Source organism: Panthera uncia, chromosome C2 (assembly GCF_023721935.1).
Source record: "Panthera uncia isolate 11264 chromosome C2, Puncia_PCG_1.0, whole genome shotgun sequence".
Lineage (NCBI taxonomy): Eukaryota > Metazoa > Chordata > Mammalia > Carnivora > Felidae > Panthera > Panthera uncia.
The window spans coordinates 126,222,505-126,363,259 of NC_064810.1; the positions used below are offsets into that span (position 1 = coordinate 126,222,505).

Sequence of the window (140,755 nt, forward strand, 5' to 3'; positions counted from 1 at the left end):
CATAACATAACATAACATAACATAACATAACATAACATAACATAACATATTGGACAATGGGAAGTGCAGGACTGTGATCTCTGAGAGAAGGAAAACAAATAAAGTGAGTCCTATAATCATCCTTTCTTTCTGGACCAGATTTCCAGATGGCAGAGCAGAGAGAAGAAAACCAAGTAGCCTGAGTGTCTTACCAAGTTGAGGAGACAGAGATCATATTTAGGTAAGGCTAAGGCAATTAGAATTTGTAGCACAGATTACCAAACAGTAGTGAATGCCAAAAAGGAGAGAAGAGAGAGAGAGGAGATTGAAATCTAGAGTCTACATACATTTGAGATTCTGGCTAAATTCCAACTTGAGCATTGTAGAAACCAGGCAATAACAACTGCTAGAGAAAGAAAATTCAATGGGGAGATTAAGCCAAACATTTTCCAGAACTTCAATGAGGTCAGGAATCATTTCAAGTTCCCATGATTCAGAGTGGATAAAAATCTCATTGAATAAATAGTACAGTTATTAAAGTTCCAGAAGTAGGTTAAACTACCCTAGAATAAAGAATATTCTAGACACAGACTAAAAATCTTAGAAACTAGTTTTGAAAGAATTAAGCTGATCTGCAGATAATATGACTGCCTGCCAGAACAAAGTTTAACACTCTTTAAATAAAAACAACAAAATTCATTACACACACACACACACACACACACACACACACACACACTGTCCACACCAAATTTCAATACTCAGCAAGGTAAAATTCACAATGCCTGGCAACCCACAAAATTACTATGCAGGTGAAGAAGCAGGAAAATGTAACCCATAATCAAGAGGAAAACAGTCAACAGAATCAGAACTAGAAGTAAAAGGGATGATGAAAATAACAGAAAATAACTTTAAAACAGCTATTTTAAGTATTATAAGTATGCTCAGGGATTCAAAGGAAAGCATGAACATAATGAGGAAACCAATGTAAGCTATAAAAAGAGCTAAAAGGAATTGCTAGAGACAAAAAAAAAAAAAAACAGAACGTCCGAGGGGCACCTGGGTGGCTCAGTCAGTTGAGCATCTGACTCTTGATTTCAGCTCATGTCATGATCTCAAGGTTTGTGGGATGGAGCCCCATGACAGGGGGCTCTCCACACAGTGCAGAGACTGCTTGGGATTCTCTCTCCTCTCTCTCTCTCTGCCCCACCCACTGCTCACACTTGCTTGCTCTCTCTCAAAATAAACAAACTTAAAAAAAAAAAAAGAACATCTGAAATGAACATTTAACTGAATGAGAATAACAGCAGATTACATACTGCAATAGAAAAAAGATAGTCTGGAAGACATTACTTGAAACTCTCTGAAATGAAGCTCAGGGAGGGGGAAAAAAGGATGAAAAACCAATAAACAGAGCCTCAGTGACTTGTCACCCAATGTCAAGTGATCTAATATATATGTAACTGCAGTCAGTCCTATGGGAAAACGTGGGGAGGGGGGCTGAAAAAATATATGTAGAAATATTTGGCCAGAATTTTCCCAAATGTTATGAAAACTATAAACTTAGTTCTAGAGCAACCAGAGAAAAGAGACAAATTTAGAGGAACAAAGATAATGAATACCATGGACTTTTTTGTCAGAATCAAGATTAAGTCATAGACAAATTGCTAAAATAAAAATAACCTGCTAACCTAGAAATCTATATCCAATGAAATTAACTTTCAGAACTGGAGGCAAAAATGAACTTTTTCAGGCAAAAATGTTGAGGGAATTTGGTAACAGCAAATTTGCACTACAAATACATGTTAAAGAAAGTGCCAGCTGTTGGTGGGAATGCAAATTGGTGCGGCCGCTCTGGAAAGCAGTGTGGAGGTTCCTCAGAAAATTAAAAATAGACCTACCCTATGACCCAGCAATAGCACTGCTAGGAATTTACCCAAGGGATACAGGAGTACTGATGCATAAGGGCACTTGTACCCCAATGTTTATAGCAGCACTCTCAATAATAGCCAAATTATGGAAAGAGCCTAAATGTCCATCAACTGATGAATGGATAAAGAAATTGTGGTTTATATACACAATGGAATACTACATGGCAATGAGAAAGAATGAAATATGGCCCTTTGTAGCAACGTGGATGGAACTGGAGAGTGTGATGCTAAGTGAAATAAGCCATACAGAGAAAGACAGATACCATATGTTTTCACTCTTATGTGGATCCTGAGAAACTTAACAGAAACCCATGGGGGAGGGGAAGGAAAAAAAAAAAAGAGGTTAGAGTGGGAGAGAGCCAAAGCATAAGAGACTGTTAAAAAATGAGAACAAACTGAGGGTTGATGGGGGGTGGGAGGGAGGGGAGGGTGGGTGATGGGTATTGAGGAGGGCACCTGTTGGGATGAGCACTGGATGTTGTATGGAAACCAATTTGACAATAAATTTCATATATTGGAAAAAAAAAAGAAAGTGCCAGACCCAAGTGACATACTGGTGAATTCTATCAAACACTTAAAAAAGAAAGATACGAATGCTGCACAAACTATTATATAAAATAAAGAAGGGAGGAAAACTTTTTTTTAACATAATTTATTGTCAAATTGGCTTACATACAGTGTGTAAAGTGTGCTCTTGGTTTTGGGGGAAGGTTCCCGTGGTTCATTGCTTACATAAAACACCCAGTGCTCATCCCAACATGTGCCCTCCTCAATGCCCATCACCCATTTTCTCCTCTCCCCTTAACCCCTCATCAACCCTCAGTTTGTTCTCTATATTTAAGAGTCTCTTATGGTTTGCCTCCCACCCTCTCTGTTTTTAACTATTTTTTCCCCCTTCCATTCCCCCATGGTCTTCTGTTAAGTTTCTCAAGATCCACATCTGAGTGTAAACATATGATATCTGTCTTTCTCTGACTGACTTATTTCACTTAGCATAATACCTTCCAGTTCCATCCACATTGCTGCAAATGGCATGATTTCCTTACTAATTTTCTAAGGCCGTATTAACTTGATATCAAATCCAAACAAAGATGTTACAAGAAAAGAAAACTATAGGCAAATATCGTAGACACAAAAATTCTTTACTATGCAAAACCAATCAGTCAAATTCACCATACTGCAAAATTTAAAAATCCATGATTATCTTGATAAGATACAGAAGACGTAGTTGTCAATTCAACACTCCAAGCAAACTAGGTATAGAAGGGGAGTGTCCTCAACCTGATAAAAGCATCTTCAAAAACATACAACTAACATCATGCCTAATGGGGAAAGATTTAATGCTTCTCCAGTTGAGAAACAAGGCAAAGACATATACTTTCATCATTTCTATTTAACATTGTATAAGAGGTCTTAGCCATTTTAATAAGGTATAAAATGGGAAAAAAGGGATACCAATTGGAAAAGAAGGTATAAAATTGTCTTTATCCACAGATAATGTTTGTCTATACAGAAAAATTTAAAGACCCTGCAAAAAAGCTACTGGAACTAATAAATGATTTTAGAGAGGTCACAGGATTTGATTTGATATACTAGAATCAATAAAATTTTGATGATAGTAAAAAGAAAAAAAAACTGTAAAATGAAAAAATTTTATATACCACTTACAATGGCATCCAAAAATATGAAACATCTAGGGATAAATTTAACAAATTATCAATAACACTTATTCAATAAAAACTACAAAATATTCCTAAGATAAATGAAAGAAGACTAAACAGATACAGAATGCTCATGAACTATAAAACTCAATATTATTAAGATGAAATTCTTCAGTGAAACCAAGTAAAGAAAACTTCATTTTTAAAATAAAGCCAGGGGGTGCCTGGTGGCTCAGTCACTTGAGTGTCTGACTCGTACTTTCTGGCTCAGGTCATATTCTCACGGTTGGTAAAATCAAGCCCCCAGTTGGGCTTTGCACTAACAGTGTGTAGCCTGCTTGGGATTCTCTCTCTCTCCCTCTCTCTCTGCCCCTTCCCCATTCATGCTGTCTCTACCTCAAAATAAATAAATAAAGTTTTAAAAAAGCATACATATAAAATAAATAAATAAAAATAAAATAAAGCCAGAAGGCCAGAAGTGGGAGCTCTCACACCTTACCACTCCTTGTGGATTGCAGACTCAAAAAGGAAGAGAGGTACCCTGCATTCCTAACAGGAAGAAGCCTATACTTTACTGCCTAGCAGGAGGAAGACATATTTTCTCCTTGCCAGGAAACAGGCTAGCTAATGAGAGACTATCACAACTTAGCCAATGAAAAGCCACTACACTTAGCTCCTCCCAACTTCCCCTTTTCTCTATGGGGAAAAACAAAAACAAAAACAAAAACTCCTGTCTTTTGTCTTCTAGTCTTGCCTATGGTTTTGCCATAGCTTGCATGTCCTGAAATGAGATTTTCTGCTATTCCCAAAGAAACCCATTTTTGCTGGTAAAATAACTGACAATTTTTTTCAAATTTTTATTTAAATTCTACTTAGTTAATATACAGTGCAATATTGGTTTCAGGAGTAGACTTCAGTCATTCATCACTTGCACACAACACCCAGTGTTTATCACAAGTGCCCTCCTAATACCCATCACACATCTAGCCCATCCCCCCCCACCTCCCTCCATCAACCCTCAGTTTGTTCTCTATTTTTAAGAGTCTCTTATGGTTAGTTACCCTCTCTTTTTTTTTTTCTTTTCCCCCCTCCCATATGTTCATCTGTTTTGTTTCTTAAATTCCACATATGAGTGAAATCATATGGTATTTGTCTTTCTCTGATTTTGCTCAGCATAATACACTCTAGCTCCATCCACATCATTGCAAATGGCAAGATTTCATCCTTCTTGATGGCTGAGTAATGTTCCATTGTGTGTATATACACCACATCTTCTTTATCCATTCATCAGTCGATGGACACTTGGGCCCTTTCCATATTTTGGCTATTATTAATAATGCTGCTATAAACATAGGGGTTCATGTACCCTTTTGAATCTGTGTTTTGTATCTGTTGGGTAAATACCTAGTAGTGTAATTGCTGGGTCGTAGGGTTATTCTATTTTTCACTTTTTGAAGACACTCGATACTGTTTTCCAGAGTGGCTATGCCAGTTTGGATTCCCACCAACAGTGTAAGAGGATACTCCTTTCTCCACATCCTCACCAACACCTGTTGTTTCTTGTGTTAATTTTAGCCATTCTGACAGGTGTGAGGTGGTATCTCATCATGGTTTCAATTTGTATTTCCCTGGTGATGAGTGATATTAAGCATCTTTTCATGTGCCTGTTAGCCATCTGGATGTCTTCTTTGGAAAAGTGTCTATTCATGTCTTCTGCCCATTTCTTCACTGGATTATTTGTTTTTTGGGTGTTGAGTTTGGTAAATTCTTTCAAGATTTTGGATACTAACCCTTCATCAGATATGTAGCTTGCAAATATCTTCTCCCATTACGTAGGCTGCCTTTTAGTTTTGTTGATTATTTCCCTTGCTGTGCAGACACTTTTTATCTTGATGAGGTCCCGACAGTTTCTGTTTGCTTTTGTTTCCCTTGCCTTTGGCAAGATGTCTAGTAAGAAGTTGCTGCAGCTGAAGTCAAAGAGATTCCTGCCTGTTTTCTCCTTTAGCATTATGATAGTTTCCTGTCTCATATTTAGGTTTTTCATTCATTTTGAATTTATTTTTGTGTATGGTGTAAGAAAGTAGTCGAGTTTCATTCTTCTACATGTTTCTGTCCAGTTTTCCCAACACAATTTGTTAAAGAGAGTGTCTTTTGGATATTCTTTCCAGCTCTGTCGAAGATTAGTTGACCATATAGTTGTGTGTCCATTTCTGGGTTTTCTATTCTGTTCCATTGATCTATGTGTCTGGGTTTTGTTTTTTGGTTTTTTTGCTAATACCATACTGTCTTGATGACTGCAGCTTTGTAATATAGCTTGAAGTCCTGAATCGTGATGCCTCCAGCTTTGCTTTTCTTTCTCAGAATTGCTTTGGCTATTCAGGGTCTTTTGTGGTTCCATACAAATGTTAGCGTTGTTTGTTCTAGCTCTGTGGAAAATGCTGTTTGGTATTTTGCTATTTGGCATTGCATTAAATGTGTAGATTGCTTTGGGTAGTACAGATATTTTAACAATGTTTGTTCTTCCTATCCATGAGCATGGAATTCATTTCCATTTCTTTGTGTCTTCTTCAATTTCCTTCATAAGTGTTCTACAGTTTTCAGAGTACAGACCATCTACCTCTTTGGTTAGGTTTATTTCTAGATATCTTATGGGTTTTGGTGCAATTGTAAATGGGATCGATTCCTTGATTTCTTTTTCTGCTGCTTCATTATTGGTGTATAGAAATGCAACCAATTTCTGTACATTGATTTTATATCCTGTGACTTTGCTGGATTCATGTGTTAGTTCTAGCAATTTCTTGGTGGATTCTTTGGGTTTTTCGACATAGAGGATCATGTCATCCACAAATAGTGAAAGTTTGACTTCTTCCTTGCCAATTTGGATGCCTTTTATTTCTTTGTGTCATCTGATTGCTGAGGCTAAAACTTCCAGTACTATGTTAAATAGTAGTGGTGAGAGTAGACACCCCTGTCTTGTTCCTTACAGTGAAGGAAAGCTCTGTTTTTCCCCATTGAAGATGATATTAGCTGTGTATATGGCCTTTATGATGTTGAGGAATATTCTATCTATCCCTACTTTGTTGAGAGTTTTTATCAAGAATGGATGCTGTATTTTGTCAAATGATTTTTCTGCATCTATTGACAGGATCATATGGTTCTTATCCTTTCTTTTATTACTGTGTTGTGTCACGTTGATTGATCTGCAAATATTGAACCACCCCCGCAACCCAGAAATAAGTCCCACTTGATCATGGTGAATAATTCTTTTAATGTACTGTTAGATTCAATTTGTTAATATCTTGTTGATAATTTTTGCATGCATGTTCATCGAGGATATTGGCCTGTAATTCTCCTTTGAGTGGGGTCTTTGTCTGGTTTTGGAATCAAGGTAATGCTAGCCTCATAGAAGGAAATGGAAGTTTTTCTTCCATTTCTATTTTTCGAAACAATTTGGGAAGAACAGGCATTAACTCTTCATTAAATGTTTGGTAGAATTCCTCTGGGAAGCCATCTAGCCCTGGACTTTTGTTTGTTGGAATATTTTTTATTATTGATTCAATTTCTTTGCTGGCTATGGGTCTGTTCAAATTTCTATTTCTGTTTCAGTTTTGGTAGTTTTTATGTTTCTAAGAATTTGTCCATTTCTTCCAGATTATCAAGTTTTTTGCACATAATTTTTCATAATATTCTCTTATTATTATTTGTATTTCTGTGGTGTTGATCATGATCTCTCCTTTTTTATTTGTGACTTTATTTTGGGGGGTCCTTTCTCTTTTCTTTTTGATAAGTCTGGCTAGGGGCTGTCAATTTTATTAATTCTTTCAAAGAACCAGCTCTTAGTTTTGTTGATCTGTTCTGGGGGTTTTTGTTGTTGTTGTTTCTATATCATTTATTTCTGCTTTAATCTTTATAATTTCCCTTCTTCTTCTGGCTTTAGGCTTTATTTGCTATTCCTTTTCTAGCTCCGTTAGGTGTAAGATGAGGTTGTGTATTTGAGACTTTTCTTGTTCCTTGAGGTAGACCTGTATTGCAATATACCTCCCTCTTATGGCTGCCTTTGCTGCATCCCAAAGGTTTTGGACTTGACAGTTTAAAAAAATTTTTTAATGTTTATTCATTTTTTGAGGGGGGTGTGAGGGACATAGAGAGGGGGAGACACAGAATCCAAAACAGGCTCCAGGCTCTAAGCTGTCAGCACAGAGCCCAATGCAGGGCCCAAACCTATGAACCAAGCTGAAGTCGGACGCTTAACCGACTGAGCCACCCAGGCACCCCCAGACTTGACAGTTTTATTTTATTATTTGGTGTGTGTGTGTGTGTGTGTGTGTGTGTGTGTGTTCAGGTATAGAATTTAGTGATTCATCAGTTACATACAACACACAGTGCTCATCCCAACAAGTGCCCTCCTTAATGCCCACTGCCCATTTAGCCCATCCCCCCACACAACACCCCACCAGCAACCTTCAGTTTGTTCTCTTGACAGTTTTATTTTTAAGGCTAATGCTTCTCAAAATGATCCATAAATTAAATGCAATCTCAACAATATTTCAATACTAAACTTGATTTTTATAGTAGTTGATAAGCCAATTAAAAATGTATACACATATGTAAAGGATCTAAATGGCAAACCAATACTGATGTAATACCATAGAGTTGGAGGGCTTATTCTACCTGATTTCTAGACTTTCTGTAAAGCTACTGTAATCAAGACAGTGTGATATTGGCACAAGAAGAGACATATAGCTTAACAGAACAGAATAGAGAGACTAGAAATTGACCCACATTTATAGGGTCAGTGGATTTTCAACAAAGCTGCTAAGGTAATTCAGTGGAGAAAGAATATCCTTTTCAAAAACAAGTCCTGGAATAACTGGATATTCATGTGAGAAAAATGAATCTCAGCTTTTACTTTAACCATACACAAAAACTAAAAGTGTATCATAAACCAAAACACAAAAGCTGAAGCTATAAAACTTCTAAAATAGGGTTCCTGGGTGGCTCAGTTAAGCATCCAACTTTGGCTCAGGTCATGATCTCACAGTTCGTGAGTTTGAGCCCCACGTTGGGCTCTCGACTGTCAGCATAGAGCCTGCTTCAGATCCTCTGTCCTCCCCTCTCTCTGCCTCTCCCATACTGGTTCTTTCTCTACCTCTCCCAAAATAATAAATAAGCTTTAAAAAAAACCCTCTAAAATAAACCAAAAGAAATTATTGCAGCTTTAGGGGTAGCCAATTATATTTTTAGAGAGGACATAGAGCATAAAATCCAAAAATTAAAGTTTGGTAGGTGAACTTGATCAAAATGGAGAACATCTGCTCTTCAGAAGATAGCATTCAGAAAATGACAAGCTAAGCCACAAACTTGGAAAAAATAATCGCAATACATCAGTCTGACCAAGGACTTGTATCCAGCATACATAAAGGGCTTTTTAACTCAATAGTAAGTTAAATAACCCAATTTAAAAAAATGGGAAAAGATTTTAACATATACTTCATAAAAGAAGATATACGAGTGGCCAATAAGAATATAGAGAGATGCTCAACATCATTGCTCATCAAAGAAACACAAAATAAAACTCTAGTGATATACCACAGCACACCTATTAAAATCACTAAACGGGAAAAGACTGATAACACCGAGTGCTGATGGGACGTGGAGCAACTGAAATTCTCCTACATTGCTGGCAGCAATGTAAATGGTACAACTACTCAAAAAGCGTGGCATTTTCTTAACTAATTAAATATATATTTACATTATGACCCAGCAATTTTACTCCTAGAAATTTGCCTAAAAGGAATGAAAACATAAGTCCACTCAAAGACTTGTACACTAATGTTCATAGCAGCTTTATTCATAATATCCCCAAAGTGGGGAAGCTAAATGTCCACCAATGAATGAATAGGTAAACAAACTGTGGTAAAGCCATACAATGGAATACGACTAATCAATAAAAAGGAATGAACTTTAATACATGCAAAAATGTGGAGGAATCTCTAAACAATTATACTGAGTGAAGCCAGACTCAAAAGACTACGTCTATGTACTGTACAACTGCATTTATGTGAAATGGCAAAACTTACATAGAGTGACAGAGAGTGGGAATGACTAGGAAAAGGATAGTTTGAGAGTGATGGAAATGTTCTATATCTTGATCATGATGGTAGTTACATGGGTACGTGTAGTTGTCAAAATTCATTGAACTACATGTATACTTAAAATGAGTGCTGGGGTGCCTGGGTGGCTCAGTCAGTTAAGCATCACACTGTGGCTCAGGTCATGATCTCACGGTTCATGAATTCGAGCCCTGTATCGGGCTCTGTGATGACAGCTCAGAGTCTGGAGCCTGCTTCAGATTCTGTGTCTCCCTGTTTCTCTGCCCCTTCCCTGCTCATGCTCCATCTCTCTGTCTCTCTCAAAAATAAATAGTGAACATTTAAAACAAATTTTTTAATGAGTGCATTTTATTATATATAGATTATACTTCAGTAAAAATTATTTTATGTTTTTAAATGTTTATTCATTTTTGAGAGAAAGACAGAGACAGAGTGTGAGCGGAGGAGGGGCAGAGACAGAGGGAGACACAATCTGAAGCAAGCAAGCTCCAGGCTCTGAGCTCTCAGCACAGAGCCTGATGCAGGGCTTAAACTCACAAACCACAAGATCATGACCTGAGCCAAAGTTGGATGCTTAAACAACTGAGCCACCCAGGTGCCCCAGTAAAAATTATTCTAAGAAAGAAAGAGAGAGGGGTTCCTGGGTGGCTCAGTGGATTAAGCTTCCCACTCCTGGTTTCAGCTCAGGTCATGATCTTGTGGTTCATGAGTTTGAGCCCTGCATCAGGCTGTGTGCTGGTGGCACGGAGCCTGCTTGGGGATTCTCTCTCTCTCTCTCTCTCTCTCTCTCTCTCTCAAAATAAATAAACAAAAAAGGAAAGAAGGAAGGAAGGAAGGAAGGAAGGAAAGAAAGAAAGAAAAAGAAAGAAAGAAAGAAAGAAAGAAAAAGAAAGGAAAGAAAGACAGTGCAAGCAAGCTAGACTATACCAATTCAGTAACACTCTGTGACAGCCATGTGACAATTTCAAGAAAGGACAATCTGAGCCCACTGTGGATATTTGAGACTGCTCCTGGGAGGGAAAAGCTTCTGGTGGCCACATGCTCGTTGTGTGGAGAAATCTCTTAAGCCCCAGACAGGCTGAAGTAGAAGGTAGAGGCCAAAGCGGAGGTGCAGGCTGTTCTGACCCTCTGGTTCTTGGCTCTTGCAAGGTCTACTAATAACAAACCCCTTTCCTTTGATCTGTTAAATTTTAAACTATTTTGGTTGCATTTCTGTCATTGCCCATCAGTTTTTTGTCGGAAAAGAACACTGAGCTTTGAAGAGAGCACATCCTAGACTCCAGGCTGGTTCATATCTAGTGGCCCACTGGGAAGGACTATGGGGGTGGGCATGGGGGAGGTAGGCAGCTCTTGCCTCTGGTTTGTAAATACAGACCTGATTGGGAAAATGACCTTTTGGTCAGTGCCTGGCATTTCTAGGAAAGGAGATAAAGGAAGAAAAAACAACACAAGCCCTGATCAGGAGCAATTAAGGAGCAACCAGGGAGCTTCACTCTGGATTCCCTGCTGGCTGTAGTTGGAACACAGCTGTACACTCCCTTTCCAGCCTTTCCCAGCCCCTGCAGAGCTCCCTGTGTGGCCCTATGTGGCACTCCTTGACCTACCTGCCTTTTCCTCCTGCTGTCCCCAAGTTACCCCTCTCCTCAGGTAAGCTACCTTACCACTCCAGAAGTTATTTAAGATAGCCTGAGAACAGACAGAACCAGGGCTAGAAAGAACCAACAGTTGTTGAGCCATGCAACTGTTTTTCACATGCACGAGCTCATTGACTTTGTACCATCGCCTACCTTCCTACAGTTACCCAGCCAAGAGCCCTGGGCTCCCCCTGCCCAACACAGGAAGGGGCCTGCTACATTGATGTTCAGGATTTTTACCAGTGGTAACTCACCTGTGTCTAGAGTTCTGTCATTAGGTACTTTATCTCATTCTAATTTCGCAGTGTTGGTTGTGAAAAGCAATGCCTACTGAACTAATGAGGAAACCAGTTCAGAGAGGTCAAGGGATGGCCCGGAACTGAGCCACACAGAACTGAGTGGCAGTGGATCCTACTCTAGGGTGACCGCCTTTCTCGTACATTCCTCTACCCCCTCTGTTGTGTGATAGAGATGGGAGATGTACAGTTCAAAGCAGGAAAATCCCTTCTGGTTGGATACCTGATAGGTCAAGCATACCTGACATTAAGCCCCTCCCCCGCTTAGGAGCCAGGAGCCCTGGGGAAAATCCCTTCTCTCCTTTGATCATATTTCCTTCACTGTGAACAAGATCAACAGCTTCCAGGCTAAGTGTCATAAGTCCTTTCCGCGATGGACTAATGAGTAAATAGTTTAGGCTTTGTGGGCTATAAGGTCTCTGTAGCAACTACTCAATTCTGTCCTTGAAGCCTGAGTGCAGCCACAGACAATTCTTACCTGAATGAACATGATTGTGTTCCAATAAAATTTTATTTATGGACACTGAAATTTAAATTTCATATAATTTTCATGTATCAAAACTACTGTTCTTTTCACTTTCTTTCAATCATTTAAAGATGTTAAAGCCATCATTAGCTCATCCAGCTGTACAACATCAGGCGGCAAGCGGGATTTGGCCCCCTGCCCTAGGCTACAAAAGTTTGTCAGGTGCCTGGGTTCACTCCCACCCCCAGCCCCCCGGACCCTCCTTCCGCCCCCACCCCCACCCCCGGCAGAGGCACTTTGGAACCAGCCAGGCGCTGGGCTGCTTCCGGGCCCCTAACACCCAGGCTGTGCAGTCCCACTATGGCTGACCCTCGGCTGGCACCCAGTCCGCGCCCTGGAGGGCCAGCCCCCACTCAGCTCGCAGTGCGCACTCACCCAGGGTCCCTGCGCACAGCAGGGAGCAGATGGCGAACTTCATCGTCCGCTGCAGGAATACGACACTGACGCGGGCTCCGGGAGCCGAGGCAGGCTTTACCTGACCCTCCCCAGGGGGAGCGGATCCGCCTCCCCCGAAGGGTTCACCTTTTGGGCAGATCGTCCTCGCCACACCCCCGACCAGCCCCAGCCCTCCGCAGGGCTAGAGGGCGGCAAACTCGAGCCACGCTCCTGCCGACCCGCGGCCACTCCTTCCGCCCACCTCCCGGAGCTGCTAGACCGCACCTCTCTCGCGGGATAGGGGTCCGCATGCTGGAGGTGCAAGCGGAAGCAACCTCGGAGCCCGCTGGACTGGCCGCCTTCACAGAGGGAGAAGGCAGGTGATCGGCTGGGTCCCAGGTGAGTTACTAGGACCTAAGTTCCCTGACTCTCGGCCTTCGTCTAGCCATGCAGCTCTTAAATGTTTGGAAAACACAGACCCCAGAGGAATTGGGGGCAGTGCACAGGATACACAGGCTCCAGAGGAATGGGGGGCAGTCCACGGAATGAAACCTGGAGACTCTTCCCCCAGGAAAGCATGCGCACACAGACACACAATGTTCTGAACATCATTTTCAGGCATCTTCAGGCTCTTCCTCTTCAGTCGCTCACTCCGGACGCCTCCCGGAACCCCTCCCCCCCAAAAAAGACACGGTTCCCTGCAACCCTCTGCTGACGGCTGAGGTCAGGCAAAGCGCTGAACCTTTGGGCTGCTTCTAGTTGGTTCTGCAGCCTGCCTCCCAGTCCTGAAGTCGGTGAGCTTCACTTAGGGAAAGTTTAGATGCAGTTTTAACAACTTTTGCTGAAGTACAATAAATATACGTAAAACTTCACACATCCTAAATGTACAACTTGATGAAATATGACCAGGTGAACACATCCGTATAACCAGCACCCACATCAGGAAACAGAACGTTCACAGAGCAGAGATGGCCCCCGGTGCTTCTTCCAGTTGCTTTCCGTGTCCCCCACAAAGATACACATTTTCTTGGCTTCTAACAGCATGGACGAATTTTGCTGGTAGAGGTGGAATCATACGATATGTACAATGCTGTGTCTGGCTTCTTTCGCTTGTTATATTTGTAAGAATCATCTATGGTGTTGTGTATAGCTGTCTTTCACATGTTCTCAGTGCTGCATATTATCCTCTATTTCACTTATCTTTCCTGTTGATGATAGTAGTTTCTAGTCTGGGCTCTTACAAAGAGCCAGTGAGCCCTGCTATGAACATTCTAGCACATCTTCTAGTACATGTAGGTATACATTTCTGCAGGATATTTCCCAGGAAGTGTAATTTCTTGGTCTTAAAGTAGAAGGTATGTCTAACTTTAATACATACTGCCGAACAGTTTTCCAAAGTGGCTGAACCAATTTATACTCCCAACTTAAGGGTATGAGAGTTTGGTTGCTCCACATCTTTTACTATTTTGATGGGAGTATAACTAGTTTTGCACTGTAATTTTGAGTTTCTCTGATGACTAATGAAGTTGAGCATCATTTTATGTGCATATTGGCTATTTGGGTGCCATCTCATATAAAGCATTGTTTCAAGTCTTTTGCACTGAATACATTTATTTTTTTTAATGAAATTTATTGTCAAATTGGTTTCCATACAACATCCAGTGCTCATCCCAAAAACTGCCCTCTTCAATACCCATCACCCACCCTCCCCTCCCTCCCACCTTCCATCAACCCTCAGTTTGTTCTCAGTTTTTAAGAGTCTCTTATGCTTTGGCTCTCTCCCACTCTAACCTCTTTTTTTTTTTTCCTTCCCCTCCCCCATGGGTTTCTGTTAAGTTTCTCAGGATCCACGTAAGAGTGAAACCATATGGTATCTGTCTTTCTCTGTATGACTTATTTCACTTAGCATCACACTCTCCAGTTCCACCACGTTGCTACAAAGGGCCATATTTCATTCTTATTGCCACGTAGTACTCCAACATTGAATACATTTTAAATAGACTTTCTGCTGAATTAAGTTTTGGGACTGGCAATACAATTATTCAAACTACAAAACCGAGGCTTGTCTAGTAAAGTATCCTCAGATTTGGGCCTTAAGAATGTAAGACTGTGTTATATTATTTTAGCCCATCATAACTCTTTATTCTGCATCCTCTTCTCATGTGCAAAGGATGAATCTTTGCTAAGTAACTTTTTTTTTTTTTTCGGCCCCAGTTAAGATTGTGAAAAATTCTTCTCTCTGGCAGAGATTAACCCTGCCATCCACTGAGCCAGAGACAGTGCTGAAGTAGTTATAAGAGATTGTAAATCACAGAATTCACCAAGTCAAGGGCAAGACACCTTGATATACAAACCTGGGCTCTCCTCTCTTTCTCTGTAATATACACACATGCACACACACACCTCAAAGTAAACAGCTTGTCCTCTTCCTTCTGCACCTTACAGACATCAGCATCCTTAGACAACCCAATGGGATATTGTCCCAATTCATCTCCCCTTTCACACCACCTCTGGCCAACTAAGCTTTCAATTTAAGAAATGTAGGGGCACCTGGGTGCTCGGTTGGTTAAGTGTCCGACTTTGGTTCAGGTCATGATCTCACAGTTTGGGGGTTCAAGCTTTGCATCCATTTCTGCGCTGACAGCTCGGAGTCTGGAGCCTGCTTCAGATTCTGTGTCCCCCTCTTTCTCAGCCCTCCCTTGCTTGTGCGCGCTCTCTCTCTCTGTCTCTCTTTCTCTCTCAAAAATAAATAAACTTAAATAAATGTACACTGTCTCTCTCTATGTGCCACATGACTAGGGACAGGGCGGAGTGAGGGGAGGACCTCTCACATCTGGTGACTCTTTGGGCTTTGGAGCAAAGACCAGCTAGAGTCCACTGAGAAAAGCATACAAGCCTCTGTACAAAGCACACACAGGGTCTGTGCTTTGCAAAGAGGCTGTCAGGCTGACCACAGCCCATCTGCGCTTAAGCTGGAAATAGTTACATCTTTCTCATCAGAGATTAAAGAGTGATCCCTGCTAAAGAGCATCCCAGAGAAAACAATGAACAAGTCCTCTCTTTGTTGAGACACTTATCAGGATGTCCCTAGCCTGGGATTTGCCCCAAGGATTGCTAAGAGGTAAACCCTTATTCTAAACCTGCTATGACGAGAACACACAGTCCTGAAAGCCACCTGCTACATCCACCCCATGCCAAAGACACTCAAGGGCAGAGTTTCCAAGAAGGGGATCATCTACTTCTGCGGCTGCTTGGAGTCAAGGAATCCTTTGACCATAGAATTTCTGAAAGTGAGAATAGGAGTGCCTTCCTTTGTCTAATCTAGAGGAAAGGGAATGTATATAGTTTTAATGCAAACCTTTCGTTGAATTTAAACATACACATAGAAAATGTACACATTGTAAGTGTGCAGCCCAGATTGGCGCAACATGAGCACACCCCGAGTAGCCAGTATTCAGAAGATAGAGAAAGAGTATGTTACCAGCACCCTGGAAGCCCCTCATCTGCCTTATAGTCACCAATGATCAAAGGTAATCATTATTCTGATTTTGAACACCATAGTTGAGTTTCACCTGCTTTTTATTTCATATAAATGAAATCAGAAAGTAAGCACTGTTCTCTGTCTAGCTTCTTTGTCTAAACCTGATATTTGAGAGAGTCAACTCTGCTGTTTCATATGTATTCTGAGGCATACCTCAGAGATAGTGCAGGTTTGGTTCCATATCCCCAAAACAAAGCAAATATCCCAGTGAAGGGATTCAAATGAATTTTTGGTTTCCCAGAGCATATAAAACTTATGCTTACATCATTCTGCAGTCTATTAAGTGTGCAATGGCATTATGTCTATAAACATGTACATACCTTAATTAAAAATATTGCTAAAAAATGCTAACCAGTCTGAGCTTTCAGGAAGTCATAATCACTGATCCCAGATGACCATAACAAATATGATAATAATGAAAAAGTTTGAAATATTGTCGGAATTACCAAAATGAGACACAGAGACACCCTGCAAGCAAATGCTGTTGGAAAAAAATGGCACCCCTAGACTTACTCGACACAGGGTTGCCACATACCTTCAATCTGTGAAATATAATACACAGTATCTGCGAAACACAGTAAAGCAAAGTGCAATCAAATGAGGTGTGTCTTTATTGTAATTTGTTCATTCTTATTGCTCTGTGGTATTCCAATGGTGAATATATCAATGAGTATTAATGGAAATTTGGTTGTCTTTTTTTTTTTTTTAATTTAAGGCCATCACGAAGCAATAGTGCTGTGAAAGTTCTCATACATGTCTGCTGGTAAACATGTGTATGCATTTCTGTAAACAGGGTGCAATTGCTGGATCACAGGGTGCACCTATATTCTGCTTTAATAACTGCCAAACAATTTTTTAACATGGTTGTACAGTTTCCAATCTCATTTCACTTCCAACAGTATGTGGGTTGCCCCGTACCAAGTATTAATACTTGGTTTGGGTGGGTGCGTGGGTGGCTCTGTTGGTTGAGTGTCCGACTTCAGCTCAGGTCATGATCTGGTGGTTGGTGAATTCAAGCCCCACATGGGCTCACTGCTGTCAGTGCAGAGCCTGCTTCGGATTTTCTGTCCCCCTCTCTCTCTGCCCCTCCCCTATTTGCACTCTCTCTCTCAAATAAATTTTTAAAAATACTTGGTTTGGGATGAAATATAAATTTAAGTTTTCTTTTAATTTTAGTTATTCTGGAGCACTTGATGCAGTTCATTATAGTTTTAATATTAATTTCCCTGATAAGTAATAAAGTTGAATACTTTCTCATGTTTATTGGAAAATTACGTATCTTCTTTTGTGATGTGCCCAATTTTCTATTGGATTATTTGCTTATTTTCTTATTGAGTTGTAGGAGTTCTTTATATATTGTAGCTATGAGAACTTTGTTGGATGTATGTATTTCAAATATTTTCTTACATTTTGTGGTTTGCATTTCTGTCTCAATGGTGTCTTTTCATATACAGAAATTTAAAATATTTCTGAGTCAATTTCAACAGATTTATTTATGGGTAGCACCTTTTGTATGCTTAAAAAATCTTTGCCTGTACCAAGTTCGTGAAAATATTGTTTCCTTCTGAAAGCTTCATAGTTTTTCCTCTTACATTTAGATCTAGAATCCATCTGGAACTGATTTAAAAAAAATTTTTTTTATGTTTATTTATTTTTGAGAGCATGAGCAGGGGAGGGGCAGAGAGAGAGGGAGACACAGAATTCAAAGCAGGCTCTAGTCTCTGAGCTGTCAGCACAAAGCTGACACGGGGCTTGAACTCACAAGCTGTGAGATCATGACCTGAGCCAAAATCAGACGCTTAACAGACTGAGCCACTCAGATACCCCTGGAACTGATTTTTTTTAATACATAGATTTATTTTCCATTCATTTTGAAGTGAAATTAAGTTAAAAGAAGCAGATGACTTCTCTTATTGTGACATTTTTTTTTTGTCCCAAATATTCACTCATTAGGTCTTCTCAAACTTAACAAAGGATTTATAAGTCCTTTAATTCATGCTATATAACTATAATTATAAACTGAATAACTTGGTGAGCTAGTATAATGTCATGGAAGACAAAGCTAAACCATGTGGCCTAGATTTTTGGAATTGATGTTTGTGAATGGTGAGACAGGAGCCTGTGTTCATGTTTTCTCCTATGTATATGTCCAATGGACCCAGCACCATTCCTGGAAAGATTTTTCTTTCCTCACTGCACTTTAGTACAACCTTTGTTAAAAATCAGGCAATCAAATATGTGCTACAGGGCTCTCCATTCTGTTCTACTGATCTGTATATCTCACTGTCTCAATTCCTACAGCTTTATTGTAACTCTTGATATCTCATAATGTGAGTTCTTGGTTTGTTCTTCTTCAAGATGGACTTGTGAGTTCTTGGTTTGTTCTTCTTCAAGATGGACTTGGGTATGTTTGTTGTTATTGTTTTGGTTTTTGCAGTTCCACGTACATTCTGTAATTGACATGTCGATTTCCAGAAAAAATACCTGCAGAGATTTGATTGGAACTATACAGAAATATAGATCAATTTGGAGGGATTTGACATCTCCACAATATTAACCCTTGCAATTCATAAATATGGTATATCCCTGCACTCATGAAGGCCTTCCTTACTGGCTCTTCTCTTGATAATATTTTGTAGTGTTCACTTTATAGGTCTCGAACATCCTTCCTAGATTTGTTCCTAGATATCAACTGGTTTTTGGTGCTATTATAAATGGGATCATGATTTTAATTCATTTCCCGTTTCTTTGTTGCTGCTATTTGAAAAAAAACAGTTGGTTTTTGTATATTGACCTTGAATTCAATGACCTTACTAAGTTATTTTATTAATTATAATAGTTTCTTTTGGATTTTCTGTGCATGTCTTTGTGTCTTTGTAAACAGTGTTTGTTTTGTTTCTTCTTTTTCAATTCTTGTAATTTTATTTCTTTTTCTTGATCTATTGCACTGAGTAGAACTTCCAGCACATCACTACATAGAAGTACTGATAGAGGAGGAACGTTTTCAATAATTCACCATTGGGTAAAATGTTTGCTGGTGCTTTGTTTTGTCTTAGATATTATTTACTAGATTAAAGAAGCTCCCTTCCTTCCTGGCTTGACTAATTTTTTCTTTAAATAATGAATGAATGCTGAATTTTTATCAGGTGTTTTTCTGTACCTATTGAGATAATCATATGATTTCTTCTGCTTTTTCTGTTGATGTGGTGAACTCTTCTAATTGACTTTTAAATGTTAAGCCACTATTATATTCCTGGAATAAACCCACTTGGTTGTTAGGTATAATGATTTTAATATACAGTGGAACTTGAATTTCCAACATTTTGTTTAGGATATTTTGCATCTATCTCATCTTTTTTCAGGAGAGAAATTATTCTTCAGTTTTTCCTTTATTTTAACATCCCCATAAGTTTGGTTTTAAAGTTAATGTTAGCTCATAAAATAAATTCAGAAATGTCTCTTTTCTTATTCTTTGGTGTATGTTGTATAAAAGTAGTGTTATTTTTTTTCTTAGCTCTGGAACATTTCACCAGTGAAAGCCACTCATATCTAGAGTTTTATTAGTGGAAATTTTTCAATTTCAGATAAAATTTCTTTTTTTTAATGTTTATTTATTTTTGAGAGAGAGAGAGAGAGAGAGACCAGGGGAGGGGCAGAGAGAGAGGGAGACACAGAATTCGAAGCAGGCTCCAGACTCTGAACTGTCAGCACGGAGCCTGACATGGGCTTGAACTCAAAAACGGTGAGATCATGACCTGAGCCGAGGTTGGATGCCTAGCCAACTGAGCCACCCAGGTGCCCCAGAGAAAATTTCTTTAATGCCTAGAAAAATGTTCAGATTTTCTGATTCTTCAAGTTTCTTCACGTATTGGTAAGTTTTGTTTTTCAATAAATTTGTCCATTTCATCTAAATTTCAAACTTAACTGATGTAAAGTTTTTGTCAATGTTATCTTTATGTGTTTTTTTATGTTTAACAGTTTATTACAAAGGATACTATATTTTGTAAAACTTTTTTTATGTTTATTTATTTTTGAGAGAGAGAGAAAGACAGAGTGTGAGTGGGGAAGGGGCAGACAGAGAGGGAGATACAGAATCTGAAGCAGACTCCAGGCCCTGAGCTGTCAGCACAGAGCCCTACATGGGGCTCAAACTCATAAACCATGAGATTATGACCTGAGCCCAAGTCAGACACTTAATTTACTGAGCCACCCAGGCGCCCCTACAAAGGATATTATAAAGTGTATGGATAAACAGCCAGATGAAGAGGCTCATAGGTGAGGTCTGGAAGGGTCTCAAGCACAGAAACTTCTGTCCTTGAAAAACTGGAATGCACCACCTTCCCAGCATGTGGATGCATTCACCAATCTGAAGGCTTTTAAACATTTTTTTTTTTCTTTCAACATTTTTTATTTATTTTTGGGACAGAGAGAGACAGAGCATGAACGGGGGAGGGGCAGAGAGAGAGGGAGACACAGAATCGGAAACAGGCTCCAGGCTCCGAGCCATCAGCCCAGAGCCTGACGCGGGGCTCGAACTCACGGACCGCGAGATCGTGACCTGGCTGAAGTCGGACGCTTAACCGACTGCGCCACCCAGGCGCCCCTAAACATTTTTAATATGTGGGAATTTTTGCCATGATCCTCTTTTTCATTGACGATATTGGTAATTCATGTTTTCTCCTTTTTGTTGATTAGAAGTGACAGGGTTCTATCTATTTTGTTAATCACAAACAGAAAACTTTTGCTTTTGTTGATTTTCTCCACTGAAAATTCATTTATTATTGTGTTGATTTCTGTTCTCTTGACTTTTTTTCAGTTTTGTTCTTTTTCTAGTCTTTGTAAAAGGAAGTTGAAGTCATTGATTTTCAGGCTCTCTTCCACTCTAATGTATGTATTGAAGGCTATAAATTTCCCTATAAGCACTCTTTCTCTTGATATATCTGTATGAATATCCTAAATATTTTAATATATATTCTAATTCAAAATATATTCTAATTTTCATTATGTCTCTTATGGACTCATAGTTTATTGAGAAGGGTATTGGTTGATTTATAGTGTTTGTAATTTCCAAGCTGTCTCGTGCTGTTTACGTCTAGTGTAATTCCATTATGGGAGAATAAGATGCTCTGAATGAGTTGAAATGTGTTGAAGATTGTTTGGTGGCCCAGCATAAGATCACTTTTTGTTGTTTAGTGTGCATTTTAAAATAATGAGCATTCTATAGTTGTTGGACAAAGCGTTTTATTTGTATATATATTATATACACAAACATTTATTTATATATAATATGTATTACCTGTAAATAAAATATATAAATATATATCTATGTGTGTATATATGTATATACATGAAAATTGTGTTGTTTTATCTTTGATTTTTTTAATCTGATTTTTCTATTAGTACTCGAGAAAGGTGTGTCAAAGTTTCCTACTATGATTGTGGATTTGTCTATTTAATTTTTTATTTCTGTCAACTTTTGCTTTATATATTTTAAACTATATTTTTGAGTGCGTACCTATTTGGGACTGTGATATCTTACTGGTGGGTTAGTCCCTTTGTAATTATGATCATTATGAAAAGCCTTTTTATCTCCAGTAATGTTTCTTGCTTTAAAGTCTTGTCTAATATTGGTATAGTTATACTAGCTTTCTTTTGGTTACTGTATACATGATATATGTTTTAATCCTTTTGTGTTCAGTGTGTGTGTCCTTATATTTAAAGTGTGTCTTTATGAAACAATCTCAACATCACTCATCACCAGGGAAATACAAATCAAAACCATGATAAAATACCACCTCACACTTGTCAGAATGGCTAAAATTAACAACACAACAAACAAGAGGTGTTGGCAAGGATGTGGAGAAAGAGGAACTCTCTTGCACTGTTGGGAATGCAGACTAGTGCAGCCACTCTGGAAAACAGTATAGAGCATCCTCAAAAAGTTGAAAATAGAACTACCCTAAAACCCAGCAATCACACTGCTATGTATTTACTCAAAGAACCAAAAATACAGATTCAAAGGGGTACATGCATCCTGATGTTCATAGCAGCACAATCAACAATAGCCAAAGTATCAAAAGAGTTCAAATGTCCAATGACTGATCAATGGATAAAGAAGATGTGTGTGTGTGTGTGCGTGCGCATGTGCGCATGTTCACACACACACACACACACACACACACACAGTGAAATATTACTCAGCCATCAGAAAAAATGCAATCTTGCCATTTGCAATGATGTGAATGAGGCTAGAGTGTATTACACTAAGCAAAAGAAGTCAGTCAGAGAAAGACAAATACCATATGATTTCACTCAAATGTATAATTTAAGAAACAAAACAGATGAACATAATGGCGGGGTGGAAGGAGAGAGGGAAACTAACCATAAGAGACTCTTAAAGACAGAGAACAAACTGAGGGTTGATGGAGGGAGGTGGGTGGGGGATGGGCTAGATGGGTGATGGGTATTAGGACGGTACTTGTTATGAGCACTGGGTGTTGTATGTAACTGATAAATCACTAAATTCTACTCCTGAAATCAATATTATGCTATATGTTAACTAATTCAAATTTAAATAAAAATTTGAAACAAAAAAGTGTGTCTTTCATAAGCAGCATATATTTTGAAAATTCTGTCTGACAATCTTAGACTCTAATTGGCATATATAATTTGTTGATATTTAATGTAATTACTAATATATTTGGGTGTTATCTACCACCTTACTATTTGTTTTCTATTTGGCTAACCTGTTTTATGTTCCCTTTTCTCTTTTTTCTTGCCTTATTTTAGAGAAATCGATCTTTTAATTACTCCATCCTTTCCTTTCTATTCACTTATTAGTTACGTACTCTTTTCCTATTCTTTTTTGGTTCCCCAATAGATTATAACACACACCCTTAATTTACTATACTGAAAGGAACTAATGCTCCTTCTACAACTTCCTTGCTAATGCTAGGGGGTTTATAACATTTTAAGTTCATTTAGTCCCTTTTGTCTGTTATGCTATTGTTGTGTACTTTTAATTACATTTATAGTTTAGAATGTCATAAAATCATTAAGTCAATATTTATAAATATTAAGCCAGTACTTACTTATATTTAACTGCGTATTTCCTCTCTTCATTGCTCTTCACTACAGCCTCAATTTTTGTGTTTCCATCTGAGATCATTTTTATTCTGTCTAAAGAATTTCTTTCCCTTAGTACAAATCTGGCAAAGAATTTTCTCAGGGTTGTAAGTGTTGGTAACTAACAGCTTTGTAGGATTTTTCCCCACTGAGTATATTTCACTGTTAGCCATGTCTTCCACAAATTTAATAATGTCATTCTACTGTTTTCTTTTACCCATAATTTCTGTTGAGAAGTCAACTGAAGTCAACTGTTGTTCCTCTGAAGGTTATGTGTCTTTTTCTCTGGCTGCTTTTAAAAATAGTCTATCTTCTTTATGTTCTTTGACTTAACCATGGTGTGCTTAATTGTGATTTTACCTTATCTGTGGGCTGTTTTTCATCATTTTTGGAAATTCTCATTATTTGTTTAAATATTCCTCCTGCCTATTCTGTTGACTCTACTTTTATACTTACATAATTGTACATGTAGTAATGTTTTAAAACTGCACACTTGTATCATGCTTTTTTTTCTGAATCTACATTCTTTTTTTTTCTCACTGTGCTTCAGCTGGATATTTTCTATTGACCTGCCTTCCAGTTTACTGATCCTCTCTTCTGTGTATCTATTGTACTGTTAAATCCATATAGTGAGAAATTACCATCAATTATTACCTTTTCATATAACCTCACGTGTAAAATCACATAGATTGCTTTTTGGAGTAAAAGAGTATTTTTGCCATTCACAAGATTATTTCTGAATTGCAAAATTTTTCTTTCCTTATTTTTGTGATTCTTGTGTTCTGCCATGCAATCTTGGCTGCTGCCACGATCACAAACCAAAAGTACAAGGACACTTTTTATTGCAATCATAGTGGAATTACTACTGCCTGTCTTGCTTCTAGAATTTTCACTTGATTTTTTTCTTCCTAGATTTCAGTTCTCCAATGAAATTCCCCATCTTTTCCGCTATTTTCACCATCTTTTCCTCTGCTGTCATCACATATTTCTCTATTTTCTTGGCCCTATTGAACATAGTTTTTAAAGGTCTGGGTCTGTCTGCTAACTATAATATCTGGGCTATTTGTAGATGTATTTATTTTGTATGTTTTTCTGTTAGTTTCTGGACATCTAGTTCTCTTGGCATGCCTTTAATTTTTTTTTTTTTTAATTTTTAACCTTTATTCATTTGTTGAGACACAGAGCATGAATGGGGGAGGGACACAGAGAGAGGGAGACACAGAATCTGAAACAGGCTCCAGGCTCTGAGCTGTCAGCACAGAGCCCGAGGCAGGGCTTGAATCCATGAGCTGGGAGTTCATGACCTGAGCTGAAGTCGGACACTTAACCAACTGAGCCACCCAGGCACCCCTAATTTTCGCTTGAACAAATGGACATGCTTACAAATTTTTTTGGAGGCTCCAGATGATACACCATCATTTCCAAAGTGGGTTTGTTGCTTTATTCTGCTAAGAAGATGGAGTGGGAACTGATCTCTTTCAATCAGTCAAGGTTGGGCTGAATCAAGACTGGATTGTAGTTTTGGTAGGCTCCCATAGCTTCCAATTGAAAGCCTGGTGTGGTAAGGAGAAAAATGGCCCCCCAAATATATCCATGTCCTAACCCCATAAATGGTGACTATGTTACACAGCAAGGGAAGATTAAAGTTGCAGATAGAATTAGAATTGCTAATCAGACAACCTCAGGATAAAGTAATTATCCTGGATTATCTACCTGGGTGGGCCAATTGTATTCACAATGTCCTTTAAATGTGGAAGAGGGAAGGAGAAGAGTTAGTATCTGAGTGATGTGATGTAAGAAAGACTGCCATTGTGCTGGCTTTGAAAATGGAAGGGCATTGGGTCATGAGCCAAGGCATGTAAGCAGTTCTACAGCTGGAAAAGGCAAGAAAATGGATTCTCCTGTCAAGCCTTCAGAAAGGAGCCTAGCCCTGCTGACACCTTGGGTTTAGCCCAGTGAGACCCACTTCAAACTTCTGACTACAGAACAATGAGATAATAAATGTGTGTTGTTTTAAGCCACTAAATTTGTAGGAATGGTTACAGCAGCAATAGGAAATTTAACACACCTACTCTAAGGCGTGGGACTATCTTCTTTACCTCCTGTTCCATGGAGCTTCAAAATATGCCAAACATCTTAAGGGGGAAACTGGTGACTTGTCAGACCTAGCCTCTGTACCTCCCTTCTCATTGAGATGTTGCCTCTATTTCTGTTTCTCCAGCCCTGAGACTGCTGTAAGTTCTGCTGGCAGTGGCCCTTTGCTCAGGCAAACCCAGATACCTCTTGTCTTGTGCCGAGAAGTGGCAAATTCCCCCAAGGAAATGTGGTTGTAGAATGTCATCTCACCTCTTTGTTATCCCCTCCCTTTTCTGGAAATTTTTTACCTCTAAGTCTCTAATGCTCTTAAATAGATGTTTTATGGTGCTTTATCCACATCTTTTAGATGTATTCAACAAGAGCACAATTCCTACATAAGCTACTTCATCATGAAAGAGGCAAAAGTGAGGACTACGTTAGCTACTAATTTTTAATCTTTATTTTTTAAGACTCTAGTATATTACTACTGGATTAATGAGTTTTATGGGTTATTGTACTCATTTATAAATGTTCTAGCTCTTCCTTCATTTATTCATACCTTTGAAAGGAAATAGGACCTATAAGGATAGACATCACATTTTTCTTGTTCAACATACAAATCCTAAGGTTGGAAAATAATGCCTGGTATTATATAGGGCTCAAAAAATTACCAAATAGATGAATAAATGCACATAAATGTTTGTCTCAAAAGCGGGTTGAGCAATCTCTGCAGACCTGTGGACAAAAACCAAATAGGGTCAAGGCATGAATATTTCTCTTAAGGTTAATGATCTACCCAAAGCTAACACAGCCCAGATCCAATAGGGCCAAGGTACCCTCTGACCTCTGAGTGGAGCAAACTCTGAAAAGTTCCTATGTACAGGGGCAAAGTCATACTGCCAAGGAAGAACATCCAGAGTGCTAAAAGTTGTCTCCCTTGCTTTGGCACAACCTGTCACAGCAGCAGAGCAGAAGGTTAGAAAATTATATTGTGGGAAACAATTTAAAGACTTCATGACAGTCTTTGGAAAACTAGGAATTTGTAAATTTATCATTAACTGTATACCAGGCACTGAGATAAGTGCTTTTCATATATTAATTTATAGTAACCCTATGAGGCAGATGCTATTACTGTCCCTATTTCATACAGGAAGAAAGTGAAAGCACAGAGAGGTTAAGTAACTTGCCCAAGGTCAGACAAGAGTACATGTCAGAGCCAGCATTCCACAGCCCGCTTCCATAGTCCATGCTCTTCCCCACGTGGCCTCTGGCATTTGTCTTTGGACTGATTTTCCTCTTCCCTCTTCCCAAGGACCTTTGTGGTAATAAAGACAATTTAAACTTTGCCAAGTTTAGAATTGATTAGGTCGGGTTGGTGCTAGTTGCCATAAAAGATGAAGTTCCAAATCTCAATGGTTTACCCTAACAGAATAAAGCCCAATTGGCAGCCGTGGTGGTGATTTGTCAGAGAGGTAGGGGTAGGGAGTTTACCTGCACAGCTCTAGTGAGTCATTCAGAGGTGGAGGCTGAGACAGGCTCTGCCATTTTCAACATGTAGCTCCCAAGACTGCCCTGTGTATTGACTTGCAGAGTTAGGAGTGTGGAAGACAGTACGAGAGGTTTTCGTGGACTTCTACCGATATTCTGTTGGCCATAACTCAGTCACATGCCCTCCCCCACCCCCCCAGATGCAAAGAGGATGGGAACTGCAATCCCTGGCTGGGCAACTTCTTCCCCGCAACTACACATACTTTGAAAGGGAAACTGGAGTCTTGGGTCTTTTGTCTTAGTTTGACTTCCTCCAGAAAACAGACTCTTAAATAAGACTTTTCAAAAGTTATATTTGGTAAGTAAAGAAACACAGGTGAGAGGATGAGAAAGTGGGACAGGGAAAAGTTTGAGTCATTGTTTGAGATTCTTTCCATGGGTCATAATCTTGTCCTGTGGCCTGTGTAGGTGGCATAGCAGACTCCTGGCATCAGGAGAATGCCTTCATGCAAAGAAACACAGAGGCCGGCAGCTGGAAGTTTGCCAGTGTGCTTAGGCATTGAAGGGATGTGTCTGGAACACTAAAGGTCTGCTACAGTCTCTGCAAGAATCTACCTTATGGTCCAATGACATATGGACTGAAAAGACAGATTGTTTCCCCTCTGCACCCCTGCCCAATCACATACCTGATATACGATGGTGGAGCAGGACCAGAGTAACTACAATAAAACTCCCTTTCAGAAAGTAGAGGAGTAGAGCTCCATAGCTGTTGCTGGTCAGTGTCAACTTTGAAGTCTTACTGGGCAGGTATTGGGTGGTTCCTCTGACTGATTAGATTCAGATTTTGCTCCTTGAAAGTATTTTTTTTTTTTTTTGTTCATTGCCTTCCATGGATGCCTCCATGGCATCTCCCTCTGAGAGGGTCTTCCTTCTCCATTATCCTCTCTAGCCACATCTGGATGGGGTATTAGGGAGTTTGTGCTCCTCAGGGGCTATATGATTTTCCGTCCATTTCCTATTGTGCAAGCTTGAAGATTGTGTCAAAGTTTGAGTCCTCCAGATTTCTGGCTGCCTTCACAGAGCAATTATCTCAAAACCTTAGTATCCTTCATATTTGCTTCCAATCAGTTTCATGTGTTAGTCATCAACCTCACGCATACAGGGCAAGGGGAAGGTCTGACTGATTAGCCTGGTAAAGATCCATGAGACACTTTTAGCTCATTGATTACTTCCACAGATAGTAAAAGAGGAGAAGAAGGCAAGGTGCCAGCTCTCCGGGTCCTTGTCCTATACACCAAAAGGGATGACTCTGAAACAAAAGGGCTGAGGACTGCAACCTGCATTGTGGGAACCCCACCACCGAGGAGCCAAATCTAGACAGCAGCCAAGTGGTTCTGTTCTTGGGGGGTGGGGTGCCCAGAAAGCCCCATACATCATCAGAAATCTGGGAGGCCGTGAGAAACTACCTGATTACAGCCTGCTAGGAGAGGCAGGAAGACAGGTGGAAGGTGGCCTCTGAGCTAGCAGCTCCTTAGCTGTCTTCTCATGTTCCAGCAGGATCATGAGGTGTTTGGATGAGCCTCAGATATGCTGCAATTCCAACCTCTTCCCTATATGGGTACATGCAAGGTTTCCAGGAAGTCATGGCAGAGCTGTCAGCCTACAGTAGCAGCCACACACACAGTTCTGTCCTAGACTAATTTTCCAGCCTGATACCTATCTTGGCCCACACCTCTTTCTCTCTCAGCTGACGGTACCTACCCAGGTTCAGTGGGATGACCATCCTCTCAACTAGATCTTTCCCATATGGACAAGCTGAAAGGGACATTTGTTGTGCAAAACCTCTCAAGTTCATCTCTTGTTTTTAGGGCCTGGATGTTGTCAGCTTTTCCAACCTTGCACAACCCCACATTTGGGGATTTTTAAATTCCCTTTTATGTTTTGCATGCAAACAAGCCAATTCTCTGAGTTTGTCTCTTTCTTATAGTACCTAATTAAATGCAGCCAGTAGCAACATATGCTACTAACATTCTATTTTACCTTTTCGTCCCTGCACCTCAGCAGACTCAGTATGCTTATGCTCTACTTTCTAGGTTATTGAATACAACAGTATAAACAAATGTTCTGCCACTGCAAAGGTGATTTCTGCAGCAATAAAAATCATTTATTAATCTCATTTTTAAGTTATACCTAAATTTATCCGTTTACAGCATTAGAAACTTAAATATGAAACCCTATCACTCAAAAAATACGTATTTTTAGTTTTTAATCTTCAGAAGTCTTATAAATGTAGCAAAATGTAACAAGAAATACTCATATTACCTCCATCCATATTTTCAAAGTCACTATTTTGTCATATTTGTTTCTTGTAGTTTTTTTTCATTCTACAAACAGTTAAATATCAAGTTCCCTTTAATCTTTTTCCAAGCAGGGCTTAGAGTGTCTGACTCTAGGTGACAGAAGTGCCAAAGAAACAGGAAGGTGACGCTGAATGCCAGAGAAGTGAGGGGAAAGGTAATTCTGAGCCCCATCTTCTGAGGCAGCTGCCTGCGGGCACATCTCTTCTGTTCCCCGTTTTCACCAAAACCTTCATGAACCACAATCCATATCACCACTTTCATCCTTGCCTCAGAGATGCTGTTCAGGCCGACTTTAGGATGCATCAGAATCAGCAGGAGGACTTGTTAAAATGGAATGCTAGAACCCACAGGCAGAGTTCCTGACTCAGCGGGTCTGAGGTCAGGCCTAAGAATTTTCATTTCCAACAAATTCCTGGTTGATGCTGATACAGCTGGTCCAGGTGCTATACTAGATTAAGAAACACTGCTCCATTTTCTGAGAGTAAGTACTTCAGGGACAGATACAGACCCTCTCCGCCCATGTGGAGGCAGATGGGAGAACTTGTCACCTGGTCTACTCTAAAGATGAGATCAGCTCCTCTGCTATTAAAATCAGCTGGCCAAAAGCTCAAGGGTTGAGCTCATCTTCCTCCTCCTCTTCATTAGAGCAGGTATGACTCTCCTCCTCTCGTGAGGCCTCCACTCGGCCCGGAAGTGCCTGGAACAGGCTCCCGCCTCCTGGCGCAGAGATGGGCAGGCAGCATGTGACAAGGAGCGGGGTGGTGTGTCGGGAAGGGCAAGGGGATTCCAGTCACACTACCTCTTCTCGAGCCCAGGTGCAGGCACTCCCTGGCTGTGCAGCCCTGAGCCTCACTTTCCCCATCTACAAAACACGGGATAATGATGCCCACATCCTAGAGGACCGCTGAGAAGGCTAAAGGAGAATAGTGCAGGCAGAAGTCCTTTGTTGACTGTAACATACCCTACAAACGGTAATTATTGCTACAGCTTCGTGACGGATTTGCTCCTTAACAATAAGCTGTGGTACTGGCGGCTTCTCCTCCTCATCATCCTTATTTTCTTACAACTCTAATAACTTTGGTTTATTTTTAAGACTTTCCCCACCCTCTCCCCCAACAATGGCCTTTATCTTTGAGCCCCAGTGTTACTGATTCTGACTCACCTTCCACAGGTTTATTCACACAACTAGACCCAAGATGCTTATTGCCAACATTAGGCACTAAAAAGAAAAAGAAAGGGGCGACTGGGTGGCTCAGTCCGTTAGGTGCTGGCTCTTGTATTCCACTCAGGTCATAATCTCATTGTTGGTGAGATTTAGACTCACATCAGATTCTGTGCTGGGCTTGGCACATGCTTAAGATTCTCTCTCTCTCTCTCTCTCTCTCTCCCCCCCCCCCCCGAGTCTGCTCACTCTTTTTTTCAAATAAAAAAAAAGAAAGAAAATCAGATACATGGTGTTAAACTCTCATATTACTCAATTCAAAGTTATAAGCTTCTCAATCTCAAAAGTGAAGAATAAAATTTAGCAGTTTTTGTTTGTTTGTTTGTTGTTATCAACAAGCCAAGATTCTGCAGTCCCATTTTACTACTCTCCCCCTGACCTTTGCCATTTGAACATTAGGGCCCACCCCAGAGTACCCCCAACACTCAAGGAGTTACAGAAAAAGTGAGACATTAATTGAAGGGGGGCAGAGGGGAGGGGTGCATATCCCTTCGCACTAGGTGTGTAGTTTAAGTCATCCTGACATCTTTCTTCCCTTCAGGTCATTTGGCTGTGGTAGGTGGTGCTTATATTCCACCAATATTGGAGAGAAAAGGACCCTATCTGTGGGATCAAAAAGACTTGGCTGCAGTTTTAATTCTACCACTTACTGTGTGACCTTACATCATTTAACTTAGCTAAGCTTCAGTTTTCACATCTGTAAAACGGAGATACCACTATTTGCCTCATAGAGTTGTTTTGAACCATACTATATGGTTTTACGCGCACTGCCTGGCATACTGCAGGTGTAAAATACTGATTAAGGAAACTCTTTTTTCCCCAGGGCTTTATTTTTCGATGTGCCAGGTCTTCCCGTGAGCAGCTTGCCAACTCCCAGGGGGAGCTTAGCGCCCCTTCCCCCTGCCCACGCACCCACCCCACCCAAAGCCCTCGTAACCCCTAAGCCAGCTTGCAATAGCACTAAACCCGCCGCCACAGCGACTTTTGACATCTCCGCCCTCCTCCCGCAACTGCGGATGGGCTCACTTCCGCCGGAAGAGGCGGGCGCCTCCGCGCAGTTGGCGCGAAAGTCGGTTCGCGGCCTCAGCAATTTCCGGGTTTTACGTTTGCTTCGGGTCGGGGGCGCCGCCGGCTGCGGCGGGTGTGCGCCGGGGTGGCGCCCGACCCCAGCCACCGTCTTGCGGGCCACGCTCACCCTAACTCGCCGCCCGAAGACCCCCAGGCTTCACAGAGGTGAGGGAGGCACGGAGAGAGGACCCAGCTCCTTCCTCACCCTAATTGGGGGGTCGCTACACTTCCCCTGGCCTTAGGGCCCTCGTTTCCCCTGTCCGTGTAAATGGCCCATGGACCGGCGGGTGAGGCTTTGACGCCGGAGAGGACGTGACTGCGGTTGAACCTAGAGTCGGGCCTTTCTCTGGGAGCTGGCGAGCAAGAGCATTCGGCCCTCTAGGGGCATGACCTTGCTAACCGGTTTTCCGTTTATATATTGAAGTCCGTTTACTGAGGAGTGAACAAACCTCGAGGGTCGTGGACAGTTTCGTTCTGTGTATCTTTAAGCTAAGCGCAACTGAATGCCCCATGGGCTTAGGGGTCTTAGAGCCCCATAACAAAAGCCCTCAGTGTAGTCAATTTAGGGACATTAATGTCGTCTTCTGATTTGCATGGATTGTTGTCACTTTTTTTTCTCGACTTTACCCACATTCTAGCGTTTCCTAGAAACTAATAAACGAATTCCTGGGCAAAGCCAGCATCTCTATCCTTGGGAGTTGTCGGCACAGAAAAATAGCTGCTCTTAACGTTTAACTTCATACGGGATGTGTTTTTGTCCTTGTTAATGGCTCCCTTATTTTGACAGTTCAAAAATGTCCAGAAATGACAAAGAACCGTTTCTTGTGAAGTTTTTAAAGTCTTCAGACAATACCGAATGTTTTTTTAAAGCTCTTGAGGTAAGGGTGCTTGAAAACGCCTTGTTTGATGCTATGAATTCATTTCCTCCTTTTTAGTGTTTTTGATTTATTGGGCTTCTTATGTCTTAGTTATTTTTGAAGTTTTACTGTAGTCTATATTAATATAGATGTGATACATATTTTGGGGTTGATGTAAACATTGTGTATTTTGGAGAGCATAAGTCTATTATGACATTTTTATTGAAAGTAACACACCTGCTATTCTTGGAAATTACATTTCTTTCTATGTGTACTAATCAGAGTAGACCTTTGTGTGTTGAAGAAATATGAATCTGTTGTGTACTGGTTACACTTAATTTTTTGGCGTTAAAAGTATGTTTCATTGTGTACAGTGTAATATGGGAAGATGTAGGGGGTTTTGTAGAGCCTTGATACTCACAGACCCCAGTAGCATTAGTAGAGTTGGAAATGCAGAACATTGGGCCCAACTGAGACTTCCCAGTTAGCACCTGCATTTTAACAAGATCTTCAGTGTGATTACTGTGTATATTAAAGTTTAAGAAGCATTATTGTAGCAGGTTTTTCTCTCAAGTTCATTCAGCAAATAATTACTGAGTGTCATGACCTGTTAAGGACTGTTCTAGTACTTGGGATACATCAGTGATCACAACAGGCAAAGGTCCATGCTCTCTCAGAGCTTACATTCTATTTTAGCAGGAGGAACTAGACATAAATCAGTTAGGATAAATGAGTAAACTCTATATGTTACAAGGTGCTAAGTGCTATGGGAAGAGAAAAGAGTAAAACAGGTTAAGGGGTTCTAGAGGATGTTTGCTGGGGGAGGAGGGAAGTTACAATTTTAAGTAGAGTATGATCAGTGAAGGCTTTATGGAGAAGATGATAATTGAGTGCAGTTGAAGGAGTTGAGATAGTTAACCATATGTATGTCTGGGGTGAAGCTTTCAGGCAGGGAGAACAACTATACACAGGCCCCTGAGAAAGTACTTGGGAGTGTCTGTCCAACATTAATGTGGCTAAAGTGTAGTGAACAAGGGATGGGGGAAGAATATTAAGGGGTGCTTTAGAGAGTAAGAGTAAAGAGGTCATGTAAAAGGCCTTGAGGGCCATTGTAAAGACTTTTACTTTTTCATTTGAGCATATCTGATTGAAGTGATGGGTCAAGTCAGGTAAAGACCTGGAAGAAGAATATTCCAGGTAGTGGGAACAAGAGCAAGACCTCTAATGAGGTCATGCTTAGCTTGTTCCAGGCTCAGCAAGAAAGCAGGAGGCTAGAGAAGAGTAAGCAAGAGAGATGAGAGGTAGAAGGTAATAATGGGGAGATAGGCAGGGGCCCAGACTCATCACCTGATTTGTATTGTGAAAGAGATTACTAGCTGCTATCTGGTGAATAGATTTAGGGCAAGGAAGAGAGAAGGAACCACTTTGGAAACTTCTGCAGAGGTCGAGGGGAGAGATGATGGTAGCTTTCAAAGGGAAAAAGATTGGATTGGAGATGGATTTTGAAGGTAAAATTTATAGGACTTAAATACAGGAGAAAAATTTCAGGTGCATTCTTTCATTTTTTCTTTCAGTCAATAAAAGAGTTCCAATCAGAAGAATATCTTCAGATTATTACAGAAGAAGAGGCATTAAACATGAAGGAGAATGATAGGTCACTTTATATCTGTGACCCATTTAGTGGCAATGTCTTTGATCACCTCAAAAAGGTTTGCCAACTTTTAGTGTGTTCCTTCCGTAGTCTGATTTTCGTTTTGTTTTTGCTTCAGTGGATATAAATTCTTTATCGACCATGAAATATTATGCAGATTATGAATATAGAGGAATCCTTTGGTTTTAGGAGACCAGAATAATACTTTTAAAGGCTAATAATGTTACAATAGGCTTTTGTATTTTAGAAGATTTAACTTCATTTAGTTTAAGTGAACTCTATAGTAATGAAACATTTTAGTGATGGAGTTCTGTACTTAAACTCAGTTTGATTGCAAAATTTTCAGTAAAGATAGGAAGAGATCTCAACGTAACTCTTGGTTACTTACTGTCTTTCCTTTGTGCTCTTACACACAGAATTTTAGTATCTGTACCTTGTGCAGGGTCTGAAACATTATATGCTAAGAAAGAAGCATTTTGGAGATGAGTATTGCAATATACCAATGAGCCATCTTATTTCTTTTTGTTGATTTCCAGAGTCTACTGACTCATTACTTTTTTGGTGTCTGGACAAGAGAGAAGCATTGAAATAAAAGTAAACTGGCTGTAATTCCATGCAGATAACAAAGAAGTGATTCTTGTTTGAAGGAGAAGAAAACATAGAAGAGTAGGTAGATGCAGTATCTGCACAATTTATGGAAGGTCTGTGCCCACCTTTGCCAAAAGCATTGTTGGTCTTACCCTCCTTTTGGAAATAACATTCCTTGTCAGATAGAATCAATAGCATTAAAAATTCACTTTTCCTATGGCTGAACAAAAAGATAGCAGTAATCATTTGCCTTTTAGATCTTTAAATCAGTCATGATTTAAATCACCCACAGACTTTTTAGTTCTGGCTTGAATGTGCTGATGTTGAGCAAGACTGTCACTTTTGTTAACTTAGTTATCAATGAAAATGAAAGGTCACTTTTTTAGCAATCTGTAATACCATAGAGAAGTCTTTGTGCATCTTGGAAAGACATTGAGTTGAAGACAAAGTGTTTAAACGCAGATGTAGAAACTGCCTAGGATTATTTTTTGTGTGTGTGACAGTGTAGGTATTTTAGAAGGGGATCAGTGAGGCTCTTATTATTTTAAACTGCTTGGTTGGCTGGGTACTTCATTTAAAAAGTATATAATGGATATTTCCTAATTATTATAGCATAAGACTGTTACTCATACACCCTATCATTAAGGCTGTGTTTGTTTTAGAGATTAAAATTTGGTGACAACTTTGACTGATGTGGCTCTTGAAGCTTATTTCTTTTGATAGACTGCATTGTTTGATTTGCATGTGTGTTTATTTAGTGTGTTGTGTCCCTAAGAAATTAAATAATTTTTCTTATAACAATTTGGGGATTTTTCTGCAGTGGTCATCACCTTCTGTAAATAATTGGTAAATATTACAAAATGTAATTTCATAATACAGGACGTCTTTTCCTACATACTAAACTTTCTCCCTCTTTTTATAGCTTGGCTGCAGAATTGTTGGCCCTCAAGTAGTCATATTTTGTGTGCACCACCAGCGATGTGTCCCAAGAGCCGAACATCCAGTTTTTAATATGGTTATGTCTGATGTAACTGTATCTTGTACAAGCCTGGAAAAAGACAAAAGGGTAAGTGTTGAGGAAAATCATGACCAGTATATATATATATATCCACACTTAATCTTCCACTGTGTAGGAGACACTTTGAAAGACTTTGTAGTTGGTGTTCATGGCTTACACAAAGTCAGTATACAACAGTGTACAGTCTTTTCTATTTTAACGAATACAGTAGCATCTGTTTAATTGAAAACTGACTACTTGAAAGAAAACTCCCTTTTTCCTTTCTGCAGTTGATGAGTTAGAGTTTCAGTCATATTTTTTCCACTGTAGATGGTCGATCTTCTAAAAAAATGTTGACAGGTAGAACGGGCTATGGGTTTAGCATTAGCTCCAAGGTAAGAAATGCTTTGATAATGCTTTCTAAGAGATAAAAATATGTATTTTTATATGTAATGTATAAAATTTATATTTAAAAGAAATAAACTCATGGAGTTGAAAGAAACAAATATAGGAAAATAATGTGTGAAGGTAATTATTTTTGAATTTATATTTCATATTTATCTTTATACAAAAAGTAATTTGATTATTTAACTTTATAGTGGTGAGAAACATTTGTGCCTTAAAGCTAACAACAACAAAAGATATTTATGAGTCTTTGTATTAAAAATGGCAGAGATACTGTTTGCTTTAATATTAACATATTTTCTTTTGGGTTTACAGGAAGAAGTTCATAAATATGTACAAATGATGGGTGGACGCGTATACAGAGATCTTAATATATCAGTAACTCACCTTATTGCAGGAGAAGTTGGCAGCAAAAAATATTTAGTTGCTGCAAACCTAAAGAAACCTATTTTGCTTCCTTCTTGGATTGAAACACTTTGGGAGAAGTCACAAGAGAAGTAAGAAAGACATTTAGATGTGTTCTAGATTTAAAAAAATGATACATGCGATCATTTTGGCCTATTGTGGGTTTTTATAGGGGAGGTTTTATGTTGTTCTTTCGGGATTTGTTATTCAGGGACAAAAAATGGGGTTCTTACCCTTCAGTGAAAACAAGAGAGCAGAATCTGCAGGCTCTTATTGTCAAGGTATTAGTTAATAGGTAGAATAGGCTATTGATTTAATACTAGCTTCAAGGTAAGAAATGCTTTGATGATAAAGTTGTTAGCAGCAGTAAATGCTTGTAAAATAGTTGAGATGATCACTGTAGCAATTGTCACTCTTAAGTTGCATTACCCTTCCACTACTCTGCCCGTATATTAAGATGGAGAGTGAATTACCATTTTGGCAATTGTATTCCCTCCCAAAGATGTCGGTCTGTGTAAAGTTGAATGTAAACATATGTAAGCCATTGACTAAGTTGTGGTCCTTCAGCAAATGTTAATCAAGCTCACTTTACGTACGTGGCCTGAGCTAGGCGTTAGATATACATAGTGAGCAAAGCAGGATACATGCTTGCCTTCATAGACCTTAGGAATAGGCATTTTTCCAGTCTTCCTCTCAGCACTGTCCAACACATCCTAAACATGTCTCCGCATCGGAACCTGCATTCCCAGCATGTCTGTCTTGCATGGAAACAAAATGGTAATGATATTTTTGTTGGTATTCAACTAAAAATCCTTGCATATTATCCATATGGTATAAGGGAAGGAAAAAAAGTCTCCTTTTCTGGTAGGCAACCAAGATCGTTTTGAGTTTGTAGGTATTTCAGACCTAAAATTTTGGAAAACACACCACTTTGGCATGGATTTAAAGAGTTAATGAAATATATTTTCCCTCAGAACAGTTTTATTTGAGAAACTCTATCTGAAGTATTACTTTTCGTTAGTGACATAGTGTTGAGCTAGATGAGCAATTAGTGTAATTTTGCGTGTTTGTCAGTTTCCCTTAAAAATGATTAAAATCCTAAAAAAATGAGGAAAGCCTTAATGATTTCTGTTGTCATTATTATTCTGGTAAATTTTAAACTAGTATATTAAAATGTTTATTTTTTCCTTGTTACTTACTTTCCCCAGAAAAATAGCCAGATATACTGATATAAACATGGAAGACTTCAAGTGTCCTATTTTTCTTGGTTGCACAATCTGTGTGACTGGCTTGTGTGGCTCAGAAAGAAAGGCAATTCAGCAACTCACAGTTAAGCATGGAGGTCAATACATGGGACAACTGAAAATGAATGAATGTACACACCTCATTGTGCAAGAACCGAAAGGTAAAACTATATGCAAAAAAGTACAGAATTTTCCCTAGTATTTAACATTTGAAGATGTTTACAGAATAGCTTTTCCTTCTGATATGTTACAAATCTGGTATATTTTTTTCCCCTGAAATCTTACAAAGAGAGTTTGGTTCACAATCTGTAGAAAAATTACATGACTATCCAGGTTTATTCAGATCATTAAAAAAACTTACAGGACAAGAAATTTGGATGAATAAAAAAAGGCTAATGTAGCTAAATTACATTTCTTTCTAATGACAAAAGGCTTGGCTTAGTTTTTAATTGAACAAATCAGCTTTATTAGATGAACTACAAGTTGTAACCTGCAGATATACCTTGCAGCACATGAGGCAGTTAAAAGAAGAAAATGCATTACCATTTCAGTTACCCCACATTTATTCCTCAGTTTTATTTTATTTTTTTTTAAATGTTATTTTGAGAGAGAGAGCAAGAGAGAGCATGAGCAGTGGAGTGGGAGAGGGAGAGAATCCCAAGCAGGCTCTGTGCTGTTAGCACAGAACCCAGCATGGGGCTCAAACCCACAAACTGAGATTATGACCTGAGCCTAAATCTGGAGTCAGACTCTCAACTGACTGAGCCACCCAGGCACCCCATAAATTACTCAATTTTAAGAGATTAAACCCCCTTATATGGCATGTGTATTTACACAACACATGGAAAATATAGTTGAGTAATAACTTAAAATATTATTTTTTAATATACTGTATAGCATACTGTTTGAAAGTAAGAAGTGGTAACTTTAATTTTGTTTCAGGTGAGTTTTTCCTCATAACCTGTAATACTATGAATATTTCTACAGAGATAGATTTTAATGGTTACATTTCTCTTTCTGTTTCTTAATAAACATAATAGGTCAAAAATATGAATGTGCCAAGAAATGGAATGTACACTGTGTGACCACACAGTGGTTTTTTGACAGTGTTGACAAAGGTTTTTGTCAGGATGAATCCATATACAAGACAGAGCCTCGACCGGAAACAAAGACTGTACCTGATACTTCAACTCCTACTGGCCAGATCAACACAGTTGATAGTAAGTCTCAGTGGGATTAAAGTAAACAGTCATTTTTAACAGTTTTCTATGTAAGAATTGATTTGTAAATAGAATCAGTTAGATATAGTAAGGAATGTCATTCTTTCTTGGTATGCTCCCAGGCATAGTTGTATAATAACTAAATTGTATGAAAATTAGTCCAGAACTCCTGGTATTTCTTTTTATAATGAATGTATTTTCTTTATTTTTCTGATTGAATGCAAAAGATGATTAAAGAAATCAAGAATACTAATAAAGACTTAAAAGATTTTTCAGAACTTGACTGATGTTCAAATAGTAATACATTTTTATTAGTTTACTGCAGTTGTTATAGACCATCTGTATTCATGTAAAATTTAAAATCATTTCTATCTTATAGGTGCCATGTTGGCAATTTATCAGATGTTATGCTTTCTTCTTTCCTGGACCCTACAGCCAGCAACTTCAGATTTTTAATGGAAGCAAGCCACTATTAAAATATATTAAATTTATTTTTATTTGAAAAAGATGTGAAAGTTAGTTTCATTTTCCCTTCTCACTTGGCCACCAAGACTTCAGTAAAAACATTTGATTCTTACTTTGAAAATTGTTCACAGCCCTTTGTGTATAAGAAAAGTTAATCTATAGGGAAGTAGGTAATCACATTTTTATCTCCATAAATTTCTTTGTTTGATATGTAGGTCGTACTCTTTCGGATGTCAGCCATATTTCCAACATCAATGCAAGTTGCATAAATGAATCGATATATAATTCAGTTCTTAATAGCAAAGTGGAGCCTACACTTGAAAATCTAGAAAATCTGGATGTCAGTGCATTTCAAGCACCTGAAGATTTACTAGATGGTTGTCGGGTATGTCTTTATCATGTAATACATGCAGTGATAATATACATCAGTGCTACCTAGCCTAACTTTGAAGACACCTCAGAGTTGGGCTTGCTCTTTGTCTACGTAAACCTTCACCCTAGCTAAGCAGAGGCAAACATTAGGCCATACCTGTCCTTTAGCTGTCAGGGTCCCTCTGCCTGGGATGTGCCTTCATTTGTAGCTTTCAAAGTTATTATTATTTTCAATTCTGAACCATCCTTACCAGTAATCTTTCTACTCTGTTTTGAGACCAGTTTTTGAACCACTTAATGGATTTTTATTTATAACTGTCACTTAATAAGTGTTTCTAACATGTTAGACTGTGCATGTTGTTAATATGTTATATATAATCTCATTTAATTCCCACAAATCTAAAATGAGTATTACCCTGAGACTGAGGCTTAGCAGATTAAAATTCTTGTTCAGAATCACACAGACATTAAGTAGACAGACATCTACTCCAAAGCCTATATTCCTAGGCTTTATTCCAGGGTCCTATATTCCATTAGACCCACTGCTTTGTTTAGTGTCCCTTGGGCTACTTAATTTTTTAATGTATGAATAATTGTTTTATAAGTGCCTTGATGAAAACATCCTATGCTATTTATCTCCTAGAGCTGAATACTTATTTAATATATTTCTATGTAGGGGTGCTTGGGTGGCTCAGTCGGTTAAGTGTCAACCTCTTTATTTGGGCTCAGGTTATGATCTCACAGTTCATGGGATCCAGCCCTGCCTCAGGCTCCATGCTGTCAGCATGGTTTTGTCTTTCTCCTTCTCTCTTTCTGCCCCTTCCCCACTCACATGTGCACTCTAAAAATAAATAAACTTTAGAAAATGCATATATATAATTTTTCTACTTGTAGAATGAATAGGCTATACATTAATTCTCAATAGCAAAGATGTAACCCTGTTTTATTGTTAAGAGAGGAAATTGGGCAGATTACCTTATCCTTCTAAACTTATAAAACTTACCAATTTATGGGGCTCCTGGGTGGCTCAGTTGGTTAAGCGTCCAACTTCAGCTCAGGTCATGATCGCACAGCTTGTGAGTTCGAGCCCCATGTCGGGCTCTGTGCTGACAGCTCAGAGCCTAGAGTCTGCTTTGGATTCTCTGTCTCCCTCTCTCCTTCTGCCCTCCCCCTCTCATGGTCTGTCTCTGTCTCTCAAAAATGAATAAACATTAAAAAACTAGGGGCGCCTGGGTGGCTCAGTCAGTTAAGCGTCCGACTTCAGCTCAGGTCACGATCTCGCGGTCCGCGAGTTCGAGCCCCGCGTCGGGCTCTGGGCTGATGGCTCAGAGCCTGGAGCTTGCTTCCGATTCTGTGTCTCCCTCTCTCTCTGCCCCTCCCCCGTTCATGCTGTGTCTCTCTCTGTCTCAAAAATAAGTAAACGTTAAAAAAAAAAAAATTAAAAAAAAAAAACTAATAAAAACTTACCAACGTATTAGCAGAACAGAGAGTATCTTGTATACTCTTTTTTATCCTAGACCCTGCCAATTCTGGATATGACTTTTAATTATTCTTATAGGAAACTTATGTGACAGAAATCATGATTCCTCATTTTTGTTCAAATATATTCTAATGGAGGTTATTTAATTTGGGATATAAATGCAGTTAGGAATAGATTTGTCATTTAAGAAATTTTTTTTAAAGACACATGTAAAATAGAGATGAAAACGATTTTTATATTTATTAAATTGGTTTCAATACATACATACTGATAGTTAAAAATAAATTTTTGCATATGTATTATTGTCAAAGCACGATCCTCAGCTTGACTTAAATTATCTTGTGTAATCAACTCTGTGTAAAAGGTATCTTAATTTACGGGTAAGAAAATTGATTTAAAGAGCCTGAGTAACTTACCGTGGTCATGTAATTAATTATTGACAGCTGAGCCAAAATTTAAACCCAGGTTTCCTGAACTCAGACATATAAACTCCAGTTTATTTCTATAATCTAAAATTTACAAATAGTAAGATATTCAATATTTAAGAAGCTACCGGCATTTTAGACATTGCTGTGCACTAATATTCAGAAGATAATTGAATTCTAGCTTCTATTTTATTAAAGCCTTAAAATACATATCAGGTGTCTACTGTGAAGGATGATGATGCTATAGAACTGTGAAGAATAGTAAAAATTTCAGAATTGTTAAAAAAAAATCCAAGTTTCAGAATACATTCCATTCTTAATGTATTTTAAATGTACACGAGTTGTCTTATTTATACACAATGGATTTAGATATATATTTTTTTAATAATTCTTTTTCTGTTGAGAGAAATAAGCCATCTTCAATGCATTAATCTAAAGTAGATATTTTCTTTCTTTGCAGATATATCTTTGCGGTTTTAGTGGCAGAAAGCTAGATAAACTGAGAAGACTTATTAACAGTGGAGGTGGAGTTCGTTTTAATCAGCTCAATGAAGATGTAACTCATGTTATTGTGGGAGATTATGATGATGAATTGAAGCAGTTTTGGGATAAATCGGCTCACAGGTTTTGTCAGTTTTTATATCAAAGAATTTTCTACTCTGTAATGATTTTTCTTAAAATTGCATATCCATGTGGTTTTGGAAACAGCATGGCAAGTGGGATGATGGTCTTTATAGTTTGAACTAATATATAATTATGTACTATTTTTGTAGGCCTCATGTAGTGGGAGCAAAATGGTTGCTAGAGTGTTTTAGTAAAGGTTATATACTTCCTGAAGAGCCATATATCCATGCTAACTACCAACCAGTGGAAATTCCAGTTTCGGATAAACCTGAAAGTCAAACAGCCCCTTTAAAAAAGAACAACAGCTCCTCCAAGAAGGACTCTACTCCTGATGGAAAACATGAGCAAGCTGATGAAGATCTCCTCTCTCAGTATGTAAATAATAACACAACAGCGGGTAAGAAATAGTTGATTAGTATTTACAGTCATAAATTTAGAAGAGGAATGCATACATATGTGATTTCTACCAGGTTTTCTAGATTTTAAGTTAAACCTTTTTCTTAATGTTTTATGTTTGTTACTTTTTGTAAGCAGGCAAGGCCAAGGGGTGCTGAACCCTCTGACCTCCTCCTCTCTTCAACTATCTCCACTTTGATCTGTTTTATATACCAGCATCACTTTGTGTGAGTTTGTAACAGCATGAATTTTTATTTTAACCTTGTAATTAATTACCTCTTACTTGGTTATTGTGATCTTTAATGCATACAGTGCTGCACTGTGAACTGTGACCTCTGTATGTAATCTTCTCAGAATGGGAAGGAAAACTGCCAGTGAAGAGTTGTGAGCAGCATTTCTTCTTTTTTAAGAAAAAGTTACTGTGAGGGGCGCCTGGGTGGCTCAGTCGGTTGAGTGTCCGACTTCAGCTCAGGTCATGATCTCACAGTTTGTGAGTTTGAGCCCCATGCCGGGCTCTGTGCTGACAGCTCAGAGCCTGGAGCCTGCTTCGGATTCTGTGTCTCCCTCTCTCTCTGCCCCTCCCCCACTGTACTCTTTGTCTCTCAAAAATAAATAAATGCAAAAAAAAAAAAATGTAAAAAGTTACTGTGAAATATTTAGTACATTGAGAAAGATATGAAGAATAATGTGATGCGTAACCATATGCTACTTCCTAGGTATAAAAAAAAATAGAATATTCCACTATACCAAAAGCCTCCTGTAAGTCTCCCCATTTTCCTTATAGTTTACATGTGTATATATCTGTTTGCAATGTATATACTCTTTAATTTGTGTGTATTTTAACTTATATAAATGACATATGGTAAGTACTTTTTTGCTATTCTCCTCCAACCATGAGAGAGATTTATCTAATCCAAGTAACTGGTTGTGAATACACCACATTGTATCCATTTTCCCACCTATAGACATTTATATTGTGTCTTTTTTTTGCCAGTACAAACAGTACGGCTGAGATTGTTCTTAACCATGCCTCTGTGATTGCGTGGAGGTTTCTATACATGCATATGATACCATGTTTTGTCTGCTCTATCTGAATTAATGAAATAGAGATGTTAAACTCCACCACCATAATGGTGGCTTTGACAGTTTCTCCATGTAGTTCTGTCAGATTTAATTTTTTAATATATCTTGATGTTTTATTACATGATGATTCTCATTTTCCTAATTTTTTTCCTTAAAATCTGTTTTATCTGATATTAATACAACTATCTGTGCCTCGTGTGAGTATTCATTTAGTGTGACTGACTTGTTTTCTTAACTGCAAATTTGGTCAGTTTTCTTTTATTGTTACTTGTGATCTATTTTTATTATTTTATGCCATCTTATTTTGTGCTTTTTGTTTGTCTCATTTTTCTATGCTTCTTTGTTTAAAATTTTTGCCTTTTGGGTAGCTTGAGCTTGCCCCCTCTTACCTCAGTCTCCCAACTCTCTGTCTTCCTTCTTCTAATGTAGAAGTTAGATCTGTTTTTATTTTCAGTGATTACCCTTGGAACTTAAAGGTGCATCATAACTTGAAATCTAAAGTTAATCAGAATTTTGATCTTCATCTTTTTTTTTTTTAATGTTTTTATTTATTTTTGGGAGAGAGAGAGAGAGACAGAGCAGGAGCAGGGGAGGGGCGGAGAGAGGGAGACACAGAGTCAGAAGCAGGCTCCAGGCTCCAGGCTCCAGGCTCCAGGCTCCAGGCTCCAGGCTCCAGGCTCCAAGCTGTCAGCACACAGCCCAACGCGGGGCTCCAACTCACGAACCGTGAGATCATGACCTGAGCTGAAGTTGGACGCTTAACTGACTGAGCCACCCAGGCGCCCCTGATCTTCATCTTAAGTACAAAACTTTATAACACTATCTTCAACATCTTGCTAATCACACCCCTCTACACACACTCACTAGTACACTCAATTTATGTGATTTGGGCTAGTATTTTCATTGTCTTTTTTAATCTCACAATTAGATACTTATTGTTTCATGTGGCCCATATTTGTTTTGATTTATCAACATATTTAGCGATTTCTTTGCTTCCCATTCCTTGTTGGCATCTGAGACCTCTCCTCTGGAATCATTTTCTTTCCTCCTATAAAATATATCCTTTAGAAATTCCTTCAGTTTCTGTTAATGTCTTTATTTTGCCTTTGCCTTAAAAAATAGTTCTTCTCTGAATACAGTCCTAGACAGTTACTTTGAGCTCTTGGGAGATGTTATTTCATTGTCCTCTTTCTGTGGCTGGTGGATAAGAAGTCATTCAGTCTAATTGTTATTCTTTTGTAGGAAGTCTTTTTCTTTTTTTCTGGCCTTTTTTAATATCTCCTTTTATTTCTTGTATCCTAGAGTTTTACCATGTACTTGTCCTACTTGCAATTCATTGTGCTTTCTAAATTAAGGATTAGTGGGGGGGTTTTGTCTTTTTACTTCATTGTAAAACATTTTTCATCTATTATCACTTTGAATATTGCTTCTTCACCACTCTATATTTTCTAACTGCCATTACTCTGTGTATGGATCACTTAACCTGCCCTTCTGATTTCATCTTTTTGTCTTTCTGTGATTTATTATGTGTAATTTATTCAGGATTTCCTTTCACATCACTGTTTCTGTTTAGCTATTGCCTAATGTGTTTAACCCATCCATTAAATTTTTTATTTCAATAATTATTTTTTTCAGTTCCTAGAAGTTCTGTTAATAATCTTATTCTGTATTCATGTCTTATTAATTATTTCTTGAAACACATTAAACATACTGCAGTATTATGAATGGAGGGGAGAAGTAGTTCTCTGTATTGTTCATGCTGCCTAGTTTCTTCATGTCTTTGTGATATTATAAACTCATTAGGCCTCTGGAAATTCTAAGAAGCTTGAAGGTGAGGGTTTGTTCCTCTAGAAAGGGTTCATATTTAAATCTGCCAGAAGTCTAAGGGTTTTCCAACTCAGGACACATCTCAGTTTACTGGCTGGATGTTTTTTGGACCACCAGGCTAGTGTGAATTTGTACTCTTCACCTACTTTGAGGACCCAGCCTATGATAACAAATTCTCAGGAGAGATCTTTTTCCCCCTTGACCCAAAGCCAAAATCAAGTGTATTTGTCATCTCCTTTGCAGGGTAGATTTTTTGTTGTTGTTTGATTGATTTTGGTCTGCATTGTAACTAGACATTTCCCTTTAGGGTTTCTGGGTTTGTTTACTCATTGTGTACTCCACCCCACCTCTAATTTGTGTGAGACCAAAGGCTTAAGTTGTTTCCCTCCACGTGATGTTCCTGAATTCTGAGAATCTAAGTTTCTGGAAAAATAGATTCAGGGTAACCATTAGTTTTAGTAACCACTCAGTGCTCTGGATTCATGATACTACTTCATTTTCAGTCCTTGATTTCTTGCTTTCTTGCAAATTCAGCTCTGCATTTGTACGGATGCCTTTAATATTTTATTCTATATTTTCAAGTGCTTTTAATGAGAGGGTTTTGCATGTCTAGCCTATCATATTTCTAGAAGGGAATTTGCAGCATTTTATCTTTTTCTTTTTTAGCTTTAATTCCAGTGAGTTAACATACAGTGTTATACTAGTTTCACGTATGCAGTATAGTGATTGGACAAGTCCGTATATCACCTGGTGCACTCCTTAATCCCAGTCACCTGTTTAACCCATCCTGCTGATTCACCACCCCTCTCGTAAACACCAGTTCTCTATAATTAAGAATCTGTTTCTTGATTTGTCTTATTTTTTTTTAAGTTTATTTATTTTGAGAGAGAGAGCACGAACAGGGAGGGGAGGGGCAGAGAGAGGAAGAGGGAGAGAATCCCAAGCAGGCTCTGCACCACTAGCGCAGAGCCTGACCCAGGGCTCAAACTCACAGATCATGACCTGAACCAAATCAAGAGTTGGAGCCTTAACCGACTGAGCCACCCAGGCGCCCCTGTCTCTTATTTTTTTTCTTTTTGTCTGTTTGTTTTCTTTCTTAAATTCCACATATGAGTGAAATTATATGGTATTTGCCAGTGACTTATTTTGCTTAGCATTATATTCTGTAGCTTCATCCATGTCATTGCAAGTGGCAAGATTTCCTTCTTTTTGATAGCTGGATAATACTCCATTGTGTGCGTGTGTGTGTGTGTGTGCGCGTGCATGTGCATGTGCACGCACATGCACACACATGAACACGCTACATCTTCTTTATCCATTCATCATTCACTGGACACTTGGGCTGCTTCCATATCTTGTCTGTGGTAAATAATGCTGCTATCAACATAGGGGCTCTGGTATCCCTTTGAATTAGTGCTCTTATATCCTTTGGGTAAATACCTAGTGCGATTGCTGGTCATAGGGTAGTTCTATTTTTAACTTTTTGAGGAAACTCCCTACTGTTTTCTACAATGGCTCCACCAGTTTGCATTCCCACCAACAGTGCATGAGGGTTCCCTTTTCTCCACATCCTCACTGACATTTGTTTCTAGTGTTTTTGATTTTAGCCTTTCTGACATGTGAGGTGATAGCACATTGCAGTTTTGATTTGCATTTCCCTGATGATGAGTGATAGTGAGCATCTCTTCATGTGTCTTTTGGCCATCTGGATGCTTTCTTTAAAGAAATGACTGTTCATATCGTCTGCCCATTTTTTAATTGGATTTCTTGCTTTTTGGGTGTTGAGTTGTAGAAGTTCTTTATATATTTTGGATACTAACTCTTTACTGGAAAGGTATTTGCAAATATCCTCCCATTTTGTAGGCTGCCTTTTAGTTTTGTTGATTGTTTTCTTCTCTGCAGAAGCTTTTTATTTTGATGTAATATTCCAATAGTTTATTTTTGCTTTTGTTTCTCTTGCCTCAGGAGACCTATCTAGAAAGAAGTTGCTATGGCCAGTGTCAAAGAGGTTACCGTCTGTGTTCTTTTCTAGGAATTTTATCGTTTCAGGTCTCACATTTAGGTCTTTAATCCATTTTTGTGTATGATGTAAGAAAGTGGTCCAATTTCATTCTCTTGCACATTGCCGTCAAGTTTTCCCACACCATTTGTTGAAGAGACTGTCTTTTTCCCATTGGATATTACTTCCTGCTTTGTCAAAGATTAATTAACCACGTAATCATGGGTTTATTTCTGGATTTTCTATTCTGTTCCACTGACCTGTGTGTCTGTTTTTATGCCAGTGCCATACTGTCTTGATGACTATAGCTTTGTAATATAACTTGAAGACTAGAATTGTGATACCTCCAGCTTTTGCTTTTCTTTTTCAGGATTGTGTTGGCTTTTTGGGGTCTTTTGTGGTTTAGAGTTGTTTGTTCTAGTTGTGTGAAAAATGCTGTTGGTATTTTGATGGGAATTGCATTAAATGTGTAGATTGCTTTGGGTAGTATAGACATTTTAACAATGTTCTTTTAGTCCATCAGGGTGGAATGTCTTTCCATTTCTTTGTGTTGTCTTCAGTTTCTTTAATGAGTGTTTTATAGTTTTTGGAGTACAGGTCTTGCACCTTTTTGGTTAGATTTATTCCTCTATTATTATTACTTCTTCCTAGATATCTTATTAAATAGTACTGTTTTCTTAATTTCTCTTTGTGCTGCTTTGTTACTGGTGTATAGAAATGCAACAGATTTCTGTATGCTGATTTTGTGTCCTGCAACTTTACTGAATCTGTTTCTCGGTTCTAGTATTTTTTGGTGGATTCTTTCAGGTTTTCTATATATAGTATCGTGTCATTGGCAGACAGTAAAAGTTTTACTACTTCTTTACTGATTTGGATGCCTTTTATTCCTTTTTATCATCTGATTGCTGTGACTAGGACTTCCAGTACTGTGTTGAATGAAAGTGATGAGAGTTGACACCCTTGTCTTGTTCCTGACCTTTGGGGGAAAGTTCTTAGTTTTTCCCCACTAAGGATGACGTTAGCTGAGTGTTGTTCATATATGGCCTTTATTATGTTGAGGTATGTTCCCTCTAGACGTACTTTGTTGAGAGTTTTTTCCATCATTGGTGGTTGTACTTTGTCGAATTTTTCTGTGTCTATTGAAATGATCATATGGTTTTCATCCTTTCTCTTGTTGATGTGATATGTTGGTTGATTTGCAAATATTGAACCATCCTTGCATGCCAGGAATAAATCCCACTTGATTATGGTGAAAGATTTTTTGAATGTATTGTTGAATTTGGTTTGCTGATATTTTATTGAAGATTTTGCATCAATACTTATCAGGGTTATTTGGCTTATGGTTTTTTTTTTTTTTGTTTTTTTTTTTAAGTGGTGTCTTTAGGTGGTTTTGGTATCAGGATAATGCTGGCTCATAGAATGAATTCCGAAGTTGTCCTTCCTTTTCTATTTTTTGGCGTAGTTTAAGAAGAATAGGTATTCTCTCTTCTTTAAATATTTAGTAGAACTCACCTGTGAAGCTATCTCATCTTGGGCTTTTGTTTGTTGGGAGTTTTTTAATTACTCATTTAATTTCTTTCCTCGTTACCAGTCCAGTTTTTTTTTCCCCCACACTATTTCTGTTAATGGTATATTGAAAAATTGGTTTTTGTCAGACTATTTGCTTATGCTTTAGTAGTACGTTATGTCAGGAGATCCTCAATTTTCTGGGATGTTTTGGCATAAAAAAGCCACAAACTGACTCAGCAGTTTTATGCATTATCCTTCAGCCAAGGGTACGTGGTGGAATCAAGTGATTAGTTTCTCAAATCTTCCTTTCTCTGGCAGTTAGTGGTCTACCTACTTTGGAAGGGTTTAATTATAGTGAACCTGACAGAATCCCCAAGCTCCTTAGAATGTAATCAAGTTCTTTATAGTTCTTAAAGCAAAATTATTTTTGAGAGTGCTTACTCAGTATTAGGTTTATCAAGATGTGTTTATTGGGCTCCTAAACAAGATCTGATGGAAAGAAGGATTCTGTTCCAATAAATGGAAAGGACCGCTGTAGAACATGCTAATTTATTCTGAGTCTCTTCAAAACTTGAGGGTTTTACTTGCAGCTTATAAGAACTTAGTATTGCCAGTTTGTTTTTATGTATTAGTTTAAAATTCCACATGGTGCAACTACGTGGATGGAACTAGAGGGTATTATGCTAAGCGAAATTAGTCAGAGAAAGACAAATACCATATGACTTCACTCCTGTGAGGACTTTAAGACACAGAACAGATGAACACAAGGGAAGGAAAGCAAAATAACATAAACACAGGGAGGGGGACAAAACATAAGAAACTCTTAAATATGGAGAACAAACAGAGGGTTACTGGAGGGGTTGTGGGAGGGGGGATGGGCTAAATGGCTGAGGGGCTTTAAGGAATGTACTCCTGAAATCATTGTTGCTCTATATGCTAACTAACTTGGATGTAAATTAAAAATAATAAAATAAAATTCCACATGGTTTCCATCTTCCATTTCACCAGCAGGATATAGATATCAAACAACGTTGTTTCTTTTCCCTTCTAGATGTGATTATAAAATAATTATAAATGCAAAAAAAAAGTCTTTTTATATTAAGAATAGCTATTTTAAAACAGGGAGGCAAACTGTAAGAGACTCTAAATAGAACAAACTGAGAGTTGATGGAGGGAGGTGTGTGGAGGGATGGGCTAAATGGTTGACAGGCATTAAGGAGGGCACTTGTTCAGATGAGCACTAGGTGTTATATGTAAGTGATGAAGCACTAAATTCTATTCCTGAAATGAATACTATGCTATATATTAACTAACTAGAATTTAAATTAAAAAAGTAAAAAGAATAGCTATTTTAAACATTACTTTCCAGGATATTTTCTATTTTCATATTGCCTTTGTGTATCATATCACCTTTGTTTCCTTCTAAGCTTATTCATCCTCATCTATCTCTAAAATTATAAATACACTATTAACCCTTTTTCTTTATATAATGAATCTGAAGTTCAAAGAGTCTCCTGATGTATTGATCAGTAAATGTTCTAGATAAAACTGTGCTTCTTCAGAGTATGAATAAGAGTAATTAAATACTTGTATGAAGTAGGAAAATTTTATTAAGTTTTATTTTATATGGCAATAGTTTAAAAATTACAGTGTTAATGTTGGAGATGAGGATAGAAATGAGAAGGTGGCACTGTAACAGTGTTATGGGTTCTGAAGTCAGACAGCCTTTGATTTATATATCATTTCTGCAATTAACTGTATGACTTTAGGCAAATTACTTAACTTCTTTAATCCTGAGATTCCTCTTGAAGAAAGGCTATAGATATACTAGTATTATCAACCTCATAGTGTCACGAGCACTAATAACATGTATGTGCTTTACATGTACATGAATAAATGAAGAATCCGTGAATAGCTTCCAGGCTTGTTGAGATCCCATAAAGCAGTGGCAAGCTTGTCTTGTAAAGGACAGGATGGTAAATACTATAGGCTTTGTCAGTCACATTCTGTCTCTGTATGTATTTTATTTTGTTTTGATTATGTTTTTACAACCATTTAAAAATGCAAAAACCATTCTTTTTTTTTTTTTTAATGTTTATTTTTGAGAGAGAGAGAGAGAGCATGAGCAGGGAAAGGGCAGAGAGAGAGGGAGACACAGAATTTGAAGCAGTTTCCAGGCTCTGAGCTGTCGGCACAGAGCCTGACACGGGGCTTGAACCTGCGAACCGTGAGATCATTACCTGAGCCGAAGTCAGATGCTTAACCGCCTGAGCCACCCAGGTGCCCCTAAAAACCATTTTTAACTCACAGGCTGTGAGCCCAGTTTGACCCCTAACCTGTAGTTTGCCAATCCCTGTACATAGCACCACTAGGGTTTCTAAAAACCTTACCGAGTTTTGCCCTTTTAAACTTTTCGCCTTGATTTGACAATGTTTATTGTGTATTAGGTATTACATATTTTAGTTTCTGACATTTATGTTTTTATACACCTGTTGTTTTTTTTCCTACCCATCTATAAGCAAACTTGACTCTAAAATGAAATAGTTGAGACCATTTGCTTGGGTTCTTAATCAGTTCTCTTAAATCCATATAGTAGCTAAGTAGCTGCAATTTTAATATGGAAATTTTAGGAGTTTACTTCTGTTTTTTCCTTAATGATATTTTCTCAATTCTGTTGTGAATTATTAAAACAAGTTTTGGAACTGAGATAGGCCCAGTTACTGGAGCTTCAAAATTTTCAACTAATTGGGAGTTTCTAGTATAGTAGGAACATTTAGAACAGTAACATGATTGCTGTTATCATTCCGAAGGTGGAAATAGTGACAATACTCTTGGTAACCAAGAGGATGGGTTCATATCTTTTCTTCATTGTGTACTTACCGAGCCTTAATTTTTGAAGTGTGGTCACAATTCTCAGGCTCCCTGTTACCTTTATATCTGGTAGAATACATTTCTTTGTCTCTTTCAGTTGAAGCTGCCAAGTCTGAAGTTGAGCCCTTTAATGACTCTACTCATATTTCCCTGCAAGAAGAAAACCAGTCTTCTGTCACTCATTGCCATCCTGACACTTCTACAATTACTGAGGAAGGTTTATTTAGCCAAAAGAGTTTCCTTGTTGTGGGTTTTAGTAGTGAAAATGAATCTAATATTGCAAACGTCATAAGAGAAAATGCTGGAAAAATTGTCTCCCTTCAGAGCAGAATTGTTGCTGATTATGCTGTGGTTCCTCTGCTGGGGTGTGAAGTAGAAGCAACTGTAGGAGAAGTCGTTACAAATACGTGGCTGGTAAGAAAACCCTGGAGTAGTTGAAATGTAGTGTGGAAGGATGTCAGATGCGAAGGATGTCAGATGCCGGAAGTGTTCATGTGTATTTCCTAGGCAGTGCAGTGCAGTTTAGGTATATTGGTATTTATGTTTGAACAGTTTAGATTTTGCTTTTAGCAAAAGAAATTCTAAGATCTGAAAATGTGCAAGCTTCTTGGTCCTGGTCCTGGTACAGTAGAGCTTATTGTTTCCTTGGGGCCACAAGAGCAGCTTTCCTTCTAAGAAAGTTATTCCAGGTCATCTTGTACTGGTTCAGTCTTCCCTGTTTTCTCACAACCAAAGCATGACAGGCACTTTTGTATTGTTGCTTGTTACTGGCTGAACACTGGTAACTTCACCAATTTTTTTTAAGTTTACAAGAATTTAAAAAATTTATAAACTAATACTTCGGAAGACATTAAATTTAAAGCAATATTTCCTAATTTTGATGATAAACCTGAATGATCTTAATATCCTATATAATTTGATTTTTTTAAATTATAATTTGGAATATATTGAGAATGAGCATACACAAGGTTATATTAAAGTAAAAGTGCTTTTCATCTAAACTAAAATTACTGCTGTAACTAACCCAGTATTAACCACTGGTTGCTCATTTCAGGTTGCTGTTATTGTTTCTCTTGTTTTTAAAAGGTAACTTGCATAGACTATCAGACTTTAATTGATCCGAAGTCAAATCCTCTCTTTGTGCCAGTCTCAGTAATGGCAGGAATGACTCCTTTAGAGGATTGTGTTATTTCATTCAGCCAGTGTGCAGGAGCAGAAAAAGATTCGTTGATATTCTTAGCAAAACGCCTTGGAGCAAGGTATGAGGTATTTTTCACGCACCTACTATCATGGTGTACCTTTTATGCTTTTGACTTAATTGGTGAATATTCAAATTGGAATTAGGCTGAGTGTCTTTATAATATTTATGGGAATTATGTAGTGTACCTGCGTGATGGTTCAGGGTTACTAGATGGATTCCTGGCAGATGTTAAGATCACGGGCATTAATGCTTACCTACCAGGAAAGGGAAAATCTAAAGCTGATACAAGGGCCATTATTGAATATTACACATCTAAGCATTATTCCCTTCCATGTACCATATGGGTGATTGATTCTTTTTCAGTAATTCTTAGGAAGGGAAAAAAAAAAAACTTAAAAGTTACTTCCAAAATCCATATGAGCCCAACCCCTAAGTGAACTTTAAGTGGTGGCTGTTTTAAAAGGAAGTACCAAACTGTTATATATATGGTAAATGTAAATGGACTAAACTTTTATATTAAAAGTTCTTTTGTCTCTCAAAAACAAAAAGAAATTTTTTAAAAAAAGTTCTTTTAGGTTAGATCTTGAAGCAACACTTAAAATGATTTTAAACAGGAGACATACCTAAAACAAATTGATTTGAAAACATCTCAGAAAAAAAAAAAAAAGATGGGCAAAGGTATGTCAAAGAAATGCAAACAGAAAGAAGGGGTTGCAGTTCTAATGTCAGACAAGTTTGGGTTCAATTAAAAAGGTGTTAAATAAGAAAAAGAATAGCACCATAAGTAAAGAGCTGTTTACACTGAAGCTTTTATTTACACACACACACACACACACACACACACACACACACACACCACAAAGAACATGACTGTCATGCATAAGACAAAACTTAGGAGATAGGAGGTGGAATCAACAGGAATACATGACTTGTAGGAGACTTTAACTCTCATCTTTTACTTCATGACAGGTCAAATAGAAAACAGGGAAAGATCTAGATTTCAGTAGCATAGTCCCCTATCCTGAAAAAGTGAATATACCTTTTCCAGTGCCTGTGAACACTTATAAACATTGTCTGTGAAATTGGCCACAAAGAAAACCTCAGTAAATTTCCTAAACTAAAAAGAGCACAGACCATATTCTCTAATCACAGTGCAAAAAGATTAGAAATGAGTAGTAGAAATAGAAAATGAAAAGATCTTATTAACTGGACATTTTAGAACTGTTTTTCATAACTCTTGGTTCCAAGAGGAATTCAAAACCATTTATATACCTAGAAATCATTATCAATCGAATGGTAATAAGTAATTCCAGTGCCTAGATTGTGATGTTAAAAATACCATTTCCCACTAAAAGAAATTAAAATGTAAAGAAATGATTAAGTTCACAAAAGGTGCCAGTAAGTCTGGAATATGGTCAGACCAGATAGCAAGGACTACTAAGGAAGTTGTGTGCAAAGGACCTCCACTAGCCAAAGACAGGAAAATTTATGTGTCACCAGAGATCATAATGGCAGTGAATGCAAACACTTCAAATAATATTAAATGAAGACTTTATAATGACACCAAAGAAAGCTAATTGGTCATGTTGAAAGATGCTAGGAAACCAGCTCTTTTTTCTTTCTTTCTTTCTTTCTTTCTTTCTTTCTTTCTTTCTTTTTTTTGTGAGAGAGAGAGAAATGAGGGTTACTCGATGTGGGGCTTGGGCTCACCTGAAGCAGGACCAGCTCATTATTTTGAAAGTGTTAGATAAAGAGAAAGGATCAAGTATTTATCCAGTCTTTCCTAAGTAATCGGTATCTAGAGTACCATAATAACGGATAAGAGAATTTCCCTTTCAGAGGTATTCCAACAAATAAATGAAGGATAGGGTTATAACTCATAATATCATATATGATATATATGATAGCATCGAGCCTTGAAAATCAGTAATCACATAATAAAGAGGAAAACAGACATTATATGTCTCTTAATGTAGAGCATAGTGCCACCTTGAAGTGGCCTTACCACAGTGATGTGACGTCAGTCTGATGAAGCCTCTAGATTCAACTACTGATTCATAGGAAGTAGGAGAGTAGTATGTTAAACTAGAGCATAGAATGCAGTCAGCAAAATCAGACTTGGAGATAACCTTATGTTATAAATAATACAGTGTCTTCACAAATACACATTAAGAGGATAGGGAAAAGGACGAATCCTATAAGCTAAAAGACCAAAACAAGCAAACAAACATGTAGGGTGCCTGCGTGGCTCAGTCAATTTAGCATTAAGACTCTTTGATTTCAGCTCAGGTCATGATCTCACAGTTCATGAGGTCAAGCCCCATGTTGGGCTCTGTGCTGACAGTGTGGAGCCTGCTTGGGATTCTCATTCTCTCTCTCTCTCTGCCCCTCCTCTGCTTGCGCACTCGCTCGCTCTCTCTCCCTCTCTCTCTCAAAAATAAACTTTACTTATATAGATGTAGTGTTTAAGGATGCACTCTGTGATAAAACCTAGAAGGTAAAGAGTGATTACCATAAATATCCAAATAGTGGCTACTGTTATTAAGAAGGGAGGGATGGTGGGGTTGTAATTGAGTAAGGGACATGTTGGAAAGGTTCTGGAGTGGCTGGTAAGATTCTGTCATCTGATGTAGGTGGTAGATACAAGGGTTTTCACCTTATAATAATGCTCTAAATTATATATTTCCTTTTTTGTTGTGTCCTGCATTTGAATTATACTAAACAATAAAAAACGTTAAAAAAAACCCTGAAGTTGCATGGGGTGCGTAGGAGGCTCAGTCAGTTAAGCATCCAACTTCGGCTCAGGTCATGATCTCACGGTGCCTGGGTTCGAGCCCCACGTCGGGCTCTGTGCTGAGAGCCATGAACCTGGAGCCTGCTTTGGATTCTTTGTCTTCCTTTCTCTGCCACTCCTCCACTTGTGCGCGTGCGCGCTCTCTCTCTCTCTCTCTCTCTCTCTCTCTCTCTCTCTCAAAAATGCATAAATACTAAAAACAAAACCCTGAAGTTGTAGAAAATCTAGAAAGTAACAATAGCAAAAGAATGAGATCAGACTCCATGAGGTAGACCAAAGCAATACTCAGAGAAAAATGCAGTAAAATGGCTATGTAGGAAACTAATACACAGAAACCATTGACATTCATACAACCAGTTAGAAAAGCTAATGAAAGCTAAGGTTACAATGAGAGATAAAATACCAACAGATTTAACATGAAACTTGGAAGACTTATAGAAGCTTAGAAAACTCTATTAAGGGAACAATAGAAAAGATACACATGTTCTTGGAAAGAAGATTATAAAGTTTCTATTTCCCCTACATTGATATATAAATTTAACATCCCAGTAAAAGTGCCATCCAAAGTTTTTAGGGAGGGCAATAAGCAAGCATTCTTAATTTCATTAGAAAAGGTTAGAAGCAGAAAAGTTGTGAGCACACATTGGTCTCTGTGCTGGGCATGGAGCCTGCTTGGGATTCTCTCTTTACCTCTCTCTCTCTCTGCCCTATCCCGCCCCAAAATAAATAAACATTTTTTTAAAAGGGTATCAAATGAGATTATGTGTGAAGATGCTTTGGGAAGACATAGTGAGCTAGAAAGATGAGCAGTCAGTTAAGCATCCAACTGTTATTCATAACCTTTCTATGCTCCCTAGTTCCATGCCTCCTTTTGGGAAGAAAGGCCAAGGTGGGTAGGTGAGACTAAGGAGGTAATTTTCCTGGTTAGTTCTTGAAAGTCTAGTTTAATTTGCTAATGTTATTATAAAAAGTTTTATTGTAGCAATGCATTTTTACCTTAGAGTAAGCATTTGTAAGAGGATTCTTAAGTGTATCAAATTTTTATCAGCAAGTATGATCTTAGAACGGTAACAACAGTTGTATTAGAAACTTTCTTCTTAGTTTGCACACTAGTTGTATATATGACCATTTGCTTTTATTTAAATATACTTTTCAGCGTTCAAGAATACTTTGTTCGCAAATCCAATGCAAAGAAAGGCATGTTTGCCAGTACACATCTTGTATTGAAGGAACCAGGTGGTTCTAAATACGAAGCTGCCAAGAAGTGGAATTTACCGGCAGTCAACATATCATGGCTATTGGAGACTGCTAGAACGGGAAAGAGAGCAAGTGAAAGCCATTTTCTGATTGATAAGTCAACTAAAGAAGGTTAGTACTTTTGTTCTTTTGTATGTATTTTTACAATTTGATGGTTCCTGGAATATGAATGTGCCAAAGCTTGTTTTTAGGAAAGTTCATTGAGTTTTGCTTTTCACATCGCGTGTAGTGCATATGATGTTGAACATTCCTTATCGGTTGGCAAAATAAACATGTTCATAGCACAGATGTTTAATTTGTATCTGCTCTCCACTGTAGGTACTTTCTGAAAGCTGGAAGATACAAAACAACCTTCTAGCGATCTAGGGTCTCAACGTTTGAAGCCTTAAGATGTGGGCTCGGATCCCATTTACTGTTCCTTCTGTGGCTCACACTGACTATAATTCATGTGCTCTCTCTTCCTCTCCTCTTCGGACTTTTACATCTTTTCTCTAGCCTACTTCGTGCTTACCTCTTCATCCTTATCTTTCAGTTCTCAGCTGGAATGTCACTTTCCCTGGGAAACTTCCCTTAATCCACCAAGTACAGCCTTTGGCCAAAACTCCCTTCATTATGCCTTTTATACTTCTTATCCCAATATCCTAATTCTAGTTTGCTTTTGTGTCTTCCCACTCATTATAAGCTCTGAAAGGGCAAAAAATATGCATGTCTTGTGCATTATATATTTTTCCTTGGCTAGCACTGGGCTGGCATGGCCTAGCCATCTAATTGTTTTTGTTAAATATTGAAAAAAGATAAGCGGATGGAAAGACACAGTAGCTTCTCTTCTAAGGTGATGGCATCTCTGTGCAAACTTCAGGGTCAAATCAGTATCTTGGGATTAGCTCTCAGAGCCATTACTTACCCATACAGACTGGAAATTTTACAACTGAGGCAAAGTGATGTTTAGGACATATTAAGATTTCACTAAGGACTTTCCAAAAACTCCACTGTATTTGTTAACTCAGAGTACACATAATTGGGATTTTTTTTTTTTTTAACTCTGCCATTGACTTAAGATGACACTTAGATAATTTTTGGCAAATTGTGAGCTTTATTGAGAATATTTCAAGTTAAACAAGATGAAATAGAAAATTTCATTAATTGTTTCAGCTGATGTGCTTTGTCTAATTCAACATAGATTTTAATACATCATTTTGTTTTGTTTTGTTTTGTTTTTGAAAAGTGGGCATATGGGGTCACTTGGATGGTTCAGTCTGTTAAGCATCCAGCTTCAGCTCAGGCCATGATCGCACAGTTTGCGCATTCAAGCCCCATGTCGGGCTCAGCACTCTCTGCCCCTCCCTCTCTCCCTGTCTCTCTGCCCCTTCCCCCCCCTCACACTTTATTTTTCTCTAAAAATAAACGTTTAAAAAGTGGGTATATATAACTTTGTGGTTTAAAGTATACTTGAGAATTCATGTGAAAACTAACAAGGTATAAAAGATCACTTCAGGTGTGTCTCTTTAGAGACAGGTGATGACATTAGTAGCTTACATTTGTTTCTTTTCGTTTTAAATCTCTAGAACAAGGTTTGGAAACTGAAATAACAAACAGGGTGAACGTAAGCCCAGATACTGCAGAGCATCCTGTCACACACCTGGACACTCACAGGAAAACAGCTGTTACACCTTTAGATATGAACAGCTTTCAGAGTAAAGCTTTCCATGCCGTGATCTCCCAACACACCAAACAAGTGTCTGTGTCCCCACCAGTAGGACAGCCACTTCAGAAGGAGCCCTCCTTGCATCTGGATACACCATCAAAATTTCTGTCCAAAGACAAACTCTTCAAGCCTTCCTTTGATGTGAAGGTAACGTTCATAGAAAATGGTCCTGGAGTTAACAATTTCATAGTGTATAAAGTTAAAGCTCCAAATTCTGCATCACCTCTAAAGTTTGTAGTAGTAAGTTTTGTAGAGATATTGGAAGGTAGATTCATGTTATTGAGTCCCACCGTATACTCAGGGTTGAGATAACAACTGGAGGTAAAATGGTGTGAAATCAGGACTGGGTTCAAGTCCTAGATCTGTCATGAACAGTGTGACTCTAGACAGATCATTTGGCATATCCAAGCATAGGTTTTTTTCTTTTGTACAAAGAGAATATCACTTGCCCTGAAAACTCACAGATTTATCATAGGATCAAATGAAATGGTGTGATGAAATAATTTTATAAATCCTATAAACACATTGCTACTTATGTTTCAATTCTAGCAGTGCACTTGGTGCTTGCTTTCTGAGAATGTGTCTATTACCACCTTATTTTGCAGTCCTTTCCCTTGAAAAGATGAGTTAAATCTGCTTCTTTGTTTGATCTCCTGAGCACTTGGAGTATGACACCCTTTCTAAAAAAAATTCATGCACAAATCAAGAGCTCATCTGACAATAATTGGTTTCCTTTTATTCCCCAAAGATGATTTTCTTTGTTATTCCTTTAACAGCTGTTGGCCTTTCAAGTGGCTATTCCAATCGTTGTTTATGATTTTTTACTTTTTATCTATGAACCTTTGCACAAGTATAGTTATTACTCATATATTAGAGTTTGCTGATAGGGTATTAAGAAACAACATTCTAATAATTTTTACTGGTGCGTTTTGGAGTAGGCTTATAAAGTTTACAGGTTGTTCATCTTCAGAAAATAAATATGCATTGATATTTGGACAATTTTCACCAAGCAAAACCTTTGCTGAGATCTCTTCTAAAGTAACATTTTGTACTGTGATTAGCACTGCTTGTTATGCCTTAAGAAATAGAGGAAAACCACTGGTTTGATATCTGAGATCTAGAATCAGGCCTCTGCTTTGTTTCCTACTTCTTTCAGCCTCTTTAGGCTCCATCATCCCCATCTATAAAATCATGAGGTGTATTTAGATGGTCTCTCAGGTCTTATAGCTCACAGATTCTTTGAATAGTAAATGAAATGTTATTAGTAGGCAAGACAATAGAAGAAATATTCCCAGTCATTGAGACGATTCTTCTTTAGATACCTTTCAGAAAGGTACAAAACACACTCAAAGGTTTTATTGTTTAGAGTCATAGTTTACTTAGCAATGTTTTTCTCTTTTTTGGGGCGGGGGGGAGGTTTGGTGGTTTTTGGTGATAAAATAGTGCTTCATCTTAAAATCAGTGGTTCTTCACATTGACGTAACATGGTATATTGAAATTGTTGCTCTGAAAACAGAAGAGCCCATGGAATAATTACAAAATTGAACATATGTTAGGCCTCACATTTTAAAAATCTCCTATATAAACTTAACTTTTAATTGATATACATCAGAAAAGTACAACAAATGTGCTGCTAAATGAAGTCAGAGTTAACAGCTGGGAGGCCACTGTATATGTTCAGAAAGAGATCACTGCCAATGCCATAGAGCCTTCCTCATGCTGCTCCTCCTTACTGTTTTCTCCTTACTTCTAACACTGTAGCTTTGTTATGCTTGTTTTTGACTCTTAAATATGTCGAATTATAATATGTATTCTTTTGAGTAATTTTTTTCCTTGAGCCTTCACTTGAAAGCTGTGTCCATTTCCCTGTAACTGCATTTCATTGATTTCATAGGTGTGTAACATTCCATTATATGGACATGCCACAATTTACATATCCATTCCACTGTTGGTGAGCATTTAGGTGGCTGCTAGATTTTTGGTGTTACATAATGTGGACATTCTTGTGCATGTCTCTTGGAATATGTGTGCATGCATTTCTTTTTGATATATGCCTAAAAGTGAAATTGCTGGGTCATATTTCAACTTGAGGGGAGACTGACAAACTGTCAAAGTGGTATACCAGTTTATACTCCTACTAGTAATGTTTGAAGCACCCAGCATTCCCCATCCTTGCCAGCGAGGAATTATAAGTTGAGGTTTTTCTAACTTTTCACTTGGAAATAATTTCTAACTTACAAAAAGTTGCAAAATGAAAATACTAGAAGGAATACTCATATACCAATTGTTCAGAAATGGAGTTTTCATTACTTTCCAAATGGAAAGACTTTGTTTTTAATTTCTTATTACATTGTGATCAGAGTGTTTATTTCTGTTTCATAGAACTTACTGATTTTTTATGTGTATTCCCTGTCATATCAGTATATAATAACATTTCTTGATTTTTGAGAACATTTTGTGAGAAGATATATTCTCTATCAGGGATAGTTTTTGCTACACACACACACACACGTATACACACACATACATATATACACACACACACACACACACACACACATATACACAAACACACACCCCTGAAGATCAGACTTTACTGATTATGTTGTTTAGTTAGATCCTTTATAGTCTCTCCTAAATTTTTTCATTTAACCCATCTCATAAGTGGTATTTTCAGGTTTCCTAATATGGCGTGTTTCTTTTTTTTTCTTGCATCACATGTGGTTTTGTTTTAGATAGGTGATTGCTATGTTAATTAGTACATAGATATTTGTAACTGTTGGTGTAACTTGGAATGTGTCGTTTGTCTCATTTAACACTTTTTGGCTTGTGAAGTCTACTTTGGTATCAGGATTTCAGTCCCCGCTGTTTTATTTTCTTTGCCTTATAAATCTGTGCGTTCCTTTATTTTGGCCTCTTTGGATTGCTGTGTTTTAAATGTAGAATTAAGCATAGAACTGAGTTTTGCTTTATGAGCCATTTTGAAAATTATTCTCTTTCAACTGAGGGACCTAAGCCCTTTCACATTTAATATGATTTATATTTGGTCTCAATTCTGTCATATGTTGTAATTATTTTATATCACGTATGTGTGTATACTGTGTGTTTCTTCACATATTGTGTCCTCTGTTTTGGGATTTTTTTTTTTTTTCTTTTCATATTTAGGAAAGGATTTGTTAGTTTTATTCTTATGGGGCCCTTAAGCCCCCTTCTTACTTAACCTTTTGTCAGTTTTAAATTATGTTTTGACCCCTACTTATTGCATCTGTTGCAGTCAATGATCTTATTCTGTTTCTCCATTTTCTCTCTTCCACTGTTTTTAGTTATGTTTTTCTACTTTGTGAGGAAATAAAATGTTTATATAGTTTTTCAACCCATGGCCCGCACCCTTGTTTTAATCTTAACCCTACAATCAAATACGTGAAAGGCTTTCTGTCATCTTTTGGTAAGATGAAATTCATCCTCTAATAGAATACTCAGGAAGGTCACATGTGTGTAGTAGTTCCTGAGTTGTGCACATTCAGAACCTTTACCAAGGCTTTGATTATTCAACAGGTTGTAGTGTTCTTGGTTTGCATTTTTGTTTTCGTGAGTTTCCTGAAAATGCTGCTCTGCTGCTTTTCTTTGTGTATATTGTTTTTGAAAATTCTGATGCCAGTCTACATTTTTTTGTAAGTTATTCCATCTTTTGTGCCTGAAGGCCATGTGGAGTTTTCTTTTACAAGGATATGTCTAGAATACTGATCATTCTCCATCAGTTTTCCCTAGAACATAGCAGGTTTTTAAATGTTTGGAATTTGGATCCTTCTCCAAATGTTTGGTCTGAGAGATAAGAAGAATGGAGATGCCAGTCAGCTGAGTTGAATGGAATGGATTGGGATCAGATCAAGAGTTTGTATTTTGGACACATAATGTTAGAGATGCCTGTTAGATATCCAAGTACTGTTGTCAAATAGGCAGTTACATGTAGAGCTTGAAGTTTGGGTAATGATCTGGACTAGAGAAAGAAATTTGGGAGTTGAGGTTTGTAGGTAATATTTAAAGCCATATAAAATTTAGATGCCAAGAGAGCAGGAGAAGAAAAAAAGTCCAGGAATACTCTCAGGGGTTCACATTTAGAGGATGAAACAGCAGGGGCGACTGGAGAAGGAGCCACCAGTGAGGGGAGAGAAAGCCTGGAGATTGTCTTAGAGGTCACATAAGAAAGTATTTGAGGAAGTAGGGGTTAACTATTCAGATGCTGCTGAAAGTCAAGAGAGGTAAGAATCAAAAATTGGCCATTGGATTTAGCATTATGGAGGTCAGTGGTGATCTTAACAGGAAGAGTTTTGATGATGTGGTATAAGTGCAAGCCAGTGTAGATTCATACAGGAATGCAGAAGTTTGGAGACATTGGATATAAACTATGCATTTGGGGAATCTCACCCTGTAAAGGGGAACCAAGAAATGGGGTGGTTGCTGTAGGCAGAGTAGAGTTAAAAGAAGGTTGTTTTGTTTGCAAGATCGAAAAAATAACTGTGTGCCAATATGGCCAATCTAGTAGATCCAGTTGATGATGCAGACAAAACGGGAGAATTGCGAAAGCCACATCTCTGAGCTGGTGTGTGCTAGGAAGTACCAGAAAGCAAGCAGTGTTAATGGCACAGGTGCAGAAAGAAGGTAGATGTGGTATGGGAGGTTCTGATTTTTTTTTTTTTTTTTTATGAAAAATCCTTTGAATGCTATATAGAAACCTTTAAAAATTTTTAGCAAATAGAAAGCCTTACCATGTTCTCACAAAAAAGATTAAACATTGTAAAGATCTATAAAGATAATATAAATCCTATTAAAAATGCAAGCAAAAAGAGTATTAAGAATCTAAAGAATAACTGAGGGTAAGCACTAGCCCTAATAGTTATTCATACATCGTATGAAGTTGCAGCAATTTAAGGAGTGTGTTATCACATGAGTACTCAATACACAGGATTACACCCATAGTTAGGAGAATGTATTATATGATAAAGGGGGCATTCAAATCAGGCAACTGGTTAACATCTGAGAATACACTTGGGATGAGAACTTAACCCTTACCCCTTATATCAGAATAAATTTCAGAGGATTAGATATTATTTACATACACAAAATGAAGGCATAAAAATTATAGAACAGACCTTGAGAGAGTCAGTTTGTTTTTCAGTAATCCCACCATTAGGAAGTCTTTTCTAACTATAACATATACCCTTAAGAAAGTAAAGGATTCTGGGGTGGCTCATATGGTTAAGTGTCCGACTTCAGCTGAGGTCATGATCTCACGGTTTGTGAGTTCGAGCCCCACGTGGGGCTCTGTGCTGACAGCTCAGAGACTGGAGCCTGGTTTGGATTCTGTGTCTCCTCTCTCTGCCCCTCCTCCACTTGTGCTCTGTCTCTCTCTGTCTCTCAGAAATACGTAAATGTAAAAAAAAAAAAAATTTCTTTTTAAAGTAAAGAATTCATGTGAATCTGACAGCATTAAAAGAAATTCTCCACATTCAACTGCAGATTTTACAAATGTGCAATAAAAGTATTTCAAAATTCTCCATGGCAAAAATTTGACAACAAATTGGAAACAAATATATGTATATCTCAGTGGGTATGTATACATATAAATTTATGCAAATATTTAGGCAAGAGAATAAAAAAAAAAAGACAAACCAATAGGAAAAATGGGCAAGAGCTAGGAAGAGATAGCTGTCACAAAAACTTCAATAGAAATATTATACATGCATAAAGATGTTTAATATCATTTGGTATAATAGGGTGGGAAATTAAATTTTTTTAACCTGTCAGATGGGCAAAAAAGAAAAATCTGATTACCCACTGTGCTGTCAAGCATGTTGGGAAACATGCTTCAAGGCTCATGAGAATGTCAACATTGTTATATAAGTTTTGCTTAAATGTTTCCCTTTACTCTTACATGGGAAAAATGGTGTGTGTGCAAGGTTGTTCATTGCATCATTATACTGGCAAAAGATTGTTAATCTAAATATTCATCAGGAGAGCAGTGCTAAATACAGTCAGTCAGCTGTCTGCATGGAATACTATACAGATGGGAAAGAGGGGCAGCAGCATGGGCCCCTTCCCATGAGGGAACTGTGGGTGGCTTGGGAACAGGAATATATTTTGTTCCTTTGAGGATTTTTCACCATTCTCAGCTCAGTCTGACTTATTAACCTTATAGTTCACATCTTGGTTATATCCATCTTTGTTTATCTGTTCCCTTCCCTGTTTTTTGTTTGTTCATTTTGGTTTTGGGTGTCCTTAATTTTAACTGCACCTCCTAGTCTAAGATTTGGCCGAACATGGGTAGCACAGCTGAAAATGTGTTTGTCTCTTTGAACCCATTTGTTGGACAGTACAAAATTATTTTTCTTTATTGTGTTCAGATGCAGATAATATTTCATTTTTTTTGTTGTTTGGAGGAAAACTGGAGGAGGCTAAAGCTGTAATCCAGTTAATTTTGAGGATTCTCCTCTCTCTCCTCTCTTTACCTCTCCTGTTTCCCTTTCCCTGTACTGTTTGCGTTCCTCTTCTTTTATCTCTTCCCTTGTCTCCTTATCTCCTCTTCCTCTTAACCTTTCTTTCCGTCTCCCTCACCATACATCTAGGATGCACTTGCAGCCTTGGAAACTCCAGGAGGTCCCAGCCAACAGAAAAGGAAACTGAGTACACCACTTTCAGAAGTCATTGTCAGAAACTTGAAACTTGCTTTGGCAAACAGCTCCCGAAATGCTGTTGCTCTTTCTGCCAGCCCTCAGCTGAAGGATGCCCAATCCAAGAAGGTAGAATTAGATTTCTTAGTAAAAGCAAGTTGTATGTAAAATATTTCAAATAATAATAGTTGATCAGTTTCTTTTATTTTCTTTCCAGGAACAGGAAGAAGCTCCAAAGCCACTTCACAAGGTAGTGGTATGTGTTAGTAAGAAACTCAGTAAGAAGCAGAGTGAGCTGAATGGGATTGCAGCCTCTCTAGGAGCAGATTACAGGTAGTTGACACAACTTTCTGTTTGGTACTGTTATTGTCTGAACTTATAGGAAAACCTAAAGTTATTGTGAGCATCCACAAAGGAACATTTATTTTTCCTTTTCCTGTATTGTATTGTCTACAGTCTCCAATTAATTTTTAATTTACTACATCCTTGAAAAATACCCTCTTCCATATCAATTCACTTTGATATGTGTATTTCATAGGGTGTAATGCACAAATATTTGAGAACCTATTTTGTGCCACTCACTATGCTGGAAACTTGGGTTCCATGAATTATGAATACAGTCTAGAAGAATCCTTGTCTTTAAGGAGTTTATAATCTAATAATACAGTTAATGAGATGAGGTCTGAGATTAAGCATATTTTTAGTAGTGATTTTCAGAGTAGAGCCCTGTGAGTAGTGCTAAAGTATTGCTACGCTCCTGAATTAAAGTGGTCTTTTTTTAAGGATGTTTTGATTTCTATTCATTGTTACTACTTTGGAGACCTGGGTTATCAGATCTGCCCCTCCTCCTGACAGCCAGGCTAGAGACAGGTCTCTAGCACAGATGGTGCGTGTGCCAGGGATCGAGAGGCCCTGGCCTATGCCAGGCAGTCCTGGGTTGATCGTACTCCACTGTCTGCAGTGCTAGCTTTCTTGATCGCTTGTATCCAACCATTTGTGGCAGCATAATGATTGGCTCTTCAAGTAATAGACAGTTGGAGAAATATGTTTGGCTTCATCTTCCCTTTGGTAAGTCTTGTTTTAGTTAGTTTTCTGATAGATTAGATTGGGAGAATATAAAAATAAAAAGTATCTGGGATAGTTATAAGCATCTTAATGTATTTAATGTATCTGTTGTAGAAAAGAAAAGCTTTTTACTTGTTATTATTTGTATTACCTGTTTCATATGTTACTATATAATCTTATCGACTGTATAATTACATGTTACAGTATTCGTCTTCCCTTTTACCAGTTGCTGAGTTCTTAGCATGAGCCAAGCTTTGTCTCATTTCATTCTCACAAAAGTCCTATGAGGGTGTATATATTTGTCAAAATTGAATGCTTTCTTTATTCTCTTTGGATGTGGACTTGATATAAGATGTAAAAGGAACCTATAGGACTTGTGTTTTAATAAGACTTAAAATGCCAGTCCTCTCAGTGTGAAAAGTAGAATCTATTCTGAAATTCCTAAAAAAGATATAACTGATTTAAAGTTTGCATTAAATCTATTCCTGAAAGATTTCTCAGACTTGGTGATAAAAGAGAGGGAAGAACACTTTAACATGTAGAGTTTACAATACTTAATCCATTCTCAAATAAAACCGTCCTAGAAGTTCCCATCCATAAGCTAGAACAGAACATCCTGAAGAGATCATGACACAGCCTACCACTGTAGGTCTAGACCAGATCTCCTCAGCATGTCATAGCATTACCTCTACTAAATGGATTTCACAAATATAACTTAACTACTTTTGTAATTTTATTTTTTTATGTTTATTTTTTGAGAGAGAGAGATAGAGCGTGAACAGGGGAGGAGCACAGAGAGAGGGAGACAGAATCCGAAGCAGGCTCCAGGTTCTGAACTGTTAGCACAGAGCCCAACACGGGGCTCAAACCCACAAACTGTGAGATCATGACCTGAGCCAAAGTTAGACACTTAACCAACTGAGCGCCAGGTGCCCCAACTACTTTTGTAATTTTAAAAACTAAAAGTCATCAGAAGGCACGTAATCATAGGATATATATTTAATATGTAAATGCCTGTGCCTGATGACACTAGAAGAAAACAGAGTATTCTTATGTTTGCATACATATGTAAAATCACTTCAAACGCTGTAGCCACAAGGCTGAAACCGATGTAGAGACTCTGATACCATGAGCAGCATTTCTGTTGGTAACAGGACTTTACCAAGAGTTGTTCACAGTTTGGCAAAGTTACAAATTAAGCAAAGTACAGTCCTCCATCAATTACTTAGTTGGATGTTTGGTATATTAGTGTATATTAAAAATGCAAAAACAAAAAAAAAACACTTGGGCTTGTAAGTAAAACAGGCTTCTAGACTCATCTAATTATAAACAAACTTTTTTTTTTTTTTACATCTGTGAATTTGTGTCAAGACATTAGAAAATCATGTAAGACATGGGATAATTGTATATATAACTATACTTCAGGATTTCTAGCATCCCTCGACTTTACTGAATGCCAGTAGCACCCTCCATCATATAAACACATTATTGTAACAACCAAAATCACTCCTACAAATCTACACAATAGCTTGTAAAGTAACAATTTTGCTGAAAGCACTGATCTAGACCAGAGGGTGGATCACAGCATGCCTATTAGTTTACCTATTATCTGTGGCTGCTTTCATACAAGGCAAGAGTTGAGTAGTTGGAAAAAGAGATTTTCGCTGCAAATCCTAAAATAATTATCATCTGGCCTTTTAAGAAAAACTTTTTGGGGCACCTCGGTGGCTCAGTCTGTTGTGTCTGACTCTTGATCTCAGCTCTGGTCTTGATCTCAGGGTTGTGAGTTGAAGCCCCATGTTGGGCTCCATGCTGGGTGTTAAGCCTACTTTAAAAAAAAAAAAAAAGAAAAGAAAGTTTTCTAATCCCTGGTCTAAACCATTTATAACCATTGAGAGTCTGTCCTTGAAGGATCTCTGAGGACTAAAACCCATAGTTTCTCTATTATCACAGTGAGTAATGAAGCAAGATGAATCAGGCAAAAACATTCTTCTATTTTTAAAATTATTTTTATGATTTATTTACATTTGTATTATTTTCCCTAACATCAGAAATAGGAACAACCATTAGAAAGACTAACAACTCGCAGTGCCTGGGTGGCTCAGTCAGTTAATTGTCCCAACTCTTGATCTCAGCTCAGGTCTTTATCTCACTGACAGCACACAGCCTGCTTGGGATTCTCTCTCCCTCTCTTTTCTCTCTGCCTCTCACTGGGCATAAAGCCTACTTAAAAAAAGAAAGACTAACAACTAAATTAGGCAAGGTGTTCTTTACTATTATTTTTAAGGAAACACAATAGAGTAAGAAATAGAGATGTTTATAATATAATTTAGAAGGAAATATGCCTTAATTAATTTGACTATTTAAAAACCCTAAAGATATATTTTTTTTAAATGTTTGCTTACTTTGGGAGAGGGCACGCACATGAGAGAGAGTGTGGCGCAAGCAGGGGAGGGAGAGACCGAGAATCCCAAGCAGGCTGCATGTTCATGGAGCTGTCACAACTGTGGGATCATGACCTGGGCCAAAATCAAGAGTCAGATGCTTAACCAGGGATATTTCTTAGTTAGGAAATGGAAAGTATGTTAAGTGTCCATAAAGAGAAAACTCTATTTAACTTTGGTGATTTTATGCAGAAATATAATTTTACTTTCTCTTTGGCTTTTACTTGATCTTTTGAAGGGTGGCACGTATTTTACAATTTTTAGATTACTTTCCTAGATCAGGAAATTGTTACCTGGGAAGAGTCAGGAGATTGTAGCATTATGTATTAGTTAATATGGGTTTTGAAGTCAAAACTACCACTTACTGAATATCCTAAAACATGTTACTTAATTGTGTCCTTTAGTTTTCTTATCTGTACAGTTTTAATATAATAATATATAATAATACCAGCGTGTTAGGATTGTTGCGAGGAATGGCTGAGATAATGTTGTTTCAAGTACATAGTTTATTACAGGGCATAGAGCAAATGTACAGTGACCAGTGACCTCCAACAACCAGAGGACAGATTGGATGTTTTGCCTATTTTATTGATTTGAAAATACCTTTATTGTTACTATAAAGTGATACTCATTGTAAAAAGAAAATTTAAACAATTCAGAAAAGTATAAAGAAGGAAGTAATACTTTTAAAGACTATCTTTCCTGGTATCTCTCTGTATTTACATACCTGGTGTGTGTAAAATTTGACCCCCCCCCCCAAAAAAAAACGCCTGTCATTTAATGTCCATGTTTACTCCAGATCTTAGAAGTTTTTTGAAGGTAAATATATTCATAGAGAGTAATGATCGTCTTAAATTTAGATATTTCTTTTAGTTATTTGTTAAAATTTGGTTGTTTCAGATGGAGTTTTGATGAAACAGTGACTCATTTCATTTATCAAGGCCGACCAAATGACACTAACCGAGAATATAAATCTGTAAAAGAAAAAGGAGTACACATTGTTTCAGAGCACTGGCTTTTAGAAGTAAGCAATACTTTTTTTTCCTTTTCTATTAAATGAGAATGTATATAAACATTTCCAGACATAAGCTAGTTTCCACGTATGTAAACAAGTTTGATAACCTTAGTTAACAGTGCACATTTCATTTCTTTGGCATTAAAAACTTAAGATCTTTGGTCCCTAAATACTTTAACAAGTCTTTTTTTTTTTTTTTTTTTTTTTTTTAGCATTTATTTATTTTTGAGAGAGAGCATGAGCGGGGGAGGGGCAGAAAGAGGGGGAGACACAGAATCTGAAGCAGGCTCCAGACTCTGAGCCGTCAGCACAGAGCCCGATGTGGGAGGACTCGAACCCGTGAACTGAGGTGAAGTCAGATGCTTAACCAACTGAGCCACAAGGCGACCCCATACTTAACAAGTCTTTAATGGATACTCTTTCTGACTTCTCTGATTCTTGTCGCTAATAAAAATGATGTGAAATAAAATGTTCTAAAAATTTAAGGCGAATTAATTTGGCACACCAGTGCAGTTTAGAACTGTGTTTTCTAGAATTTTTCTCTGTTTCTGGGTATTCCCAGGAATAGGATTGATACTTTGGCAAAAGCACAGGAATGAAATATGTTTTGTTCTTTAGTGTATATGACATTAAACGGTGAGAATAATTTTTCGTTTGTATGGTGGAATGTTTCAGTGTCACCTACTTTTCAAAACTTTAATTCTGTAAACTTTTGCCATCTTAGAACATAATGGATTGGTTGTCCTTATTCTGCTTAACATTATTTATTCATTAAGATGTTTTTCAGCCCTGTTTTAAAGCCTGCCATTGTATTGCAGTGTGCCCAAGAGTATAAGCATCTTCCTGAATCTCTTTATCCACATACTTATAATCCCAAAATGAGCTTGGATATCAGTACAGTGCAAGATGGCAGACTCTGTAATAGTCGACTACTCGCAGCTGATTCAGCAACAAAGGATGATGAGGTAGATGATATGGATGATGCATTTACCCCCTCCTTAAGCTGAATGCATAATCTTATAGTGCTGTGAAACCAAATTTAATGACTTGTTTTGAGAAATTATAATTCTTCTCCTTGAATAGCCAGATCATTTGCCTGTAGAAGAAAATGACATAGACAATATGACCACCAGTAATAAAGAATTAGTAACATCAAATGGAGATGGAAGGAATGACTCTAAAGGAGGTAAAATATTTTAAGTTACAAAAAACATTTTTTAACAAATCTCTATCTTTCATACAGAATGCTTCCTTTGTTTTCTGTGTTGCTAAATACAAGCAAAGCATATGTTTGAGGATTGATTTGAGGTTATATGCCAATCATTAAGTAATAATTTGCAAAGCTTTAAGTGATTTATACGTGTCCAAACTTGTGAAATCTGTGGAACAAGTTATTTTAGAGTTAGTGTGATACAGCCCTATTCTGTCAAAGGTAGGTGGAATTGGTGGTTTTGTAAAAATTTATTCTTCAGTTTTCAGTAACTTCCAAAAAGCTTTATTGTATATGTGGTATATTTTAATATATTCATATGGTTTAAAGGTATGGAAGGAGGCATGAAGTTTCTCCCTGCCTTCCAGTGTTTTTGGTTTCTTATGTATCCTAGAGCTGTGTTATGCATATACAATCATAAATACATATGTTGTCTCCTGCACTTTTTTCTTAATATTAATTTTTGGGAGAGCATAAGTGGAGGAGGGGCAGAGAGAGGGGGACAGAGGATCCAAAGCGGGCTCTGTGCTGATAAGCTGACAGCAGCAATCCCGATGTGGGGCTCCAACTCACAAACCGCAAGATCATGACCTGAGCCAAAGTCGGACACTCAACTGACTATAAGCCACTCAGGTGCCCCACTCCTTCTGCACTTTTAAAAAAGTGTATAAATGGTGGACATACTATATATGCTATTTTATACATTCATCTTTATCTTTTTGCTTAATAGTTCAACTTTTGGAGTGTTTCATATTAGTACATAAGGAGCTTCTTTGGTCTCTCTCTGTATCTTTTTCTTTTTTTGTAACTGTAGAGTACTGATTGTGTTGACCAAGAAGAGGCTACAAAGCAACCAAAAGCAATTATTTGGGATTTTCAGGATTGCAGTCCAGGAGATAGAGTCCATTGAAACTCGTCATTGCAAGCAGGGAGTACAGGCTTATAAAGGCAGAAACAGCAAGGTTATATAACTTGCTTTGGAAGAAATATGATTGGGGCTGTCAGAGTTTAAATTGACTATCTAATACAAGATTGTTATTTAGCTAACAGATAATAACCTTTATTTCAGTCCAAAATAGAAGGATATGTTCTAAGAGGTGGTGGAGTTTGTGGTTGACAAGCTGCAATTGACAGAAGTTAAAAGCTCATAGTGTTCCTGAGAATTGAAACAGGAGACTTTGCATAGCCTTACTTCCTTTGTCCTTTGACTCTATTTTGAGTGACTCTCTTAGCAATGCTTCCATTTTGAATCTTCTTTCACATTTATATGAATGACCATTTAGTCAGTCCCTTTTATGGGCATGCAGGCTATTTCTAATTTCTTGCTATTACAAAGAGTACAGCAGCAAATAACTATCTGTAGATGTCCTCTTTTTAATGGATTAATATTTTCTATTTTCCTTACTGATCTTACCCTACTGGAGCTTTCCTTATGACTTACCTATTTAGTTAGTCCCACTCAGTTCATTCCAAAAATGTTTATTTAGGATCTATTTCTGTGTTTACAAGGAAACCAAAGATATATATATATATATGTCTGTTTTTAAGGACCAAGGGGTAGAAATCACATACATTAATTATGGATGCACCTCAGAGCATAGTACATAACACAAGAGGGTCAGAAGCAGACAGGGAGCTCTACAAAAGGGAGAATCACTGCAGGTCTTAGCAGGATGTCTTGGAAGGGCTTTTTTGATTTTTTCATATACGGTCCTTCTGGTAAGGACGGCCTAAGGTTCTGCAGTATTCATAGTCTTGTTCATTACTGTCGCCTGTAGTAAGCAATAAATGTCAAGTTAAATCTGTGTTCGAATATAAACAAAATAGTTAATGTGAATGAGATGTGATAAAAAAGAGAAACTTACCTTAATTGGTGTATTTGCATGTGTTTCAAGCTCTGACACAGACATTGGAGATGAGAGAGAACTTTCAGAAGCAACTGCAGGAGATCATGTCTGCGACGTCAATAGTGAAACCCCAAGGGCAGAGGGCTTCCCTTTCAAGAAGTGGTTGTAACAGCACTTCTTCAACCCCTGATAGCAGTCGCTCTGCCCGCAGTGGGCGAAGTAGAGTCCTGGAGGCACTGAGGTATGTACCTGTCACTGGTGGCAGACAGGAGCAACTAGGTGACTCAACAGAAAGGTAGCTCCTTATTTGGGTTCCTACTTGCTCAGTTCCATAAGTTAAGCCTCATTCTGCATTTTTTTTTTTTTTCCAGCAAAGCAGAAGTTTAGAATAACAAGAACAGAACAGGAAAAAGGGTTATAGTACTGGGCCTTACTTAGCCCAATCTATATACATATATTATATGCAGATACTATACTGGTTATAGACTTTTCTCTCTTCCATTACTTCCTAGCTTTTCCTCCTTCCCTCTCTTGTTCCAAGCAGTTGTAGAATTCTTACTTTGGGGTAAGAGGTAGACAAAGGTTTGTTCCACACCAAGCAACTGCTTCACATTGAGGCATGATTAATATTTTTTATTACCAGGGCTCCTGGTGGCTCAGTCAGTTAAGCATCCAACTTTGGCTCAGGTCCTGATCTCACGGCTCATGAGTTCAAGCCCTGCATCAGGCTCTGTGCTGACAGCTCAGAGCCTGGAGCCTTCTTTGGATTCTGTGTCTCCCTCTCTCTGCCCCTCCCCTGCTTGCACTCTGTGGCTCGCTCTCTCTGTCTCTCTCTCTCTGTCTCTCTCTCTCTCTCTTTCTCAAAAAGCCTCATCTGAAATGGATTCAGTGGATAATTCTGTTCTGTCATGTTAGTATTAAATAATAATCGTTCTAAACATTGTAATATATAGAGAGAAATTTAAATTCTTTTAGAACCACATGCATTTTGTATTCTCTTTACAAATTTACCTTCTAGAAAAGGTGATTACAGATCTCAGTGTGATATGACAAGTTCAGTTGCATAACTTCATCTTTTTCCTGATAGAAGGATCTCTAATTGTAGGATGACTGTTAGGGGACTTCTGTCTTGAATTGATTGATTGAACTATGCATCTGTCTTAAGCTACCTGTATATTTCATGAGGCCATTTCTATATCTGCATACTGAGTAAACGTGACTTTTTGTCTAATATACTTCAGATGATGTTTTGTCATTACAGAGAGCCTAAATCTTGTGCCAAGTCAGAGTAAATAAGTATACTCAGAATAAGGCTATCTGCCTTGTATTTGAGGCAAATGAACTCTCTGGGCTAAATTATTTTTGTTAAGATTCCATTTACATACATTGAAAGATTTGATATTTAGAAGGAAAACAGTTGGAATTATATTTACCGTCTAGTGGAATTATTATAATTATGACATAAAACATGCTTCACTCTAGTTCAGTATATGACTGATCTAAGACTCTGGGAGGTTCGGTTACCAAGAGCCAAAAGCACCTTCTTTTAAGGCAGGTTTTATAGGGTCTTTCCTGTGTAATTATAGTTCTTATTATTTCAAGTGATAAAAATACAACTGCTGGTAAGCAAAGTAACTGGTTTTCTAAACATTACCGTGTTTCCCTAAGCCTGTATAATTAAGAAAAATTCCATTTTCAAATGTAGTGATCATTTTAGAATTTTGAAAACAATTTCTTGACAGTAAACTTTCCCTTTTAAAGTTTTAAATATATGGACATTCAGTCAAAATAGATATTTTCTTTTCTAACTAAAACAGTAAGTTTTAGAAAGAAATATTTTTAAAAGAAAAAATTTCCCAAAGTTCATTTATTCCATATTTTCAGGTGCTTACTGTGTGCTAGATGGTGGGCATACAAAGGTGAGCCTCAAATTTGCAGTCTTACGGAATTTATGAGTGTAGATTTTGTCGTGCCTATCTGTTTATGAAAATTGTCACTTTTACTCCTTAGGCAGTCTCGTCAAACAGTACCTGATGTCAACACGGAGCCCTCCCAGAATGAACAGATCATTTGGGATGACCCAACAGCCAGGGAGGAGAGAGCACGGCTTGCCAGCAATCTGCAGTGGCCTAGTTGTCCCACACAGTATTCTGAGCTTCAGGTTGACATTAAAAAATTGGAGGATTCTCCTTTCCAGGAGCCTTTACATGACGCAGAAACTGCTGAACAGGGTAATGAGAGGAAATCTATTCATTTGTTTGCATGAAGTACACATTGACTTCTTAAAAATAGATAAGCACATTGTGGTTCTCTGAATGACACATGCAAACAAAAAACTTACTAGATATTTTTTATTTTAGTAAGAGACAAAAAATAATTATAAATTGAGATAATTTATCAGTAAATTGAATAACATATTTTGGTTCTTAAATTTGGAAATTGAAGATTGGGCAGTGTTTTCCAGACATAGTTTTTCAGTATTGTTGTTTCTCTCCTTCTCATCCTTTGTACATTTGTGTCATTAAAGTTTGGACTTTGCCCAGTTACTTTATTTTCATTTAAATCTTCTAAATTGAGCCAGCAGGTACCTACATCTGTTCTTTGAATTTGTATGTGTTTCTTTCTGAATTCTCCTATTTTTTCCCTTGGGCTCCACCTTGAAGACAAAATGATTCCTATCTTTCATTTTTGGTCATTTTTTCTCCCCCTTTTTCTCATATCGCATGATTCTATCTCTACACTAAATAGATTTTCTCCAATTGTAGCTTTTGCTGTCATTTTACAAATTTGGGTTCCATTTTACTGATGAAAGCTTGGTATTTAAAGAAAGGGTTGGGAGAATCCCATAGATAACCTATTTGCCTTTTTAAAAAGCTAATTAATTGCACTTATTTATAAGCTCTAGAGGTAGGCTACTTTTACATGTATATTCCAGAGTTTGTGTTTAATTTCATCTTGGTTAAGACAGATGAGACTATTTGGCTGAATTTGTTCTTAGTCATATTTGGGTAACATCACACTGCAGCATTTTATTGCCCTCAGCTGTCTGTGATTCCGGAAACATGTGTGTAACTGAAGCCCCAAAACACCCAATCTCTGAGGAACTGGAAACACCAATTAAAGACAGCCACCTGATCCCTACACCTCAAGCCCCCAGTATTGCCTTCCCCCTGGCCAACCCACCAGTGGCTCCACACCCTAGAGAAAAGGTTAGTTTATCCTAAGTATGATGATATGCCCTTTTGATATTGCTATTGTGTTGCATTAAAAATTTATTGATAACAGTATCAGGAGTTCACAGATGTTGAAAACTGCATTTCTTTGCAGTGTATTATTATTTCTGTATTTGATAAACCGGAAGACTAAGTAAAATGTCACTGAAAAAGAATCATATAGCTGATGATAACCTTTTTAGTGTTAATTTTTTTCTAAAATAAAACTCTTCCATTTCAGACTATAACAATAGAGGAAACTCATGAAGACTTAAAAAAACAGTACATATTTCAGTTGTCATCTCTGAATCCTCAAGAACGTATTGATTATTGTCATCTGATTGAAAAACTAGGTACAAGTATTTTACTTAAGTCAAAAATGCAACCTTATTTGGAAACTAGTGTAGTTGATATCATTTGTAAGGTGTAGAAATTGAGATTAAAAACATTGGAGCGGGGGTGCCTGGATGGCTCAGTCAGTAGAGCATACAAGTCTTGATCTCGGGGTTGTGAGTTCAAGCCCCATATTGGGTGTGGATCCTACTTGCAAAATAAAATTTAAAAAGATGGGTAACTTGTCTAAGGCTGTATGTATTGAGTCAGCATTAGAACTTTGATTTTATAAAGGTCTAAATAAATCTGAAGTCACTGGGTTATAGCATGTAAATATTTAAAGTTTATTTAGATCGAAACCAACCATCAAAATGATTTAAGAGTGTGCTGCTTTGAGCTTTTTGTTCATTGGTGAAATCATTGCAATTGTAGGTTTAAAATAACACTGCATTTAATTGAGGTTGAAGGTAGAGTAATACCCAGAGAGGAACAACCTCTTCTGTAACATTCTACTATATATGTCAGGCTGTCCACCTGATGTCATTCTGGAAGCAGCATACTAGGAAGGTAACCTGGTGCTCTTTAGCAGTACTGTCCAACCTAAAGAGAACATAAGCCACATATGTAATTTTAAACTTTCCAGTAGCCACATTTTAAAAAGTAAAAAACAAGTGAAATTAATTTTAAACATAACCTAGTGAACTCAAAATCTTATATTCAATACATAATCAATATAAAATACCAATGATATCTGCCTTACTAAGTTCTTGAAATCTGAGGTATATTTTACACTTCTAGCACCTCTCAATTTGGACCGGCTGTGCTTCAAGTGTTTGATAACCACATGTGGCTGGTGCCTACTGTGTTGGACAAAGCAGCTGTACAGGGTTAGGGAAAGTATAGGAAGAGAACTTAATCTGACAGCTTGGTATTGAGAAAACATTAAGATATAATGGTTGTTTTAGGGGCACCTGGGTGGCTCAGTTGGTTAGGCATCCAACCTTAGCTCAGGTCATGATACCGTGGTTAGGGAGTTTGAGCCCTGTGTCGGGCTCTGCTGACAGCTCAGAGCCTGGAGCCTGCTTCAGATTCTGTGTCTCCCTCTCTCTCCACCCCTCCCCCACTCCTGCTCTTTCTCTCTTCTCTCAAAAATAAACAAACATTAAAAAAAATTTTTAAAAAGAAGAAATGGTTGTTTTAGTAATGGCCCTGAGTTATCAAGAAAATATTAAATGTTATTTAGTGCTATCCTTTTGAGAATGTGGAAAACCATGATTTTTTTAAGGTTTCTGTCAAATACTGGGGCACTTGGGTGGCCCAGTCAGTTGAGTGTCTGACTTTGGCTCAGGTCAGGATCTCACCATTTGTGAATTTAAGCTCCACATCAGGCCTGCTGCTGTCAGCTAAGAGCCCACTTCGGATCGTCTGTCCCCATCTCTCTGCCCCTCCCCCCCACTTTGAAAAATAAACATTAAAAATTTTTTTTTAAATTTCTGTCAAATACAGTCATACAGTTCCAAAGCTGTATTTCTTAGAAACTGGACTCATGTAGAACAGTTTCTCAGTTACCTGCTAAATCAGATAGAGTTGTAAGTCACAATTGTTAAGCTTTACATAGAGGTCCCAAAATGAAAGAAGCTGTTTCAGGTGTCCATCTCCTGTATTTTGTTCCATCTCTGTAAACTGTGGACAAGAGTAGTATCAACTAGCAGAGCATTTTCTAGAAAAGGGCAGAGAAGAGAGGCAGATGAGGACAGACTGTGCTGGAATTGAGTCTGAATAGAAAGTTTTTGATACTAGAATGCAGAGAGACCATATTATAAATGAAGCATGGCCAGCTGATACACATGAGTCAGTATATTGTGTTGTCTGGGTTACAGCATGAATTTGTTATATAGGATTAGATCCTGTTACAATATGGAATTTTCACCTTACTGTTCTTTTGTCACTCTGATAGTGGGTGAGTTACTGTGTGTCTGTGTCATCATGGGTAGATTGCAGATAACAATAGTCACCTACCTTCATAGAGTTGTGGGAATTAAAGGAGTTAATAATCTGGAGCACTCTGAATAGTCCCTGGCATATAATAAGTGCTCAAACAGTATTGCTGCCATTATTAGACTCCTCTGTAAAGCATGAGTAGAATTTGAATGTTTTGTTGAATTCTCACGAAGTCCTTAAAACAACTCTGCCTAACCAGTAATCTCACTTCTGAAGTATAAATCAAAAGCCATGCTTTACATATGCTTACGCCACCTTCTTTCCTCTAAGTCAGGCTTCATACATTTGTATGAGAAGAGGGTCAGCCCCCACCTGCTGCTTCATCTCTGTTTACCTATTGTGTGTGTTTTCCTCCCAAGCTTCTATGTGGTTGGGCTACTGACCTTATTTCCACTCACAGAAAATTTTCTTCTGCTTTTAGTCTGTAGAAGCCCCTTTTTGACTTCTGTCTCCCTGGTTATGCATATTCAGTGCTTGAAAACTGCAAAAGTGGTTGAGACTTGAGATACCAGCAGTAGTATATGGCCTCTGTTTATATTCTGTTTCTTTTTATATCTTAATTGTAACCAAGTGTGCACAAACTGGAAAGTTTGAACAAGAAAATGTATTGAGATAGCAAAGAACTTTTGTTAATTGTATTATATCTGATAATGGCATTGTGGCTGTATAAGAAAATTACCATGTACTTTAAATTTTTTTTAATGTTTATTTTTGAGAGCAAGCGAGCACGTGAGTGGGTGTAGAGGAGGGGCAGAGGGGGAGACACAGAATCCGAAGCAGACTCTAGGCTCTGAGCTGTCTGTACAGAGTCCAATGTGGGGCTCGAACCCACGAACCATGAGATGATGACCTGAGCCAGGGTCTGACGCTTACTGAGCCACCCAGGCACCCCTGAAAATTGCCATGTACTTTAGAAATGCATACTGACTGGACAGGGATAGGGTAACACAATGTCTGGAATTTACTTTAAAATAGTTAAGCCGGAAAGGAGGTAGACTGAAGTGGCATAGCAGGATTTTGATAATTTTAGAAGCCAGGTGGCCAGTGTGTGAGTGTTCATTTTACTGTTTTGCTTTCATATTTTAAAGTTTCATAAAAAATATTACTTTATAAAAATGTATGTGAAATGAAATAATTTTCAGTCAAGGTTTTTTTTTATTTGGTGCATTTTGTAAATTCTGTGCAGAGTTGACATGTTTTTTTCCTAGGAATAGTTAAGAATTCCAATAAAGTATCCATTTTTCTCTACTTTAGGTGGACTAGTAATAGAGAAGCAGTGCTTTGATCCCAGTTGTACACACATTATTGTGGGACATCCACTTCGAAACGAGAAGTATTTAGCTTCATTGGCAGCTGGGAAGTGGGTGCTTCATCGCTCCTACCTGGAAGCATCCCGGACTGCTGGGCACTTCGTGCCGGTGTGTATTCAAATTAACGTGAAGAATCATGTTTCTTTAAAAGTAAATTTCTTAACAGTTGATTCCGGTACTTCCACTGGCCATTCATATAATTGAAATAACTAAATGTGACAAATTAGATTATACCAATTTTATAAGGCCCACAGTAACAAAACAAAAAAATGTATAGAGATCACAAACCCAGATTCTTAGTGATATCAATTTTAATTCGGAAGTGGGCCTTTTTTTTTCTTATTGGAACAACATTAGAAAATTTCAAGATTATCTCGTTATAAGCTTTTATCTTTACTGCCAGTCCATTAAATACTAAATTGTGTGAGATATTTTGGTTCCTAACTAACCATCACAGTAATACCTACCATGTAGTTTTTTGAGGTTTTCAATCAACATCCCTTAGGGATCTGATTTCTGTCGACAGGTAATCAAGCTGTTAATACAGGTGTCCACTGAGAACATGTCCTTCTGTGAGGTTCATCTTACAGTAGATGAAACCAAATAATGTATGTTTATCAGTTACTAAGGTATAGTTATCTGTGTCTCTTAGAAACGTATGCAGTATTTTTCTGATTTCTAATTAAAATCCCGGTATATGAATCGAAATTCAAGTACATTTCCTTCTCTCTGTTCAAAAACTGATGCTTATTTTGTGCTCTATATTTATAACAATTGAGTGTATAGCTTTTAACTCTTACTAGATCATGGACTCCTTAAGGACATACTGTAGGACAACTCCAAAGTGTCTTGTACTGATTGTCTAGGAAGAAGACTACGAATGGGGAAGTAGTTCCATACTTGACGTTTTGACTGGAATCACTGTACAGCAACGAAGACTAGCACTTGCAGCAATGAGATGGAGAAAAAAAATCCAGCAAAGACAAGAATCGGGCATTGTTGAGGTATTAACATATATATAGTTATGTAGGTTATTTGAATGGCATTCAGTATTATGACTTTACAGATTTTAAATTTAAGAGAATATGCTTAACAAAATAATGATTCTAGTTATGAGTCTCCTGGTTGGCCTAGTCAGTAGAGCATGCGACTCTTACTAGTTTTGGGATCGTGAGTTCAAGCCCCATGTTGGGCACAGAGCCTACTTTAAGAGAAAAAAAAAAAAAAGAAAAAGGAATTCTAGTTGTCTTTTATGCCTTGGTTGATATACTTAGTTTGGGCATTAAATTGAGCTTAATATTAACTTCTAATTCTTCTAATTATGATTGACAGGAAGATAGAATGTGGATGGCTCTTTTAAAAATATATATGTAAAATGTGACACACACTGTATTTCTTCCAAAGAAATCTTCACCCTCTACTTTTAGGATCTCTTCACATGGGGTCCACAGACTCTCCCAAAGGAATTGTAGATTGAATTCAGGAAGCCTGTATACACACTCTGGATGGGGCGGAAGAATACATCTTTATTTCTATTAACATCTAATTGAAAGCATTTCCTTTCATTATAGAAGTCTGGGTAACAAATCCCAACGCTATTAACAGTACCAGTGACTTTACCCCAACAAAAATCAAGATATTTTTGCTTTGCATTATATTGCAAGTATCTTAAAATACTGTTTGTGTTCATCACTTTTTTTTAAGTTAATGTTTATTTTTGACAGGGAGAGAGACAGCATGTAAGTGGGGGAGGGGCAGAGGGAGACACAGAATCCAAAGCAGACTCCAGGCTCTGAGCTGTCAGCACAGAGCCCGACATGGGGCTCGAACCCACGAACTGTGAGATTGTGACCTGAGCCAAAGTTGGATGCTTACCTGACTGAACTACCCAGGTGCCCCATCATTTTTTTTAATTGAAATGTAGTTGATGCACAGTATTACATTAGTTTCAGGTATGCAACATAGGGATTAGACAACTATACATTATGCTATGCTCACCAAGTATAGCTACCATCTGTCTTTACTGCTCTAAAATTTTAGTAGTTATTCAGCCATCACTAGGTCTTTTGTGCAGAAGCACATCTATTATGTTATAAATTTGTAAATATTTGGATAATTTTTTAAAAGATGTGGGGTTTTTTTTGTATTCCTTTATATATTAAAAATATTTTAGGGGCGCCTGTGTGTCTCAGTCGGTGAATCATCCGACTCTTGATTTCTGTTCAGGTCATGATCTCAGTTTGTGAGATAGAGTCCTATGTCAGGTTCTGCACTTACAGCACAGAACCTGCTTGGGATATATTCCCTCCCTCTCTCTCAAAACATTTTTTAAAAATCTTTAAAAAAACAAAACAAAACAATATTTTTTTTTTAATTTTTTTTTTTAAATTTTTTTTTTTAATGTTTATTTATTTTTGAGACAGAGACAGAGCATGAACGGGGGAGGGGCAGAGAGAGAGGGAGACACAGAATCAGAAGCAGGCTCCAGGCTCTGAGCCATCAGCCCAGAGCCCGACACGGGGCTCGAACTCACGGACCGCGAGATCGTGACCTGAGCTGAAGTCGGACGCTTAACCGACTGAGCCCTATTTTAAAACATTGTTCATGTGGCATGGAAATTACATTTCAATAAAGCTGTTACTTTAAAATCATTATTTAAAGAACAGGTCCATAGGTTTCACCCAACTGTCAAAGAGGTCCTGGCTTACGAAAAGGTTAGGAACCCAAGTTAGATAATCTTTTGTGTTGTATTCTGAGTTCTCTCCTTTATCCAAGCCCTTGTTAGCCTTAATTTCCCTTCTTTAGGGTAATTCCATTGGCTTCTGTTGATTGTTATTCCCTAGCTAAATATTTTGTATTTCCAATTTGCAAACATTTTCAAGAGAAATATAATGGAAGCTTCTTTAAAGAAGCTGTGCATGAAATTCTACCCTGGATTAATTATAAGAAAAAAGACTAAACAAAGGTCAATTTGCTTTGTTTTCATGTTAGCTAATCAGTAAAGCATTTTCCTTCATCTTCAAGTATTTATTGATGGCCTACTGTGTGCCTAACACCCTGGCTGTGTGTTTCAAAGTATTCTGACCAAAGACAGTTACCACTTGTGGCAGAAGTAAAGGTTATTTGTTGACATAAAACTAAATTTACAGATAAAATAATGTATTTGTATTTTATTTCCCAAATAATTTCAACACTGATATTTTTTCATTTGTAGGGGGCATTTAGTGGGTGGAAGGTCATCTTACATCTTGACCAGTCCCGAGAAGCAGGATTCAAACGCCTTCTTCAGTCAGGAGGAGCGAAGGTTTGTATTGAGTCAACTTACTAAATTTTTTACACAAGTTATTTTCTAACCATGATTGCTGTGATCAGGTGATTTTCTGTACTTTATGAGATGGTAATCCTCAAGCACAAATTATACAGTTGAACTACTTTGGGACAATGATAGATTGTAATGCTTATTTCTTCTTCAGGTGCTACCTGGTCATTCTGTACCTTTATTTAAAGAGGCCACACATCTCTTCTCTGACTTCAGTAAACTGAAACAAGATGACTCAGGAGTTAACATAGCAGAGGCTGCTGCCCAGAATGTGTACTGCCTGAAAACAGAGTACATTGCTGATTATCTGACGCAGGTTTGTACGAGTTTGTCCTTGCCCTCCTCATCCCCAGAGACAGGCTTATATGCATAGGGAGGGGACCGCACAACAAAACCCTTGTTAGCTTATTTATTAATAGAATATTCGTCTCCTGTTATTCTCCTCTATGCAGTTCCTTTCAGTTTCATTCTGTTTTTTATAATAACACATATGTAAACATTGAGCTTGGAGTTAAATGAGGCAGGTATAAAAATCTAGGTACCTCTAAAAGCTTTAAAACTGCTCTTTACATAAAGGTAAGCCAAAACAGCTTGATGTGTAGGTTTTGCTGTTTGTGTTTGGGAGTTGGCTCGGGATTTATAGAAAAAATGGCTAAAACACATTTATGTTTTTTTACGTTTTTTTTCTTACATTTTTTTTTTTAAAAGCCTTTATCATAAAGCAGTGAGGTGTACCGAAGAGGAATTAGTAAGGCAATACTAACTCCTAGAAACACCTAAATAACTTTTTAAAAAATCGAGCTTTTTCTTTCCCTGCCTCTCTTGGGGCTGTGTTGGGAGTTGGGTACTAGATGTCTGGAGGAATGCAGTGGGGGAGTAGTAGGGTGCTCTGTATTTCTGTGTCTCAGCTCACCACTGCCTACCTAGCTCTCAGAAGTAGCTCAAAACAGAACACTTGCATGGAGCAAAGCAGCAGAATAGGGAGGGGGGAGTGGCGACTTCATGTTGAAGTTCATGGTCGAGATAAGCCAGGTACAAGTACAACTCAGATAGGCTCACCACAGTGTTCTGACCTCAGGTTAAAAGCTAGGTGCATTGGGGGGAATGAACGAATGAATGAATTAAAAAAAATAAAGGTGGGTGCAGTAGCCACAGGGATCTTGGTGATGATAGCTTTTAGCTTGTCTTTAGCCACGTCGCTCCAATCTGGACGGTCACCCTCTACTTCTGTGCACTGCTGTCCTCCCAGGACCTCCATTCACTATCCTTTCTCTTTGTCAGATCTCCTGTTTCTGAATCCCATGTCATCCTGATCTCTCCTTTTGTTGAGGGTCATCTTATAGTAATTACTTGAGAAAGCACATGAGAGATAAACAGAGATTTTCTATGTGTGAAAGTTCTTTCTTCTGTGCTCACACTTGACTGATAGATGAGTTCCAACCCAGCCTTTGACGCCCACCCAAGCTGTTTTCTCCTTGGACTTTTGATTGCTTGTCTCCTTGCTCTTAGTATTGCTGTTGGGTAGTTAAAGCCTTCCTGATTCATAATCTATGTAACGAATCTAGTAGGAAGCTCTTTTTATCCCTAGTTTTCTAAAATTTCAAAATGATAGGTTATCATGTGGGTCTGTTTATTTAATGCCATACATGATAAGCCTCTTCTGGTCTGGTAACTTGTATCTTTCAGTTCTGGGAAATGTTGAATTATTTCAGTGATGATTTTTATTTTCCCTCTCCATTTTCTGTTCATTCCTTCTAGTACTTCTGCTACTTACATATTGGATTTTCTTATTTCTCAAGTATTTTTAATCTTCACTTTTTGAGAGGTTCCCTCAGTTCATTCTTCTCCTTTTGTTAGCTCTTCACTTGGGTATCATGTTTTTAATAAGCAAGACCTTTTTTTAGTTTTTTTGAATTTACATTTTAGTATTTTAATAACATCTTTTTTTGCTTCATAGATGTGATACCTTCTACTAGATGTCAGGATTTACTGGTTTATTTTTCAAACTTCTCTTATTTCTGCATACTCTCCACATCCACTAAGCTGCATTCACCTCTTTGGGTCTTTATCTTCCACGTTAGAGGAATTTATCAGACATTTGGTAATTCTTGGCTTTCTGTTCATGGTTAAGAGTAGAGGATTAAAAGCTGATTGGAAGTACCGAGTGCACAAGTCTTGGCAGCTTTGATCTGAATGCAGTAGTCTGGGTGGTCTAGTTATTGGGGACTCTCTTCTAGGTTCATACTTTCATGTACTTCTTGAATTGTTTCAGTTGATTCAAAAAGGAGTCTTCCTGTGGATGGAGATAGAGTGTATTATGCTAAGTGAAATAAGTCAGTCAAATAGCCTGTGATTTCACTCATATGTGGAATTTAAGATACAAACCAGATAAACATAAGGGAAGGGAAGCAAAAATAAGATAAAAACAGGTAGACAAACCATAAAAGATTCTTAAATACAGAAAACAAACAGGGTTGATGGAGGGAAGTGGGTAGGGGGATGGGCTAGATGGGTGATGCATACTAAGGAGGGCACTTGTTATGATGAGCATTGAGTGTTATATGTAAATTATACACATGAAACCAGTTTACTGTACGTGTTAAGTAGAATTTAAATAAACAATTGACATGAAGAAAAACAACGAGGAGTCTTGCAATCTGCCTCAAGGAGGAGTCTGGCCACCTTTTGTTTTACCTGAGATGCAATTGACATAACGTTAATTTCAGATGTCCAACATAACAATTGCGTGTGTTAATGAATATATATATACAAAATGATCACCATAAGTCTAGTTAATATCCATCACCACACATTGGCAAGTTTTCTTTCTTGTGAGAACTCCCAAGATTGAGTCTCTTAGCAACTTTCAAATATACCATACAATATTAACTGTGGTTACCATATTGTACATTACATCCTCGGGACTTACTTATTTTATGACTGGAAGTTTGTACGTCTTGGTCATCCTTACCCATTTCCCTAAGCCCTCCAGCCCTGCATCTGGCAGCCTCTGTTTGGTTCTGTGTGTCTATCACATTTGGGGGGATTTGTGGGTTTTATTTTGGTTTTTGTTTTAGATTCCACTTACAAGTGAGATCATCTGGTATTTTGTCTTTTATCCGACTTATTTCACTTAGCATTAAGGCCATCAAAGTCCATCCATTTTGCTGCAGTTGGCAGGGTTCCTTGGCTGAAATATTTTTTATGGCTGATTAATCCATTGTTGTGTGTATATTACGTTTTTATTCATCTGTCGGCAGGTACTCAGGTTGTTTTCATATCTTGGCTATTGAAAATAATGCTGTAGGGGCGCCTGGGTGGCTCAGTCAGTTGAGCGTACGACTTCACCTCAAGTCATGATCTCACGGTTCATGAGTTTGAGACGCACGTCAGGCTCTGTGCTGACAGCTCAGAGCCTGGAGCCTGCTTCCAATTCTGTGTCTCCTTTCCTCTCCCCCTCACACTCTGTCTCTTTATCTCAAAAATAAATAAACGTTAAAAAAATTTTTTAAAGAAAATAATACTGTAATGAACATAGGGGTGCAGAAATCTTTTCAAATTCTTTTCGTTTTGGATAAATACATACAAGTCAAATTGCTGAGTCATAGGTAGTTCTATTTTTCATTTTTTTAAATTGAAATATACAGTGTTGTATTAGCTTCAGGTGTACAATATAATGATTCAACAATTCTGTACATGGTTCAGTGCTTATCAAGAGAAGTATACTCTAAGGTAGTTCAAGTTTTAATTTTTTGAGGAAAAAAATAATGGCTGCACCAATTTATACCCCACTAAGAGTACAAAGAGTTCTCTCTTCTCCATATCCTCACCAACACTTTTTAATTCTAATGTGTTTGGTAATATTTTGTTATGGTTTTGATTTGCATTTCTTTGATGATAAGTGACGTTGAACACCTTTTCATGTACCTGTTGACTGTCTATATGTCTTTGGGAAAATGTTCAGATCTTCACATTTTTAATCAGATTGTTTTGGATATTAACCCCTATCAGATACATGATTTGCAAATAATTTTCTCCCTTTGTTAAGTTGCCTTTCTTTTTGTTGATGGTTTCCTTTGCTGTGCAGAAGCTTTTTAGTCTGATGTCATCCCACTTGTTAATTTTTGCTTGTGTTGCCTTTGTTTTTGGTGTGAAGTCCAAAAAATTTTTACCAAGAGAAATGTCTAAGGAACTCACTCATTACAGGGGCGCCTGAGTAGCTCAGTCAGTGAAGCGTCCAGCTTCCTCTCAGGTCATGGTCTCATAGTTCGTGGGTTTGAGCTCCACGTTTGGCTCTGTGCTGACAGCTCAGAGCCTGAAGCCTGCTTTGGATTCTGTGTCTCCCTGTCTCTGCCCCTCTCCTGCTCATGACCTCTCTTTCTCTCTCTCAAAAATAAAAATTAAAAAAAAATTTTTTTTAAGGAGCTCCTTACAGATTTCTTTTAGTTTTATGGTTTTATGTCTTGGGTCTTTCATCCAAATCTTTAATCCATCTTGAGTTTATTTTTGAGTATGATGTAAGATCACGGTCCCATTTCATTCTTTTACATGTGGCTGTCTAGTTTTTCCAACACCATTTATTGAAGAAACTATCCTCTTCCCATTAGATATTCTTGGCTCTTTTGTAATTGACCACAAATCCCTGGGTTTAATTCTGAGTTTTCTATTCTGTTCTATTGATCTCTTTGGATGCCAGTACCATACTGTTTTGATTGCCATAGCATTGTAATATAGTTTAAAATCAGGGAGCATGATGCCTCCAGCTTTGTTCTTTCTCAAGATTGTTTTGGCTATTTGGAGTCTTTGTGAGCCATACAAATTTTAGGTTTGTCCTATCTCTGGTAAAAATATGCCATTGGAATTTTGATAGGGATTGCATTGAATATGTAGATTTCTTTGGGTAGTGTGGACATTTTAACAATGTTAATTCTTCCAGTTCTTGAGCACAGATATCTATTTACTTGTCATCTTTTAAACAGGGTATCTTTGGGTCTTGCTTGTTAATTCTTTAGTGTAGTTATCGATATGACTGGGTTTATGGTTTTTTGCAATTTGTTTTCATTTTCTCTCCTTTGTTCTTGTGTTCTTCCTTTCTTGCGTTTTTTTTTTGCTTGGTGGCAGGGTGTGTTTTGCTCGACAGATTACAATATACTTCCTTAACCTTTCATAGTCTAGGTAGAATCATGTGCCACTTCACACAGAAGGCAGAAAACTTGGAATCATACGGGTTCCTTTGCTTCCCCTGTCCTTTAAATTCAGGGACAGTAAACTGTAGCTCACAGGCCAGATCCTATCCCCTGCCTTTTTTATAAAGTTCTACTGGAACACAGCTGCATTCACTCATTTGCATATTCTCTGTTCTTCTTTTGCACTCCTACAGCCGGCTTGAGTAGTTGCAACAGAGACCATCTGTCCTACACAGCCTAAAATATTTAATGTCTAGTTCTTTAATGTAAAGCAGGGGCCAGCAAACTTTCTGGTATCAGTTTTCCTTCAGCCTGAAAAATTTTGGTTTGTAGTGTAAGTCTGATGGGACCAATTCTAGTGGGTTTTTTTTTTTTTTTCTGTTTTTGAAAGTGTCTATTTTACCTTTATTCTTGAAGGATCTTTTTGTAGGATATAGGATTTGGGGTTGATATTTTTTTTCTTCTTCTGCTACTTTAAAGAGTCCACTTTCTTGTGGCCTCCATGGTTTCTGATAAGAAGTCAGTGGTAATTTGAATTCTTCTGTATGCAATGCAGTATGTCATTTTTTTTTTTCCTGACTGTTCACAATTTTCATCTTTGGTTTTCACCATTTATGATATTTCCAGATGGTGTTTCTTTATATTAATCGTGCTTGGTTTCTGTGGAGCTGTGTTAGTCTGGAACTTTCACCAGATTTGAGAAATTTTGGCCCTTATTTCTGCTCCATTAGGAATTTAGTCACTCATACCTTTTGATATAGTTCCACAGGTCCCTAAAGCTGTGTTTAGTTTACTTGCAGTCATTTTTCTGTGTTTTTCTGATTGACTAATACCTCTTTATCTGCCTACAATTTTACTGATTTTTTTGTTATTTTCATTCTGCTCTTAAGCCTATTCCAGGAGATTTTTTTTTTTTCAATACTAAATTTTGTTTTATTTAAATAGGCTTCACACCCAGCACAGAGCCCAAGGCAGGGCTTGAACTCACAACCCTGAGATCAAGAGATGGAACACATAACCAACTGGGCCACTCAGGCACCGTGATGTTAAGTTTTTTTGTATCTGGAATCTCTATGGCTTCTAGTTCTGCTTTTTCATTTCACTCAAGTGTAATAGCTGCTTTGGTATCACTGTTTACTATCTCCAACATCTGGGTCATGACAAGATGTTCAATTTATTTTGAGTTAATTGTAGATTTAAAAATGCAGTTAAAAGAAATAATGCAGTGTCCCCCAGTAGATAAGGTCTTGCAAAAATGTAGTAAAATTTTACGGCTAGGGCATTAACATGATGCAGTTTATGTGTATTCCAGTACCCCCACTTCTCCTTATGTGTCTGCCACCACAGTCAAGATACAGAACACTCTGTCACTAGAGCCATCCTTCATTTTGCCTTTTCTTACTCACACCCACCTCCTTCCCTTCATTCTCTTCTCTGAGCTGTCTTACTTCTGGCAACCACTAATCCATTGTCGGTTTCTGTAATTGTGTCATTTAAAATCTTAAATGGAATTAGTATGTAATCTTTGGCTTTTTTTTTAATCAGGTTGTTACTTGTATCAATTTTATCTTTCTTGCTGAATAGTTCAGATGTACTACAGCTTTAACCATTAACCTATTGAAGGATATCTGGGTTATTTCTAGTTTGGGGCTGTTCTGAATAAAGCTGCTCTGGGGCACCTGGGTGGCTCAGACACTTGAGCAACCAACTCTTGATTTCAGCTCAGGTCATGATCTCCCAGTCATGGGATTGAGCCCTGCTTTGGGCTCTGCACTGAGTGTGGAGCTTGCTTGGGATTCTCTCTCTCCACCCCCTCTCTACCCCTCCCCAACTCCCATGTGTTCTCTCAAACATTAAAAAAAAAAAAAACTGCCATGAACATTTGTGAGAAAAGATTTCATTACACTGGGATAAATGATTGAGAGTGTGTTTTCAGAGTGGTCATATTTTAAATTCCTACCAGTGTTGTTTTTCTATATCCTTATCAGCATCTGTCTCTTTTATTTTAGCCATTCAGTTGATGTGTAGGTAATCTCTCGCTGTGGCTTTAATGTGTATTTCTATAATGGCTCATCAGAGTGACTGATATGCTTTTGTCCTCTTCATAAAGGTCCTATGAGGTGTGAGGTTCATGTAGGTATGAAATTTAGGTAAAAAATGGTCTTAGAATGTCCAGTTGCTCCACCATCAAAACCATCCTCCATTTAGTTGCTTTGAACCTTTGCCAGAATTCACTTGGGCATGTTGTGGGGGCTATTTCTGGGTTTTCCTTCCTACTCATCTAGGTGTCTTTACCTCTGCAATAGCGTCCTATTATACATGTAGTAAGCCCTGATGTGAAGCAGTCCTCTTTACTCTTCTTTTTCAAGACAGTCTCAGCTGTTCTAGGGCCTGCACCTTTCTGTGTAAGTTTTCAAATAAGCTTATTTACATGCCTACGAAAACATTTTGCTACCATTTTGATAGGAATCACATTAAGACTATGAGTAAATTGACATCTTTACTATATTAAGCCTTTTGGTCCATGAACACAGCATGTCTACTTAGGTCGTCTTTGATTTCTTTCATCAACATTTTGTAAATTTCAGTATATGTTTTAGGTTTTATATCTATTTCTTTTTTGGGCTTTTGGATTCTAATTGTTTTTTCTTGAGAATGGGTCATGTTCTTCAGATGTGGAGTAATTTTGGATATATCTGGACATTATAAGTTGTAGAAACTCTAGATTCTGTTGTGTTCCTCAGGAGAATGCCATTCTGTTTGCTTAGCAGGCACCTTCTGCAATACGTGGGGGCTTAAATCTTTAGCCTTACGTTGAGCCACCTCTGTACATCCATGGGGAGAAGTGAAAGATTTGGGCAGAGTTCACAACAGATTTTGGGACTTTCCCTGCTCCTTCCTGAGATTTCCCACCTCATTTTCCAGTGGCTGTGGTTTCAGGCCGTTAATGCTGCATGTTTTCTGTTGAGGTTTAGCCAGACCACATGACACAGACTGGGGCTTCTCCTCAGACCAAAAACAAACAAATGACAAAAAGAGAAATTCACCCCTGACCCAAGTGTCAACCCCTTCTAGTATTTGCCTGATCTCGTTTCCTCTCCTGTGTCTTGTGTTAGGTGCTTTTAATATATTTGGGTCACAAGTTGTCATCCAGGGGAAGAGTCCAATCAAAAGATTCATTTTCATGTTATCCAGTGTGCCATCTTGCCAGAAAACCAAGTTTTATCACACTTGTAATAGGGAGGAAAGGTCCTTTTCAGTCAGGATATGGTTATAAGAGAATTGCAAAGGTTTTTGAGGCAGGTAGAGCAGAGTATATGAATTTTGACTTTGCCACCTGCTAGTTCTATAATATTATTTAACCTTTATCTTATCTGTAAAATAAGTAAAAAAAGATTTTCAAAAACTGACACTAAGTATAAGGTGTCACTTCTTAACCCTACTTTACAAATCAAACCGTTATCAAGATCCAAGCTATGAATTTTTCTGATAAAAGGTGAGATTTTGTCACACACAGTCTGTTCCCTAAATGTGACAAGGGCTAGGTAGCACCTTAAAAGACAAAATTATTTTGGGTAAAGAATTACCTAATAACACTTCGAAATCTGAAAAAAAAATGAACAATGTTTTTTTTCCCCGCTTTTATAGGAATCCCCTCCTCAAGTAGAAAACTACTGTCTATCAGAAACTATTTCATTTCTTCAGAATAAGGAACCTGGGCCTGGATCATCACAGAAGAGGAAAGCTCCTACAGAGAAAAAGAAACTCAAACGACCTAGAGTAAACTAATCGTGTTTACTCTTTAGTGACCAAACCTGATCTTTTTAAATTACAAAACCTGAATGCTACGGTCATGGATTTGCATAGTGATTTAAAGACAAGTGTCTGAAGAATTCAGGTTCAGCGTATAATAATGACCTTGCTTGAAATTAGTTTTTAACACCTGAAATTTTAATCACTGCACCATTAACTGTCTTACTTGAAATAACAACAAAATACTAATCCTCCTCTAGCTTGTCATTAAACCACGTTGAAGTGTGTAAGGGACTTATTTATTTTCTTGTAAATAGCTGAGGCTGTAGTTTAGTGGAAGTTTTAGCAAGGTGATGGATTTTACCTTAAAATGCCTGCATTAATTCATAACAAGGAAGTTATCAATTGGGATTTATTCACGTTTCCCCTGATTCTCCTCACTACTTTCCTGCTTTTTAACAGGAGCCTGAGCACAAGGTTTAATGAGGAACCAAGGCTTTAAACTAAAATGTGTGAGTGTGTATATATATATATATATATATATGTACATGCATGTTTGTACAAATCTCCATGATATTTGCCAAGTTTGGGTGCTAAAACTTGGAAAATAAAGAATAAAAAAGAAAGAAAACCAAAGAAAACCTATCTGGGCAACTAGTTTGAGTTTAAGTAATCTCTACACCCAACATGGGACTCAGACTCATGACCCTGAGATCACATCACACGCTCTACCTACCTACTGTGCTGGCCAGGTGCCCCCCATTCAATTAAGTTTTTAAATGCAAAGCATTTCTCTTGTTGAAACAATAAATGATGTGTAAAATTTAGCTTAAGCAAATTGCTCTATTTCTCATTTATTTAGAATACTGTATTAACTGGGTTTAAAAAAAACCCTTTTGTTGGAACTATAAAATTACATTAGCCTTTATTAATCTGAACCCCAAGTACTACATGTGTTACCACAGTCCTCTACAGGTAAAGCTACCTCATTTTGTTGAAGGGACAAACCAGAATTAGAACCATGGTTTTTATGTAAATGGTCCCATTCCTAATGATTTTCTGGAAGGCAAACTCAAATGGTGATGGGTCCAAGTTCTTAACCTGGAACAAAACCTCTCAAGTTTTTATCAGATCTTCCTCTGAATGGAGGGAAATAATGGGTTATCACAGCCCTCACAATTGGCCCTTCAAAGTTTTCAGCTTTGAGCTAATTCACAGCTTAGGACAAAAATTCCTATACAAATAGCCTGCGAATGTAAACTTCACCCTCCCCACATAGAAACCACACTGGCCTGTTTTTTATCAGCCATTTTGTGTGATCTGAATTTTCACTGGCAGTAAAAGATCCTATTTCTCTCTATCCCACATAAAATTATATAATGTACCATATTCTTTTCTGCCAAGATTATGAACGGTTTCACCAGTCAGTTCTTAAAACACATAGTTTATAAAGAGTCCAGATGTCAACTCTTCCCGATTCTCCAGAATCTCTATATCAACAATTTTGGCTTTGTCTTTGCTTCATAGGCCTTCTTACATGCAAATAATGCCAAACAGGAAATTCTCTCATTTAAGAAGAAAAACAAAAGCTTTCCTTGGTTATTCTTTGTTTCTCCAAAGAATTGCAAGCGCATTTTTAATGTGACACTTAAATTAGCATTTCGTATTCCTCCATGCATTTTCTTGTACATCTGCCTGGTGTCCAGCATTCATTAATCCAAATATTCCTTAGAATGTAAGTAGTATGTGGGATTCAGGAGCAAACCATCTAGAAAGCATGCCTGCTCACAGAGATTAAAGAGGCAGGATCTGTATTACAGACTGTGTGTGTGAAACAATTCAAATTCAGAAGTTGAAGCCTAACCCCCAAAGTGACTGCTTGGAGATAGGGCTTTTAAGGAGGTAATTAGATTAGACAAGATCTTAATGTTTATTTTTGAGAGAGCATGAGCAGGGGAGGGGCAGAGAGATGGGAGACAGAGGATCTGAAGCGGGCTGTGCACTGTCAGTGCAAAGCCCAACGTGGGGCTCGAACTCATGAACTGTGAGATCATGACCTGACTCGAAGTCACTCAACCGACTGAGCCACCCAGGTGCCCCTAGAGTGCAAAGATTCTTAACCTGGGGGCCATAATGGCTGGAATGGACACAGGAACAATTTGGTATATGTACACTTTTAGGGCAGAGCTCCTAGTTTTAGAACTCACATCTATAATTTCCCACTCGAAATAGACAAACCACTGTTGTAATTAATCTAAACCTGTTTCACAGGTACACCTCTCACCCAGAGGTGCTTTAATACACATTGCTCTTTATCAGGGGTTGCCAAACTTTTCTATAGAAGTCCAGTTAGTAAACATTTTAAGCTTTGTGGGCTGGATCTTTGTGACATTTTCTCCCCAACCTTTTAAAACCATAAAAAATCACAGCTACACAAAAATAGGCAGTGGACCACAGAACACTGACTCCCACTCTATAATCCTAAAAATACTTTTAATCTAGATCTGTCAACAAAGCAAAGCACGCAGCTCTTTGTTTTTCTGCAATCTCAGCATAAACCTCGCTTCTGGTTCGCAACCCAGTCAGGAGGGACCTCACGACCCCTAGCGAACTCCCCAACTGAACGGCTTGAATCCCACATCTGGCACTCCCAACTTTTAAGAGCCACATCTGAGAGATGAGACCCCAGAACGACTAGCTTTGAAAGCCAAAGGGACTTGTATCCAGGAGACCCACAAGGCTGCAGCAATCCGAGAAACAGCTCTTAAAGGGCTGGTGCGGACTCCAGGGCCCAGAGCAGAGGCAGCTGACCAGAAAGTGCCCGTTTTGTACAAGAGGCCTAGTTGCTTATCTTAAAGCTCCAGCCTGAGGGTCAGGCACCCAATTTAAAACGCATAGGCCCTACTGAAATACTCTCCAAAGTCTGATACCTGGCAGGCGCCATCTTGCCCTCTCCCTCTGCACCCCCCCCCCACTATCCTCCCAACCCCCACCCCCACACACACTAGGAAAGGAGCTCATGCACCCATGTGGTGCTCTGATTTTATGTCTGATACCCCAGTTTTTGCAGCAGCTGCCACCCAGGGGACACCTCTTGATCACCCGGCACAAGCAGCTTACATTTGTGGGTTCCATGGGACTAACAAATGCAGCAACAGTTCTTAACTGGCTACCGCCTCCCAGGGCACAGTGTGGAGCCAGCCACCGAAACGTAGCCCAGACTTTGTGTGAAGGAGGCCATGTTGCTTATCTTAACCTTCAGCCTGAAGGGTAGGCTTCAGATGTCACACATCTAGAGGCCTGAGGGCACGGTTTCTGCCCCCTCCTCCGGCCTCACTCCGGGTCACTGGCATTTCCCAGGGAGGAGCTGGTGCACATATCTGGTGCCCAGGTTTGTGTGGCTTCTGTATAGAGAACACCCCTGGTCACCTGGCTCTGGTGGGCAGCAGGGCTTAAGTTCACAGGTCCCGTATTTTAACAAATGCAGAAAGAGTGCTTCACTGGCTGCCTCCTGGGGCACAGCCTGGGGACAGCCACTGAAACACACTTTCTGTGAGAGTCTTTCTGTGAGAGCTCTGTCAGCTTAGCTTTATGGATGTGGCCTGAGGGGCTGGCTTCTAATTAAAACATGTATCTAAGGGCCAGTACAATTCTCTCCAGAGACCTGAGTGCGATGCTATCCTCAAATTCCCTCTGCCTTGCTCCAGGTCACCAGTATCTCCTAAAAAGGAGCTTGTGCACACATTTGGTGCCCCACTTTTTGCAACTACTGCCTAGGAGACACCCCTTGAGCACCTGGGTCTGGTGGCCAGCAGGTCTTATGTTCATGGGTCCCACGGGGCCTTGATAGTCCAAGAAACAGTTCATAAGTGGCTACCACCGCCAGGGGCCAGCAGACTGAAACAGAGAGCCTGGAGGTGTGTGAGAGGCTGATTAGCCTCATAGCTGTGGTCTGAGAGGCTGGCTTCTAATTGAATACACATCTGGAGGCCAACTACCATCTTTTGCAGAGACCAGGAAGGGGGTCCATTGGGCACCATATTCTCATTCTCCCTCTGTCCCACCCAGGTCATTGGTGCCTTTGGGAAAGGAATGTAGTGCCCCAACACCATCTGGTACCCCAGCATTTATAACCACCCAAAAGGTTCCTTGATAGCCTGGCTCTGGTGGTTGGTGGGGCTTCTGTTCAAGGTTCAATGGGACAGTAGCAAATAAAGAAACATTTCTTAACTGGCAATCACCCCAGGGCTCAGTGCAGAGGGGGCAGACAGAAATGCTCATTTCCCACTCTTCCCCTGAAAAAGGTGTATTTGCATACTTTAAAAGCTTCTGTGTGAGGGTCTGGCTTCCAACCAGCCTGCATCTGGGTACTGACTGAGATCCTCCCCTTTGGGACATGGACAGGTCTTGGCACACTTTCAACTACCAGAAATCAGTAACAATAAAGTAAGCTGCTTGTACAATCACAAAGGTTGATGAGACACTCAAGAGCTAGGGCAGGGTTGAACAGTAAGGATGGTCTCCTACACCAGCCCACTCCTTCAAAATTGAAAGGGGTGGCTCTGTCTCTAATACACAGAAACCAACAGAGAGGAAAAGAAAGAATAAAAGCCTCAGAATAAGGGGCACCTGGGTGGCTCGGTCCATTAAGCATATGACTCTTGACTTCGGTTCAGGTTGTGATCTCGCGGTTCGAGAGTTCGAGCCCTGCATCCAGCTCCGCACTGAGAGTGCGGAGCCTGCTTGGGACTCTCTCTCACTGCCCCTCCCACTTCTCTCTCTCTCTCAAAATAAAGAAATAAAAACTTAAAAAAATAAACACCTCAAAATAAGATCATAGTGAAATGGAGATAAGTGATTTACCTTATAAAGAGTTCAAGATAATGGTCAGAAAGATGCTCACCAAACTCAAAATAATGAATGAACGAAGTAAAAATTTCAACAGAGAGGAAATATCACAAAGTACCAAACAGAAGTCACAGAGCTGAAGAATACAATAGCTGAACTAAAGGAAGCTAGATAGGGGCACCTGGGTGGCTCAGTCGGACTGAAGCGTCTGACTTCGGCTCAGGTCATGATCTCACCATTCTTGAGTTTGAGCCCTGCATCGAGCTCTGTGATGACAGCTCCCAGCCTGGAGCCTGCTTCAGATTCTGTGCCTCCCTCTCTCTCTTGGCCCCTCACCCACTCATGCTTTCTCTCTCTCTCTTTTTCTTGCTCTCTTTTTCTCTGTTTCTCTCTCTCAAAAATAAGCATTAAAAACACACACACACACGAAAACAAAAGGAGGCTAGATGAAGCAAAAGAAAGGATCAGTGAACTCAAAGACAGGGCTGTGGAAATCAATGAATCAGAACAGCAAAAAGAAAAAAGATGAAAACAAGTGAATATAGCTTAAGGGACTTACAGGACATCATCAAGAAAATCACTATATGCATTACAGGGCTCTCAGAAGGAGAAGAGAGGAGGGCAGAAAATGTATGAAGAAATAATGGTCAAAAACTTCTCTAATTTGGGGCAGGAAATAGGCATCTAGACCAAGGAAGCCCATAGATTTCCAAATAAAAAGGAATCCAAAGAGACCCTCACCAAGACATGTTATAATTAAAGTGTCAAAAGTTAGAGACAACAAGGGGAGCTTAAAAAGATGGCAGAGTAAGAGGATCCTGAACTCATTTCCTCCCACAGACACATCAAGCCTGCAGCTAAATATAGTGCAGCTCACTCTGTAAGTGACATGAAGATTGGCAGAACAGCTCTTCCACAGCTAAAGTCATAAAGAGAAAGCCATATTGAGAAGGAAGGAGGCCAGAGATGTGGTTCAGAACAAAACTCCCAGTGTGGTGAACCACAGGTAGGGAACCACACACCCAAGGGTTATCACAGTACAAAGATCCTCCCTGAGGAATGAGGGGATCAAGCCCCACATCCAACACACACTGCCCTGGGAAGACAAGCCCCCATAATTTCTGGCTTTTAAAATCAGCAGGGCTTAATTCTGGGAGACCCAGAGGGATACAGAAAACAGAGACTCCACTCTTAAAGGGCAAACACACTATCACTCACTCCAAGACCCATCACAGAGGCAGCAGTCTCAAAAGCACCTGGGTTTCATGTGTAAGAAATTGATGGACTGTAGGGCATGTGTCAGAGGGGCAAGAATGTGTAAGAACTTTCTCCAGGATAGAAGTGCTGGCACATATCATTTTTCTTGCCCTCCTTCAACCTAACTGCCCCAATGCTGATGAGAGCCAGTTTGGACACTCTCCATGTAATGGTTAGCATCACTCACCCTACCCCAGCATTTCCCTTCAGACCCACACCACCTACCCCAGCAGGTGCTCCTCCAAAGGAGCTCCTGCCCAGCCACACCCAACTGACAGCCTTGGATGGGACCAGCATTCTCCCCAAGTGACTACTGCCCTGACACGTTGGACAGCCCTTGCCAGAACCAGCAGGGAGGGGGAGGCAGCCTTGCCCACCGGCACGTCAGCAAGAATTGCGGCAAGGACTCTCAGTGAGCTGTTCTGGGGACTAACCTCACCCAACAGGACAGCAGCTGCAGCAGGGCCTCTCAGCCAACTGTGCTGGAGGCCAGCCCTACCCACCAGCACGTCTGCACCAGTTGCAGTCAAGTCACAACAGGAGGACACACACAGTCCACACGTGGGAAGACCTGGAGGGCCTGGTTCTAGCCTGGTTCTATATAAGGGCACTACCTTCAAAACCAGGACTGTAACTGGCCTACCTAATACACAGAAACAAACACAAAGTGTCAAAGTGAAGAGACAGAGGAACATTCCATGTTCCAAATTAAAAGACAAAACCTCAAAAGGGAACAAAACAAAACCACGATAACCAATCCACCTGGTAAAGACTTTTCAAAATTAAGGGTCATAAAGATGCTTGCTTATCAGACTTGCGAGAAGAGTAAGAGTAGATGAACTCAGTGAGAACTTCAACAAAGAAATAAAAAAATGTAAAAAGAACCAATCAGAGCTGAATACAGTAAGTAAAATGAAAAATACACTAGAGGGAGTCAACAAAGATTAAAGGATGCAGCATCATGAATCAGTGATCTGGAAAACAGGGTAGTAGAAAGCAATCAAATTAAACAGCAAAAAGAAAAATGTTTTAAAAATGAGGATAGGTAAGCATCTGACTTTGGCTCAGGTCACGATCTCGTGGTTCGTGAGTTCGAGCCCCGCGTCAGGCTCTTCTGTGCTGACAGCTCAGAACCCGGAGCCCACTTTAGATTCTGTGTCTCCCTCTCTCTCTGCCCCTCCCCTGCTCACGCTCTGTCTCTGTCTTTCTCAAAAATAAAAATACACATTAAAACAAAACAAAACAATAAAAATAAGGATAGGTTAGGGGGCACTTGAGTGGCCCACTTGGTTCAGTGTCTGACTTTTGATCTCAGCTGAGGTCTCAGTCTCAGGATCGTGAGTTCAAGCCCTGTGTTGTACTCCATGCTGGGCATGGAGTCTACTTAAAAAGCATACAAATAAGATTTTTAAAAAATGAGGATGGGGTGCCTGGGTGGCTCAGTCGGTTAAGCTTCTGACTTCAGCTTAGGTCATGATCTCGCTGTCCATGAGTTTGAGCCCTGCATCGAGCTTTGTGCTGACAGCTCAGAGCCTGGAGCCTGCTTCAGATTGTGTCTCCCTCTCACTCTGCCCCTCCCCTGCTCACCCTCTGTCTCTCAGAAATGAATAAATGTTAATAATTTTTTTAAAGAAAAAAATAAATAAATGAAAATAGGTTAAGGGACCTCTGTGACAACATAAAATATACTAACATTCTATTACAGGGGTCCCAGAAGTAGAAAAGAGAAAGGGGGGAAGAAAATGTATTTGAAGAAATAATATATAAAAACCTCCCAAATCTCGGGAGGGAAACACAGATCCCCATTCAGGAAGCTTACAGCTTCCCCCAACAAATGCAACCCAAGGAGGTCCATTCCAAGACACATAGCAATTAAAACGGTAAAAAATGGTGACAATGAAAAAATTTTAAAGGTTGCAAGAGAAAAGAAGACAGTTATGTACTAAGGAAACCCTATAAAGATATCAGTTAATATTTCAGCAGAAATTTTGCAGGACAGAAGGGAGTGTCATGATGTATTCAAAGTGCTGAAGGAGAAAAATCTGCAGCCAAAAATACTCTATCCAGTAAGGCTATCATTTAAGGCCATCATTCATGGCTATCATTCAATAGAAGGAAGGATAGTTTCCCAGATAAGCAAAAACTGAAGGAATTCATAATCACTAAATGAACCCTATAAGAAATATTAAGGGGAACTCTGAGTGGAAAGCAAAAATCATGAGAGTAAGAATAGGAAGCACAAAAGCAAGAAATTAAGTATATCTATAAAAATCAGTCGAGAGGAACACAATGTAAAATATGATACCAAATATTGAAACCTGGAGGAGAGTATAGAATGAGTTCAAAATGAAGTGACCATCAGTTTAATGTACTGCTATATGCAGATATTATATATAAACCAAATGGTAACCACAAATCAAAAAACAGTAATAGATGTGCAAAAAATAAAGAACAAAGAATCCAAGTATATCACTAAAGAAAACCAGCAAATCATCAAAGAGAAAAAAAGAAGAAAGGATCAGAGAAAAGCTACAAAACCCACAAAAGTAACAAAATGAGAACAAATACATATCTACCAATAATTAGTTTTGGGGCACCTGGGTGGCTCATTTGGTTAAGCGTTTAGCTTTTGATTTCAGCTCAGGTCATGATCTCACAGTTCATGAGATCAATCCCTGCATCGGGCACTGCACTGGCAGCATAAAGCCTGCTTGGGATTCTCTCTCTCCCTCTCTGTCCTTCCCCCTTCTCACATGCACACACGCCCTCTCTCAAAATAAACAAACATTAAAAAAAATGAAAAACAAAAAATTATTAGTTTGAATGTAAATGGACCAAATGCTCCAAGCCAAAGACACAGAGTGACAGAGTGGATGACAAAACCAAGATCCGTCTATATGCTGCCTAGAAGAGACTCATTTCAGACCTAAAGGCACCTGCATATTGAAAGTGAGGGTATGCAGAGATATTTATCATGCAAATGGGCGTCAAAAGAAAACTAAGTAGTGGAGCACCTGGCTGACTCAGTCAGTGGAGCATGCAACTTTCAGTCTCAGGGTTATTATGTGTTTAAACCCTATGTTGGATGTAGTGATTACTTAAAAATAAAATAGAAAGAAAGAGAAAGGAAGGAAGGAGAGGAAGGAGAGGAAGGAAAGAAAAGAAAGAAAGGAAAGAAAAGGAAGAAAGGGAGAAGGGAAGGGAAGAAAGAAAGATATAAATAAAATAATAATAATGAAGGGGATACTCCAACAAGAAGATATAGCCATTGTAAATGTTTATGTCAACATGGAAGTGCCCAAATACATAATACAGGTAATAACAAACATAAAGGAACTAATTGATAGTAAAACAATAATAGTAGGGGACCTTAACACACCACTTACATTAATGGACAGATCATCCTAACAGAGTATCGCTGAGGAAACAGTGGCTTTGAATGACACACTGGACCAGATGGATTCAACAGATGTATTCAGAACATGCCATCCAAAACAGTAGAATACACCTTCTTTTCAAGTGAACATGGAACATTCTCCAAAATAGATCACATATCAGGCCACAAAACAAGCATCCACAAATTCAAAACAATCAAAGTTGTACCATGTATCCTTTCTGACCACAATGCCACGAAGCTAGAAATCAACCACAAGAAAAAAGTCTGGAAAGACCACAAATACATGGAGGTTAAAAAACATGTTACTAAGCAATGAATGAGTCAAACAAGAAATCAAAGAAAAAATAGAAAACTACATGGAAACAAATGAAAATGAAAACAGTCCAAAACCTTTGAGATGCAGCAAAAGCTGTTCTAAGAGGGAAGTTTATAGCAATACAGACTTACCTCAAGAAACAAGAAAAATCTCAAATAAACCTAACATTACACCTAAAGCCAGAAAAAGAACAAACAAAACCAGTGGAAGGAAGGAAATAATAAAGATTAGAGCAGAAAGAAAGGATATAGAAACTATGAAAAACAATAGAACAGATCAATGAAGCCAGGAGCTGGTTCTCTGAAAGGATCAACAAAATTGATAAACCTTTTTAACCGGATCTGTGAAAAAGAGAGAGGGGTGCCTGGGTGGCTTAGTCAGTTGAACGTCTGACTCTTGATTTCAGCTCAGGTCATGATGCCTGGGTCATGGGATTGAGCCCCACATTGGGCTCTGCACTGAGCATGGAACCTGCTTAAGATTCATTCATTCTCTCTCTGCTCCCCCTGCCCCCTGCCTCAGCTTGCACTCTCTCTCTCTCTCAAAGAAAAAAAGAGAGACAGACAGAGACAAAGGACTAAAAAAAAAAAAAAAAAAATCACAAATGAAAGAGGTGAAACAACCAATACCACAGAAGTACAATTTTAAGAGATTATGAAAAACTATATGCCAAAACATTTGACAATCTAGAAGAAATAGATAAATTCCTAAAAAATTTAACCTACCAAAACTGAAACAGGAAGAAATAGAAAATTTGAACAAACAAATTACCAACAAGAGGATTCAATCAGTAATCAAAAAATTCCCAAATAAAGTCTAGGATCAGATGACTTTACAGGTGAATTCTACCAAACATTTTAAAGAGATAATACCTATTCTTCTCAAACCATTCCAAACAATAAAAAGGAAGGAAACCATCCGAATTCATTCTATGATGCCATCATTACCCTGATACCAAAACCAGAAAAAGACACCACTAAAAAAGAGAACTACAGGCCATTATCTCTGATGAACACAGATGTAAAAATCTTCAACAAAATAATAGCAAACCAAATCCAACAATACGTTTAAAAAATCATCCAAGTGGGATTTATTCCTGGGATGCAAGTGTGGTTCAATATTTGCAAATCAATCAACATGATACAACACCTTAATAGGAGAAAGGATGAAAACCATATGATCATTTCAATAGACACAGAAAAAACCATTTGACAAAGTACATCATCCATTCATGATAAAAAATCTTCAAAATAATGAAGGCTTTATATGAAAAATCCACAGCGAACATCACACTTAATGGGGAAAAACTGAGAGCTTTTCCCCTAAGGTCAGGAACAAGACTAGGATGTCCACTCTCACCACTTTTATTCAACATAGTACTGAAAGTCCTACCCACAGTAATCAGACAACAAAAAACAAAGAAAAAGCATCCAAAGTGGTAAGGAAGAAGTGAAACTTTCACTATTTGCAGATGACATGATAGTTTATCTAGAAAACCCTAAAGACTTCATCAAAAACCTACTAAAACTCCTGAATGAATTTAGTAAAGTTGCAGGAGACAAAAATCAATGAGCAGAAATCTGTTGCATTTCTATACACTAATAATGTCGCACCAGAAAGAGAAATTAATCCCATTTACAAATACACCAAAAATAATAAGATACCTAGGATAAACCTAATCAAAGAGGTGAAAGATCTGTATTCTGAAAACTATAAAACATTGATGAAAGAAATTGAAGACAACACAGAGAAATGGAAAGACAGGGGTGGCTCAGTCAGTGAAGCAGCTGACTCTTGATTTCAGCTCAGATCATGATCTCATGGTTTGTGAGATCAAGCCCTGCATCAACCTCTGTGTTAACAGCATGGAGCTTGCTTGGATTCTCTCTCTCCTTCTCTCTCTGCTCTTTCCCCACTCATGCTTGCTTGCTCTCTCTCAAAACAAATAAAATGAACTTAAAAAAAAAAGGAAATGTAAATTCATTCCATGTTCATGGATTGGAAGAGTATTGTTAAAATGTCTATGCTACTCAAAGTAATCTATATATTTAATGCAATCCCTAACAAAACACCAAAAGCATTTTTTACAGAACTAGAACAAGCATTCCTAGAATTTATATGGAACCACAAAAGACCCCAAAGAGCCAAAGCAATTTTGAAAAGCAAAATTGGCTGGAATAGAACTATCCTTGGGGTGGCTGGGTGGCTCAGTCAGAGTCATCTGACTCTGACTCAGATCATGATCTTGTAATTCATGAGTTGGAGCCCCGCATTGGGCTCTGTGCTGAAAGCTCTGAGCCTGGAGCCTGCTTCAGATTCTGTGTCTTCCCCTCTTTCTGTACCTCCCCCGCTTGCTCTGTCTGTCTCTCTCAAAAATAAATGAACATTAAGAAAAAAATCTTATAATCCAGTAATTGTACTACTGGGTATTTACCCCCAGAATACAAAAAAACACTAATTCAAAGGGATACATGCACCCCTACGTTTATGGCAGCATTATTTACCATGGCCAAATTATGGAACCAGTTCATCAGTAGATGAATGGATAAAGCAAATATGGTGTATATACACAATGGAACAGTATTCAGCCATAATAAATAACACCTTGCCATTTGCAACAACATGGATAGAGCTAGAAAGTATAAATGGTAAATTGAATAAGTCAGAGAAATACAGATACTGTATGATTTCACTCATATGTGGAATTTAAGAAACAAAACAAACAGGCAAAGGAGAGCGAGGGAGAGAGAGACAAACCAAGAAACAGACTCTTAACTATAGAGAATAATCTGATGGTCACCTGAGGGGAGCAGGGGTGGGAGGATGGGTGAAATAGGTGATGGGGATTCAGGAGTGCACTTGTCATGACAAGCACAGGGTGATGTATGGAATGGTTGAATCACTATATTGTACATCTTAAACAAATATAACACTAGAATAAAAAATAAATAAATATATATGACATGACTTAAAAAAAGAAAAAGAAAGAAAGAATAGCTGAAAATGGCCTAACCTGGGAAAGGAAATGGACATTCAGGTCCAGGAGGCCTAGAAAGCTCCAAACAAGATAAACCTATGGAGGTCCAAAACAAGATACATAGTAATTAAAATATTAAAAATTAAAAATCAAAGAATTTCTTCAAAAATTAAAGAAAAAGGGAGTCTTAAAAGCAGCAAGAGAAAAGCAATGAGTTATATACAAGAAAACCCCTGCAAAGCTATCAGCTAATTTTTCAAAAGAAACTTTGCAGTCCAGAAAGGAGGGACAGGATATATTCAATGTGCTAAAAGGGAAAAAAAAAGCCTACAATCAAGAATACTTTACCCAACAAGGTTATTATTTGGAATTGAAGGAAAAATAGAGTTTCCCAGATACAAAAGTTAAAGCTCATCACAACTAAACAGCCTTATAAGAAATACTAAAAGGACTTTTTTTTAAGTGGAAAAGAAAAGGCTATAAATAGAAGAAAGTTTTGAGAGGAAAAAAAATTTACTGGTTAAAACAGATACTAAAGGTAAAATAATCACTTAAAAAGCTAGTATGAAAGTTAAAAGACAAAAGTAGTAAAATCAATTATATATACAATAATTTAAGGAATACACAAAATAAAAGGATGTAAAATATAATGTCTTGTATATAAAATGTTGATTTGAGGATGGGCAGTAAAAATGTAGTGCTTTTAGAATGTTTGAACTTAAAATGGCCATCAACTTAAAAAAGACTGTTCTATACATAGGATGTTTGATATGAACCTCATGGTAACCACAAATCAAAAACCTATAATAGATACACAAAAAGTAAAAAGAATCCAAACATAGCACTAAAGAAACTCTTCAATTCACAAGGGAAGAGAACAACAAGAACAAAGTCGAAATACAAAGACAATGAGAAAACAATGAACAAAATGGCAATAAGTCCATACCCGTCAATAATTACTTGTATAAAATGACTAAATGGGGTGGCTGAATGGATAAAAGCAACAACTCAAGACTTATCTATATACTGCCTACAAAAGACTTCAGACCTAAAGACACACACAGACTGAAAGAGAAGGGATGGAAAAGAATATTCCATGCAAATGGAAGAAAAAAAAAAAGCTGAGATAGCAATACTTAAATCAGACAAAATAGGTATTTTTTCAAAATAGACAGTAAAACAAAGATTGTGACAAGAGACAAAGAAGGGCATTTCATAATGATAAAGGGATCAGTCCAACAAGAGGATATAACAATTATAAATATGTACGTACCCAACATAGGAGCCATGTAAATATATAAAGCAAAAAACAATTTTTATGCAGCAAACATTAAGAGACAAAGGCAGAAATTAACAATAATACAACAGTTGTGGAATTTAACATCCCACTTACACCAGTGGATCATCCAAACAGAAAAATCAATAAGGAAACTGTGTTGCAACAGTGCATTAGCTGATGGGGCTTAACAGATACATACAGAATACTTCATCCACAATAGAAGAATACGCATTATTTTCAAATGCACATGCAACACTTTACAGGACAAATCACATGTTAAGAAATAAAACAAGTCTCAATACATTTAAGAAGACTGAAATCACATTAAGCATCTTTCCCAACCACAAGACTATGAAACTAGAAATCAAATTACAAGAAAAAACTGAAAAGGGGTTCCTGGGTGGTTCAGTAGGTTAAGCATCCGACTCTTGATTTTGGCTCAGGTCATGATCTTGCAATTCATGAGATGGAGCCCCACATTGGGCTCTGTGCTAACAGCGCAGAGCCTGCTTGGGATTCTCCCTCCCTCCCTCTCTTTCTCTCTGCCCAACCCCCGCCCCCCCGCTCATGTGTGTGCACTCTCTTTATCTCAAAAGAAAACATTTTTTAAAAACTGAAAAACAAAACAAAACACAAACACACATATGAAAGCTAAATAACATTTTACTAAAACACCAAAGAGTCAATGAAGAAAGAAAAAAAAAAAATACCTTGAAGCAAATGAAAATGGAAACAGAAGACTTCAAAAATCTTTGGGACACTGTGAAAGTAGTTCTAAAAGGCAACTTTATAGCAATACAGTTCTACCTCAACAAATAAAACATCTCAAAGAATCTAATTTTACATTTAAAGGAACTAGAACAAGAACAAACAAAGCCCAAAGTTAGAAGAAAGAAAGAAAGAAAGAAAGAAAGAAAGAAAGATCAGAGTAGAAATAAGTAAAATAAAGACTAAAATAATCAGTGAAAAAGATGAAATTATGAGCTGGTTCTTTGAAAATATAAACATAATTGATAAAACGTTGGCCAGATGAATCAAGTACCAAAGAGAGAGGGCTCAAATAAAACCAGAATAAAATAAAAGCAAAGACACGACTAACACCATAGTAATATAAAGAATTATAAGAGAATACTATGAAAATTATGGGCCAAAAAATTGGACAGCCTAGAAGTAAATAAATTCCTAGAAACATACAATCTTCTAAGACTGAGTCAGGAAGAAACAGACAAGTTGAACAGATTACTAGTAATGAAATTGAATTCAGTAATAATCATTCAAAAATCTCATAAACAAAAGTCTAGGACCAGTTGGCTTCACAGCTGAATTCTACCAAATATTTAAGCAAGAGTTAATACTGATCCTTCTTAAACTATTCCAAAAAAATAGCAGTGGAAGAAATGCTTCCAAATTCATTCTATGAGGTGTTAAAAACCAAAGACACTACAATAAAATTACAGACCAATATCCCTGATGAACATAAACAAAAAAATCCTCAACAACATATTAGCAAACTGAATTCAACAATACATTAGAATGATCATTTACCATAATCAAGTAGGATTTAGTCCCAAAATACAAGGATGACTCAATATCCGTAAATCAATCAACATGATACATCCACATTAACAGAATGCATGATAAAATTCATATAATCTTCTCAATAAATGCAGAAAAAGCATTGGACAAAATTCAACATTCATCCATGGTAAAAACTCTCATCGAAGCAGGTATTAAGGGAATATACCTCAACATAATAAAGGCCATATGTTACAAACCCACAGTTTACACCATACTCAATGGTGAAAAGCAGATAACTTTCCCTCTAACATCAGGAACAAGACAGAAATGTCCTCTCTCGACACTCATTCAACAGAGTGCTACAAGTCCTGGCCACAGCAATTATACATGAAAAATAAATAAAAGGCATCTAAATCAGTAAGAAAGAAGTAAAACTGTTGCTATTTGCAGATGACCTGATATTATACATAAAAAACTCTAAAGCCTCCACCAAAAAACTATTAGAACTAATAAATGAATTCAGTAAAGTTGCAGGATACAAAATCAATAGGCAAAGATCAATTGTGTTTTATTTTATTTTATTTATTTTATTTTTATTTTTCAAGTTTTATTTATTTTTGAGAGGAAGCACAAGCAGGAGATGGGCAGAGAGAGAGGGGGTACAGGGAATATGAAGCTGGCTCTGCACTGCTGTCAGCCCAGAGCCCGACATGGGGCTCAATTCCACAAACTGTTAGATCATGACTTGAGCTAAAGTCAAGAGTCAGATGCTCAAGCTCAACCGACTGAGCTACCCAGGTGCCCGATCAGTTGTGTTTTTATGCACTAATAATGAACTATCAGAAAGAGAAATTAAGGAAACAATTCCATTTACGATTGCATCAGAAGAATGAAATATCTAGGAATAAACTTAACCAAGGAGATGAAAGTCCTGTATATTGAAAACTAGAAGACATGATAAAAGAAATTGAGGATGACAGGAATATATGGAAAGATATTCTGCGCTCACGGATTGGGAGAATTAGCATTGTTAAGACAAGAATTAACATTGGTACGGGCCCCTGGATGGCTGTCGGTTAAGCCTCTGACTTCAGCTTAGATCATGATCTCAAGGTTCATGGGTTTGAGCCCTGCCTCTGCACTGTTACCACAGAGTCTGCTTCAGATCCTCTCTCTCTCTTTGAACCTCCCTCAGTTGGGCACATGCTCACGCTTTCTCAAAAATAAGTAGACATTAAAAAAAATTTAACATTCTTAAATGTTAAAACCCAAAGCGATCTACAGATTCAATGTAATCTTTACCAAATCCCACCGGCATTTTTCACAGAAATCCAACAAACAATCCTAAAATTTGTATGCAGCCACAGAGACCCTGAATAGCCAAAACAATCTTTAAAAATTTTTTTTCTTTTATTTGTGTATAGTTGACACACAATGTTATATTAGTTTCAGGTACACAACATAGCAATTCAGCTTCTTTATATGTTACCCTATGTTCACAAGTGTAGCTACCATCTGTCATTATACAATGCTATCAAAGTATAATTGAATATACGCCATATGCTGAGCCTTTTATTCCTGTGACTTACTCATTCCGTAACTGGAAAACTCTATCTCTCAGTCTCTTTCACCCATTTTGTTCATCCCTCCCCCCACTTCCCTCTGGCGAACATCAGTTTGTTCTCTGTATTTATAGGTCTGCTTCTGCTTTTTCTTTGTTTTTTAGGTTCCACATACGAGTTAAATCATACGGCATTTGTCTTTCTCTGACTTATTTTGCTTAACATAATATACCCTAGGTCCAATCATGATGTTTCAAATAGCAGAAATTTCATTCTTTTTTATGGCTGTATAATATTCCAGTGTGTGTGTGTGTGTGTGTGTGTGTGTGTGTGTGTGTATGCACCACATCTTCTTTATCCATTCATATATTGATGGACACTTGGGTTGCTTTTATATCTTGGATATTGTAAATAATACTGCAACAAATATAGGAGTGCATATATCTTTTTGAATTAGTGTTTTCATTTCTTTGGGTAAGTACCCAATAGTGGAATTCTTGGAGAAGGTATTTCTGAAAGATTTTTAAGTGATTTTTACACCCAGTTTGGGGCTTGAACTCACAATCTTAGGAGCTACTCTATCAGCTGAGCCAGCCACATAACCCTGGGTAAGATTTTTATTTTTAATTTTTTGAGGAACCTTCATATTGATTTCCATGATGGCTGTAACAATTTACGTTCCCACCACATTACATAAGGGTTCCTTTTTCTCACAACTTTACCAAAACTTGTTATTTCTTTTCTTTTTCATACTAGTTATTCTGACAGGTGTGAGGTGATAGCTCATTGTGGTTTTGATTTGTAGTTCCCTGATAATTAGTGATTTTGAGCATCCTTTCATGTGTCTGTTGGCCCTCTTTAGGTCTTCTTTGGAAAAATGTGTAATCAAATGTCTACTTGATTACTATGGCTTTGAAGCATATCTTGAAATCTGGGATTGTGATGCTTGTAGCTTTGTTTTCTTCTTTCTTAAGACTGCTTAGACAAAGAAGAAACAAGAAAGAAAAACAAAGCTGGAAACATCATCCTCTCTATGTTCCAACTATATTACAAAGCTGTAACAATCAAACAGTATGGTGTGAGCATAAAAAAAGACACACAGATCAATGGAACAGAACAGAGAACCCAGAAACCCACACACATATGGTCAATTAGTTTATGACAGAGGAGACAAGAATATACAATAGGGAAAGTACAGCCTCTTCAATAAATGGTGCTGGGAAAACTGGACAGCCACATGCAAAAGAATGAAGCTGGACCACTATCTTATAGCACACACAAAAATTAATTGAAATTGAATTAATGATTTGAACATAAGGTCTGAAACTATAAAACTCCTAGAAGAAAACATAGGTGGCAAGTATTTTGACATTGGTCTTGGTAATGAGTTTTTGGATTTGACACAAAAAGCAAAAATAAACAAGTGGGACTACATCAGACTAAACAGCTTCTGCAGAGCAAAGGACACCATCAACAAAAGGAAAAGGCAACCTAAGAAAGGGAGAAAATATTTGTAAATCATCTATCTGATAAGGTGTTAATATCCATACAACTCAAAAGCAAAAAAAAAAAAATCAATCTAATTTAAAAATGGGCAGAGGATCTGCATAGTCATGAAGAAGACCTACAGATGGCCCACAGATATGTGAAAAGTTGCTCAACATCGCTAATCATCAGGGAAATGCAAATCAAAACTACAATGAGATATCACTTCACCCCTGTCAGGATGGCTGAAATCAAAAAGACAAGAAATAACAAGTGAGTGTTGGCAAGCACATGGGAAAAAAAGGGCCCCTTGTGCACTGTTGGTGGGAATGTAAATTGGCACAGCAATTATGGAGAATAGTATGGGGGTTCCTAAAAAAAGAACTACTGTATGATAGAACTACTATATGATCTACTACTATATGATCCATCAATCTTACTTGTGGGTATCTGTCCAAAGGGAATGAAATCAGTATCTTGAAGAGATATCTGTACCCCATGTTCATTGCAGCATTATTTATAACTGCCAAGACAAGGAAGCAGCCTAAGTGTTCACTGATGGATGAATGGATGAAGAAACTGATGTATATACACACCCACACCCCACAGGAATATTGTTCAGCCATAAAAAAGGAGGAAATCTGGGGCGCCTGGGTGGCGCAGTCGGTTAAGCGTCCGACTTCAGCCAGGTCACGATCTCGCGGTCCGTGAGTTCGAGCCCCGCGTCAGGCTCTGGGCTGATGGCTCGGAGCCTGGAGCCTGTTTCCGATTCTGTGTCTCCCTCTCTCTCTGCCCCTCCCCCGTTCATGCTCTGTCTCTCTCTGTCCCAAAAATAAATAAAAAACGTTGAAAAAAAAAAAAAAAAGGAGGAAATCTTACCATTTGTGGTAACCTAGATGGACCTTGAGGACATTATGCTAAGGGAAATTAGTCTGACAGAGGAACACAAATACCAGATGATCTCACTTATATGTGGAATCTAAAACAAAAAAACAAAAAAACAACAACAATCCATACTCATAGATACAGACAACAGATAGGTGTTTACCAGCAGTGGGGCGTGGAGTAGGAGAAATGAGTGAAGGGGGTTGAAAGGTGCAGACTTCCAGTTAAAAATAAATATGTCCTGGGATGTAATGTACAGCATGGGGAGTATGTCAATACTATATTGCATATTTGAAAGATGCTAAGAGAATGAATCTTAAAAGCCCCCATCACAAGAAAAAAAATTTGTAACTATGTTAACAGATAATAACTAGACTTATTGTAGTGATCATTTTGTAATATATACAAAATATCAAATTACGTTGTATGCCTGAAACTAATAAGTGATATGTAAATTAGACATCAATATAAACAAAAACAGACAACATAGGCTACCACTGTGTCCAAGTTTTGGTGACCAACCAAACAAGCTGTTAGTCTTAAGAGCTAATACTTTAAATCCAGAATCTCTAGTAAGTGCACCCATATCAATGAATTCAGCTCCATCTAGTGTTACATCCTGTTCTCCTGGCTCTCTCCCTTCAAACACACTCCTGCGCATTTTCCCCAGATTTCTGACAATAACGTGTTAGGCAAGTCTCTTTCTTTTTGCTCACTCTAGCTATGGGTGTAGTGGCCACGAAGAAGTTCTTGAGAAATGAGCGTGTCTTTGCAAGGCAATCTGTACCAAGTGTGGAATCTCAGGATTTTCAAGAAAAGGTTAGCCTTCTCAGCTTAGCACAGAAGGGCAAACTATGTCCAGTGGCAAGGCAAGCTCAGAGAGATTTCTTGTTTTGTGTTTTTTAAAATTTTTTAAGTTTTATTAAGTCCGGTTTATTTATCCAGTTTTTTTTTTTTGTTTTTTTTTTTTTTTTGTTTGTTTTTTTAAAGTAAGCTCTATGCCCAACGTGGGGCTTGAACTTACAACCCCAAGATTAAGGGTCACATGCTCTACTGACTGAACCAGCCAGGCACCTTGAGACTTGAAGTTTTAAGATTTTCTGAGTCCGACCCCATGTTGCCATTTCAAGTGTCAGGTGCCATCTTTCCTGATCAATATCCTAAATGTCACGCAAGAAGACAAGGCTGCGAATTCAACTGATGTTGTAATTCTGCAATCTGGACAATTTTGTTTGGTTTTCAGGAGCATCCATCAGTCCCCCACCTATATGAAATGATTCTATTAGGTCTGGCTTGGAGGTATTCTGGTCCTTGGACTGTGGCTTAAGCTGAGAGCTTAAGGACCTGAGCCTCCTTGCCACTTATTCTCATAGGATCACAGTGGATGCAGAACTAGCCCCTCACAGGTCCTTGCAGATATCATTACTGCTGTGAAGGTCAAGTGCAACCCAGGTCCTAGCAGCTCCCACGGCACTTGCTTCATCACAAGAAGAGGCGGCAGCCTCATTGTATTGCCACTGTGTGTCACGGATTAGGAGTACCCCATTTCTCACCAGCAGGGACCTTATCATTTCACTGGAGTCCAAAGGCACCAGCAAACTAATCCCAAGAACCAAACTTTGAAGATTTGTCTCCTGAGACCATTCCTGGTACCATTTCATTAGCCAATATTTAGTCAAGAAGCAAATTAAGCCAGTAATTTTAATAGGAAAAAATGTAATGCAAAGAATGATTAACTAGTAAAAAGTTTGGTTAACTACTAAGAAGGGTAAGAGAGTACATGGGGTACAGCAGCAGCAAGCAGAGAAGGCAGGCACTACCCCTACAGTTGAGGAGGGGTGAACACCGAAGGAAATTAGAAACTTAAAGGTGGGGTCCTGCTCAACGCTGAGGCTCAAAGCCATGAGCAGAGACATGGTCGCAGTGCAGCACCCAGCCTGCCAGGGGCACAGAAACTTGCTGGAGCGGGGAGTGAGTTGTGGCTGATCCCTGAGGGTTGCTGATCTGCCAGCTGCCCTGAGGACCAAAAGCAAGGCCTTCGCTCTTGCCCACTCTACACTGTTCCTCTAGCAGCCTCTGTTGGCAAAGCCATTTGGCACAGGTGAGATATGTGCAGGGCACAGTGTTCCTGACTCACAACACGGGGCAAAGAAGGGCAGCTCTGGAAGACAGAGGCCATAAATTAGTAACGGGCACACCACTCAACTCATTCATAAGAAAATCTAGGAAAGCAACCTACTGAATTCAGAATGTGGAAAATTCTTCAAGCCAAATGACCAGGTTTTTTCAATAACTGAATGGTAAGACTAAAATGGGGAAATTCTGGGAAGCTTAGAAAACTAAATAGGTCATCCTTGCCTGTATTCTGTTTCAAACAAACCAACTGTAAAGAACCATGCAAAATCATAGAGAATGTGAACACCAACAAGATATTTGATATTAAGAAAATGTTAGCTTTTTTTTAGGTGTGACGATGGTATTATAGTTAAGAGTCTTTATCCCTAGGTGAAATATTTATGGATGAAGTAGGTCTGGGTTTAGCTTAAAAATGATCTGGGAGGGGGGTGGTGGGGGGGTGGTGCCTAGTGGCTCAGTTGACTAAGCATCTGACTTCTGCTCAGGTAATGATCTCATGGTTCATGGGTTCGAGCCTCACATTGGGCTCTCTGCTGTCAGCACAGAGCCTACTTCAGATCCTCTGTCTCCCCCTCTCTTTGCTCCTCCCCTGCTAGTGCTCTCCCTTTCAAAAATAAGTAAACATTAAAAAAAAAAAAAAAAGATCCAGGGAATGGGAAGGGTGTTCACAAGTGAAAGAAGAGTGGATGCAAATTGATAATCACGGAAGGTGGGTTATAGGTTCAAGGACATCCATTACACTACTCTCTGTACGCATGTATTTGAAATTTTTCATCATAAAATATCCTAAGAAAAATAAAATCCCATCCCCAGCAATTAAATAAGGGATAGTACAACTCACCTCAACATTAGGAGGTCTATATTCTGCTGTTCTGAGAGAGAGAGAGTGAAGAAGCCAGGCTCTAGTGCACCCATGCTGACCTTGGGACAGGAATAGGGCAAAAGGGGCTCTCAAGTCAAATTCGAAGAAGCATTTCTTTCCCCTCTCCTTTCTCCAGCCTGAAGTCTGGCTAGAGCAGTGGGAGCAGAGCCTCATGGTTAAGAACATGCTGGAGGCAAAACACCTGGGGCGGGATACTGGCTCCTTCCTTACTAGCCTTGTGATTTAGGCAAGCTACTTAACTCGCAGAACCTATTTCCCCATCTTGAAGGGACTGCCAGGGATTAAATGAGCAGCACTTGTTCCTGGTTAGAAGGGTGCCTGGCCCAAGGTTAAATACTATATGAGTACTTTAAAAAAATCCAATGAATGATTTGCTACTTAACACTCTTGCCCACTGGAACTAAGTTTAAAAAAAACGAGAGAGAAGGAAGGAGGGAATGTCAGGGAAGAACAAAGAAATATAATGGAAACTTGCCACTTCCCTTTACCCCCATTACTATGGTGCCGTTGAGGATGGGAATTCCTGATTTCTAACTTTAATCCGGGTTCTAATGAAAAGCATAAAATTTGAACGGTAAAATCAGAGAAACCCAGGAAGAAAACCACAATCATCCGAGCAGGTTAAAGTAAAAAACAAGCCTTAGGAGAACGCCTCTCTGTGCCTACACACCATTAAAACAGATGCCAAAGTGCAGCCCACCTGACCCTTAAAAGGAAGGAGCTGGTGAGTGAAGTGAACCTCAGGCCAAGAGCGTGGGTTGTCGAAGCATCTGAGGTTCTAATTCCTAAGTAGGTGAGCTCCCGGATTCTGCAGTTGCTGATGCTTATCTCTTGCAAAGTTAATTAGGGTTTGTTCCACAGTCATCAGGGAGAACTGCACAATTCTAAAGAAAGCCCTGAACCCCAAAGGTGTTGTAACTGGGCAACCTAATGGATGGGCAAATTAAAAGTGGCCACAAGTATGGAGGGCAGATTAGCATTTACAGTGAGAGAATTCTGACCTGGTTGGACTTACTGCCAAGACACCGCCCAACAGAGTCAGATCACTGTATAGAGAAGGAAAGCAAAGTAGCTACAGTAATCCTATTAATGGGGAGGTCATTTTCTAAGAAATGATGGGAAACACTAAAAAGGGTATTTGTGTTGACAGTTATGAACTATGAAAAGGTATACATAAAAATCAAGAGCTTAGTATTTCAGCTTACAAGTCTCCTGCCACCTCGCTTCAGTATCAATTTACCTCCATTTCACAGTATCCAAAAGTGCATTTATAAATATGATAATCCTTCTGGGCTAAGAACCAACTGAAAATATTTTTCTACATTTCTCTATCTAGCTCTGTGACTTTTCCAACTCAGTCACAGAGAGATCATTTGTCCCTTATTTTGAAGTAACCCAGTGGGTCCCAAACTTTGCTGCACGTTGGAATTTACTGGGGAACTTAAAAAAAACAAAAATTCCCTATGGGCAAATCGCACCATATACCTAGTAAACCAGAATGCCAGGTGGAGGGTGGAGGTGGGAGCCAGGCATCATCAGTACTTTAAAAATATATATATATTTTTTCTTATTTTTATTTTTTAAAAAAGTTTGCTTTTTGAGAGAGAGAGAGAAAGAGAGAGAGAGAGAGAGAGAGAGAGAGAGAGGGAGAATAAGTGGGGGAGGGGCAGAGAGAGAGGAAGACAGAAAATTCAAAGCAGGCTCCAGGCTCTGAGCTGTAAGCACAAAGCCTGACACGGGGCTCGAACTCATGAACTGTGAGATCAGGACCGTGAGCCCAAGTCAGACACTCAACTGACTGAACCACCCAAGCACCCCTTAAGTTAAAATGGAAGAACAGAGACTCTGTCCTGAGGTAACGTTTTGTGTTTCCATATGCTAACATTCAAAATAATTATTAGTTTATTTTGTATGTGTTGCCATCCTACACAAAAAGATTAAGAAACCAAAGTTTGAGTTTTCCTGGGAATAAGGTAAAAATCACCCGATAGGTGTTAAGAGACCATATAGAAAATTATTGTGGGGCACCTGGGGGGCTCAGCCAGCTAAGTGTCCGACTCTTGGTTTCAGTTCAGGTCATGACCTCACGTTTTGTGAGTTTGAGCTCTGCATCAGGCTCGGTACTGACAGTGTGGAGCCTGCTTGGGATTCTCTCTCTCCTTCCTTGTCTCTGCTCCTCCCCTGCTCTCTCTCTCTCAAAATAAGTAAAGTTAAAAAAATAAAAAAACAAAGAAAATTATTGCCACTTTGTCCTAATAAGGTAAGAAAAGGCAAAATACATTGGTTTAAGATTTAAACCTTCAGATCTTGGGGTCAAAAACTGCTCAGGTTTTTAATGAAAAACAAAAACAGAAGACCAGGTTTCCTAAAATGTCACTGCAAAATATACAACATTACATTAAGTATTTGCAAGAAACTTTTTTTAAATGTTTATTTATTTTTGAGAGAGAGAGAGAAAGAGAGACAGAGTGCAAGTGGGGAAGGGGCAGAGAGAAGGGAGACACAGAATCCGAAGCAGACTCCAGACTCTGCGATGCCAACATAGAGCCCAAAGTGGGGCTTAAACTCACAAGCCATGAGATCATGACCATGAGATCATGAGGTCAGATGCTTAACTGACTGAGCCACTCACGTGCCCCTGCAAGAAACTTTTTAAAGTTATTCCCTGTTAAATTTACTACCTCTTCAGGTGAGAAAATGGCTGCCTCCTACTTGGTTGTTAACCCAACATCTCACCTGATACTAAAGCTATCTGCTCCAGCCTAGCAACAGTTAGACTACAGGGCCGGGTGCTGGGTGCTGCGTCCTTCCTACTTAACACATCGTTTTCCATCATGTTTGGAGACAAAGGAGCTTACCCTCACAAAAGTGTCCTGCTGCATGCTCTGACAGGATCCCTGGAAAGTTCAGCTGGAGGAGGGTATTCCCACATGAAATGAGTTGACAACTTAAGTTCAACCCAGCTTCTGTGTTACTACACATCCAATGATCATTTAGAATTCCAGTCTCATTGGGCTACAGTGTCAAATTTTATGTCCACATCAAAATTATGTCCACATCAAGGATTTAGGATATGTATATCACAAACCTGCAGTATCAGGAGATTAGTTAGCAGAGTATCTGTTTATGATTCTCTATTTTGACTCTCCTGCCTAGCTGATTACCGCATTAACTTCTGTCTCCACTTCGTAAATAAAGGCATACCTCATGTTATGCATGCTGCTTTATTGCCCTTTGCAGATTCTGTGTTTTTTACAAACTGCAGGTTTGTGGCTGCCCTGCATCGAGCAAGTCTATTGGCGCCAGTTCTCCAACAGCATTTGCTCACTTCATGTTTCCATGCCGCATTTTAGTAATTCTTTGAAATATTTCAAGCTTTTTCATTGTTGTATATGTTACGATGATCTGTAGTCAGTTGAGGTCACTATAATTGTTTTGGGGCATCACAAACTGTGTCTATGTGACACTGAGCTTAATCAGCAAAGGTGTGTGTGTTCTTGCTGTTCCACTGACTGGCCATCTCCCTGTCTCTCTCCTCCTTGGGCCTCCCTATTCCCTGAGACACAACAATATTGAAATTAGGGCAATTACGAATCATATGTGGGGGTGTGTGGGTGGGTCAGTCAGTGAAGCGTCTGACTCTCGGTTTCGGCTCAGGTCATGATCTTGCAGTTTTGTGGGTTCGAGCCCTGTGTCAGGCTCTGCACTGGCAGTGCGGAAACTGCTTGGGATTCTCTCTCTCTCTCCCTGTCTCTCTGCCCCTCCCCTACTCACACTGTCTCTGTCTTTCTCAAAATAAATAAGCTTAAAAAATTTTTTTTAAATAAAAAAAAGTAGAACCATATGTGTTCATGTGAAAGGAAGAGTCACATGTCTCTCATTTTAAATCAAAAGCTCGAGGGGCGCCTGGGTGGTTCGGTTGGTTGAACATCTGATTCCATTTCGGCTCAGCTCATGATCCCAGGGTTGTGGGGTCAAGCCGACGTTAGGCTCTGTGCTGAGCATGAAGCCTGCGTGGGATTCTCTCTCTCTCTCCTCTTGCCCCTTTCCCCCATTTGTGGTCTCACTCTCTAAAATTAAAAAAAAAAAAAAAAAATCAAAAGCTAGAAATGATTAAGCTTAGGGAGGAAGACATGTCAAAAGCTTAGGGAGGCCAGAAGGAGACCTCTTGTGCCAGGTAGCCAAGTAGTGAATGCAAAGGAGAAGTTCTTGAAGGAAATTAAAAGTGCTACCACAGTAAACAACACACAAGTGATAAGAAAGCAAAAACAAACAAACAAACAAACAAACAAACAAAAAACAGTCTAATTGCCGATACAAAGAAGGTTTGCAGGATCTGGAGCGATCAAACCAGTCACAACATTCCCTTAATCCAAAGCCTAGTCCAGAGCAAGGCCCTGACGCTCTTTAGTTCTATGAGGGCTAAGAGGTGAGGAAGCTGCAGAAGAAAAAAGTCTGAAACTAGCAGAGGTTGGTTGGTTCATGAGGTTTAAGGAAGCGGCCGTCTCCATAACAAGGTGAAGCAGCAGGTGCCCATGGAGCAGCTGCAGCCAGTGACCCAGAAGGTATGGCTGAGACCGTGAATGAAGGTGGCTGCACTAAGCAACAGATTTCGAATGTAGGCAAAACAGCTTTATGTTGGAAGACGAGGCCATCTAGGACTTTATAGACAGAAGTCAATGCCTGGCTTCAGAGCTCCAAAAGACAGGCGGAGTCGGTTAGGGACCAGTGCAGCTGGTGACTTTAAGTTGAAGCCAGCACTCATTCACCATTCCAAAAATCCTAGGATCCTGAAGAATTTTGCTAAATCTTCTGCCTGTGCTCTGTAAATGGAACAACAAAGCCTGGATGATAGCACATCTGTTCACAACACAGTTTACTGAATATTTTAAGGCTATTGTTGACACCTGCTCAGAGAAGGCAAAGTATTATTGCTCATTGGCAAGGCACCTGGTCATCCAAGGGCTCTGATGGAGATTGACAAAAGTCATGTTTGCATGCCTGCTAACATTCATTCTGCAGCCCACGGATCAAGGAATACTTTTGACTTCCAAGTCTTATTATTTAAGAAATACATTTGGTAAAGCTCTAGTTGCCACAGATTCCTCTGACGGATCTGAGAAAAGTAGACTGAAAACCTTCTGGCAGGATTCACCATCCAAGATGCCATCAAGAACATTTCGTGATTCATGGGAAGAGGTCAAAACGTAAGTATTAACGAGGAGTTTGGAGGTTGGTTCCAGCACTCATGGATGACGTTGAGGGGTTCAAGACTTCAGTGGAGGAGGGAACTGCTGATGTGCAAACAGCGAGAGAACTGGAAGTGGAGCCTGAAGATGGGACTGACTTGCTGCACTCAGGATAAAACTTGAACGGATGAGGACTTGCTTCTTATGGATGAGCAAAGAAAGTGTTTTCTTGAGACGGAATCTATTCCTGGTGATGCCGGGAAGACTGCTGAAATGACAACAAAGGATTTGGAAAATCACAGAAACTTAGTTGATAAAACAGTGGCAGGGTTTGAGGGGACAGACTCCACTTAAAAAAATTTTTTTTCATGTTTATTTTTGAGAGAGAGAGAGAGAGAGAGAGAGAGACAGAGTGCAAGTGGTGGAGGGGGGCAGAGAGAGAGGGAAACACAGAATCCGAAGCAGGCTCCAGGCTCTGAGCTGTCAGCACAGAGCCCGACGCGAGGCTCGAACTCACCGACTGAGAGACCATGACCTGAGCCCAAGTCGGATGCTCAACCGACCGAGCCACCCAGGCACCCGGATTGACTGCACTTTTGAAAAAAGTTCTGCTGTGGGTAAAATACTATCAAACAGTATCACATGGTATACAGAAATCATTTATGAAAGGAAGAGTCAGTCGATGTGACAAACTTCACTTTTTAAGAAATTGCCCCAGTCAACCTCACTTTCAGCAACCACTACCCTAGTCAGTCAGCAGCCACCGACAGAGGCATGATCCTCCACCAGCAAGATTACAACTTGCTGAGAAAGTTGTGATGATGGTTAGCATTTGATAGCAATAAGAGATTTTTATATTTTTTAGGGTTTATTTATTTTGAGAGAGAGAGAGAGAGAGAGAGAGAGAATGAGTAGGGGAGGGGCCGAGAGAGAGAGAAAGAATCCCAGGCAGGCTCCACACTGTCAGCGTCCAGGCTGACACGGGGCTCGATCTCATGAACCTGAGCCAAAATCAAGAGTCAGACACTCAACTGACTGAGCCACCCAGATGCCCCAGCAGCAAGATATTTTTAATTATGTAAATTGTTTTTTTAGAATAACGCTATTGTACACTTATTAGACTACAGTGTAAACATAACTTTTATACACACTGGGAAACCAAAAAATTCATTTGACTCACTTCATTGCAATATTTGCTTTATTGTGGTGCGCGGGAATGGGAACCTGTAACATGGAGGAATGCCTGTACAGATTCTGACCCCTGTGCTTCGTCAGCAGACTCAGCCTGGCTTTTCTTCCCAATTCCTGTCCCACACTCCCCAACTCGACATCCCTTCCTATGTTTCTACTGCAAACCAGTTTCACATTCTAGTAGAGGCAGATAAACTAGTAAAATATTTAGGGTGCCAAATAGTGGAAAAGTCTTCAACAAATGATGCTGGATAACTGGGTATCTACACGTAAAAGAATGAAGTTGGACTCGTTCCTCACACCATACTCAAAAATTAACTCAAAATGGATCAAAAATCTAAATTAAAGAGCTAAAACTGTAAAGCTTAGAATAAGCATAAATCTTTGTGATCTTGGTTAGGTCAATTCTGAGACACACCCAAGGCACAAACAACTGAAAAAGATACATTGGGCTTCATCAAAATTAAAAATTTTTGTGCTGGGGCCATCTGGGTGGCTTCGGGCATTTAAGCGTCTGACTTCGGCTCAGGTTGTGATCTCAGTTTGTAGATTTGAGCCCCCCATTGTACTTTCTGCTGTCAGTGCAGAGCCCGCTTCCAGTCCTCTAGCTGGGTCAGTTGGAAAAGCATGCGACCTTGATCTTGGGGTCGTGAGTTCAAGCCCCACATTGGGTGTAGATATTACTTAAATAAGTAAATCTTAACAAAAACAAAAACTTGTGCTTCAGAAGACACTAAGATGGGAGAAAAATATTTGCAAATTATGATAATGAGGGGCAAGTATCCAGAATATATAAAGAACTCTTATGACTCAATAATAAAAGTGAATTAAAAAAATTAGCAAAGGATTTGAATAGATCTTTCTCGAGATATACAAATGGCCAATAAGCACACAGATATTTAGCATCATTGGTCATTACAGAAATGCAGATAAATCAAAACTACAAGATATCAGTTCACACCAACTAGGATAACTAGAATTAAAAAGTCAGGTTAACTATCTGTAGTTATGAAGATGTGGAGAAATTTGAATCCTCCGATATGGCTAGTGGGAATGTAACGTGGTGCAGCCACTTTGCAAATTTGGTACTCAAAAAGTTCTATGACCCAGCAATTCCACCCCAGATAAATACCCAAGAATTGAAAACATGTTGATCCAACTTGTACACGAAAGCTCATAGCAGCATTATTGGTAAGAATGAAGTGGAAATAACCTAAATGTTCAACTGACGAAATAAACGAACGTGATGTACCCAACTGTTTGGCAATAAACAGGAATGAAGCAAGATGCACACTGCAACAGGGACAAACCTCAGAACCCACCAAGTTAAAGAAGCCAGTCAAGACTACATGTCGGATAGCGCTGTTTAGAGGAAATGCCCAGAGAGAGAAATCTAGAGACAGAGTATTTGTTGCCTAAGGCAGGGATCTTGGGGAAATGGTAAAGGATTGCTAATGGGTATGGAATTTTTTGGGGAGATGGAGGAGTATGTTCCAGAATTCATAGTGGCGATGGTTGCACAACTTTTGAGAATGCACTAAAAACTACTAAGTGTACACTTTGAAAAGGCGACTCAGGAAAAAAAACCCCACAAAACACTATGGAGTAACTGAAAGCAGGGATGGTGTTTTGTACGTTTTTTTTAAATTTTTTTTTTTAATGTTTATTTATTTTTGAGACAGAGAGACAGAGCATGAATGGGGGAGGGGCAGAGAGAGAGGGAGACACAGAATCCGAAGCAGGCTCCAGGCTGAGCCATCAGCCCAGAGCCTGACTCGGGGCTCGAACTCATGAACCGCGAGATCGTGACCTGAGGTGAAGTCGGATGCTCAACCGACTGAGCCACCCAGGCGACCCTGTACGTTATTTTTTAAAAGCACTTTCACGAGCTCACGATTCGGGAGTTCGAGCCCTGCATCTAGCTGTGCTGACAGCTCGGAGCCTGGAGCCTGCTTCTGATTCTGTCTCCCTCTCTCTCTCTCTCTCTCTCTGCCCCTCCTCTCTCCAAAATAAACACTTAAAAAAAAAGTTTGTTTTCAAAGAGAGAGCAGAGGGAGAGGGAAGCCCAAGCAGGCTCCACACTGGCCCCAACCCTGGGATCATGACCTGAGCTGAAATCAAAAGCCTGATGCTCATCAGACTGAGCCACCCACGCGTCTCGTACATTATTTTAAATAGGGCTGTCAAAACACTCAATCGAGGAGCCAGAATGACCAAATAGCAATTGTTACCACTAAACATTTAAACTCCATTACCAAAAGGGACTTGAAATACACTCTCTAGCTTAGAAATTTGGGGACTATAATGCAGACTAAATCCCGAAATTTAAAATGGCTCATTTGAGAAATCTGTAAGCTTCAAGGGGTAAGGCCCCAGATCTTTATTCCACACAGTAAAGATTGTAGATTCTGTTGCCATGGTTTGGGACAACAAAATGTAATATGGTAACAAAAAAAGTACATTTCAACGCTTTAACTTTGGTGAAGAGTATCCACCGCTTCCATTCCAGATGTCTTTTTAACATTCAGAGTACTCTGCAAACATTTATCAAATGGGAGTTTTACCCGAGATGAGATTATCATCCTCCCACAGCAATGGAGGCATGACATCAATTCGCCATTTTCAAAAACAGAGACTAGGTTAAAGATTAAGAATAAAAATTATGAGGGAGGTGGGGGAAAAGGAATAAAGACTATCAGACTCCAGAATCCATATATTTACCTTTTATTGAATTTGTTAATGTTACAGAGTTCTTGCACTGCCAAACCATGCCTGAGAATTCAAAGAAAGAAATGGTACAATGGACAGCCTCACCCACCCATCATACAGTATATTAAAACTTGATTCATGTGCATTTTTATAATTTCACAATCTTTTAAAAAGTTATAACAAGAGTTGGAACTTTATATCTCCCGCAGGTCTTCAGATTTCTAGCGTAGTATGCCATTAAATAAAAGTTGTGCATATTCATCTCAGTTCATTCCTCAATAACGTAACTCCCAACAAAATTTTGCTGGAAAAAAAATGCATACTTTTCAGGGGAAATATGTGGCTCAAGGTCCAAGAGACTATTTGTTAAGATTTTTGGTTCCCAAACGAAGTCTTCAGTTTAACCAAGAATCCCTTGTTTCTTGCTTAATCATCCAACCTCTCCTTGGCTGGCTCAGCTACTCGCCCCAATACACCAGAGGCCAGGCATCCTGCCTGCCGCCTCCAACAACGCCATTAGGGCCCAGGTGTGGTGGGCAGGTCCTGTCAGGAGATACTGTCAACTCCCAGGAGCTGATTCCTGCACTGACACTTTCATCAGACTAAACTCCCATAGGAGATGCCCCCACACAGGAATAGTTCTACTCACTCTACTCGCTCGTTTGCTTCACTCTTGCCAGTAGCAAGTCTGCAACTCCTGCATTTGGCAAAGGGATTTATTATAGAGAAACCCAGACTCTGCATCAAGCAGTCACATACCACTTTGAAGTATTTCTATTGAACCAGATACAAAACTAGTAAATTACCAGACTATCTCATTAGATGGAAAGACTTCTCAGTAATCCTGGGTAGCTTTTTGAAGTCCCTTTAAGGACTAAAAATTACTGGATAGTTTAAGCTGTAATTATTAAAAACAGAAGTGCTACATCACCTGTCCCTCTCGCCCCTGACTCTTCAAACGAACACAGACATACCAAAAGGTTGAGAACAGAGCTAAGCTGGCACAGTCATTGCGTCTACGGAAGGTCCAATACCTTAACAATTTGGGCACAAGTGTATCTGGAAATCTTGTCAAAGATCACGCAAGATCCGTGAAAACCCAAGTGGGTTTTAGGTGAAGGTTCTGCTCACGTTGCTCTGGATTTATAAGGACAGGTCAGTGAATCACGTGGCCTGAGCAGAGCCCTTACTCTTTCCACTGCAGTTTACTGTACAGTTTAGACCTGATCAGAGGAGGCTTTAGCAGCACCTGAAGGAGAGCCCCCTGCATCCACTGCCCTTTACACCAAAGGCTATTTGGTTCCACTCTAGGGATTGGCAAATTTCACGAGACGTTTCACAATCCTAACGCATATTTCAGGTTACTTATTCAACCAAGCAATATGCTCTGTCAAAGAACTTATTCCAAAAAAAAAAAAAAAAAAAAAAAAAAAAAAAAAAAAAAAAAAAAAAAAGGCCTTAATGTGGAACACAGAAAAAGCACTACCCAAATAATAAGAAATCACTAAAAGAAGAAAGATCACTCCCCCCCACCCCCTTTCCCACTGGGTGGACCCAAGTTTGGTTGAATTTAACTTATGGTTACCCCAGGATACAACTCAAAGTTTAAATTATAAAATCACAGCCCTACTACACAGATTATCTGAACACAGGAGTTCTTTTGAGAGCGGCACGTTCCAGGAAGTCTAACACAGCCCACTACAGAGTATTCCTTAAGGGTGGGGCACAGGACAGGTTAATTAAGGTCACTTAAATCTTCATCTTTTACAGCAGATCAGAACCGAGATGGCTGACTTTCTGCAGGATTTGATAGGAATCCAGGAGAGCTGGTTTCAAGCTTCACACCGACACTTACTAGCTGTAACCTTCGTGTCCAGAAGTTGTGATCCACAAGAAGTCCGCGACGAGTGCAGCAAACCTGAGGTAGTCAGCCCTTACGAAGGCTCAGTATCTGAACATAAAAAGATTTTGAAATGACCACTGGCTGCAGTTTGTTTTTGTACTTGCAGAGTAATAATGAAAGAACACTGCTGAATCTAGTTCACGCATTTATAGAACAATGAGAATCCCCCTACATCCAATACAACACAAAGAGCAGTGTGACACTTATGCTTCCATAGTGCAATAGGGACGGTCACTTATATCGAGTGGTCTGCATCGGCCGTGGGTCCAGCAGAGATCAGATGATGAATGGCTGTTCCTGGTGGTTAGCTGTGGTCTAGTTACCTTAGAAGGGTTAGCAAAGACCATTCCTTAATTGTACTGTGTGTGGCTGCTTTTCTGATTTTCAAGCACAGCATACTGGTTGTCTAGCTGAAGTTTAAGGGCCTGGTTTTTTGAAACCTCATCCCTACCTCTAGTTTTGTGTCTTACTACTTCAAAGCTCTTCTCCATTTCTTTATCCCTAAGGGAAAAGAAATGTAATCAGTAAATATTTCTTTTTCACTGGGTTGTTGTGTAAATTCTTCCTCAAATTAAAAAAACCAACCAATCAAAACAAAAAACAAAACAAAAAAACCCCCCAAAAAACAAAAAACAAGTCACCCCTTAGAAGTATCCTGAGGGAGGAATAGGAAGGGAAACTGGTACAGGTTTCCCTTCCTACACTGCTTCCCTTCCTACACTGCTTCCCTTCCTACAGTGCTTCCTGAAAGTTCCTGTTACACCACTTGCTTTTACAGAAGACGTACATTAGGATGGCAATAGCCTTTTCCCGTAACAGGGAACATCTCTCCAGATTTCTTTCAGGTAGCGAAAACGCGCACTAACATAGGTCTTCCTGTAAAAGTGAAGTGTAGTGCAAACTTTCAGAAAGTGAGGGATCCTCTCTGCTTTACGCCATTCTGACTTAGGAATGCTCTGCTTTTGACAGGGGAAAGTTGCACATAATATCATCATCAAATCATTTTCTAGGCTTCAAAGGAACAGAAAACATGAGTACCGAGGCTCTATGGTGTTGTTTTCTGTGGTGGCAAATCTATATTGGGACCAACCTGAAGACAACTGGAAAGTCAAAAGGCTATCTAATGACACGGTGATTCCTTCTAAGAGTCACTTTTATTTTTAGCAAACAATAAATAATACCTCTCTTTCTTTATGCATAAGGGCAATGGTTTTCTTATTCAAGTAAAGTTCTCATCATTCAATGATTTCTCCTCACTTCTTCCTTATGGGAGTGGGTCAGATACAGTGGAGGCTTAAATTAGGCTCTCAGAGGCAAAAAAGGCTTGGATTTACTTTAAAAAAGCTACCCCCCCCCAACAGTATTTCCATCTAATGTCTTTTACATTTCTTCCCGTTTTATTTACTTTAAAAAATTCATGTCCCTAAAAAAGATGTGGATGTGCCAAATGTGGTCATTTAACTCCAGGTAGCATTCATTTAAAGTACCTGCTGAAATAAGATTATTTTAATATTAGATTTATAAATGCCAACATCTTTCATCTATTCACATCAACTGGGAATACAATGAAAATACCGCTCTTATATTTCTAGTTTCCATGTTAGAAAGAATTCTAAACTAGGCATGACTTGTCATAGCTACAGAACAACATATAAACCAAGGATAAAGAGACCTGGTCTCTTGGCGCTCTTTCCCCACAGCCCCCTCCAGCCCTCCCCCTTTCCAGCCCTAAGGCAGGTAAGTCCTACCCTAATTCTCAGCTGCCTGTCAGCTGTGGCCTGGGCTTTACCTACAAGAGAACGACCCCCCTCCCCCAGCCCAGGTGGGTTCTCCCACCTCCTACATCCCACTCCCTGGCCAAGGGACAGAGCACGCCAAGATAAAAAGGCGAGAGCTGGAGTACTTACTTCCGGCTTTCTACATGCTTGGCAGTGGACTGCAGGGACGGGAACTGTGTGTCACTGTAGATTTCTGGTGGGCCTTGCGGTGTTTTCCTTGTTGTGGTTAACCTGGCTCCAGGGGGCCTATACACACCGCTAGTCATCGCTGGTTCTGGGGTTTCTGTAACTGACATTTCATAACAGTTTAGAGAAACCATTCAAACGCCTGGCATTTTAATAAGCTATTCTCACATTCCCAATCATTTGATAATTACAGAAAAAAACAATACCTACATGACAGTCCCTGGAAAACAGAAAGTTACCTGAGAGTCTGAAAGCGAAAATACTCTTATTTTTCTAGGGTAGTCTAATTTTTCTCCCATGTACAATTTTAATTACCTATGTAAATGACTTCTTTCTAGAATTCAACTTACTGGAAGTGGGAAAGAAATCTGCTGGACCTGGGAGGCAGGCCCAGGAGGGACTGCCTTTCAGAGTATGACCATGTCAGCCCTCAGTATATATATCGGCAATGTGGATAATCACCTCTTTACCTGGTTGATGGGTTAAATAAGATGCCAGTATAAAGAATTTACTTACTAAAATGCTTGCGTATATATTTTTAATTCTAAAAGACTAGTAAAAAAAATATACTCGATACCCTTAATTTCACTGTCATATCATCAATGGATCTTATTTTATAAAACACAGGAAAAGCAAGAAAAAACTAAACCGCTGAACAGCCCAAAGTCTTCCATGATGGCTAACATTTTGGGGACAGAGCCTTCTGGCTTTTTGCTATGTTATCATTTTTCTCCCCATTCTCAACATGGATTCAGTATTTTACATGTTGTTCCATTTATCAAAAACTTCCTTTCAAAGAAAAGCCTACATCATTTATTAGCTGCAACATAATGCATAATGCATAAAGGGTTATTGTCTCATACGGCTTTTAATTAAGCGTGGGAAAGCCATAATATAACATGCATTCATTAGTTACTAAGCACCTGCTATGTGTCAGGTACTGTTCGTAGTGGGCATACAAATGTTAAGGACCGGCTTTCGTGAACTGTATATTCTGGCAACTAGCCACATGCAGCTATTTAAAATGAAAGACTTAAAAATTCAGTTCCTTGGTTGTATCAGTCGCATTTTAAGGACTCAATAGCCGCATATGGCTAGTGGCTACTATAGTGAACAGTGCTATTCCATCACTGCAAAAAAGTACTATTGGACAGTGTTATCCCAGAGTAAGGAAATCAAATATGTAAAAATTGGTGCCATACCAAAAATTAAGGTGGGGGAAGGGTCTGTCCAGGGAACACATGATGGGTAGGGACTCAGTGATGAGTGAAAAGTGAACAAGGCCTGAAAGAAGGAGGCCAACATATTGAGTTGGTAAACAAGCCAAATCAGGTCTGACACTGATCTTATAAATGTTTTACTGGAACACAGCTACACTCAATGGGTGTACGTATGGTCTACGGCTGCTTTTGTGCTGTAACAGCAGAACTGAGTAATTAAAATAGTTTTCTGTATGGCCCTCAAAACCTAAATTACCTACTATCTGGCCCTTTACAGAAAAAGCTTACTTAGAGACTCCCAATATAAAGGAGAGAATTCAGGCTGAAAACATATGCACAAGGGCCTGCAGCAGCAATGTGCCTGGTATGTCCAAGGAGCAGAGTGAGCAAGGACCGGACTAAAAGACAAAATCAGAAAAAGAGATCCCAAGACAGGCATCTAAGGTGCTGCAAGTCTGAGAACTTCAGCTTCTATTCTGATTAGAGGGACACCACTGGAGGCTTGTCAACATCTGAGACACTTTCAGGTCACATTTGAAATGATCACTACACTGGCCACTGGCTGCACTGGGAACAGTGTACGTAGGGAAGCAGGCCGACCACTTAACAGGTTACTGCAGTAATTCATACAATGTTGTTTCGGGGTCAACTCTATGTGAAGGGTTCAGTTTTGGATATGTGAATATTGAGGTGCTGGGTACGTGGTTAAGATCTACGTGTTTGGAGGTCAGGGGAGATCTGAGTGGATGTGAATTCTGGAGTCGCTGGCATGTGGAGATTGCCAGGGGAGTAAGGCCACAGAGAAGAGAGTGGCAAGGGCTGAGCGCTGGGGATGAGTATCACTTAGAGGCAGGGAGGAAGAAGAGACCCCAGCCAGGGAGTCTGAGAGCCAACCATTGAGGAAGCAAGGAGACCGTGGTGTCCTGGAAGTCAACAGAAGAGTGTGTTTCAAAGGGGTGATGAGCTACAGCAAATGTTGAGGATGGGGAACATCGAATGAGGACAGAGACTGGGAAACGGAGTTTAGCAATGCTGAGGTCACCAGGGATCAGTGACAGATGCAGTAAAACATGTTAAGAGCTCTGCTGTTAGCACAGAACCTGCTTTGGAAACTGTCCCTCCCCTCACCCCCCTTCCTGCCCCTCCCTCACATGCCCTCAAAAATAAACACAAAGTTGAATGGAAAAAGGTAACACAGCAAAGTACTCAAAAGGATGCAAAAATGTTGACACACAGTAGTTATCTGTGATCTCTGGGCAGTAAGATTTGTTATTCTTTGTATTATTCTATATAAAAAACGAGTGATACAATCTGCCCGTGTGAGAATTCATGCTTCAAGACAGTAAAATGGGGAGAAAAAAAAGAAACACAGGTGGAAACACAGGTACTCAATCATCCATTAGCCAACTGTCAAAAAGTAAAACAAATGACTTAAATATTTAAATTTGGCAAGTTAGTTTACATATAAATGTAAGAAGCCTACAGAAAAGCACATATCTTAACTTCCAAATTCCTTTCCTAAGGATGTAAAAATCTTTAAACAGACATATACAAACCTCTCCCCCAAGAACAGAAAGGAACCCCTCTTATTCTACCACATCATTCATTCAGTTGAAAGCTAACCATATGTAAAACCATACGTAGATGTCTTCATGAAAATAAAACATTAAGATTACCAATTACTGCAGCAGGAGGTGCCTGTACCGGAGCGGTTTTATTCCAGGGGCCGGAAGATTTTTCGACACCACCACCACCACCTCCACCTTCTTCCCAATTATCACCTGGATCTTCTCTTTTTTCATTATCTTCTTCTTCCTTTTCACTATTGGAAAAGCAAATGAGGAAATTCAATTATAAATTTTTTTTTAAATGTTTTATTTCTGAGACAGAGAGAGACAGAGCATGAGTGGGGGAGGGGCAGAGAGAGAGGGAGACACAGAAGCCAAAGCAGGCTCCAGGCTCTGAGCGGTCAGCACAGAGCCCAACTCGGGGCTCGAACTCACAAACTGTGAGATCATGACCTGAGCTGCAGTTGCTCAACCGACTGAGCCACCCAGGTGCCCCAGGAAATTCAATTATAAAACCGCCAGGAAAAGTGTCAATCCAAACCCTTAGTTCTATCAATGCTGATATCTGTGTGACCCTTGAAAAGTCGCTTAACCTCTTCAGAGCCCCAATCCCCCATTTGTTTAGCACTGATGGTAAGCATTATTTTCAGGGATGAAATGATTTTTGGAAGTTGTGTGTCATTGGCTAATTGTTTAGTACATATCACAAAAAACTCTCAAAATTAGAATTCACATTCTAATAGAGAAAACAAATCTGCGTTCAGTATTTACACCACTGCTACAGACTTTTTAGTGCCAGTCTCTACTGTGTGACACAGGGAATATATCTAGAACTGGTCCCGATCACCAGATATGTCACCTGTTTAAAAAAGAAGAGAATACAAAAACTCAGTCTTCGGCTTTACTAGTGATTATAAATGTGACACATACATCATGGCAACACACCATCCTAAGACTGTCTGCAGTGGTTTTAATGCCAATTTCTTATTTCTTTATTCTTTACTGGCTGGAGTCAGAAATCAGTGAGTTAACTGTCAAATCTAACTTCCTTTCTGCAGCTATTTGTCCTTGCTGATGCCACCTCTGGCTGACTACCAACCCTTCCATGAATCACGTTCTATGACAATGGTGGTTTTTCCTAGAACTTCAGCCTATCAACCTCCCTCTTCTCTCCTATTGAAAAAACAGGATGTTGCCTAAAGCTGTCCCTGGCCTTCCACGTTTAAGACATGTCTCCCTTTGATATCTAATCAGTGATCATGGCTGTAACAATGTACACCCTACCATGTGACCTTGGGATCATCATGGCCTCTCTTGGCTTCTGCAAAAGGACATCTAAGTGTGCTTTCCTTCCATTTCAAGGGAAGTCCTGGCTATAAGACAACCTTCTTGAATAACTAATGGTCTCCTTTAAAGACACACACACAAATAATTTCAAAGACAATGTCCACCAAATTTAGAGGTCTAGGGTGGCAATCAGGAAGGGGTGAGGGGAACAGACGCATCTTCAATCTCCATCTGTAGCACAATTTTACTTGAGACTATAGTTCAAGAGGAAAAAAGAACAGAGAATATGGCCAAGCCACCTTTCAGTTTCCCTTTTTGTTAATATATAATAGAATCTAGTGCTGCTGTTTAAAATGTTAGGCCTATACTAACATGACAGTAATATTCAATTCAATGTCAATTAAACCAAGGACTTACTAAAACAAAATCTATATACCTAATATTAAATAGGAAGGTATTTAAAAAATGATTTTAAATTTATTTATTTTTTATTTTTTATTTTGAGAGAGTGTGTGTGCAGCAGAGGGGCAGAGAAAAAGGGAAAGAATCCCAAGCAGGCCCAGCACTGTCAGCTTGGAGCCTGATGTGGGACTCCATCTCATAAACCCTGAGATCATGATCTGAGCTGAAATCAAGGGTTAGATGCCAAACTGACTGAGCCACCCAGGGACCCCTGAATAATTTTTTTTTTTTTTTAATGTTTAAAGAAGTAGCTGGGTACTAGAAATCGTGATTTTATTTTTGTTCATGCAGCACGTAGTTATGAGCAGATTCTAAAGCCAGACTGCCTGGTTCTGCCACTTACTAGTCAGGAGACTGAGTACAGCACTTAACTTTTGTATGCCTCAGTTTCCACAAGTGTAAAATGGGGAGAACAGTAAGATTAAGTGAGTTAACAGACACAAAGCACTGAGAACAGTGCCTGGCATATACTAAGCAGTTAAGTGTTTACTATTACCTGCTTTTTAATATTCATTTGAGCTTTCAAACAAGCAGCACAGATGCCACCGCCTTATTAAGAAACAACTAAGATGGAACAAAACTCAAAATTTCTAAAATCCACAACATGAACATTTTTTTTTTAAAAAAATGTTCTTTTTAAATGGATTTAAGCTTATTTATTTATTGAGAGAGGGAGAGAGAGAGAGAGTGCGTGCACGCACAAGCGTGCGCTGGACGGGCGGAGACAGAATCCCAAGCAGGGTCCACACTGTCAGTGCAGAGCCTGATATGGGGCTCTGACATGAGATGATGACTTGAGCCAAAATCAAGAGTTGGAGACTTAACCAACCGAGCCACTCAGGCACCCCTTAAATGGATTTTTAAAAATAGAAACCAAACACTATAACCTTGTTTTCTAAAGTTTATATGTGGAATGAATGACCAGGTAAGGACAGTAAGGTCCTAATTTATCTAGGAGTCTAACAGTGGTATCCAATCATTAGTACTGTCCACCACCCCCCATTTTTTAAAATTCACTTCTGAACCCACAGCAATGCAGTTACACTTTAATATTGGTTCATGAGTAAAAACATACGTGTTATATACCTAGTTACATCAGACTTGTTAGTAATGTCGCAGCATCCCAATCCAGGCTAGACAAGAAGATCCCCACAAAGATTTAAGAACATTCATGGCACTTGTATTGTCATATATACCCCAAGGTATGTTAGCTTTCATTTCAGTTGGTCATCTACATTTTGAAACAGTTAACTCAACAAAATGTGCTGAACCACTATTTTTCAAATACATATACCGGACTCTTAAGACAGACTTTTCTTTAAACTGCTTTAATATTTGGTGATTAATACATCTAAACCCCAGAATTATCAGCTTGTAGTAAACAATTAACTAAAAACCAAAAAATTCTAACACTGATAATCCCTAAGCCGAATGGATTATGGATAATTCTAATACATTTCTTTATGCTGTTATACTTTTCAAATGTCCTTAATGTATAGTTTTTGTAATTCACAACAAAACATTAAATAAAACCCCCAATTTGGTCTGATAGAATACTGAGGGTCCACTGTAAAAGAAGGTTCCTTTACTATCTAGTGTTTATTACCTGTTCACCCTCAGAGACAAGTGAAGAACTGAATCACTAATCTAAAAATCCCGTTAAATTATAAACTATTCCTAAGAAATAAGAGTGATTTGTTTAATTCAAAGAATTGTATATCTGTAATAATAAACACAAGACAACTTAATATTTTGGTTTCTTAACATTCTGAAGTATTAGTTAAATGAAACATTGGAAACTGTCTAGTCAGGACCCTTCATCCAACAGAGGGAACTAAGGCCCAGAGATGCTAACAGCCTTGCCAAAATGCCATAGTGCTAAGGGCAGGGTAGAAATGATTTAAATATCTGATTACTTTTCTGTATTTACACACTCCAGGAAATGTCAAATCTCTAAATACTGTAGTAAGACAAATGTTGCAAAGAATTATTCCCACAGAAGTCAATAGGCTAAAATTGTGTTTGACCCAAATAAAATATACATAGCTTCTTATCAGCTAAAATTCACATTTCCAAACACTACTCTGCTACTTGTAAGTATATTATCACAACTTAAAGTATACAGTCTTAAATATGCAAAAGTCCATAAGGCACTGTTGGTCGTAAGGCGGAATGATGATGCTAGCAAAGGGAGTATTTACAGAGCATCTAAGAGGCCGGGAAGTGTCCTACCACTTTGCAAAGTTAAACCTCTCAATACCACCAAAGCAGGCAGGAGGCTCACTGACACGGGAGGAAACTGACACTTGGACATTAAGTCCCTCCCCCAGAGCTACAAAGTAGGGGAGCCAATCCCTGGGTCTCCAAAGCCCTTATTCTTTCATGTTGCCTCTTTCATTTTATCCTCTTTAGAGCTCTAATATATGACACAGAAATTTTCTCTATGTTGAGAAATTCACTTTCAGGAAGGTTGATCAGGATTATACATCCTGCAGCAGTTTATTAATAAAAATGGAACATTCTTACCTCTTTATCTCAAGGGACATTACATGAGAATTTATGCATCCCAATGCTAGGATTTTAGTAGCTGTGCTTCTATGAGAATGGTAGGTACCTCCATTGGTTTGACCCTATTATCGAACCACTGTTAGACAACAGCAAAATGAAGACGGACATGCCCGATGAGCTATGCCGGCAGCCTAAAATGGCACTGCACCTCCTCCAAAGACTTTCTCAACCTCTTCACGGCAGACCAAGGGTCTCTCTCCTGTGTTCCACAGCACTCTGCACATCACTGAAATGATCTACTGATGTTTAGTAGAGCAGGACTTATTTCTTTTGTATTATTGTTTTTTTAAATATGAAATTTATTGTCAATTTGGTTTCCATGCAACACCCAGTGCTCATCCCAACAGGTGCCCTCCTCAATGCCCATCACCCACTTCCCCCCCACCCCCCACCCTCCAGCAACCCTGTTTATTCTCAGTCTTTAAAAGTCTCTTATGGTTTGCCTCCCTCCCTCTCTAACTCTCCCCTCCCCCATGGTCTTCTGTCAAGTTTCTCAGGATCCACATAAGAATGAAAACATATGGTATCTTTCTCTGTATGACTTATTTCACTTAGCATAACACTCTCCAGTTCCATCCATGTTGCTACAAAAGGCCATACTTCATTCTTTCGCATTGCCAAGTAGTATTCCATTTTATATATATAAACCACAACTTCTTTATCCATTCATCAGTTGATGGATATTTAGGCTCTTTCCATAATTTGGCTATTGTTGAAAGTGCTGCTGAGCAGGACTTATTTCTACAACCCTGATGTCTGGCACACTTCAGTCACACTAGTATTTGCTACAATTGAATCCAGCTTGGATGCAGGAATGATTTCTTGAAAGAACAACTTAATCAGCTCTACTTAATGGGTTTAAAGGTCTACATCTCTTAAGAAGGTTCCTAAAAACACCCACTGGGCTCCAAGAACTCAATTCTTTATTTAAAGATGACAAATGCTCAACATTTACTTCAAATATTAAATGAAATCCTTCTCTCTCCCAAAAATCCATTTTAAAGAGAGGAGAGGCCACAGGTCCTACCATCAACCAACAATCTAAGCTCCAGTATTAGGTCCCTTTTTTTATCACCATCCCAATGGCACCCCTCCAAAGAACTTGTCTACAAACGATGACCTTGAATACATCTATTACTTAGACACAAAATTTGACACAAGCTCTTACAATACTTTAAAATTTTTTTTTAATGTTTGTTTATTTTTGAGAGAGAGAGACAGAGCATGAGTGGGGGAGGGGCAGAGAGAGAGGGAGACACAGAAGCCAAAGCAGGCTCCAGGCTCTGAGCAGTCAGTACAGAGCCCGATGTGGGGCTCAAACTCACAGACTGTGAGATCATAACCTGAGCCGAAGTCGGATGCTCAACCGACTGAGCCACCCAGGCACCCCAAGCTCTTATAATACTCTTGGTAATTAAATCTTGAGCTAGTTGGTAAATGTGAGACAGGATGTTAGTATGATATGTTTGTTGCTACTGAAAACTTCTTTTTAAAAAAGATTTTAAGTAGTCTTGATACCCAACGTGGGGCTTGAACTTATGAGATCAAGAGTCGTATGCTCCACCAACTGAGCCAGCCAGGTGCCCCTCAAAAATTTCCTCTCTCAAATGCACACTTATCTTCAATAAAGGTCCATGAAGGCTAACCTACCTGAGGAGTAGTGTCAAGAACTTTAAGGTGATATGCCATACCTGCAGCGGACTGAAGATAAAGCAAGTAAGGCAAAAATGATCAGTAGATCTAAGCAAAAAATAAATGGGCACTTATTTTACTATTCTTGCAACTTTTCTGAGGTTTCTAATGTTTCAAAGCAAAAAGCTAGATGAAAAAATTTATAAGTCTGAAAATTTCAAGTTACTTAAAAAAAAAATTTTTTTTAACGTTTATTCATTTTTGAGAGACACAGCACAAGCAGGGTTGGAGAAGGAGACACAGAATCCAAAGCAGGCTCCAAGCTGTCATCACACAGCCCGACGCAGGGCTCAAAACCACAAACTGTGAGATCATGACCTGAGCTGAAAGTCAGATGCTTAACTGACTGAGCCACCCAGGTGCCCCCTCAAGATACTTTATGTCAATTTCCAAAGTTTCATATTCCCTTATCTCATTCTGAGATGGCAAGGCTGCCTCTCAGACAGAAAAAGGTAACAGATTAAAGGCATAAAGAACCACCCACCCCAACTTCTCAGAGAAAAGAGATCTCATTTCTCTGCCCCCTTCTAAGGGTTTCTGCCTAAAAAGTAAGACCAAGCTATAGAAGACAATAACTGGAAGTCGATAGCAGTGTTTAAGGCTCTTGAGAGAGGGATTTTTGTTTGTATGGTTATACTAATGCCAACCCGAACATGTAATTTTCTCCTATTAAGTCCACTGTGAACTGACTCACCAAAGTCTATCAGACATGATAATCTTATGCATCTCCACTACCCTTTCCCTCAAATCTTGGTATTATAAACCAGGTACCTCATGGTTAAATAACAGAAATTCTCAACAATGAATCATCCTAATTTACCTACTGAACAGAGATGATTAATGTCACCAAGTGGGTATTTTACAAATACCCTGCTCAAAAATCCTCACAACAATCCTAGCATGTCTCAATTTTGTAGATCACAACCAACATTCAACAACCAACCAGCTTGCCCAAGGTCACACATAAGCGGCAGGCTAAAATGCAAACCCGAGTTTGTCTATCTCCAAAGCCCATGTTTTCGAGACATTATCATCTCCACCCCACTTAACTGAGTAACCTACTTCCATTCCTATGAACCAAACTGTCTTTCCCTGGGGACCCCAACCCAATTGAGTTTCAGTGTCAAGAACATTTAATACAAAGTTTACAAGGTTTTTCAATATATAAAGTGAAAATATTAGTCATTATTATTAAGCCTCAGATGACAGGACTTCTCACACTCAAGTTTTTCCTGAAGGCTGTTAGATTCCTCTTTATTGAATGGTTTATGAAGAGAATGGAAATATAGACTCTAGATTCCACAATGACAGGAGGATCCACAAAAACAGCTTCCTGAAGGTAGGTTTTTCAATGTTAGAAGGTTAGGGGAAAACCTGTGGAGGACCACTTAGGAGAAATGACTACATGCTAAGAATAATGAAAAAACAACATAAAAGCTGGCCTGCTTCAGGTCAAGCAGAACTTAAACACTCATACTAGCCTAGCTGAGATTTACCTGTGCCCCTAGCAAAGGTGAAAGAAATGACTTAAGAACTATTTCATCACCTCTGAAGTAGCCAAAAATAACTCTGAATATGGGTATGGAATTTAGAGTCAACGACAGAAAAACAGGTAATATCCTCCATAATAAAACAAAATCAGTTTCTTGCATTCAGTGAATTTGAAACCTTTCTCCCTCAGAAAGCGCTACTCTTGCTCAGTAAGTTCACTTACTGTCATCCTTCCTGTCCATTCAAATCTACAGAACGTGCAGTCAAGGGCCTGTGGTCAGGCAAAGCAGACCTAGAGCCTTATTCTACAGCCAAACAGGAACCACATACACAGGCAGTTCTACAACCCCCCAGTGATTAAGAACTTCACAATACCTCCTCTTCATTTTTACAGGGCAAGCCCTGGGGAAAACAGGGATATTCTCTCTTCTTAAAAAAAACAAAGTTTATTTAGAGAGCGTGAGGGAGCGCACACATGGGGAGTGGCAGAGAAAGAGAGAGAATCCCAAGCAGGGTTCTCGAAGGGGCTCAATCTCACAAACCAACCCTGAGATCATGACCTGAGCCGAAATCAAGAGTTAGTTAGTTGCTTAACCAATGGAGCCACCCAGGTGCCCGAAACAGGGATATTTTCTAAACCACACCTCTTCAAAGACATCTAACACACAAATTCAAGAAGTGGCTGGGAATAAAACCGTAGTCTAATCATGTCTACGTAACATTACTACAAAAGAACTTCAAGAGTGGAAAAACCTCATTTCCTAAAAAGTCTCCCACTATCAGTCAGGTTTCACTTTGGTTAAGCTCATGAAACAATGTGAAAGAACCTAGGATATAATGCCTGGCTATGGAAGGAATGCAACAAATGTCAAAAATATTAGTCCTGGTTTTTGAGTCAGTTACTCAAAGCCGTAAATGTCACCATTTAGAGAAGTCAAAAGGCTGTATTCTGGTTAAGGAAAATTACTTCCATCAGTGTGCCATGTGGTCACTGGTGTCTACAAATTGCAAACTTTAAACTGGAGGCAGTTCATTAGGATCTCATTTATTTCTTTAAACTGAGATTAAAGAGTTTTTATCTCAAAATGGTGGAACCATATATTCACTTGTTTTTTCTACCTTATGAGCCCATTAAAATATGACATTTATTTACATGAATCTAAAACAAAATACCATAGATTGGACTTAATATGTTAATTTCAAATACTTTAAGGCAACCAACCCGATTTTTAAAAAAGTCCTGTTTTCTTAAACTTTAAAAAGTTTAACATGCTTGGACTATCCAATGCCATTCCTATAAAATCCTCAGGAAAATTGATCTACAGTGTTAGGATAGCGGTTATTCTTGGGAATGAAGGCAGTGACTCAAAGCACTTAGGTTTCTTCTGTAGCAGCAATGTTTAGTTTCTTGAACTTGCTGTTGATTACACAGGCTGGTTTCATTGTGTGAACACCTAAAATCCGTATTTCTAAGTATGCTTCACCTACAAAAATATATATGAACTTGCTTATTGGACAGGATGTGAAAACCACGCCGTTCAAGCCACCAATATTAAAAGTAAAAATTTTAAAGGCCACAAAATCCATTTCATTTTAGCTGTCTCAAATAAGTAGGCAAGCTCTCACAGGATTTTGGAGCTGACAGCTGATTTGATCAGCATATAGAAAGGACCGCCATCAGAGAGAGGAAGACACAATCCTTACAGCCCTAATAAGCGTATCTAAAGCATGAGGTCACTGTGTCTAGCTGCTTTGGGGCTAGAGAAAAACCAAACATACAACACCTATCCTAAGGGTTATCTAAACACAGAAGTAAACAGACCATACCTTATTTGCATCGCCTGAACTCTGAGGCCGCTGTAATCAACCTCTTTTTGTTCAAATTCTTTCCACTCATCTTCATCCTGTAAAACACACACCATTGGATCAAGCAAATCTATTTGCTAAAATACAACAAAGGCAAATATCAGGCTATGAAAAGGGGATCAAATATCTGGAACCTAAAGTATAGACTCATTTTCTGGCCAAAGCCCTTACTTGATCCCGAGGCCGGAGGGATCGGAGGGAGGGAGGACTGGAGGGCAAACTAGGCTGGAGGACAAACGTGCCCAAGCAGTCAAATTTCTTTTACCTCCACCAGTTCCTTCAAGAGAGCGGTTACTTTAAAAGCAACCAGGAAAAGTGGAACGAAAAAGTCAATAGTAACCCCACAACTAAATGTCTACCTCAATGTAGTCATGAGACTTATTCTGTTACAGGCTTAGAGGCCAAGCCCTGCCAGTTCGAGCTGCCACAAATGCGATTGTTAGAAAATTCAGCTCAGACTACTGGGCTAAAGTCGGAACACCAAATTACTCAAGAGTCTCAGAGTAGACGTCACCCGATAAATGCTGCTCTGGGCCAGGCACTTCGGCCCCAGACCCATTTCTCCTCGAGGGTGCCGCTGTCCGGGTCTCGGTCCCAGCCAGCGACACAAGGTGGAGGGGCGAGAGCGGGCTGGGGGCGAGGGGAGAGTCCCGCGGGAAGAGGGGAGCCGGCCTGGCGTGGGAAGCCCCCGTCACATGGCCAGCCCCCGCGCCCGTCCGCCCTCCGGCCGCCCCTCCCAGACGCTTCCCCGGGCGGGCGGCCGGCGGGGGCGGGCACATGGGCGCAAGCGCGCAGCCCGGCCCCTCATCCCGGCCCCTCACCTTAGTCACGGCCTTGGTGGCGGCCCCGGGGCCCGCGGCCCCCGCGCCTGCGGTCCCGCCGTCGCCCGGCCGGGCCCCCGCTCAGCCCCCCGGACCACCCCCCGGGCTGCGCGCTTGCGCCCATGTGCCCGCCCCCGCCGGCCGCCCG

The 140,755-nt window shown here is 38.8% G+C and overlaps 3 protein-coding genes across 14 annotated transcripts in view; 1 reads left to right on the forward strand and 2 right to left on the reverse strand.

The window, feature by feature from the left end:
* The window catches only part of LOC125921982 (inhibitor of carbonic anhydrase-like), a 65,819-nt gene extending 53,118 nt beyond the window's left edge, over positions 1–12,701 (reverse strand). Inside the window, exon 1 of the mRNA XM_049629796.1 lies at positions 12,516–12,701. Within this exon, the coding sequence (XP_049485753.1) occupies positions 12,516–12,558 (43 nt within the window). The 5' untranslated portion in view covers positions 12,559–12,701. The remainder of the gene's footprint in view (positions 1–12,515) is intronic.
* An 18,691-nt stretch (positions 12,702–31,392) lies between these two features.
* Positions 31,393–92,960, forward strand: TOPBP1 (DNA topoisomerase II binding protein 1). Of its 3 annotated transcripts, XM_049628805.1 has the most exons (28): positions 31,393–31,560; positions 32,183–32,273; positions 33,827–33,961; positions 35,414–35,557; positions 36,209–36,390; positions 37,507–37,703; positions 38,583–38,762; positions 39,443–39,612; positions 41,965–42,128; positions 42,278–42,525; positions 51,911–52,227; positions 52,900–53,072; positions 56,965–57,176; positions 58,631–58,917; positions 65,394–65,567; positions 65,656–65,771; positions 69,848–69,971; positions 70,781–70,927; positions 71,046–71,148; positions 73,068–73,260; positions 75,030–75,250; positions 76,062–76,228; positions 76,473–76,584; positions 79,820–79,983; positions 80,742–80,879; positions 83,090–83,179; positions 83,349–83,510; positions 92,029–92,960. In XM_049628805.1, exons 2-28 carry the CDS (start codon positions 32,190–32,192, stop codon positions 92,167–92,169), a joined length of 4,545 nt encoding a protein of 1,514 aa, XP_049484762.1. In that variant the 5' UTR covers positions 31,393–31,560; positions 32,183–32,189; the 3' UTR covers positions 92,170–92,960. The 3 variants fall into 3 exon arrangements, with proteins under 3 accessions (XP_049484762.1, XP_049484763.1, XP_049484764.1); XM_049628806.1 differs by lacking the exons at positions 31,393–31,560; positions 32,183–32,273 and adding an exon at positions 34,440–34,604 and having other exon boundaries at positions 33,870–33,961; XM_049628807.1 differs by lacking the exons at positions 31,393–31,560; positions 32,183–32,273 and adding an exon at positions 34,440–34,569 and having other exon boundaries at positions 33,870–33,961.
* Positions 92,961–123,764: 30,804 nt separating this feature from the next.
* CDV3 (CDV3 homolog) overlaps positions 123,765–140,755 on the reverse strand; it is a 23,604-nt gene continuing 6,613 nt past the window's right edge. Inside the window, exons 1-7 of one of the 10 annotated variants that reach the window (XR_007457377.1) lie at positions 140,301–140,505; positions 139,748–139,824; positions 130,529–130,674; positions 127,576–127,735; positions 126,120–126,169; positions 125,621–125,716; positions 123,765–123,828 (exon numbers count right to left, since the gene is read on the reverse strand). Coding sequence is in view for 7 of the 10 variants with exons in the window: in XM_049628808.1 (XP_049484765.1) it covers positions 126,019–126,169; positions 127,576–127,735; positions 130,529–130,674; positions 139,748–139,824; positions 140,301–140,345 (579 nt within the window). In the remaining 3 variants the exon portion in view is untranslated. Of the gene's footprint in view, positions 125,717–125,800; positions 126,170–126,849; positions 126,932–127,575; positions 127,736–130,528; positions 130,675–139,747; positions 139,825–140,300; positions 140,527–140,607; positions 140,692–140,755 lie in introns of those variants that run through there. The other 9 variants (XR_007457376.1, XR_007457378.1, XM_049628810.1 and 6 more) reach the window with 9 other exon arrangements.

What these genes read in the sequence shown, in the direction of transcription:
- TOPBP1 (XM_049628805.1), top strand. Translation starts at nt 32,190, where the DNA reads ATGTCCAGAAATGACAAAGAACCGTTTCTTGTGAAGTTTTTAAAGTCT. An exon ending in AGCCTTCCTTTGATGTGAAG is followed by an intron (nt 58,918 to 65,393) that starts GTAACGTTCATA and finishes CCATACATCTAG; the next exon opens with GATGCACTTGCAGCCTTGGA. An exon ending in TTGCTGATTATCTGACGCAG is followed by an intron (nt 83,511 to 92,028) that starts GTTTGTACGAGT and finishes CCGCTTTTATAG; the next exon opens with GAATCCCCTCCTCAAGTAGA.